The following is a 142,857-nucleotide window of genomic DNA, read 5'->3' as shown; positions in this document are numbered from 1 at the left end:
TACATTTCTGATAGCTCAGCCGCCTTGCCCATCAAAGCTTCCCGTGTTTTCACTGGTTGAGATAGAAACATCCGCCCTGAGCCACGCCTATTCGCGGAGGCAAAGAAAGAAAAACACCATTTGGGGCAGGCTGTGATAGGTGAACTAACAAGCCAATTCATACGTTTTGTCATATGATTGGTTGAGACGGTGGGAGTTGGGAGGATTTTCTTTCCAAGTTCTGTTGCACGTAGAGAGATACCGGTAGTAAAAGGTGATAACGAGTCTGAATGCTTGAGGCGTGAATTGGCCGACGTCTGAGCATGCGCAGAAAGGCTCTGGCTAGTCAGAAGCAGGAACTGGGTGGAAATCTTGGTGCGTTTTAAAAGAAATAAGACATAACACATAAAATAAAAAGCATTGGGCATGATTAATGAATGTAATTGTGCTTTGCTTTAGGGTGCATTATGAAATGTAAATAAAAATTACGCATAAGCAATGTTTAAATACTGTGTAATGGATAAAAAATGTGTTTTTGTATGGGATTGCAAACAATTATTTTTTGATTAACACATGTGATTTTCTTCTTTAAAAAAATCCATTGCTAAATCCTAGGCAATGTTTGCTTCGGAGGATGCTCAATAGATTTCACTACCACTACCAAGTACCCCTGCAGGACTTCTTAGTGGTGCAATCCTGTGTAGGTCAAGTAGTGTTTATGCTCAAGGCATCTCTAGTTTAGCGTGTGTAGGGTCATTTTTTAAAATCAATTTTTATTGTGAATTTTTAAACAAAATAAAAACCATATATAAGACATATACAACTACATACTTCAAAAGCCTCGGTACCAAATATCACAATTTCTAAATGAAAAAAGAACAAAAAAGTAGCATATAATACACATAAACATCCGTAAAGGCAGACCAAACGTCTGAGTAGAACTCCATTCTTAAATGACGCCTCTTTCAAATGTTGCTAATGTTGTTTTCAATCTATTGCATTATAGGAAATGAGGTTTTATCTTTCCAATGTTGTAGAATAATTCATTTGGCAGTCAAAAGGGCACAAAAAATCCATTTACATTTGACCGTGTGTTATTTTCCAAAAAGTTGGTACGTAGTTTAAGATGACATGTACATCTGAAAATATTAAAGAGCTTTCTAATACAAAATGTATGTGTCTGATAATTTCCTCCCCAAAGGCGGCAACTATTGGAACTATTGCAACTATTGGACATCATCATCATCATTATTACTATTTATTGCATTTTTATAATGCCCAATAGCCAAAGCTCCCTGGGTGGTTCACATTTCCAGAACATATGAACAAAAGAAGCATTAGCTGTGAGACGCTTCCAACAATTAGTCGATTTGAACAAACCTTTATTAAACAGACGCTGTGGCGTCCAATATACCCGAAAGAGTAATTTTTGCTGGATAAGATGTAACCAGAGATCCACTTACATATCAGATGCCGAAACAGTGGGCCATTAATTCGATAAAATAGGCCATTCCAATTCCCTATTCCATTCCTGCTGAAGTCCCATTGTAGCATATTTATTCACTGCTAATAAGTATTTATAAACATGTATCGTGGGTTGATTTACCTGGTCAGCCTCATAAGTGCCTCCAGGGCTGGCGCTGCCATAGAGGCAGCTCAGGCGGCGGCCTAGAGCGTCAAGCAAAGGAGAGTGCCGAATGGCATGACTGGAAGCCACTCTCCTAGGAGGCTTCCGGGTGCGCTGTTCCAAAGCCACCGCCCTGGCTGCCCCCCAACCCCAGCATCCTGACTTCGAAGCCAGGAACGGGTGCTGGGGTTGGGGGGCGGCTTCAGTACGGCGCGCCCGGGCGCGCCATTCTGAAGCCACCGCCCTGTCCCCCAACCCCAGCATCCTGGCTTCGAAGCCAGGAGCGGGCGCTGGGGTTGGGGGGCAGCTTCAGTATGGCCCGCCTGCCTAGGGCGCAAAATAGCCCTGAGTGCCTCCAATAGCAAAGGCGATTCTGAAGCAGTGAAAGCTGCAGGGCGAAATCTAGATTCTAACAAATGTTGTAGTTCCAAATGCTGCCATTCAGCTGTGGTAGATAATTTAAATTTATCGCATAGAGCTGAAAATAACAGAAACTCATCATCTGCACCGAATAATCATTCTGTCTGTCCAAGTCCACTATAAAAACATTTTCTTTCCTATTTTTAAATCTGGATTTCCCCATATAGACAATTTAGCATGAGAAAATGGATCTAACTGTAATTGGTGTAATGTTATATACCACACATCTCTAACTGCTAAGATTGTGGGAGGAGCCCTTTCCACTTTAATATGCCGAGAACCTAGTGCCATTCATTTGGAAAGAGGCTCCAAACAGGATGATTCCAAAACTGACCAAGGTGGAAAATCAAATTTAAGTGGAAACAACCAAAATTTGGTGCAGATGAGCAAACAAGCCCAATGGTATATAGCAAGGTCTGGAAAGCCAAAACCACCATCTTTGATTGGAAGTTGCATCCTTTTCAAGGTATTCTTGGTGGAGAGGAACCCCAAAACAATTGATAAAGTATTACGTTTTAAAAAATGTTTGCTAGGTATAAGTAAAGGGATTCCATGTATAACGTAAACAATTGAGGTATAGTATTCATCTTAAGTGTATTAACCTTGCCCCATAAATTTAACTTTAAGGAATTTCCTCAAAGCTGGAACAGATGACTGGAGTTTTGAAATAAACAATAAAAGATCATCTGCATATAGAACAATTTTGAATTCTAAGCCATCGTGTTCAAAACCACGAATACTGCTGCTTTGCCTAATGGCACATGCCAGTGGTTCCAAGCATAAATCAAATATCAATGGGGAAAGTGGACTTGGACATACCCCGACCAAGTAGAAAAAAAGTAGGGGGGGGGGGAAGTAGAAAAGAAAGCAGAAAATAATCTGTTAATCCTTATTCTAGCTCTCGGAGCTGAATATATATATATATATCCCATTTCAAAAGTTCAGTTGGGAAGCTGAAATTAATCAAAGTAATAAAAATAAATTTCCAAATAATTTTGTCAAAGACCTTTTCTGCGTCTGAAGAGATAATGGCTGACTGATCAGTTCTTTCAGAATTTAGATTGACCAGATCGACACTAACCTAAGATTATCAGCTCCCTGTCTATTTTTAATAAATCCCACCCGGTCTGGTTGAACCAATGCTGCAATAACTTGTTGCAATCTATCGGCCAATATTTTGATATCCACATTAATCAATGACAGGTCGATAGTTAGCTCAGTTGGAATGGTCCTTGCCAGGCTGAGGGATCACGGTAATATAAGCATCATTTAACGATGAAGAAAGAAAGCCTGATTCAAAAATATGATTAGAAAGACAATAGAGCTTTGGAGCTAGAAAGCTAGGGAATGTTTTATAATGCTCAACTGGAAATCCATCTGGACCAGGTGATTTCCCAGTGTTCATATTCATTATTGCATTCATAATTTCCTCCAAATGTAAAGGAGCTAGAAGAAGCTGTCGTTGGGATGAATCCAAGAACGAAAGATTAATATTAGAAAATAAAAAGTCTCCATGTCTTGCTCTGCTATCTCACTACCCTTACTGTAAAGATCAGTATAAAATTTTAAAGATTGTGAGTTTACATCTATAGGAGAAGTATATACTTTATTGTTCTCATCCTTAATAGATAACATTTCATTGTTTTTGCTGCTTAAGACAAAGTGCAAGGATCTTACTAGGATGTTCGCCTTTTCCACAGTATACTTGTCTTAAGCAATTCAAAGCGAATTCTGCCTGTTTTGAAATAATAATGTTCAATTTCTGCTTAGCATTCAGCAATTCTTGGTAAAGTTGTGCAGTGGGGGAGATGGCAAACTGGGTTATAAGGGATATGACCGGTTTTGCCCGGATTTGCCCAGGTTTTTGATGGCAAATCCGGGAGGGGGTGGGGAAATTCGTATTTTTTTCAAAGAGCAGCTCTAATAGGAATTAACAAAAATGCTTATAACTAGGGATGTGCTCCGCTCCGATTAGGAGCGTAGAAGCAGTAGCGGATTGGCCTGCTCCGCCTTACCCAGAGGCGGAGTAGGAGCGGACCGCGGACCCCCTAGAAGCAAGGCGAAGAGAAGCGACCATTTTTCGGAGCTCCGAGTTCAGTCGGAGCGCTCCGGTCGCCATCTTGAAAACATTTCGCCATAGGATTGCATTGCGGCAAATAATCGCGCATAACTACATTGTTTTTGAAGCTATCGTTCTGGAAATTCTTGTGCACAGAGAGTCGTGGATGGGGGTCATTTTGAGACCACTCTCACCTCTCTGCGTGCTGTGGTTCACGTGCAATAATTTTTTAAAAATCGGGTCAACCGCGGGGCTCAAACGGCGTTTCGGCTTTTCGCCCATAGGATTGCATTGAGGGAAAGAATCGGGGATAACTGGGGGGGGGGGTTTAAGCTATCGTTCTGAAAATTCTTGTGCACAGAGAGTCGTGGATGGGGGTCATTTTGAGACCACTCTCACCTCTCTGCGTGCTGTGGTTCACGTGCAATAATTTTTTAAAAATCGGGTCAACCGCGGGGCTCAAACGGCGTTTCGGCTTTTCGCCCATAGGATTGCATTGAGGGAAAGAATCGGGGATAACTGGGGGGGGGGGTTTAAGCTATCGTTCTGAAAATTCTTGTGCACAGAGAGTCGTGGATGGGGGTCATTTTGAGACCACTCTCAACTTTCTGCGTGCTGTGGTTCACGTGCAATATTTTTTTAAAAATCGGGTCAACCGCGGGGCTCAAACGGCGTTTCGGCTTTTCGCCCATAGGATTGCATTGAGGGAAAGAATCGGGGATAACTGGGGGGGGGTTTAAGCTATCGTTCTGAAAATTCTTGTGCACAGAGAGTCGTGGATGGGGGTCATTTTGAGACCACTCTCAACTTTCTGCATCGTACGGGTCGCGGGCTAGAAGTTTTTAAAAAATCGGCGGGAAAAATACCTTTTTCAAAGGGCTGAGGGGCAGAGTCAGCTCCCGGTCATGATGATCCCAAAGTTGGAGGAGGGCATAGGCAAAACAGGTAACTTGGGATTCTGGGAAACTTCTCTTTCTTCATCTGAACGGGCTTTTCCCCGTGTTTTTTAACACAGTAGCCCCACCAAATGCACAAACACAACCTGAAATCATATACTAAGCCAAGAATAAGAGATAGAAAACACAGCACTGCTCCCCACCCTAACCTTGGTGAACAACTGAATCGATGTGGTGCAAGGGGATGAGCTCCCCTAGGGCATCTCATCGTGGACGTGCCCCCACTCTCTCCTGCACTGGAAGGCCATAGAGCCTTCCAAAGAGAGTAAAACGGTGGAGCAATGCCTATCATGAGTTGAAGTGAATGGTCACTTTTCAGTGGTGGAGCAATGCCTGTTATGAGTTGAAGTGAGCGTTTTACTTCTTCTCAGAGCTGTTGGTGGCTGTCTTGAACTGGCAGCTACTTCCCCCTCCCCCGGGCACGTCCCCCTATTGCTGGTAAAAGACAGATATAGCCTTTTTTTTTTAATTCTTCTTGCTGTTTATTGAGCAACACTGCTGCTTTTAATTCCACCCCTCCTTTGTTTATTGATTGATTTATTCCATTTTATATGCATTACTGGCTTATCCTTGGCTCCCTTCCTTATGCCCCCAGAAATGCCAGCTGCATGCCTGCCTGCCTTCCCTCCCTCCTCCCCTGCCCACCTCGCAGGGATGTTGTGTGTGGGGTGCCCGATTTTCAAAAATTCGCCAAAAATCAGGGGATGATGGGATTGCCTTGAAACTTGGCGTGTGTGTGTATACGCCCATGAGGTGTCATGGTGCCAAACGTGAGGTTTCTAACTTCAACGGAAAAAAAGTTGTTTACTTTTTTAGCTTTCAATGCAACCCTATGGGGGGGCAAAAACGGAGCTCCGGATCCGGATCCGGAGCTCCGAGCGGAGCGGAGCGGAAGTGGGCGGAGCGGGGGCGGGGCGGAGCGACCCGCTCCGAAAAATGGCGGATCTGCAAGTGAAGCGGAGCGGGGGGTCCGTGCACACCCCTACTTATAACTCCGACATTTCTTAAGATGAAGACATGAAACTTGGCCTGATGGTAGCTCTTAGGAAGGGCTTTAGTCATGCCAAATTTGAAACAGATCCGTTAATCCATTGATTATTAAAGAATTTTTTAAAAATTGAGGTTTTAAAATTATTATTTTTAAAATTGTCATTTTTAAAGATAAAGAGATGAAACGTCGCACCATGATAGTATTTAGGTAGTGCTTTAGCCACACCAAATTTGAAACAGATCCGTTCATCCATTGATTTTTTAAGAATTTTTTTAAAATTGAGGTTTTAAAATTATTATTCTTAAAATCGTCATTTTTAAAGATAAAGAGCTGAAAGTTGGCAACATGATAGCTTATTGGTAGAGCTTTAGCCACACCAAATTTGAAACAGATCTGTTCATCCATTGACTGTTAGGAATTTTTTAAAATTTGAGGATTTTTTTTTAAAAAATGTTATTTTAAAAGATAAAGAGATGAAACTTGGCACCATGATTGCTCTTAACAAGGACTTTAGCTATGCCAAGTTTGAAACAGATCAGTTCATCCATTGAGTTTTAGGATTTTTTTTAAAGTTTGAGGTTTTTTTTTAAAAAAAATTAATGACATTTTTAAAGATAAAGGGCTGAAAGCTGGCACCATGATAGCTCTTAAGGAGAGATTTAGCCATGCCAAGTTTGAATCAGATCTGTTCATCCATTTTTTTAAAGGATTTTTAAAAAAGTTCAAAGTTTTAAAATTATTGTGTTTTAAAACTGCTGGAGCCATATCCTTCAAACTCAGGTTGTCAAACCTCCTCTTTGGGGTGTTGCACACTGAGCAGTTTCAGCCTTTGGCATTAAGGGGATCTTTAGTCTTTAGGTAAGAAGTCCTGGGCAAGCAGGGCACCTTTCCTGTTGCAGATTTGGTGTGCAGTTGGGTACCTGGAGCTTAGAAGAGGCAAGGCATCCACAAATCAAAATGTGGGAAAGGAGAGGTCAGTCAAAGCTGCCCACAGGGCAAAACAGAATGGGCCAGAGGCCTTTTTCTCAAATTTCCACATCATGGGCGATGAAGGGTCATCTTTAGAGAAAAACTCTCATGACCAACAGTAGAGTGCCAGTCGAGAGAGAGGCTCTCTTCTTTGTGGGTGCCCTGTTGCTGCAAATGTTGAAATCTGGCATATCATTGCTTTGCTTTGCTACCACTTCCCTTCCACTTAACTTTGTACACTTGTGAGCTAGGCTCTGACTGCACTGCATCCCAGCAGTGCAGAACATTTGAAATGCATACCAGAGAAAAATAGATAGATTTGTGGCTTTGGCTGGCTGGCATATCTCTTAGAGACAGAGTTAGACTGAAGACACAACTCAGAGATGGCTGTAGCTGAGCCCTGAGAGGCTGCTGTACCACACAGAGCCTTTTTAAGAGTGTCTCAGAGCCTAGTTTTGGTGCAGGCAGAGGCGGCTGGCGGTGGAGTTTTTTAAAAAAAACAAGAGTCACCGGATGCAACCAAGCCATAAGCTGTTGCCCTACCCCCAGCCACAGGGTACAAGTGCACAGCCTGGCTGGACCTTTGGGAGACTTTGGCAGAGAGAGAGGGGGGTGGGGGATTATTTGAGGCTGGAAATGTTGGCAGGCTGGCATAAGGCAGAGCGAGGCTGAAGGCAACCCAGATGCACCTGTAGCTTGGCCCTGAGGCTGGCTTGCCACGCAGAGTGTTTTAAGAGTGCATCAAAGTTGTGCAAAAGGAGAGGAGGTGGAGGTGGCTGGTGGCAGAGGTTTTTAAAGTATTGGGCAAAAGGCGGGAAATAATAATAATAGTAATAATAATAATAATAATAATAATAATGTAAGAGTCACCAGACATGACCAAGCAATAACCTGCAATAAGCAATATCCCAAGCCACAAGTGTGCAGCCTAGCTGGAGCATTGGGAGACTTTGGGAGAGAGAGAGAGACAGAGATTGTTTGAGACTGGAGGCTTTGGCTTGTCTGCAATGACTTAGAGTGAGAGACAACAGAGGCTGCACAGACACATCTATTGTAACTTAGTCCCATGGTGCTGGCATGAAACGCAGGGCATTAGGAAGAGGGTCTCAGAGTCGCATGTTTGTGCAGGAAGTAGACAGGAGCTCTAAGTCTGGATGTGCGAAGTGGTTCCAACACACAAGCCTTGAGAAGCTAATGTATATAAGTGAGAAGTGTCAGTGGGCAAAATAGTGTTCACTGCCACAACACCCACCCTAATGTTAGAGTAGAGAAACTTGTGACAATTATGCACAAGCTTTTTTAAAAAAATGAAATTTAAAAAAGCCAGCCATCCGGCCGGCCAGTAGCAAACCCTGTTAACAACAACAGCAGCTTGCAATGAGTGAAGATACAGTCAGAAAAGATATTCGAGGGAAGGGGAGAATGTAACACACAGAGTACAGCAAAAGCTTCAAAGTACAGCAAAAGCTACAAAAGTAGGAGTGAGTGAAGTTAATTTCCGATACATTGAATCTCTCACTTGTTCTTTATTTCAGTGATTTTAACATTAATATGTTATGTAGAACAGATTTGTCTTAAATGTGTGTTGTAAAATCAGACATGTGACCAGGGCTATGTTCGGGTGGGCACGCCCCCTTGGTGCTGGGTCCCCCCTTGGGGGGGGCGACCGTCTTGTTCTCCTTTTTGGTTTCCAAAATAGGGTCACCCTATTTGAAGGGGCTGGGAGGGCACAGCTTCACATAAAATTATTCATATAGTCTTTTATCAAAAGGTTTACACCTTCACACAACCGTTCTTTTCTGAGGCGTCTAAAACAACCAAAAACAACTCTGTTTTCTTTTGACCAGTAAAAACCAGCATGCCTTGGGTTGCACTGCAGTTCCACTGTCAAAACAACTCTGCCTGGCCTGCACCCCATAGGTCCAAAAGTACACTTTCCAATTCTATATCACAAAAGACACACAGCTGTAGCCCTTGTGTTAGCCCTAAGAAAAATTCCAACACCCATATTCATGTTATGCTTTTATTAGCGTTATGAAAATTTAATGATAGGGGTCTTTGGGTACAATCAACATAAGAATGTTGATTTCTGAAGTAGACTATTCCAAGGAAGCACATGTGCAAATCTAGCTTGAATGAAAAGCAAACACATGTGTAAGAGTGAAAGGCTCAACATGGATGAAAGGCCAAGCCAAGACTAGTGCCACTGAACAGCAATAATGCCCATGGTTACTACGTTGCTAAGGTCATTGTGACATGTCCTCCACTGCTTCGTGAGCCAGGAGGGAAGAGTTGCTCAGTGTGGGAAGAGGCTGAATGCTTTCGGACCACAGTTGGTTAGCTACTCGGTTTTCGGTATATTAACAGAGAGAAAGAGTGTGAGACATGTAAGTGGAATTTCTCAGCAGCTTCTGCATTCTTGTCTGATCATTGTTCACCATGCTCCCTAGTGGGCTCCTTCTTCTGGTGGGGTTTTCTTTAAAAGATCCAGATATTCAGAGAAAACCTCACATACCCCCACCACCACCCATCTCATTGAGAAGGGATGGAGAAGATCAGCAATTTATTCTTTGAATATTTCTGACCACCCTCCTCCCTATGTAAAACATCTCTGGGTAGGGTACAAGTCAATCAAAATAATTTGACATCAAGTCACTGGGCTCCTGTAAATGAGCAATTTATAGCACCCTCATGAATGGCTGCTCATGGATGTTCATGGCTCATGTTGACGCTGCCATGAGCCACCTAAAAGTCTCCTTTCCCCAGTCTTTACATTAAAAAATAACCTTCAAATAACCCGACTCTTCTAAAATATGTTGGGATTTGTCAGCATTTCCTGCCATGTGCAGGCAAAGCTGCGCTACAAAAGAGCCACTAGAGGGTGCTGTCCCATTCTAGGGTGACCATATGACAGGAAAAACCCAGATTTGTTAGGATTTTTGGTAACAATTCTGGGAAGTGGAGGGGATTATGAAATCTAAAGAAAAATCTGTATTTTTCCCATCCTCCCAACCCAAAGGGCAGCTCTGCTTTAATGAGAATTAAGCCACAGCAAAATCCCATAATCCAATATAGCATCAACCACAGTAAGCCCCAAACTCAGTTTAGTCCTGCAGATCAGGAGGCCTCTGCCAGCCCTGTTCCTCATGTTCTCCTCACTCTCTTCCAGGCTGTCCAAGCTGCAGCACTTGTTTCACCCCCACCAGTCGAAGGTGGACCCCAAAAAAGGAGGAAGTGGTGAAGAACAGGGAGCCGCTGCAGCCACATCCTGTGGAAATCACAGGGGCTGGCAGTTCACCTCTTTCCTGAAGAGGAACAAGATCAGGCCCCTGCCGAAGGATGGTGGGCTGAGCCCAAAGGCGAGATGGTTCCCCCTTTGTCCTTGGAAAAAATCCATCTTGGTGGACAATGGGGGACAATGCCCTGGAGCCCCCAACATCGTGGCCCAGGGAGATGCATCTGTGCAAGGCAATGAAAAAGGCCGCAACTCACAGAGATGCCTGAGTGCAGGTGAGGAGAAGCCTGGGACTTGGGGGGGTGGTGGAAGCCCATCAGGTAAGTGCAGCACCACTGCTTATCTAGCCAAGATAGTCAACTTCGGCTATTCAGCGGAATTAAAAATGCAATAAATAAATATTAAATAAATAAATAAAACGAGGTTACACACACACCTGAGGGAGGTGCCAGTAGGCTTGGGGGAAATTGCAAGGGTTGAAGAAGTAAAAAGTACTGACGGAAAACCTGAGAAGCGGGAGGGGACACACACACACACACACACACACACAAATCACTGTTGAGTTTAAATGGAAAACCAGGGGAAGCTGGAAGGGAATAGATAGGCCGCCATCATGAACCGGAAGAACTCCACATCATGGGAAAGTACTTGACAAAAGAATGCTGATGGCAGTGGGACTGAAAGAGAGGGGTGGGAGATTATGCCTAAAGCAGTGGAGGGGTACAGGATCGTCCTGGTGATCAGCTTGTCCAGTCGTATCAACCAGGACAGCTGGATGATATCGGGATGGAACAGCTGAAGCCCCACCCCACCCCTAAGCCCCACCCCTTGGCTTCATCTGGGCCATTTTGCTTCTCTCCATGCAGAGAGAACTCTGTGCCCACCCACCTAGCTTCTCTTGGGCATCCAAAGAGGATCTATGGGCAGATTAGTATGGGAGGAAGTGGCCCTTCAGATATCCTGATCCCATGCCAATTAGTACATTACAGTTAGCACCAGCGCCTTCAGTTGTGCCTGGAAACAGATGGGCAACCACTGCAGCTGATACAGGACGAGTGTAATATGGTTGACAAAGGACCTACCAGAAAGCAATCGTATAGTGATCTCTAGTATAGCTAGAGTGACCAGATACAAAAGAGGGCAGGGCTCCTGCAGCTTTAACTGTAGTGATGAAGAGGGAATTTCACCAGGTGCTGCATACATACAAAGGACACCTGATGAAATGCCCTTTTCTGTACAATTGTTAAAGATACAGGAGCCCTGTCCTCCTTTCCATATGGTCACCCTAATTCCACGCTAGTTGCAGTTTCTGAATAGTCTTTGATCAATTGCACCTATAACTGAGAAAGGTTGGGGCATAGGAAGTTTGGGTAACATGGGATTTTGGTACAGTGACCAAACGTCCGGATTCGGCTGGACACGCCCGGGAAACGGGGGGGGGGAATCTGCGTCCGGCTGGAAATACCTCCCCCCCCCTTTTGTCTGGCTCCAACGGAAGCTGGGGGAGCCTTAATAAACCCCAACTTACCAGGCCTAATTTCCCTAGTGAGTGGTGGTGGCCATCTTGAATCTCGCCTGAAATCACGCGAGATCTCGGCAGCTGGCTGGGAACTCTGCGAGACCCAGCCAACAGCCGAGATCTCGCGTGAGTTTGGGCGAGGTTCAAGATGGACACCGCAAGGGGTGGGTAGTGAGTGGGGTGAGTGCTTGGGGGCTGCGTGCAGGAACTTCGAGCAATGCAGCCTCCAGCCCCCCCCCAGTGCAGAAGCAGCAGCAGCAGGAGCAGCAACAGGAGGAGGTAAGAGACTGAAGTTTGTGTGTTTGTGTGTGAGAATGTGTGGGTGCATGGGGTCTTTGAGTGAATGCATGTGTGCATGCATGTTTTTTGAGTGAGTGATGCAGAGTGTGTGTGTGCATGCACACGTGTGCTGGCAGTGTGAGTGTATTGATGTCTGAATGGGATGGCAGGTTGTTTGACTGAATGAATGCATGTGCATATTTGCAGTGGGGGTGGCTGTAGTTTTCTGTGAGTTGGGGGGATGATTTGGAGGTAAAGTTCCTATTAAATAATGCATTTTAGACCCATAGACCTTCCTTTCCAATTTGTTTACTATAATTGGCATGATGTATGTTTTGTAACAGTGGCTGACAATTGTCCATCCTTCTTAAAGAAACTTTTAAAAAAAATTAACAGGGTTGCTATTATCATCATTATCATCATCATCATCATCATCTCTTCTTGCTTGTGGTTTTTCTAGATGAACGTGATGGGCTTTGCCAAGTCATGTTGTCTTTTACTGATTCAGAAATGTCCTGACTATTGAACATGTTTTAAGTATAACTACTTTCTGGATGTTGGCATGCATGTATTTCGGTAGACCTAATTTTTGAAGGTTTTCTGTAAAAACAACCACAATGTCATGCTGGTGACTGTTGTGAGTAACAAATAATTGTAAGTTTTTCCTGGTGCCATAGTTCTTTAACTTCCATATCCAGTGATGTATATTTTTCTTTTCTGCAACATTTTTGTCATTAGGTATTGCAATTTCAATGTAGGTGTGTTTTTCTTGGTTGTTTTTGACTGTTATGTCTGGTTGAAGTTGAAACAAGCTAAGACAAGCTTTAATCCATTTTGTTCCATGGCTAACGTTTGCAGTGATGTGTTCTCATTAGACCCGTGTACAAAAAAATCAGTACTGCTCACAGAAGCTACCTTGTAACAACTCCCCCCATTGATGACAAACCAATCTTATTGGTGGCATCTTCACAACAATTATACAGGTTGGAACTGGAGACTTATTTCACTGGTCTAGAATCATAGCAACTACTCTTTCTAATTAGACTTTATAGCCAATTAGAATTTATCCTTAAAACAGGATACAGTATTGCAAAAACATGTTCATGCTGAAAACACAAAAGTGATAATCTGGCAATACACAATACTACTGACAGTATAAAAACTGTGGCACTTAAATATATTCTTTCTGAGGTGGGGGAACACATTTTATATGATTCTTTCATTCTTGCTTATTGCTTATGTGACTGCCTATGTATGGTGATTAGCTGGTGGAGGGAATGGAAGAAGAGTTGAATGTACTAGGATAGACAAAGAAACTTGCTATTAAGGAGGGAAGCATGAGGTAAACTTCACAATATTAACTCTATAAATGTTTTGGGAAAACAACAATTGGAAGAGAGCACATCTTTCTTTATACAGGAGTAAAACAATTTCACTCAAAGTTCTATTTTTATTCAGCTGAGATATCAGTTCTTGATGGGACTGAAATTTCTAGAGCTTCTTCAAAAGCAAGTTTTCTTGCAACTGGTGTCATCTGGACTCTGGTCTTCTGTACTGCAGTTCATCTGGGTTCCATCTTTCATTATTACTTTTCTGAGAAGACTTCTTGCATCTCTTTAGGGTTATGATGGTGTTTGCAAAAACCTGCAGAGGAAATTAACTACAGAGAGGTGTGGATTGCTGGATGAAGAGCAATAACAAAACAATAACTATGTATATGAATCTGCATCTTTTTTTTTTCTCCTTAAGATTTAGAGGCTAAATTTTTACTCTGCACATGTTCTTGGCTATTATTTATTTATTTATTTATTTATAAGGCACCATCAATGTACATGGTGCTGTACAGAGTAAAACAGTAAATAGCAAGACCCTGCCGCATAGGCTTATATTCTAATAAAATCATAGTAAAACAATAAGGAGGGGAAGAGAATGCAAACAGGCACAAGGTAGGGTAAAACTAACAGTATAAAGTCCGGCTAGGCTGCCAAGGGCTAGTTAAAGCTGAGTGAAACTTTCAATCAGGGGGCTTTGGGGGTGGCAGCATTTCTTGTTCTTTAAACATACTTGCATGGCTGGCTAGAATAAAGAAAACTAAAGCAATTACTCTGAAAGTTACTGGTGCTCTTTGTGCAAAGCTTGACTGAGTAATTGCAATTGAAAAAGGCTAATAGTCAGGGGGCTTTACTTTCCATTCTTTGGACTGCAAGCAAAGGACACTCTCAGCTTTAGTTAGGCAAATGCTATGCTCTGTCTTGGTGTCTTGAAGGGGCTCTCCTTGTGCCTTACAAGGGTCTACCCAATGCGTGTAATTTTTGTCTACTCTCTGGTGGCTGCACTTTGAGACTATTTAATAGATTAGAGAGAAAACTAGGTTAATTTTTAAATTTAATTCAGGTTTGAGGTAGACTCTTCTTGCCGTTGGAGGCTCTATTTTTGAAGTTTTTCTGGTATGAACAGGTTGCTTATCAGGAAGCAACAGCTGGTTTGCAAACGCAATGTTTTCTTTACTAGATTTTGCTACTAGTTCAGAAGACAAAGCAAGTTTTGCTTCACTCTCTTGAGAACGTTCTTGTTGGTTTATGCAGCATTCTTTAACAAGCTTTATATTTTTAATTTCTATTTCTGAGCATGCCATAGGAGTTTCTTTACAACTTGGCATGGCAGAAACATTCAATTGGGTTTTCTCTTGAACTTGAGATTGAATTGGGGGAGCTTTTAAAACTGGTTGTTCTATGGGCTTACTTGGCTCTGTAAGGAAGCTTCAGTTTCTCTAGCGGTGCACTAGACACAGCAAGAGATTGCTTAGGAGAGTTTTGGGGGGCAGTTACAGTATTGCTTCTCTCTGTAGCTAAGGTTTTAGGGAGAGTCTGCATTTCTGTTTGCTGCTTTGGGGAGTCTCTTTCTGATCTTTTAGATTCTTTCTCTAGCAGCAATTGTGAACTCACAGTCTCTTGGTCTTTTCTCATTTCTGTTGTTGGTTGGGCTAAGTATCCCCCACTGTAACCCTGGCAGGGGGCATCCTCTGAGCATTACACTGAGGATGTCCACGGGGAACCAGGCATCCCTATGGTGCTGCACACACTTCTCTTAAGACCTGCTTTTGCTCAGAGGTCCGGTGGTTGGTGTCAGTGACTGGAGCTAACTGGTATTTAGCTTTTATGCTTTTTAACAATTCCCAAACTTTAGACAAAACTTCTGTTGGCTGCTTGTCATACTTATTCATATCTTCTCCTAAAGAATGGAGTTTATTCCAAAGGAAACATCTGTATGGATCTAATTTTCTTTCTGGGGGCTCTGGTTCTAAAAGCCTCTGCCTGTTGCTTCTAGCTGCTTGAGGGCACTGCCACTCAGCAGGATTTGCTGACGAAGGCACTTAGTACTTGACATGAGAATTAGGACCTGTGTTCTGCTTGGGAATAACTGAGGAATGGGGCCCAGTGTTGGCATAGGTTACTGCCTGCACTGGCTCCAAGTGTGCTTTTTTGCTATGGGAGGGCTTATTTAAGTGCTAAAAGTCCTTAGCAGTTCAGAGGCTCGCAAGATGACACGAGACAATTCATCCCAAGACAAGGAAAATTAGATCCATACAGCACAAATGTGTTGCAGCTTTGGCAAACACAGCTATTTTATATGTAACGTAAGGATTGCAATCTGGCATCAACCAGTAAATCTTCACATAGATGTTTTTGCCCTGCAAACATGCCAAAATCTGTCCCAAGGACCTGTCCCTAGGAGCAGGCGAAGCCAGCTTCTAATGATGGCGTCTCTCTCTCTCTCTCTCTCTCTCACACACACCACCAGTTAGTATTATTATTATTATTATTATTATTATTATTTATTATTATTATTATTATTTATTTATATAGCACCATCAAGGTTCATTCAGACAAAAACCTTCACTGGCACCTGCGAGAACAGGTACTTCTCTTTTCACTTTCACTCCTGCTTTGGTGTTTCCCTTTTGTTGTTGTGTATTAGCACGTGATAATGTCGTTCACTACGTAGATGATGGGTTCATAAGCACCGGCCCCGGGTTCCTGAGGATTCTTGGGCAGGACCCTCAGTGAGTCTCCTTTCACGCTACCATTCTGCATTCCACCATTATAAAGCAGTAATTTGGGGGGGGGGGGGTCATTCAAGCATTCAAGAAGTTAGGGTTAGGGTTAGGGTTAGGGTTAGGGTTAGGTTTGAGAAATTTTTTAGGTTTGAGAAATTTTTATTGGTGCAAACACCTCTTTCACCTGGCAATGAAAATACAAACCCGACCGCGAAAACGCGTCACAAAAACAAACGGCCCAAACCCTCCCCTCTGGGTGTTCCCCGAACTAATACAATAATTGGCTAACTTGCCTATACACTAATACATACTTAGTGCCTACGCTTATGTAGAGCTAGGTTATGGGCGTATGCAGGTGTCCTCCCTTCCACGGCCATCGTCGTCTCCACTGCTGCGTGGGCAGGCGCACTCTGTCACGCTGATATTGTTCATCGAGCTGCCTGCAAACGATGCCGGCCGAGCGTGCCGCATCACACTCTGCGCCATGCTTCAGTTCCCATCTCCTCTGAAATGCCAGGGCCAGCAAGACATACAAATTGAGGAGCCGGACCGTAGGCCAGGGCACCACCCAGTAATCATCCTCAGATTGGGCCCGCGTAGCCCCCTTTGCACCTGCTCCCTTTGCACCTGATTCCTCCACCCGTTGGCTAGACAGTCCCGGCCCCCTGTCTTCTAGCCCTTTGCTACCCTCTGCGCTTCCCCTTTCAGCTTGCTGGTCGAGCCCCCCGCTCCCCGAGTCCCCACCCACTGCTTGAGGTGGCCCTGGTGCTCCTCCAGCCCCCCCGTGCGCCCTGCCATTCCTCCCATCGTGCTGCCCCCGATTATCCCGTGTTTCTCCCTGTGTTTCTCCCTGTGATGCCCCCCGCTTTCCCCTCTTTTCCCCCTCCCCCAGCGGCTTTGGCGGCTTTGGCGGTGGTCCTGGCGGCGGCGGCGGTGGCGGCATCCTCCTCCTCCCCTCTTCCTCCTCCTCCGGTTCTGGCCTCGGCACTGCCCCCTGCCTTCCCCGCTCCTTCTTCTTCCTTGGCCACGCAAGCCGCCCGGCGGCTCCTGCCCTGATACAATAGTCTCCCAAGGCTGAGCGAGCAGATCGGGCCAATCCAGCTGCTTTGCAACTGCTTGCCACAAGAGACGGGCCGCCACGCACGTGTGCACCGCGTGCTCAACTGTCTCCTGCTCTGTGGCCTGCCCGAAGCCCACGTTTTCCTGCTGGCAGCGTATGCGCATGCAGGCCTGGCCACCCTCGCCCTTGTCGCGAAGCCACGGACATTGAGCACCAGGTGGAAGGCCCGCCAGCGCGTCTCCCACAAGTGGTAGGGCACCCGGCGGTCCTGGAAAGTCTCAATGGGGAAGCTCAGCTCCTGCAGGTACCGCGGACAACCCTGCCTTGCATGCTCTTTCTCGGCCTGCGGCCTCCAGAGGCATGCCTGCAACATCTCCCAGCACAGGCGCCGCTTCAGCTGGACGATGTCCGCCTTGTCCCCGTCCCCTGTTTTTTGCACCTTTGGCGGTGTCAGCGTCGGCCGCAGGGCCATCGCCGGCACCTTCCACTCCCGCACAGCCCTGTAGATGTCAGCGAGGTAGTCCGGCCCCCTGTCAGCCCAGTCACACCAGTTCTTTTGATAGCCGTCATGGCGCACGGAAAAGTAGACGCCGAGCAACTTGAGCCCCGCCTCAGGTGCCCCGCCCTCCTTCTCCTCCTCATCCACATCTTCCTCCTTTCCCTCCTCCTCTGCCCCTCTCCTTTTCCGTTTCCCGCCACCCCTTTTGCGGGTTATTTATTTATTATTTATTTATTTAAGGATTTTTATGCCGCCATTCAGCCAAAAAAGGCTCTCATGGCGGCTTACAAAAGTATTTCTTGACAGTCCCTGCCCACAGGCTTACAATCTAAAAGACATGACACAAAAGGAAAGGGGATTGGGAGGGAGGAGGAGGAGGGGGAAAAGGAAAGCAAACTCAGGCACTACAATCTTAGTTGGAAAGTTCAGCAGTTACAGGTGACAGCAGGAGGGAGGGGGCTCTCAGCTGGAGCTGGACCCAGGCACGGTGGAGAGGTGCCTGGCTGCTGCTTCCTCCCTCTCTGGTGGCCTCTGCAGTTACAGTTGACAGCAGGAGGGAGGGGGCTCTCAGCTGGAGCAGGACCCAGGCACGGTGGAGAGGTGCCTGGCTGCTGCTTCCTCCCTCACTGGTGGCCTCTGCAGAGACAGTTGGTAGCAGGAGGGAGGGGGCTCTCAGCTGGAGCTGGACCCAGGCCCGGTGGAGAAGTGCCTGGCTGCTGCTTCCTCCCTCACTGATGGCCTCTGCAGTGTCAGTTGACAGCAGGAGGGAGGGGGCTCTCAGCTGGAGTTGGACCCAGGCACGGTGGAGAAGTGCCTGGCTGCTCTTCCTTCCCATCGGCGCCCTCATCCTCCGTAGTCGCTGAGCCAACGGCTCCGTCTGGAGCATAGCCTTGTTGTCACCCCGGAGGCGGAGGTCGAATGTCACGACGCAGCTCTTGTCGGGGTTGATGCGTGCGCCCGACGCCGCCTCGAACGCGTCGAGCTGGTGTCGCACCCACGCCAGCTTGCCCTCGTCGCGCACCAGCAGCACGACATCATCGGCGTGCGCCACCAGCTTCAGCGGCTGGTGCTGAGAACATACGCTCGCTGCCCCGCTACCCCCCGCCTCCCCCATGCCGTCGTTGCCAAAATGGGCGCCCTCAAGGCCACGCTCCAAACGGCTGAGCAGCGTGTCCAAGTAGAGGACGTAGAGGAGCGGACTCATGGGACAGCCCTGTCGCACCCCCGAACGCACTGGGATCTTGCCTGTGCCGTGGCGCCCGTCGCCCAGCTGCGCCACCACGCCCGCGTTTCGATAGAGGAGGCGCACGTACCTCACAAACTGAGGCGGCACCCCCTTTCGATTTAACACCTCCCACAGGAAGGCGTGGTGCACATTATCAAAGGCCTTCCGCTGGTCCAGGAGCAACAGCATGCCCCCTTGGCCTCCATGCCATCCCGTTCCCTGGCCGCCTTCGCCACCGATTTGCCACCCCCTTCTCTGCTGGAGCCTCTGAAAAACCTCCCGCAGCGCGCACAAAGAGTCCAACATGCGCCGGCCTGGCACCGCGCTCGTCGGCGTGCGCACCACCAGGCGTCTGGCCACGCGCGCCAGCCGCGCGTTCAGCACCTTGGCCAGCACGCGGTAGTCCACGTTTGTCATGACTATGGGCCGCCAGTTCTGGGGCAACGTGCGGTCGCCCGTGGGCTTGGGCAGGAAGATGAGCGTGCCCTCGCCGAACGCTTCGCTCGTGCGGTCGCGGGCCAGGCACTCGCTGAAGATGCTCGCCAGCGGCGCAGCCAGCCAGCGGTGGAAGCACTTGTAAAACGCCCAGCCGAGCCCGTCGGGCCCTGGCGCCGAGCGACTCTTCCCGCTCGCAATCGCTTCTGCAACCTCCGCCTCGGTGACGGGCCCCTGCAAGCTGCATGCGTCTTCGGCGCTGAGCCGCCGAGGGACGGCGATCCCGTCCGCCCCGTCCAAGAAGGCCCTGCTGCAGCTCGCACTGATGCCCGCCTTCTCCGCGAAAAGCTCCTCATAATAGCGCTCCATGATGCGCAACATGTCCTCGGGCCGCCCGCTCACCGGGTCGTCCTCCGAGCGCCGCAAGCCCCGCATCGTCGCAGATGCCCCGCTCCCTTCCCTCGCCCTAGCCCACTCATCCCGGGCCACCACAGGCCCCGCAGTGCGATAGGTTTTCTCCGCCTGGTGTGTCTGCCCACGCTGCCGCTGATGGCATACGATCGTCTCCCGAGCCTGCTGTAGCACAATGGGATCACACGGCAGACCGCGCGCCACTCGGGCGTGGCACTGCACAAAGCGGTCCACGGCCTGGTGGTAGCGGCGCGTGTCGCGGTTGTACGCCGCCTGCTCCTGCCTCCGGCAATGCCGCCGTACCTCCCGCTTCACCCGCTCCCACCACGCCAGGGCGCCACTCCCTTCCTGATCCACCTCGTACAGCCCCGCCCGCCGGAGCGTCAACAGGCACACCAGCGTCGTCTCGATGAGGCTCCGGCACGCGTCCTTCTCCATAGCCTCTGGCCGCAGGCGCCACAACCGCGGTGGCCCTCGTGGCGTCACCTCCCCCACACCCAGCGTGACCCGTAACATGCCGTGATCCGACCACAGGGTGATCACCACCGTGCAGCGGTCCGTCCGTATGCACGGCGGCGCCCGCAGGCGGTCAAGGCGACTCGCAAACCGCGCGTGATAGTATGTAAACGGGGCTTGCTTCTCAGGGGCCCCCTCCTCCCCACCCTCCCCCTCAGATGTCGGCGCGTTAAGCCCCCCTTTTTGGTATTTGCGATAAATGCCCTCGTACGCCCTCCGACACGACACCGGGAAGAACTCGAGGCCGTCCTCTGGGCCTCCCTCTTCGCCCGCCTGCCTTTCGAGCGCCACATCCTGCAAGCCCAGCCCTTTGGCCAAAAAACCCTCGAGTTCACGCTCGTCCAGGGGCGGCGGCTTTTGCAGGGCCTGACTTGGCCTCCCCCCCTCCTTTCCCGGGAGTCCCTCCGGGAGCCCCACGTAAGCACTGCGGTCAGCCATCCGCGAGCGGTTGTTAAAGTCGCCCAAGACCACCAGGCACCGCCTGTTCCCTGTGCCCAGCCCCCCCTTGCCAGTCGTTCCAGTTGCCGTCGTAGCCCGCGGACACACCTCCCGCAAGCGGTCCCAGAACAGCCGCCGCCGTGCGGCCGCCACCGGAGCGTACAGGCCACACAGCCGGAAGGCCCGCACCTCCTCTCGGCCTTCCGCCCAGCCTTTTAAGGTCACATCTACCACCAGGAGCCGTTCCGGCACGGCCTCCACCACCGCATCGACGACCAAGTCGTCCCGCGAGCGGAAGAGCACCACCACACCCGCTCCGGCGTCCTCAGGGTCGTAAGACCAGATCGAAGGCCCCGCCCGCCATAGCCGCTGAGCCCGACTGCGCTCCCGCTCGTTAACGACGTGCGTCTCCTGGAGAAACACTACATCTGCTGCCAAGCAGCCCAAGGCTGGCACGATCTCCTCCATCCGCCGCCGAGTCCGCAAGCCGCGCACATTCCACGTAATCAGCCGCAAGGTTAACGCGGCTCGTGTGGCCCCCTCCGGGCCCTGCTCGTTTGCGCCAGCCATGAGGGGTTCCCAAAAATTAGGGCACCGCACCCTCACCCTCCCTACCATCACCATTCAACTTTTCTGCCCCTGTCGGTGTTTGCGGAGATGGGTCGTGTCCCCCTCTTTCCCCCAACGGTGCAGTCTGACTCGAGAGCAACTGTGGAGCGCTTCCAGGTGGTTCTGGCAGGGGAGCCTCCCCCTCCTCCAGCCGCGGCGAGGCTTGGTATGGTACGAGAGGACAGAGAACTCCTTCCCCCTTCCCCTCCCCGCCCTCGGCTGGCTCCTAGCCACCATCCCCCATCCCCTGGTTCTCCTCCACAGCTTCCTCGTTCCGGTTTAGCTCCGGCAACGGCACCTTCCCTTCCGGCTCTGTCACTGTCGGCGCCCCCTCCGTTGCACATTCTGCTGCCGCAGCGGCGCCCTGACCGCCATCGCGGCCACCCGCAGCCCCTTCCCGCTTCCCTCTCTCATCCCCACTCTGGATCGAAGCCGCTCCCGGCTCCTGCTCCCGTCCCCCATCGCTACCCTCGGCATCCCCCTCCTCCGCTCCACTGTCCCCCTTTGGCTGCGACTTCCTCCTTTTGCAGGGCTGTCGCCTGCGCGCCCGCTGCTCGCAACCGTCCCCGTCGCCCTCCCACTCTTCCACCAGGGCCGGGCTGGTCGAATCGGCCGGCGTGGGCCGCCTTTTCAACATTTCAGCTGGTGCTGGCTCTGGCCGCTGCACTTTTTGTCTCTGAGGGAGCGGGAGCTCCAGCGGCCGATCCCTCAACCATGCGCTAGGTGCTAGCCCCATACCAGTTTCTGGCCCCCTTTTTCCCTGCGCCGCTACCTCTGTCGCCCGCTCTGCCTCTGCTCCTACCTCCGCTTGCACCGCGGCAACCTCTGGCGACTCTGTCCGTGTCGTCGCGGTGGGTGCCTCCTCATCGCCCCGCTCGCTTAAGAGCGCGAATGCGTTTCGCACCTCTAATGTGACTTTCCTGGCGCGTTCCCCCTCCCCTGCCAACCATTCCATGCTATCCTCGGCCCTCCCCTCCCCTCCCCTCCCCCACCCCCTTTTTCCACCATCCCTGGGCCCTGGCCGCTCCCTCCTTTCCACCCCATCCTGTGGACCACCTGCCACCCGGTCACATCCCCTTCTTCCCCTCTTCCTGAGCCGCCGTGCCTCGGTCTTGCCGGGCCATCGCTATCGTGCTCTGGATCCCTTTCAATCTGGATTCCGTCCTTTGCATTCCACTGAAACAGCCCTTACCAAGATCACCAATGATCTTCTTACTGCCAAGTCTAAAGGCCACTATTCCGTTCTTATTCTTCTTGACCTAACTGCAGCCTTTGACACGGTTGATCACGATCTTCTCTTAGATTCCCTCCATGACCTTGGACTCTGTGGCTCTGTATATAACTGGTTCGCCTCCTATCTAGAGGGTCGCTCTTTCAGCGTGTCGGCTAACGGCAGCTCGTCCTCCTCTTTTCCCCTTTCAGTAGGGGTTCCGCAAGGCTCGGTGCTTGGCCCGTTGTTGTTTTCTTTATACATGCTGCCCTTGGGTAAGCTTATTCAATCTCATGGCCTCCAATATCACCTGTATGCCGATGATACACAATTATATCTCTCATCTCCGGAACTCTCTCCTGATGTTCACGATCGTATCTCGGCATGTCTTTCAGATATCTCAGCCTGGCTGCTTCATCGTCGTCTGAAACTTAATATGGCAAAAACTGAAATGCTTGTTTTTCCTCCTAAACCTTCTCCTCATCTCTCATTCTCTCTTACTGTCAATGATGTCACGCTCTCTCCGGTCAAGGAAGCTTGTAGTCTTGGCTTTATATTTGATTCCTCGCTCTCCTTTATTCCTCATATCGAGGCAGTAGCTAAATCCTGTCGTTTCTTCCTGTATAATATTGCCAGGATTCGACCATTTTTGTCTGTCTCTTCTGCCAAGACTCTCGTTCACGCACTGGTTATCTCTCGGTTGGACTACTGCAACCTTCTTCTCTCTGGCCTTCCTTCGTCTCACATCAATCCGCTGGTCTCTGTCCACCACTCTGCCGCTAAGATCATCTTCTTGGCCCGCCGCTCTGACCATGTCACTCCACTTCTGAAATCTCTTCATTGGCTCCCAATTCACTCCAGAATCCACTATAAACTTCTCCTGTTGACCTTCAAAGCTTTTCACGGTCTAGCTCCTGCCTATCTCTCCTCTCTCATCTCACACTATTGCCCCGCTCGTGCTCTCCGCTCCTCTGATGCCATGCTTCTCGCCTGCCCAAGGACCTCCACTTCCCTTACTCGGCTTCGTCCTTTTTCTTCTGCTGCCCCTTACGCCTGGAATGCTCTTCCAGAACACTTGAGAACTACCAACTCAATCACAGCTTTTAAAACTCAGTTAAAAACTTTTCTTTTCCCTATAGCTTTTAAATATTGAGTTGTTCTGACTCTATACTGTTAGCTTCACCCTACCCGGTGCCTGTTTACACTTCCCAGTGCCTGTTTGCATTCTCTCTCCCTCCTTATTGTTTACTGCAACTTTATTAGATTGTAAGCCTATGCGGCAGGGTCTTGCTATTTACTGTGTATAATCTGTACAGCACCATGTACATTGATGGTGCTATATAAATAAATAAATAATAATAATAATAATAATAATAATAAGTGCTGGCGCTCGCGATCCTCCCTGCCGCCCCCCTCCCTGGTTCCATCACCGCCTGCACCCTGCCGCCACTGCTGCCGCTGCTGTTCCTGCTCCTGCCTGTGGCGGCGGTACCACGCTTGCGCCTCGGCGCGCTCTTTGCCTATCCGGGCGGCCTGATGCGCTGTCCGGGAAAGCTGCCAATAGACCAGCTAATTGAACGGAGATACAGACGTGGGCAGCGTGCCCAGACAAACTCCAAGAATTCAGCCACAAACTCAGCAACACACGCTGGAATTTGTCTTTATCTGTGCTATGAAATAACACAGTTCACTCTTTAATATAAAACGTTTTAAACATAAGCAAAGTCCAGTTCAGTTCCAAAAGTCAAGGGCTTACGAGAGGTAGAGAGAGTCCAAAAAGCAATCCAGAGGTCCAGGGATAGGAGCAGGTCACGAATTCCAAGCCGGTCCAAAGTTCAATCAGGATACAAGGTCAACACAAGCCGAAACAGGAAGCAAGAGCTTTCGCCAGGATGCTCAGTTAATCTCTGGCAAGTTCTTGTTGCTTCCCAGCTCTCTAAATACCCCTCCCTGGCAGCTACAGGTGTTCCCTATTGAGTTGGCGTCTAGTATAAATACGCAGAGATCTGCGCCGGGCCTCCTTTTCCGCCCTATGATGTCTAAACAACTGTGCAGGTAAGTTTGTTGTTTCTCCCTCTGTGTCTTCTGAATTGGCCAAGCTCCCTGCTGGTTTAATCACCGGCACACTGGTACTTGGCTCTGCTTCCCCTTCATTCTCTGAGTTGGCCCCACTCCCAGCTGGCACCAGTTCAGCAGCCGTGACACTAGCCTCTGCCTGCACAGGTTCTGTTTCCTCCTCCTCTGAGTCCATCCCCAGCAACTCCTCAGAGGGCCTAACACTACACCCCCCCCTAGAGTCTCCTCCCGCCACACCAGGAGGACCCGGTTTTGCAGGGTACTGCCTGTGAAAGGCCTGGACGAGGATGGGAGCATGCACGTCCCCCGCATTATCCCAGGAGCGCTCCTCTGGACCATACCCCAGCCAGTCAATTAAATACTGGAGTCGACCCCGATGTTGACGGGAATCCAAGACCTGCGCTACCTCAAACTCCTCTTCACCATCCACCATGACAGGACCAGGAGGAGCAGTAGCACTAGCGTCGGGTCGGACCCCTGTAGCTGGCACCAACAACGAGCGATGAAATACAGGATGGATCCTTAACGTTCGAGGCAGCTGCAACCTAAACGCCACAGGATTGACCTGTGCCGTGACTGGGTATGGACCAATAAAACGGGCGTCCAATTTTCGACATGGTCGTTGAAGAGGAAGATGCCGGGTGGACAGCCACACCTGATCCCCGACCTTTAGGGCCGGCCCCTCTTGTCTCTTTCGATCCGCCCCCAATTTGTAAGCTTCCTTGGCCACCTGCAATTGCTCCTGCAACAGAGACTACGCGGCCTGCAACTCCCGCAACCACTGATCCGCTGCGGGGACTGCTGTAGAGGGCAGCACTGCTGGAAACCACCGTGGATGAAATCCCCCTGTTGCAAAAAATGGAGTATGTTGTGTTGAGGTGTGCACTGAGTTGTTATACGCAAACTCTGCCACAGGGAGCAACTCGGCCCAATCATCTTGTTGATAATTAGTATAACACCATAGGTATTGCTCCAGGGTAGCATTGGTGCGTTCTGTCTGACCATCCGTCTGCGGATGGTACGCTGACGACATGTGTGCTGTAATGTCCAAAACTTGCAACAACGACTTCCAAAAACGGGCTGTAAACTGCGCACCACGATCTGAAACAATCCCCTCCGGAAGCCCATGCAACCGGAAGACCTGATGAACAAATAAGCGAGCCGTCTCCTTTGCTGTAGGCAAGCCCGCACATGGAACAAAATGGGCCATCTTTGAAAAAAGATCAACCACCACAAGAATGGACGTATGCCCCGCAGATAGTGGCAGATCCGTAATGAAATCCATGGATATCACACGCCAGGGCCCCGCAGGAGTGGCTAAGGGATGCAACAAACCCACCGGCTTTCCCCTTGCAACCTTCGCCCGCCGGCACACTGGACAAGTCTGCACATAGTGTGCAACATCAGCATGAACCCTAGGCCACCAGAACTCCCTGGTGAGCAAATGCAGAGTCTTGTATACACCGAAATGTCCTGCTGGCCGACTATCATGGCACAACCGTAGCACCGTGTCCCGACAGGAACCGGCTGGTACGTACAGCCGACTTCGATGATATAAGAGCCCCTCACGCATGGTGAATGGTGTTGGAGCCTCCTCCTTCGCGTGATCAACTACAAAAGCGTCCCGCCCCTGTAGCACACGAATCTGATCCAATAAAGTCGGGGGCAACGAAGCAGCTGCAAAATGTTCTGGGCGGAGGATCGTGGATCGCCTCTCCCCCTCTGGCTCTGCGGCATATTCCGGCTTACGAGAGAGAGCATCCGCCTGCCGGTTCTGGGCGCAGGGTATATATTTCAACTTAAAATTGAACCGACTGAAAAACAACGACCACCGCTTCTGCCGTTGAGTCAACTTCCGTGCCGTCTGCAGGTACTCCAGATTACGGTGGTCAGTGCGTACCTCCACCGGATGTGCTGCTCCCTCCAACAAATGCCGCCAAACCTCGAAAGCGGCCTTCACAGCCAACAGCTCCTTCTCCCAAATCGTGTAATTTCGCTCTGGAGCTGTAAGCTGTCTGGAGAAAAAAGCACATGGCAATAATGCTGAGTCCATGTTGCCCACCTGCAGTAACACGGCCCCGACCGCGACGTCCGAGGCGTCCGTCTCCACCACAAATGGCGTGTGAAGATCTGGATGCTGCAGGATTGGAGCAGCTGTAAACCGCTCCTTCAACCGCACAAATGCCTGCTGTGCCATGGAAGTCCAATGGAATGGGACCTTGCCCCTCAATAGCTGCGTTATGGGTGTCACCAGGGCCGCAAAGTCCGGAATGAAGCGCCTGTAAAAATTAGCAAATCCCAAAAACCGCTGCACCTCCTTCCGGTTCCGAGGCGGTTGCCAAGAAAGAACCGCCTCTACCTTGGACCGATCCATCTCTACCCCCTTGGCAGAAATACGATACCCCAAAAAGTCCACCTCCTGCAAGTCAAAGGCACACTTGTCCAACTTGGCATACAGCCTATGCTCTCGTAGCCTCTGCAGGACCGCCCGGACATGAGCGTCATGTGCTGTCTGATTCGGGGAATAAATAAGAAAATCGTCCAAATAAATAATAACAAATCTGTCCAAATAATCTCTGAAAACGTCATTAACAAAATGCTGAAAAATAGCGGGAGCATTACAAAGCCCGAAAGACATGACAGTATACTCGTAATGACCATATCTGGTCAGAAAGGCCGTCTTCCATTCGTCCCCCTCCCTTACCCGCACCAAATTGTACGCCCCCCTGAGATCCAATTTGGTGAAACACTTGGCCCGCTGCAAGCGCTCTAACAGTTCTGGGATCAGCGGTAAGGGATACCGGTTACGCACTGTGATGCGATTTAGCCCTCTATAGTCATTGCATAAGCGCAGCTCCCCCGACTTCTTACGGACAAAGAACACGGGGGCGCCCGCCGGCGACTTGGAAGGTCGAATAAAGCCTTTCCGTAGATTCTTCTCTAAAAAGTCCCGCAGTACTGCCAATTCCGGCTCAGAGAGAGAGTAGAGACGCCCCGCCGGTATAGAGGCCCCAGGTACTAAATCAATAGCGCAGTCATACACCCTATGTGGTGGGAGTCTATCGGCTTCCTTCTCATCAAACACGTCTGCGAACTCACTGTATTTCGCGGGAAGGGTTACACAATCTGTTGCGGAGTCTTTGACCACGGCAGCCGGCACCCGCTCCGGCCAGCAGTGATCTTGGCAATATGGGGAAGCAAAAAGCACTTCCCGCCTCCCCCAAGAAATATGCGGATCATGCTGGGTTAACCACAGCATTCCCAAAACTACTGGAAAGTGCGGAACTGCCGTCACATAGAACCGCAACCGTTCCACATGCCCTTGGATTTCCAGCGTAAGTAAAACTGTCTGGTGCGTCACTGGACCAGACTTCAAAAGCCGCCCATCAATAGTTTCCACCGACCTTGGCTCCGCCAATGGTTGTAACGAAATCTGCTGCTGGCGAGCAAAATCTGAGTCCATAAAGTTGCTAGACGCACCAGAATCAATCATGGCTCCCACGAAAAACACCTGGGCATGATCCACCCCAAGTGTGGCAGGCACCAGCAACGGGTCCTTACGGGGTTCCGATGGAGACGAGGAAGCACCTGTCCCGCCTTCTCCCAGACTAGCGAACCCTTCTATGCCTGGGATGACCCGTTTTCCGACGGGGAAGCCTTTCGTCCCTTGGCCGGGCAAGAACGAGCAAAATGCCCCCCAAGTCCACAGTACAAACACAAACCCTCCGCTCTCCTGCATTGCTTCTCCATCATTGACAAGCGGGCCCGGGCGCCTCCAAGCTGCATGGGCTCCTCCCCCATGCCAGGAGAAAAACCTGCCGAAGATGTTGATGTTGCTACTGGAACCGGTTCCCCACTCCCCAGAGACACTCCTCTCCGGGCCTGACGACGTGCCGTCAGCCGAGCGTCCATCCTGGTCGCCTGTTCGATGAGTAGGGCAAGCGATTCCGGAGGTGCTGATCGGGCCAACTCATCCAACACCCCATCTGACAACCCATAGCGGAATTGTGACTGGAGCGCACTGTCATTCCACTGCAAGTCTTGAGCTATGAGCCGAAAATTCGTGGCGTACTCTGCCACAGATCCCTTCCCCTGACGCAGGTCTCGAATGCGCTGCTCCGCTGTCTCAGCCTTGACGGGATCTCCCCAGGTAGCTGTCATCTCTTTTATGAAATTGTCCAAATTGTCCAGCAGGGGGCTATCCTGATTCAAATACGGCGTCACCCATTTGCTAGCAGACCCAGACAATAAGGAAACCATAAAAGCTACCTTTAGGGAATCATTCACAAAATCCTCCGGCCTGATCTTAAAATGCAATTTGCAATTGGCAATGAAACTGTCCAGCATGCCCCTGTCACCAGCAAATTTCTCTGGTAATGCAGCAAAACATTTACTCTTTCGTGGAGGAAGAGGAGGAGGAGGCCTGCTGGCTGTTTGAGCAACTTGGGCGTGGAGCGTTGTAACTAATTGCGTCAGGTGTGCCACCTGCTCTGCTAGCTGTTTTTGTTGTTCTAAGAAACCCTCCATGTCCAACTGCCGGTCCGTTTGGCCAGAGATTAATCTGTCCGGGAAAGCTGCCAATAGACCAGCTAATTGAACGGAGATACAGACGTGGGCAGCGTGCCCAGACAAACTCCATGAATTCAGCCACAAACTCAGCAACACACGCTGGAATTTGTCTTTATCTGTGCTATGAAATAACACAGTTCACTCTTTAATATAAAACGTTTTAAACATAAGCAAAGTCCAGTTCAGTTCCAAAAGTCAAGGGCTTACGAGAGGTAGAGAGAGTCCAAAAAGCAATCCAGAGGTCCAGGGATAGGAGCAGGTCACGAATTCCAAGCCGGTCCAAAGTTCAATCAGGATACAAGGTCAACACAAGCCGAAACAGGAAGCAAGAGCTTTCGCCAGGATGCTCAGTTAATCTCTGGCAAGTTCTTGTTGCTTCCCAGCTCTCTAAATACCCCTCCCTGGCAGCTACAGGTGTTCCCTATTGAGTTGGCGTCTAGTATAAATACGCAGAGATCTGCGCCGGGCCTCCTTTTCCGCCCTATGATGTCTAAACAACTGTGCAGGTAAGTTTGTTGTTTCTCCCTCTGTGTCTTCTGAATTGGCCAAGCTCCCTGCTGGTTTAATCACCGGCACACTGGTACTTGGCTCTGCTTCCCCTTCATTCTCTGAGTTGGCCCCACTCCCAGCTGGCACCAGTTCAGCAGCCGTGACACTAGCCTCTGCCTGCACAGGTTCTGTTTCCTCCTCCTCTGAGTCCATCCCCAGCAACTCCTCAGAGGGCCTAACATGCGCCTTGGCGAGCCGCTCTTCATCATTCATGTTATACTGGGCCATAGGGCACCAGTAATAGGTGTGACCCAGCTCTTCACACAGGTTGCAACGGATGGCCTGCTGGCAAGCGGCGGTCGGGTGACCGCGGACCCCGCAGAGCAAGCATAGCGGGGTGACGCAGCTGCGACGCCGGTGTCCGTAGGACCCGCACTGAAAGCAGGCCGGCGGCTGGCCACTATAGCGCGTGATCCCCCGCTCTGCCCCCAAATAGAAATATTTGGGCAGACGGCCGTCCGACGCTGAATGGGCGCCGCTTTCCGGGCCCGTCGACAGCCCTCCCCCCGCCTCGTGACTCAGGCCTCTGTGGGAGACATCCTTGAACGCCACCACACACCGGTATTCGCCGGTCCAGAACCCATGCCGATCGCGCTTCTTTTCCGGCCCCATGAGGATGTTGGCGTACCTCGACAACCACAAGGCCACGTCTCCCTCCGGGATCGCCGAAGTACAAAAGGCGATGGTGAACACCTTGGTGTCCCCCCAGAAGAGCGGCAAAATATCGAATCCCTCCAGGAGCTCGGGCCGCAGGCGCCGCAACGCCCGGCACTCGGCCCAAAACCACCTGTAGGCCCCCTCGGAGGCCAGGCACACGTCCGTCTCTTGGGACCCGGGCAGCTGGATAAGCGCCACGACATCGTCCGGGCTCAGCCCCAGCGTTCGCACAAGGAGTTCGGAGGCCAAATAGTCCCGCGTGTCCCGGCCCTCGTCATTCCCCCGCAGGTACCGGAAACGAATGACGTAACGGCGCCAGGGATCCTCGGACACCCCATCCAGGAAATCTTCCAGCACCCAGCCCAAGAGACCCTCCTCCTCCTCCCGCTCCTGTTCGTCCGCCCCCTGCCGCTGCCGCCATCCTGCCACTACATTCCCAGCCGCCTCACCCAACCCTTTCCCCCCGTCTCCCTTCCGGCTACGCTCGCATACGAGCACCCCGTCGTCATGGCCGCCTGCAATTTTACGGACTCCCCCACTCCTCCCCTCCCACCGCCAGCCATTCTCCCGGCCTCTCGGCCCTCCCCAGCGATGACGGCGGAAGCATCCCCCCCACAGCCCTGTCTCTCCCGTTGGCCCCCCTTACGGCTGTCAAGCGGCGCGCATTCTCCCGTTTGCCAGTCCATGAGACCGCCTTCCTCCTTTTCCTTCTGCATCACCCCTCCCCCACTCTTGCGAAGGTGCTTAGCCCCCCCGCAACTCCCTCCAAAGGCCCAACTCCCCCCTTCTTCGAAACAGTCCGCTCCCCTCACTCCTCCTCCCACCTGTTGCCTGTGGCTTTCCCTCCTCCCTTGCCATCCTCCTGGTCCCCCTCCCTCCCCCTCCCCTTTCCCCCCCCGGAGCAGAGGGACTTCTGAACCCATCCGCCTTCCGCTCCCCTCTCCTGCCACTGCCACCGCTCCCCTCCCCACTGCTATTATCACAGCCCTGGGGCGCTCCTGCCCTTGTCCCCGTCGGTGATCCCCCCTCTTTCCCAGGCTCACCTCCCACCCCCGCCCTGGTGGCACCCAGGGAGCTCTTTCGTGAACCGTCCTGCCCCTTTTCCTGGCCCTGGCCCGGGTCGCTTTTCCCTTCGCCTTTGCCAGGCTGCTGCTCGTGCCGCTGCTGTTTCCGAATACGAAGCCGCTGCCGCAGCAGCCCGATCACTTTCTGCAGCCACTCCTGAAAAGCCTCTTGCGGCACAAAAGAGGTGAAGTCGTCCACATGAGCCACGAAGAGCACAGGTGATGCCGTCGGCACAACCTCCCACGTCCGGTGGATGTCCTGCAGGCAGCGGATCAGGCTGGCCTCCTCCAGCCACTCCGGGATCACTGCCGCGCCGCCCCCCCTGGGCTTCCTGGCCACGAGGATGCGTGCAAGGGCGCCCAACGCCATGGAGCACATAAAAGCCAGCTGGTTCTCGCTCATGCCGCGGTGGCACAGCCCCGCCAACATGTCCCGTAGCGGCCCATACGTTTAGTCAAAGAACCCCCAAATCTTTTGCTGACCATACTTGGTGAGGTTGCGCGTGGGCACCGTCGGCAGCGGGATGCGCGCCACCACGTAGCCCCACAAACGCTGTAAGTCCATCCGGTCGAAGGCGGTCGAGGGCATCACGATCTCCTGCACCCGGTCCAGAGGCGTGGCCAACACCTCCGCCCACCGGGCCAGGATGCACCGCTCCCGTGAGCTGCCCCCACTGCCTCCCCCGCCACCATCCTCTTCGCCCCTCCTCGGTCTCCGAGGCCCCTCCACACAGCCCCCGTCGCTCCACGTCGCCATCACCACCGTTGTCGTCCTCCATCGCCGATCCGAAGTCGGTGAGGAAATGTTCCCGTAGAAACATGGTGTCGATTCGGCCCCCCAGCAACTCCTCTCCCGGGTCGCCGCCTTTCTTTCCGGTTGCATCCTCACCCCCACCAACGACATCTTCCTCGCTGCCCCCGCTGCCACCGCCGCTGGCACCACCACGTTCCCCCTCCATCTCGCTGTCGCAGGAGGCCTCCGCCGCCATGGTTTTTCCGGGCCCGACACCTCCATGTCGTCTTCCCCCTCTGCACTTTCCCCCGCCGTCGTCCTCCTCCCCGACACCCCTCGGGGCGGTCCAGAGGAGGGTTTCGCCACCGCTTTGCGCCGGCCGACCGCTCTCCGTCCCGGAGCCACCCTGCTGGCCGCACGCATATTTGCGGGCTGGACGTCCTTTAGCGGGGAGCGGCTGATCAGCGGTGTGATCGCCTCTTAGCATTTGGTGCGCAAGTCTTTCCGATTCAAATCGCATTGGGTGGGAGGTGTCCGACCTTTATTGGACTCACAGAGCGGGAATTTTGACCTTTTCCTCATGCGAGGCTCCCAAGGACAATGCCTCCTCTGAAGCCAGCAGGGGCCCGGAAAGAGAATCTCCTACCGCCACCTCCAGAACTTTTAGGCTGCGCCTGTTACTACTGAGCTGTGGTCCAACCAGATGCCCCCAGTGGGAAGCCCACAAGCATAGGCGTGCGCAAGGGGTGTGCCGGATGTGCCCAGGCACACCCTAATGTCTCAAGCATTCAAGCACCGAATTGAAGGGGCCTTTGAGTAGGGGTCCAGAGGGGGATCCAGATGTAGTGGGAACAGCCCTTCAGCTGCTCTGCTGCTGCCACCCCTGATAGCACACCCTTGCTCCTGCCAGCAAGGAATCACTCTGCCGGTAGCCTCTCTGCTGGGATCCACACTTCAAAGAGGCCAGGAGGAGGGGCCCTGAAGGCTAAGCCCCTCCTCCAGCCAGCATCACCACAAAGCCCCACCAATGTTGGGGGTTCAGGAGCGACTGCAACGGCCCTTCCGCGGACAGGCAAGCCGAACGCAGAGTAGGGCAACAGTCTCTACAGTGTTTAATAAATAAATGGATAAAAATAATGTCCTTTATGATTGAGAATTCAATAAATATTCGCCTTTAAAAATAAAATAAAAAATAAAATTCCCTGGGTGCACACCCAAACGAGATGTGCTGCGCACGCCTCTGCCCACAAGCAGGACATGAGCACAGTAGGTGCTTGTGTTCCTTTGCAAACAGTATCCAGAGGCTGACTGCCGTTAGCCATGCTGGCTGGGGTTGATGGGAGTTGTAGTGCAACCCTTTTAAAGGCTACTGACTTGGAGGTGGTCTTTGGGTTCTGTGATCATTTGGGCCCGGGCTCCCTAACCTCCCCCTGGCTACGAGCCTGAGTGGTTGAGACTTTCAGTGACTAGCCACGAGTCAAGGTGTTCTGCTGAATGCTTTATTGCTTTAGTGTTTTATTGCCAATTACCCAGCCATAAATCTCTGGCCAAGAATGCAGGAGGGAACTGCTGCGTTTTAAGACGAACACAGTCCTTTAAGTAAATTACAATAGTTCTAGCCAGAGACAAGTTCTGAAGTGCAAGCCTACCGATCCGGGTCGAAGAACCAAACAGAGGGTGCTGGTGTCAAGGAGCCAAGAGCAAGCGAAGGTCAGGTCCAGTCCAATATCAAGAGCCAAGTCAGTCGTCCAAAATGCCAGGGATAAACGTCAAGCAGAGTCAATCAAGCCAGTCCAGGTCAGGAAACCAAAGTCGCAGTCAAACGGTAAGGCGTAGGGCACAGTAGCAACCGGAGGAACGAAAGGTGTTTGCTACACCAGACCAGCGGTCAGGTTCTCCCTTTTCAAACCCTGCCAGCATGACCCCACCCAGATCCCAGCTGTGCCTCATTCCTTCACCTTTTGACCCAACCCCCTCCTACAGTTCAGCTTCTTTTCCCTGCCTGTTCTGCAGGCGCATACTTCGCCTCACCACCTGCATTTGTTCTGCCCTTCTCCTTCGTCTCCTTTCGCGGGGGCTGGGTGGTCGAACCACCTCCGTCTCTGACTCAGCCTCAGGAGCGACAGGCAGAGGAAGCAACTGCCTGGCCCGTGGCTCCTCCACGGGACCTGCATTCTCCTCCATGGAATGACTCCCTACCAACTGTGCACTGGTCTCTGGTCCGGCTGTGGGGGAGGAAACACCCTCTACTTCTTGTAAGTTTGCCTCCTCCTCATCTGAGGAGGCTTCCTCGGGTGCAACTCTAACACTATTCCCCCCCTCAAGGTCCTCCCCCAAAAAACCATGGGGCTGCGGTTTCCTTGGGTACCGGCGGTGAAACTGGCAGACTAAGTCTGGGGCATGAACCTGAGTAGCATTTTCCCAGGACCGCTCCTCTGGCCCATACCCTTTCCAGTCCACTAGGTACTGCAGACATCCCCTGCGACGTCTAGCATCCAGGATCCCTTCCACCTCGAATTCCTCTACCCCTTCCACCATCATCGGAGGTGGTGGCCTTGGTTGGATTCTAAGTGGGTGTCCTGGTACCACCGGTGCCAACAATGCACGATGAAACACAGGATGGATGCGCATTGATTGTGGAAGTTGCAGTCGAAATGCCACTGGATTGATCTGGGCAATGATCCGGTATGGACCAATAAACTGGGGTGCCAACTTCCGGCTGGGTTGTGATACTGGGAGGTGCCGGGTGGAGAGCCATGCTTGATCCCCTACTTTCAATACCGGCCCTTCCTGCCGCCTACTATCCGCCCCTTGCTTATAAGCCTGCTTCGCCCGATCCAACTGTTCCCGCAACACGGCATGGACAGCTTGCAGCTCCTGTATGAAGTTATCAGCTGCTGGTACTGTGGAGGCGGCCACTGATGAGGGAAAGAATGAGGGGTGATACCCATAATTTGCAAAAAATGGCGTCTGCAGTGTGGATGCGTGGGGCGAATTATTGTATGCAAACTCCGCAAGTGGTAGAAGCCCCGCCCAATCGTCCTGCTGAAAATTCACATAACAGCGCAGATATTGCTCCAAGGTGGCATTAGTGCGCTCCGTTTGCCCATCTGACTGTGGGTGGAAAGCCGAGGAGAGGTGTAACTTCACCTCCAGTAGACTAAACAGGCTCTGCCAGAAACGGGACGTGAATTGAGACCCTCTATCCGACACTATTCCTTCCGGCAAACCATGCAAACAGAATATGCGCCGAATAAACAATTCTGCCGCGGCCTTGGCTGTCGGGGTGCCCGTGCATGGGATAAAATGGGCCATTTTGGAGAACAGGTCCACCACCACCAGAATGGTGGTATGCCCCTCTGACGAGGGCAAGTCCGTAATAAAATCGAGGGACACGACTTTCCAGGGTCCCGATGGTGTGGGTAAGGGGTGCAACAGTCCCGCGGGCCTCCCTGTCTGATGCTTTGCCCTGCGGCATGTTGCACAGGACTGTACATACCGCTCCACATCTGCATGCACCCTCGGCCACCAAAACTCCCGGGTTAGGAGGTGAAGGGTTTTGTACAGCCCAAAGTGCCCCGCTGGCTTACTATCATGGCATTGGTGCAGGATCTGTGCCCGCAGCGGTCCTGGGGGTATATACATCTGGTTCCGGTGTATCAGGATGCCATCCCGCACTGAAAAAGGCAATGAGTGCTTTGCCCCTGCCCCGACCACTTCCCGTAGCCGCGCTTGAGCAAACTGATCTTGTCCCTGTTGTTGTTGCAGTTGAGGAAGCAGTGTAGGTGGCAATAGGGCCGCCAGGAAGTTTTCAGGTCGTAACACCGTTGAAGCGGGATCCTCCTGCCGGGAACCGGCATGCTCCGGTTTCCTAGAGAGAGCATCCGCCTGCCTATTCTGAGTGCTGGGGATATATGTCACCTTGAAGTGGAACTGTGAGAAAAAAAGAGCCCACCGGATCTGACGCTGATTCAGTTTACGTGATGTTTGTAAATGCTCCAGATTCCGGTGGTCTGTCCGCACTTCTACAGGGTACCGGGCCCCCTCCAGTAGATGACTCCAGGTTTCAAACGCGTCCTTGATGGCAAGCAGTTCCTTTTCCCAAATTGTGTATTTCTGCTCCGCCGGGGTCAGTTTGCGGGAATGAAATGCACAAGGTAAAAGGGTCTCCCCCTCCCCCACCGTCTGCAACAGAACTGCCCCAACAGCCACATCCGATGCATCTGCCTCTACCACAAATGGGGTCTGCTGATTTGGGTGCTGTAAGATGGGTTTTGCGGTGAACCGGCCCTTCAGGCATTGAAATGCTTGCTGAGCTTCTGGACCCCACTGGAACTTTCTTTTTCCGCGTAGCAAGTCCGTGATTGGGGCCGCCACCTGGGCAAACTCAGGAATGAAACGGCGGTAATAGTTGGCAACCCCCAAAAAACGCTGGACCTCCTTTACATTCCGAGGAGGTTGCCAGGACTCGATGGCCAACACCTTTGCAGAGTCCATCTCTATGCCTTTCGGCGATATCCGGTGCCCCAGAAAGTCCACCGTATCCAAATCAAAAGCACATTTTTCCAATTTGGCGTATAGATGGTGTTCCCGCAATCGTTGCAGCACTGCTCGCACATGAGATTCGTGAGCCCGGGGACTAACTGAATAGATCAAAATGTCATCAAGGTAGACAATGACAAAACGGTCTAGATAATCTCGGAATATATCGTTCATAAAGTGCTGAAATATTGCGGGCGCATTACACAACCCGAAGGGCATGACAGTATATTCAAATTGGCCATACCTGGTCTGAAACGAGGTCTTCCACTCATCCCCCGCTCGTACACGCACCAAATTATAAGCTCCCTGTAGATCTAGTTTGGTGTAGATGGTGGCGTGACGCAGCCGTTCCAGGAGTTCTGGGATGAGCGGCAGCGGGTAGCGGTTCCGGCAGGTAATCTGGTTAAGAGCTCTAAAGTCATTGCAGAGCCTCAATTCACCACACTTCTTCTTCACGAAGAGGACAGGTGCAGCTGCTGGGGCGGTAGACGGCCGAATGAACCCCCGTTTCAGGTTCTTCTCCAAGAAGTCTCGAAGGGCGGCCAACTCCGGTTCAGACAGGGCGTAAATCCGGCCTGCCGGTATCCGGGTCCCAGGAAGCAAGTCAATGGTGCAATCGTATGGCCGATGGGGTGGCAGGTGATCTGCTTCCTTTTTATCGAACACGTCTGCAAAGTCCCGGTACTTGGCCGGCAGCCCCTCAAGCGGGTCGTCCCGAGGTCCTTCGAGAATGGCACTCATTGTCCCCGGCCAACAATGACAACTGCAGTAGTCTGATGCAAAGACGACTTCCCCCCGGGGCCATGAAATGCAGGGGTCATGTAACGTCAACCATGTCATTCCAAGGACCACCGGAAAATGAGCTATGGCTGCCACCAGAAACCGAATCTGCTCCCGGTGTCCCTGGATCTCCACCCACAAGGGCTCGGTCTCATGCGTCACCAAACCTGACGCCAAAGGCCTCCCATCAATTGTCTCAATATTGAGGGGCGTGGCAAGTGGGTACACTTGAAACCCCTGCTGCTGCACAAACCTCATGTCCATGAATGTGCTGGAGGCCCCTGAATCCACCATGGCCATGGTCTGGACTGGGCATTGGTCTAGCTGACACACAGTCACTGGCAGAGCCAGTGGCTGACAGGAGTGGCGAGGTGGAGTCTCCGATGATGGGCCGCCTCCCTGCCCCAGTCCTAGGACTCCCTTTAGGGCTGGGGTTGCCGGTTTCCCAACACCACGGGGCGTGGCCCTTTGGCAGGGCAGGTTCGTGCAAAATGCCCCTCTTGGCCACAGTAGAGGCACAGGCCTCCCCGTCGCCGCCTCTCCTTTTCTTGCATCGAGAGGCGGGGTCGGGCTCCACCCAGCTGCATAGGCTCCTCTTCCCCAAACTGGGAACTTGGTGCAGGGGTGACTGCTGGTTGCCTATGACCTGCAGGGGTGGCTGCTCGGGGTGGGTGGGATTGTTTTGCCACCCTACGGCTTTCTAGGCGCCCATCAATGCGCAGACACAACTGGATAAGTGCCTTCAAAGTCCCAGGCCGATCCACTCTTGCCAGTTCATCCAGGACTTCCTCATGTAATCCTTCCTGAAATTGGTCCATCAAGGCTGCTTCATTCCAGGTGAGATCCTGGGCTAGCAACCTGAACGCATTGGCATAGGTGGCAACAGTATCCCGACCCTGGTGGAGGCGCCGGATTTTCCTATTGGCAGTTTCTGCCTTTTGCGGGTCCTCATATGCAGCCCGAAATTCCTTCACAAACTCCCTATAGTCTTGGAGTAGTGGGCTCTTCTGCAACAGCAGAGGAGTTGCCCATTTAGCTGCAGCATCCGTCAGCAAGCTTATCACAAACCCCACCTGAACTTGAGCTGTAGGGAAGTCTTGGGGCCGCAGCTGCATGTACAGCTCACATTGTGCCAGAAAGGCTGCAAATTTGTCAGGTGAGCCATCAAACTTCTCTGGCGTGGCAATAGGACACTTACGAGAAGGTGCCAAAGCTGGAGGAGGTTGTTGCTGTAGCTGCGATAGCTGTGTTTGCAAAGCCGTCACCACTGCAGCCAGCTGGGTAATTTGCTGCCTTAAGACTTGGTTTTCATCTGCAACTGCCCCCTCCATTTTTTTTTTGCGTAGCAAACACTCTTTCAGTGACTAGCCACGAGTCAAGGCGTTCTGCTGAATGCTTTATTGCTTTAGTGTTTTATTGCCAATTACCCAGCCATAAATCTCTGGCCAAGAATGCAGGAGGGAACTGCTGCGTTTTAAGACGAACACAGTCCTTTAAGTAAATTACAATAGTTCTAGCCAGAGACAAGTTCTGAAGTGCAAGCCTACCGATCCGGGTCGAAGAACCAAACAGAGGGTGCTGGTGTCAAGGAGCCAAGAGCAAGCGAAGGTCAGGTCCAGTCCAATATCAAGAGCCAAGTCAGTCGTCCAAAATGCCAGGGATAAACGTCAAGCAGAGTCAATCAAGCCAGTCCAGGTCAGGAAACCAAAGTCGCAGTCAAACGGTAAGGCGTAGGGCACAGTAGCAACCGGAGGAACGAAAGGTGTTTGCTACACCAGACCAGCGGTCAGGTTCTCCCTTTTCAAACCCTGCCAGCATGACCCCACCCAGATCCCAGCTGTGCCTCATTCCTTCACCTTTTGACCCAACCCCCTCCTACAGTTCAGCTTCTTTTCCCTGCCTGTTCTGCAGGCGCATACTTCGCCTCACCACCTGCATTTGTTCTGCCCTTCTCCTTCGTCTCCTTTCGCGGGGGCTGGGTGGTCGAACCACCTCCGTCTCTGACTCAGCCTCAGGAGCGACAGGCAGAGGAAGCAACTGCCTGGCCCGTGGCTCCTCCACGGGACCTGCATTCTCCTCCATGGAATGACTCCCTACCAACTGTGCACTGGTCTCTGGTCCGGCTGTGGGGGAGGAAACACCCTCTACTTCTTGTAAGTTTGCCTCCTCCTCATCTGAGGAGGCTTCCTCGGGTGCAACTCTAACAGAGACCTTGATTTGCATGCAGAAGGTCCCAGATTCGATTCCCGGTGGTGTCACTCAGTCGGGCTGGAAAAATTCCTGCCTGAAACCCTGGAGAGGCGCTGCTGCCAGTCCGTGTTGACAACATAGGAGTAGATGGAGCGAGGGATTGACAGCTTTTGTATGAATGGAAACAGAATGCTGTGCCAGGATCTTTGCAGCAAAGGAAGCAACAAAGTCAAAAATGACAAAGCACCAAAGAGACGGGGACAATTTATTTATTATTTCTTTTGTTTACAGCACTTATCTAAACAGATTACCCCAAACGGACAGACTGGGGTGGACAAAGAGAGTCTTTGAAGATTGCTTTGCTGTCCATATATGATGCTGTTGTTGCAATGATATGGGTGGTGGATGTATTGTGTGTGTAATATTCCTATGCATGCAAACTCAGAAGGAAGTGTTCGGTGAGCATTACTGCCCAGTAAGTGTGCCCAGGATCGTGGCCTTAGTGCTCTAAGTGTAACCATTGCACTTGGGAGAGGTTTTCAATCAAGTGCAGCCTGTCAGCTACTCAGTAAGGGCCACAGTACTGTTCCCACTTACCTGGGAGTAAGCCTCATTGTGCTCAGTGAGCCTTCTCAAAAGGCATCTTGGAGAGAAGGGACTGCTCTAGAAATGCCATGGTTCTCATTCCTGCTTCAGCTGATGAGCGAGAAAGATCAGAACACTCTCCAGGTTTATCTGGGATCTCTACCAGTCAGTTAAAGTGATAAAAGCAATGGACAATAGTCACTATACGAAGGGGTTAAATGTACACAAAATAATAAAGACTTGATAAACAACTTATTAACTGCAGCTAGATTAATAATTGCCAGGAATTGGAAGGAACAAAGGGATTATCAAATAGAAGAATGGTAAAAAGAAGTCTGGGATATAGCTATTGTTAGCAAACGTAACTCCATTTTTGAAAAATCTTGCTGTGTGACTTGGGAGTGAACTCTGTTTCACCCAAACCCCCTGTCCTATGTAAGTTGATTTTCAGAATCAGCAGTTGAGGAATCGGTTTGAACCAAACCCGGATGCCTGCTGACATTTAGTCAGAACCAGCACAATGTACACATTTTTAGAACAATGATGGGAAAGAGGCATATGTAATGCTAACTATACCACGTATACATTTTTAGAATAATGGCAGGAAAAGAAGCATATGTGATGTTAACTGTATAAATAATTGTAATTTCTTGTATTCAGGGTCCGAATAGCTTTAGAGCTTTTCGCACCCAGCGCTGCAGCCTGAATAAATATATATATATATCCTCCAAACTTGATCTGTGCATTTCTATGGGATCCGCCCTTAGGAAGAAAGAACCAGATATTTGTCTAACAAATTGGTGCCGTGACTCGGATGTCTTCTAAGTTGGATCGCTGTCGGCCATTCTGTCGAAGTGTGGGGCAACTAGGGTGTGGCCACAGGACTGAATTCAGTCCTTCCTCTTTGCCTCAAGACCACAGACTGACCGATGCCGATGTCCAATTAGGCAAGGATCTGAAAGTCTGACAAATTTAGACACAGACCGGAGGCTTTGGAAAGGCGTCTTAAGTTGGCAATTAGACGTAACTGCATATTGGTTTGCAATTAGAAATAGTTGCATTGTATTGTTTGGCAGTTAGACGTGACTGCAATATTGTCTTTGGAGTTCCCGGGAACAGGGGTAAGTGTAATTCTTTTCTTCAAATTGGAAGTTCAGACTTGTCTGAATTTCACTTGGGAAGACATGGGAGTTAAAGTCCCAGTCTGTAGAAGAAAGTTCCTTAACCCCACTTGGTTATATGTTGGGAAATTTCTCTGTCCTTTGTGGTGTTGTGCTAAAAATGTTTGTTGTGTTAAAAATGTTTGTTGCGTTAAAAATGTCTGTTGTGTTAAAATGTCTAAAGATGAATTGATTAAGTTTTGTGATTGTGAATGGCCAATTTTTGGCACTGGATAGAGACCAGGGGGGTCTTTTGATGACGTCACAGCCTGTCCCCTCTTGGCTTTTAAAAATGTAAAATGCAAAGGTGTAATATTATGTTAATACAGAAATGGTTTAAGGAGTTAAAGTCCCATGTTTTACCCCAGAGTGAAACCTTTGCACCCCCCTTCTCAAGGAGGCAAAGATGATCCCTTTGATCATCCCCCTTTGAAACCTACCCCCAAGAATAAGGTTCGCGCTCCCAGCAGGGCATCGCCTGCAGTCAATAGGATTAAGACAAAAGAAGTTAAAGCCCCCCCTTCCTCTGACTCTGATCAAGAGGAGGGAGCGTTTGCCCCGTCATGAGTAATGCCGCTCCGCTTGCGAACATATTTGCTTACTCTCTCTTCTTCACGTCAAATCTGCACAATTGGAAAAAGCAGAACCCCTCATTTAGCGAAGACCCAGAGAAGTTGGCAAGTCTGTTCGAATTTATAGGAATTGGCGGGGGGGGGGGGCTCAGCGGATGCCGCTGATTCAGCTCATGCCTCAGGCAAGATCCCAGCAGGGGAACTGGCCAGGCAGAGAGAGCACCGCCTATTACAATTGTATAGTAGCTGGTTTAAGATAGATTGTTTCGTAAACCAGTGAACCTGTCTAAAGTTTTTGAAATCAAACAGGAGAAAAACTGAGAGCCCTTCCGCTTTTTTTTTTTTTTTTGGAATGGCTGACAAATACTTTTAAAATGTATTCTGGCATAGAATCATAGAATAACAGAGTTGGAAGGGGTCTACAAGGCCATCTAGTCCAACCCCCTGCTCAATGCAGGAATCCATGGATCCCTTGGCATGGGTCCCTTGGATGATACCAACCAAAGGGTAATAGTGAATCAGTTTAGATACAACACAGATATATATATATATATATATATATATATATATATATATATATTATGCAGAAGATAGATGGAGTGTATGGGAAAGGAATTGGAGAACTTTTAGAGATTGCTCAAGTAGTATATGATCGAAGGGATGAGATAGATGAGAAGAACCAGGTGAGGCAACAGGCAAAATTTATTGCCCTAGCCTTAGAGGAGAAAGACAAAAAGGAAGTTAGAAATCAGGAGGAGGTTCAAGAAGGCAGGCAAGAAGGCAGCCCCTTGATAAGAGTTAATGTGCGTTTTGAACAAGGACAATGAAAACAAGAATGCCCTATTTTAAAGGCAAAATTGGAACATGAAAGTCCCCGAGGAGGGTCTGGACCAACATCAGTTCTTTATGAATCCCAATGAAGGGGATCCGGGTCGGGCTCCCCCATTCTTCAAACTGATTCAGCCAGCACCGACCCAGTGGTTAAGATTAAAGTGGGGGATAAGACCTTTACGCGCCCTCTACTGACCAAAGTTGGAAACACTCACTTGAAACATGCAGGACATCTGGGCTGAAAATGGGAAGAGAGATGAATAAAGCGTTTTTAAGACCTTAAACCAGCATTACAGGTGCCACCCGCCTTAGCCTTACCCGATTACCGGAAGCCATATCATATCGCCTGTACGTGCACGAAAAGAAAGGAGTGGCCTCAGGACTGCTGTGCCAGAAGCTGGGACCTTCATGGAGACCGGTAGGCTATTATTCTAAAGTCTTAGATCCTGTAGCTAAAGGTTGGCCTGCATGCTTGAGAGCTGTCGCTGCCACCGCCCTCCTCGTCCAGGAAGCGGACAGGCTGACCATGGGAGGAGAGATGGAAGTTCTTGTGCCACATGGAGTGCCCCAGATCCTAGGATCAGGAGGAGGAGATATCTCAACCCTGCACGGCAGTCAAAAGGTTTCATCACTGCCAATGGACAGCCTGTCGTGCACTGAGGTCTCATCAATGACCTATTACAAGCCCTGATGCTTCCCCTTGAAGTGGCTGTGATGCATGTGCAAGCCCATGGACGTGCGCCTGGAGAAGAATTGAGAAAAGGAAACCAGAAAGCAGACCCAGCTGCTAAACAGGCTGCCCTGCAAGGAGAAGCAGGAATTTTCCTAATCCATCCCACCAAGCTGCCACCACCCGTGAACGAGTACACAGAGAGACTATAGCTCGAGAAGCCAAAGCCCAGAAGAATGAGAGTGGTTGGTGGATAACCCCCAAAGGACTTGCAGTACTGCCTCGATTGATCATGAGAAAAATCTTACAAGATCTTCATCAGAACCTGGGACATCCTGGAGCCAGCAGCATGGTGGAACACCTGCAAAGAACAACCATTGGAAAAGGGATGCACCAAGAAGCCCAAAGAATAGCCGCAACCTGCACCATCTGTCAGAAGACCAACATTCCCAGATGACCCCCTCCAGCGATGGGAGGAAGACCGTGGGCACACTACCCATTCCAGCGTCTACAAGTAGACTTCGCTGAAATGCCTCCTGCCAAAGGGTTTAAGTATTTGTTAGTTTTTGTTGATCAGCTCACGGGTTGGATGGAGGCCTTTCCTTGTCAGAATAACCAGGTTAAATCTGTAGTTCAAAAGTTAATGTCAGAAATTGTAACTTGCTTTTCCTTACCTGAAGTCATAGAAATCAGATCAAGGAAGCCATTTTACTTCTAAGATAGTGCAGTAGGTAGCTAAAAGAGCTAGGGATAGATTGGAAGCTCCACACTCCTTGGAGGCCACAGGCCTCAGGACAAGTGGAAAGAATGAATAGGAAGAACCCTTGAAAGAAACACTGAAGAAAATCCAGCTAGAAACCTCTCAAAATTGGGTAGATGCCTTGCCCCTAGCCTTAACGAAGCTTAGGAGAATGCCTCGCAAGGGTTTAAAGACATCACCTTTTGAATTGATGTTTGGGTTTCCACCGCGTGTGCTGACTGGGATAAGGGAAGAAGTTAAGTGGGAAATGGGAGACCAGATGTTATTTGATCATGTAACTGCCCATCAGTCTGTTTTAACACAGCTCCACAAGTACGCCGCACCCTTCCAGCGATTGCCACTTGATGCCCCGATCCATCGCTTCCAGACAGGAGATGAAGTGTTGTTGAAAAGGTGGAACCCAGATTCTGATGGCGTACGGTGGGAAGGACCTTATTCAGTAGGACTTGTAAGCCATTCAGCAGTTAAGTTAATTGGACTAAATAAATGGACTCATTGTTCTAGAATTAAAGCCTACAGGCCACCCCTGCCTCCTTCGAGCCTCGCATGCTCGAGGGACACGGGCAACCTTGAGGACAGCAACCCTTCCTCTCTGAACTCACCGGAAGCAGCTCAGAGCATAGGACAAGAATCCAACAAGGATCAAGACAAGCGTGTTAAGTATACTTGTATACCTCTTGGAGGCACCAAAGTTAAAATTGTGAAAAATCAGTAGATGGGTGGGCCTCCAAAGTGTGCACTATCATACAGCAGCTGAACCAGTCATTCGAAATTTTGTAAACCCACTGCCCCAAAGAGAACTGAACAACACTGTTGTGTGGACACAAGGAAAAGGGCCTCAGAAAAACCCCTACATCTTTCAGAGGTTAGGGACTGTAGAGCCCAAAATCTACTGGCCTTTGTGGTATAGGCGGCATCCAGAGAATTATCGGCCTCGGCCCTAAATTAAAATAAGTGTGTAACCACTTTAAAAGTAAAGGGTCTCAATTAGATACTCCCATTTGTGTACACCACGATTGGCACCCATCAAAGTGTGCCATTTCCATGATAGGCCATGTCTACTTTTAAAAGATTCAGAAGCATGGCCTTGGTCCTGCTTGAATGCTTGATCCTAATCCAGACGGGACAAGGAAACTGGTTCAAAACACATGCTGAATATATGTTTAACCAACATGGACAAGATGCAATTTGTTTTATGAACATCCTCTTACTGTAAGAGACTTTACCATGATACCTAGTTTAATTACTGATCCTGACATGGTTGTAGGAGCTCTGCAAGCCACGCTAGGGAATAAAGGAGTAGGTACTCTTTTTACTAAAGTAAGTAGCAGTGAATTCAGAGCAAACCCACACCGAAGGTTTAAAACCAATAAGTACACCAAAGGAATGTGTTTTTGTTGTTCACACTCAGGAAGTTAGAATAACAAGACCAAAGATTGGGGAAAATAGAAGCCATTCTATGAACGATTAAAGAATTATTCCTATTGTTCTGATAAATTTTGGTTGTGGGGACAGAGAAATACTTCCATGTCTATTAACTCCCCTAATCAAACAACCTTTTCTGATATATATCCTGAATACCCAATGTTTCAGGCGAAATATTCAGGAAAAGGAGGAAGTATTTGCTCTGGATGGCAAGCCAGAGACCCCAATTTATGTTTCTTTTATAAAGGATGGGCCACTAACTATCACCCTGGAAACTACCAATGTGTGGGCGTTGGGTATCTGACCATGCCAGTGCAAGTGGTAAAACTTGCTGGAACCAGAACTCGGAGAGAAACAGGGGGCTTAGGACAGCTAGTAGGACCCATAGGAAAGAATTGTAATGACATGGTGATTGTAGGAGAACAAATGTCTAAAACAGAACCATCAAGAGTAGCAGGTGGATTATTCTCTGGAATCCTAACATTAGGAGCATATCCTGGCATCATTGCACAGGAAAACCGTAAAAGTATATTAGGCTTGACCTGCCGCTTAGAGAAAACTATAAATGCTACTGCAAGAATGATTAGAGCAATGCAATCTGAAATAGAAGATCTTAGTCAAGAAGTTGCACAGCAGCATTTTGTATTAGATTATATTTTGGCCAAACAAGGAGGATATTGTAAGATAGTTGGTAAAGGGTGTCGAGTCACCTTTCAAGATTTAAATAAAACTATTGAAAATGAACTTGAGAATCTCCAACATATGAATGGCCAAAATACAAGAGGGATCAGCGGACCAAATGATTGGTTTAACTGGCTTACCAGCTGGTTACCTGATTTAAGTTGGCTCAAGGGATTGATAATGATTATGTTAGCCGTATTGTTTGTTTGTCTAGTATTATCTTGTCGCTTTCCCTGTTTAATGGCTCTTATTCGCCACATGCAAAAAAAAGCTTGATGCAAAAACAAATGCTTGTAATGTATGAACAAATAGATGAAGGAATCAATGATAAACTGTGATTTATGATCTATAAAACGCTTTAGAGGAGGGAGAAATGTTAGCAAACGTAACTCCATTTTAGAAAAATCTTGCTGTGTGACTTGGGAGTGAACTCTGTTTCACCCAAACCCCCTGTCCTATGTAAGTTGTTTTTCAGAATCAGCAGTTGAGGAATCGGTTTGAACCAAACCCGGATGCCTGCTGACATTTAGTCAGAACCAGTACAATGTACACATTTTTAGAACAATGGTGGGAGAGAGGCATATGTAATGCTAACTATACCACGTATACATTTTTAGAATAATGGCAGGAAAAGAAGCATATGTGATGTTAACGGTATAAATAATTGTAATTTCTTGTATTCAGGGTCCGAATAGCTTTAGAGCTTTTCGCACCCAGCGCTGCAGCCTGAATAAATATATATATATATCCTCCAAACTTGATCTGTGCATTTCTATGGGATCCGCCCTTAGGAAGAAAGAACCAGATATTTGTCTAACAGGCTGGCTAGAAGACCCTCCTCCTCTTCCTCCTCCTCCTCCGCCACCACCTTCCTGGCCAGGCCCTGCTCGGCCCAGCTGCCTCTCCCTCGGGCCACTTCCATGCCCAGGGGAGAGGGTGGCCAGCCAGACACTCAAGAGAAGCCGCCCTCTGCTTGGAAGGGGAAATGGCTCAGACCCAGGCTGAGGAGGCTCAGGGCTGAGCACAGGTAACAGCTGTGGCAGCCCCACTTCAGCTGCCGCCCCTGTCACAGACGACAGGAGCTTTGCTCCACAAGCCTGTTGCTTTCCCACACTCGGGACCCCAAAGAAACAGGTGGGGCGCAACCAGGGACCATGACCTCAGGCACCGTTTACTCAGCTGGCAGGAAGGGGGGTGTTTTACCAGACTTCAAAAAGCACGGAAGGAAGGAAGGAAGGAAGGAAGGAGATCTTGCATCAGGATTCTCCAGGGACAACAGCCCGGGGGGTTGGGGGGGAGGCGCAGCAGGGCTGGAGAAAGGCTGGCCTGGAGCACAGGCCATTGCTGCCAGTCAGTGTGGGGAATACTGGGCTCAATGTACCCAGGGCCGGGTGCAGCCTTAGGCAGCGGACCTTGGTCCCTGTGCTTTGAAAATGCCATGGAAGCAGGGCAGTCCTACTCTTGAATCACGCCCTCCCAGCGCAGACTCTAAAGGCCAGCAGAGTGCTGTACAAGGCGGCGGCGCCAGCCCTCCCTGCGTGCCCCAGGCAGCACAGCCCTGAGCAAACAGGAGCCAGGAGGACTCCCGTCCCCCCCCCCGCCCACCGCATCACATGCAGCTCCACTAGAAAGCAAGGCTTTAATATCAAAATGAACTTCTGTAGAGAAAAACCTTCCAAAGGCCATCCTGCCATCTGCAGGGGGCCGGTGTGTGTGTGTCATGAAGCCCGGCTGCGCTCGAGCGGCAGTGCAAGCCTGAGCACCGTGCACTGGCCCAAAGCCGTCCCGCTCCAGTTCCTCATGACCCCAGGGACCACGAGATCCCCCCCTCGCCTGGGGGGGGGGGCGGCACGCTCTGGCTCCAGGCTGCCCTCATATTTCACCCAGGTCTTCATACACAGAGACCGTCCGGCTCTCATCCACAGACTGCTCGTGGCCCGAACGGCTGGCTGGGACCGGGGGCAGCTTCAAGACACGGCTGTAGATGGGCTCCTGGGGACCCACCGCCTCGCGGCTCTTGTCGTTGTTGTTGCTGCTGTTGCGGGAGCCGTCCTTCGGCCCGTCCCCGTCAGGCGCTGAAGGAGCCCGTCGCACGCTGGTGCCGCCCAGCTGAGGGGACCGCTTGTGGGCCCGGGGGGCTTCGGGGCTGGGCAGGGCTTGGGAGCCTTGAGCCCTGCCTTCTGGTGGAAGGCCGGCACGGCATAATCTCCGGCACCAGGCAGGTACAGCAGCTCGTAGCCCGCTTGGCTCTCCCGGCCCTGCGTCCGCCAGGCCTTGCAAGGGAGGCGCTCCTCGTCGTAGATGGCGGCGGGAGGCGGGGCCGGCCATGGGGCCCGGCCTTCCGGCTCGTCGTAGATATGGGCTGTGCCGCGTGGTGGCCCCTGGCAGCCGCTGGGCCCCACTTGCTCGTAGAGCAGCCGGGCGCTCTGGGGCCAAGTGTTTGCCTTGCCTGCCCCACCGTCATGCCTGCTGTCCACAGGGTCGGCGTAGAGGGTGTCTGGCTGGGGGCGGGAGCCCTTGACTGCGTCCAGGGGCTCCGAGTAGACGTTGGCCGTGTCCTCGGAGGGCTGCGGGTGGCCAGGCAATCCGGGGAGCGGAGACCGCGGTGGGGTGCTGGGCCACGGTGCCAGAGGCTCGCGCAGGCTCTGCCCCTTCGATGGAGGGCTGCCGGCCACCTCCTTCTCCTCCGCAGCGAAGCTGAGCTTGGCAGCGAGCATGGCTCTGGGTGCCCGCCTCTTGGGAGCAGGCCCCTCGCCCTCCAGGCTGAGCAAGTTCGCGATGGTGCTCTGGATCTGGGCCACGCCGGAGGCCTCGGAGTCCAAGGAGCAGCTGCTCTGCCGGTTCTCTTCCACCTGGGCCTTCTGAGCCAGCCTCCACGACGTGGAAAATCTCATTCCCCTGCTTGGTCTCAAAGGTGAAGTTCCCAGGGCCTGATTCACAGCGCCGGCCGGCTTCAAAGGAGAACATCACCTGCAGGGCAGAAGTCGCACTGAGCTCCCGCCCAGATGGCAGGCAAGAGCTGCTCCCCACCCACCCACCCACCCCTAACAGCGGGGGCGGAACAGACACACCCCCAGCTTGGGTCTGCCTGGACCTTCCCTGGGTTTGAGGGAAAGCAGGGCTCTTGCTGCTCCTTGCACCAGAAGGGGAACTGCTCCGCTTGCTATTTAGTCCTTCTGCCCGATGTGCTCGAAGGCAGCTGCGCCCTACATGCCCCACCGCTCGCAGGCTGTGAGCCTCCCCTGTGTCCCATGAACCATGGGGCTGGGGCCCTTTCCTCCCCGAGCAGGCCCTGCCCCATCTTTGTAGCTCCCAGGATGGGGGTCTTGGCAGGCAGGCAGAGAGGCTCTCCCCACCCACGTCCTTCTCACGCCATCCTACCACCCCACCACTTCTCTCTCTCTCTCTCTCACACACACACACACACACCCTTCTTGCCCCACTGCACCAACCTTGTTCCGGCCGTATCTGCAGACGAGGCGATAGGGCCACGTGAAGAGGGGCAGGTTGGAGTGGGGATCTCCAAGGATGAGGCTGTCCCGAGAGGCCTTCAGCACGTACACCCCTTGCAGCTTGCAACGCTTGGCTGCCTCTGTCTTCTGCACCGTCACCCAGAACTTGCTCACTGTGGCAAAGGGGGAGAGTCAGCGCAGGGGCCTCCCAGAGCCTGCTGTCCCGCCTCCCCGCAATTGCACGCACGTACACCTCTCGCCTCTGGCAGAGCAGGAGGGGACCCGGGGCCCAGCCCAGTGTCCCGCCCCAAGCGCTCCCCCCGCTGCCCGTCCACTCCCAGATCTCCCTGGATCAGGAGCTCCCTCCGCTGCCTGTCCCGAAGTGTGCTTGGGGAGCTTTGGGGCCAGGCTCTGCCAGGCTCAGGCCTCCTGGGTCATCATCGCACGTACACCCCTGCGGGTTCATGAGGGTACCCCGCATTTCCTCACCAGCTTTTCTGGCCTCGACTAAGGCACTGCCTGGGCCCTCAGGCCCCGCAATGTGCGGCTTCGGTGCTCACCTCCGTTCCACGGACAGCTTCTGCAAAGCCACGCGGTAGGTTTTGGCGAAGTGCACCCTGCTGGGATCTGGGCCTGATTCCATCTTCTGGAAAACTAGGGGAAAGCAGTGGGTCAGGTCACACCGGAGGATTCTCTTGGAGCCTGGAAGCCCTGATCAGCCCAATCCCACGGCTGTTTCCCTTTCCCAGGACAGCTACACCAGTCCATCGGGCTTGCGTGAAGCGGCTGTGGGGCTTGTGAGCCGGCCCCCACCCCCTGCAGTTGCCTGAGTCCACCTCTGTCCCAGGGGCCTTCGTGCAGAGACCCCTGGATCTAGGCCAATGGTGTGTCTGCCCATCCTGGCTGCTCGTGAGGCCAGATGGTCTTGTGGCTCTCCTGTGCCCCCCCCAACCCACCATTTGCAGGCAGGCTTGGAAATGATCCTGGCTTTGGGGGACAGGGGCCACATCTTGGCCTTCTTGGCCTAACTCCAGTGCTCAGCTTCCTTCCCTCAGAGGAGACCCACCTGATTAAGGAGGGCCCTCGATCCAAGGGGGCCATGAGAGGCTGCAGCAGCTTGAAATACTCTGCTACCTTTGGTGCCTCGTTTAGACATTTTCCTTCCAGCAGCAAAAAGTCTACGTCCAGCTCTCCCGAACAACTCTCTCAGGTTCACACATGGCAGAGCCAGCACCCTACTGGGGTGCCTTTGTGAGAGTTTCTCCTTTCTCACCCCACAGCCCTCAATGGGCAAAAGTGGCGGGCCCCCTCAGGCAGGCAGGCAGGCAGGCAGGCAACGTGGCATCCCTGCTGGCCACGCCGTTCAAAGGAAGGTGGTTGACCCCTTACCTTTATTCAGGTACAAAATGTCCTCCTGTTCAAGGTGTTCTGATAGCTCAGAGCTGTAATAGTTGAACGTCTCACCTATACAGGGATGAACCGCTTGAGTAGCATTACAGACTCAAATAATCTGGCAAACAGACAGATTCCCCCCCCCCCCATCCCACAACACACACACACACAACTTAAGGCAGTGTTTCAAGGGCACAGGTGCCTTTTATGCATTTACCAAATAAACACTGCAACGATGCACATGTGAATGATGCACTTTACAAGGCACTGGTGGGGTGGGGGAGGGAGGCAAGTGGGGAGCAAGTCGGGGCCGGGGCCAGAACACCTGTGTCTCACACAGCATGAATGCAACGCGCCCTTGTATTTCGTAGGAGTGGTGCTCCTCATGATCTGCACAGGCTGACTAAGTGATCAGTGACAGCCGTGACTAGTTGCGTGTACATGTTATGAGGGCACTGTGAGCAACAGGATGCAGGCTTGGCATTGTAAGGAGGTTGCCACCAGTGGGTAGGTTGGGTGGTGGGAGCAGAGATCCCTTGGGCAGGGAGCCTTTCGTCCACGTCTTACTGTTGTCAATACTAGACCACACTGAGAATAGTAGGACCAAGCTTGAAAGTAAGGGTGAGGTCCTTGACCCTGTGCAAGTTATAAAGGTCAAAGGCCCCCCAGAGAGACCCAGGGAGAACGAGACGCCCACCAGACACCATGACCCACGCTCTGTGCCCCACGCTTGCCAGGAGGGCAACTGTAAGAGCTCAAGGAGGACCGCTTTGTTGGCTGAGAGGAACAGAACTTTCATATTACTAAAGAATGTGCCAGCCACGATTTCTATTAGGTTTCTAATTGTCCACATTGCATTGTACGCAATAATGTGGTTTGCTTGTTTCATCATCGCAAAGATCCTTGATACCATTTGAGCGGTAAATGCATATTTTGTGGCACCACTTTGTGTTACTTGGCTTGAGAGACATTTCAGGGACCACAACGCCCATATAAATTAATTCCGGAAGCCCAAAACACTCAGCTGGATTCACACATCTATCACTGAGCAGGGTCTTGTCCTTTAAGGCCATTGTGTTCTCTCTCTTGATGTGGGGGTGGGGTGGGGGTCTTCACAGTGCTGCTTTGGCCCTGCTCTGCCACTCAACCCTGTGGTTTCGCTGCTGCAGGGTGGCGGCATGTAATGCAGGTTGCTTGAGGGGGGGGTCCGGTGGTCATCTGGGTACAGGAACCCCCGCTCCCCCCTCCCCGCGCTGTCTTTGGCTTCCAGCGAGCAATCAGCTGTCACCCCAGACGGCTCCTGGGTCCCTGCCGGAGCGAGGTCACACAGTGGAAGGGCCGTGGTGACCTCGCTCTGAAGAAAAAAGCCGGGGTGAGTCCCTAACTTTGCTACTGAGCATTTGCGTCTATTTGCCCCGCAGTGGCTGAGAACTGGCGGCTGCGTCATATGACTGACGCAGCACCAATTCACCAACTCTGCTTCTTAATGGCTGCCCACGTGATCCTGCTTTCCAGCTGAACAGAAGCGGGGTGGGTGGGGGGTGGGATAGCACCAGGGGGAAATGGGCAAGCTCCACAATTCAGATTCGGACATTGACATCTCACTCTAACATGAAACATCTCCACTTTGAAATTTGACATCAAAATAGAAATATTTTCGATTTCCAGCACTTATTCGAGGGGCTGTTTCCAGATTAATCAAATTAATCATTGAGTGTGATACAAAACTTAATAAATCATACTGGGGGAAAACCTGCCAACAGCTGCCTCAAAGTCCTGTCGAATAGCAAAGGTTTGCTGCCTATTCATGCATCCAAAAAATATGTAGCAAATATTCAGTCTTTGAATGGAGGCTGTAGGGTGGGGTGGGGCTTTCCTAGTGTCCCCTCTGTCGCCCGAGGAGGCCCCCCTCCCACACACAAGCGACATCCCAGAGGCCGTTCTGCAGAAGGGGCAGAGGGCATTTCCCTTGGCTTACCTGTGAACCGTGCAGCCGTGTGCCTTATCTCTACCTGCGGGTGATGGAGGTATCCCAAGGCCTGGGATATGAAGAGGTGGATGTTATCATGGCTGTTGCTCATCTGCAGAGAAAGAAAAGGCAGGCGTATGTTTTCAGTGGACGTTTGATGCCTTGGCCATTTGGGAACAGTTCCTTCTTACAGATGGGGAGATAACTTCTTCTGCATGGCTGGACTGACCTGAGCATCAAGCCAGTCACCCCAATGGAAGCCGAAAGGGGGTTGCGGACACAAGACCGGTGTGCAACTGCCCTGGCGGCGCCCAGCAACGAGGAACTCCACCGGGAGTTACGGGGGCTCAGGAACGTGGACGTCTCAATTTCTCAAGGGGGGGGGGCGCATGGGGCTAGACTTGTAAAGGGGGGGGCTACGCCTATTTGTTTACATTTATTTACATATTTCTATTTCTGGAAACCATTCTTCAATCAACAATGGATCCCAGAGTGTTTAAAGCCACATATTGAAATAACAAATACTCAACAAAATACTACATTTTAATTACATTATGGTAGTTTACACACTACCCCACCATCCATTGTCCTAAACCATAGACCAGTGTTCTTCAAACGTTCTTCCCCATGACCCAATGCAAGAATATCAGATGCCATCAAGACCCTCTTCCTGTGCTTTTTTTGTTCATTCGTTCAGTCGCTTCCGACTCTTCGTGACTTCATGGACCAGCCCACGCCAGAGCTTTCTGTCAGCCGTCGCCACCCCCAGCTCCCCCAAGGTCAAGTCTGTCACCTCCAGAATATCATCCACCCATCTTGCCCTGGGTCGGCCCCTCTTCCTTTTGCCTTCCACTTTCCCTAGCATCAGCCTCTTCTCCAGGGTATCCTGTCTTCTCATTATGTGGCCAAAGTACTTCAGTTTTGCCTTTAATACCATTCCCTCAAGTGAGCAGTCTGGCTTTATTTCCTGGAGTATGGACTGGTATCTTCCTCCGCTCAACTTTCCTTATGGTCCAGCTCTCGCAGCCATAGGTTACTACGGGGAATGCCATTGCTTTAACTATGCGGACCTTTGTTGTCAGTGTGGTGTCTCTGCTCTTAACTATTTTAACAATATTTGCCATTGCTCTCCTCCCAAGAAATCTTCTGATTTCCTGGCTGCAGTCAGCGTCTGCAGTAATCTTTGCACCCAGAAACACAAAGTCTGTCACTGCCTCCACGTTTTCTCCCTCTATTTGCCAGTTATCAATCAAGCTGGTTGCCATAATCTTGGTTTTTTTGAGGTTTAACTGCAACCTGTGCTTAGTAGACTGAAAATGACTGACATGTAATATGCTTTTGACTCATTAGTCAAGACGTACTGTGTTGATTTAAAGAGATTCTTTATAATTAAGTAAGTCCCAGTGAGCAATCTGGAAATCACTTCTAAGTAAACATGCACAAGTTTAGGTAGCTAAAATTGTTTAATAGTAGCTGGATCGGGCCATTATGTGTATATTATTATTAGCTCCATCAATAAACATGGTGCTGTACATTATATATATATATCAGACATATTTAAAAGGCAAACACACACACACCCTGTAATTCCTAAATGGGCAACCTTTTATCCCATAAGGCCTGAGGGAGAGAAGAGGAAATGAATCTGGGGAAAGCTGAACCTGACACAAAAGGAGCGCGGCTTTTGTCTTGCAAAGAGATCTGTTGAGCAGCTGAGGAGCAAGCAGGGGTTGCTTGGAGGCCATTTAGACGGACTTCCAAACACACAGCAATACAAACAACTGGAGACTGGCAGGAATCTGCCAGCTAGGCTTTGAGCTTACCTATGCTACCTGATTGGGCATTGCTCCCCCCCTCCCCCGGGAAATCCTGGTGGGAGCTTGAGGTTGCAAACAAAAAAACCTGTCCTTGGGATAGAAATATTTAGTTATTGGCAATAACAAACTGTAATATCTATTCTGTGGTACTGACAAAGCAAAACGTCTAGGAATATTTTGTATACTATTCTGGAATTTCTTATTGTACTTTTGTTGACAGCAAATGTGAATGTAAGAACAGTTGAGACTTACATAGTTTTGTTAAAGGAATGCAATTTAATTTTCGAGTGCTGTTCCTGTTTCGATTTTAACTTGTATATTTTAAAAATTGTTATAGCTCCTGACGAAGGACAACTAGTCCGAAACATTGAGCAGAACACGTTTGGATATTAACCAATAAAACAACTTTTATATGATTTCTGAAGCACCAGAGCTTGCCTCTTTTCAGTGCTTTCGTTACATGGTGCTATTTCCCCCTGCATAGTCACACTTGAATTCCCAATGCCAGCAGATCGATGGCGCTTCCATGGGCCCATGACGGAGTCACAGCCAGGGTCTGTTCATCCATCCATCCGGAGGCCTGTGAGTGACGGGGACGCCTGCATTGGTTGAACCTGCTTTGGTTCTCGTGTGCTGCTGCTGCTGCTGCTGCTGCTTCCATTGAAGGGCAGGGATGGGGCAGGCAGCCCTTTTGAGGTTGAGGGCCATGTTCCCTGGCAGACATGTTGCTGCTGCTGCTGCTGCTGCTGCTGCTGCTCAGGGCCAGAGCTGAAGGGGAGGGGATCAACCCATCCCCTCTCTGACCTTCCCTCTCCCCCTCCCTTCTGTGGACTGCCAGGGAAGGGTCAGGCTGCTGCTGCCAGAGGCCTGATTGCAGGCTGAGGTCCAGCGGTTGCCCTCCCTTGTGGCAGGGGATTTAAAAGAGGGGATGGACAGAGGCCGCCCCTTCTAACAAGCATCTCTTAGTCTGAGTCACGATCCAGTGGAGCGCAAGGCACGCCCGTGTCCTTGTTCACGAGCTGGGGCTGCGTGGGGGCACTGCATCCTTTCATGCCAGCCTCATGGGCAAGGGAAAAGAAGGGGGGCCCATGGGACTGGATTCCCTCCTCTCACACCCCAAACTGTGAGGGTTGGTGGCACTACTGGCCATAGCTGTCAACCTGGTCCATTGAGCCAACAGAAACCCCCAGGCAGCCCCCTTTGGGCCACGGACTTCCTTCAGAACACTCATTGTGGGCTACTCATGGTTTGCCCATCATTGGCGTGAGTGCCATTAATTTATGGAACCCACTGTCAAATGAGGCATTAGTGGCTCTTAGGTTGGATGGCTTTAAAGTATGTGTGTGGGGGGAGGTTCTAGAAATTGGAGGAGGGCCAGGCCCATTGGCAGCTATGAGTCACGATGGCTCATTGGGGCCTGCAGGTCCAGAGGGAGTCTGCTACCGGATGCAAAGGGTACGGGCGGGACCAGAGCAGGGAAGATGGGCCCTTTCCCCTTCCCACTGGGCCACCCCAGTGGACTAGACAGACCCCTTCCTTTGGTCTGATCCCCCTCCAGTGGGTTCATGAAAAACACTGTGACAGTGCTGAGCCAAGTGAGCAGTGCTCTATAATCCGATTCACATTTTTGATATTCATAAATGTGCCGTTTGCTGGCTATTAATAAGTGGCCACGTGACCTTATCTATATGGATAATTTGGTATCTTTAAAAACCCGGCCTGCCGGCCCACGCAATCACTGACCATGTATTTCCAGACTTTCACCAAGCAGCTCCGGAGGTCGTCCCAGGCCAGGCTGCAGAACATCAGCTTCAGGTGACCCCATCCAAGGAAGACGCCACAATGCAAAAGGGCCAGTTTGCATCTCTGCAAGCAAAGGGGAAGCTGGGTCACCGCGTGAGATGCACAAGGACGGCAGCTGCGTCAAGGGGGCAACCCCCAGCCCCGTCTCGGCGACCCTTTGGACCTCACCACCTTCCCGAGTTTGTGTATTAAAAAGGGTTGTCGGAGCCTTGCTGGACTGTCCCTCTCCGGCAGTGGGGCTGGGCCATCCTGTGGGGCAGTGTGTGTCTTCCCAGCCTTTCCTTCGCTCCCCTTAAATACCAGGGCGCTCTTCATCATCTGTCAAGTATGCTGTAGGGTGGATCCCTGCATTGAGCAGGCGGTTGGACTCGATGGCCTTATAGGCCTCTTCTAACTCTACTATAGTATGATATGATTCTATGATACCACTGTGTTAGGGCCTAGTAGCCTGACTCAGTCCTGAGGTGCTCCACAAGAGCCCTGTATTGACTCTTCCTCTGGTCCTCCTCCAGGTGCCTACTCTGAGGGAAGCTTGGAGGCTGGCAACAAGGGAGAGGGCCTTTTCAGTGGTGGCCCCCCCAATTATGGAACATTCTCCCTGATGAGGCTCTCCTGGCATCAACATTGTTAGCTTTTTGGCAAGACTTTTCTCTTCTCCCAGACATATGTTGAGTTTTTTTTAGCTGACCCCAGAATAGTTGTTCTAAATAGATACTGTCTGTCTTGGTATGTCATCTGTTTTTATGGTTCTAAAATTTGTGTATCGGTTTTAACGTTCAGTGTTTTAATCTTTGTAAACCACCCAGAGAGCTTCGGCTATGGGGCGGTATATAATAATAATAATAATAATAATAATAATAATAATAATAATAATAATAATAATAATTTAAAAAAAATTCCAGGGCTGCTATCTGTGCTTGTTTCGTGCAGGATTCAAGCAAGGGTGGGGTGGGGGGATCCCACTCCTTGCTCAACCCAGCTGTTTGTTCGGGACAAGAACAGGCTGAAGACTCCAACTGAGCGACATGCATGGAGACAGCTGCTGTGAAAGAACGGGGTGGGGGTGGGGGTCCTCTTCGGCTGGAGCAATGCAGCTGCTTGGGGCAGCAGAAGAGCTGCAGCTGGCCTAGGCAGGGAGAGGCCTTCCCCGGCAGGGCTCCCTCTGAGGGCTTAGGGCCAGGGCAACTGTGGCGCCTCTTCCTCCTCCTCTCCCATACCCCTGCCGGGACTCCAAGGTCCTCCTCAGAAGCCTCCACCAGATGGCGGGAGATGGGGAGCTACTAAGGCTAGTGGCCTTTTCAGTGGTGGCTCCCCAGTCCGGGAATGTCCCCAGTTTGGGAGGTGGGAGGCAGAAGCCACCCGAGGTTCGAGCCACGGGGAGCAGTGGCCTGGATCACCCCCACACTGGGAGGCTCGGAAGCTGCCTTTTGCCAAGAGGCAGCCATGGGCCATCCGACTCAGCACCACTGTGGCACGTTGTGGAAACCTCCGTGGTGACTCGGGGCTTTCCTGCTTTGCTTGATTGTTTCTTTATTGTGGTGTTTTGAACCATTTATTATGTTTATATTGCTTTTCTATTGTATTGTGTATGTCTTTTAGTGTAAACCCCTTAGGCCGGGGAAGGCAACGGCAAACCACCCCACTATAAGGCCTGCCAAGAAAACGTCAGCGAAAGCTGGCGTCCCTCCAAGAGTCAGCAATGACTCAGTGCTTGCACGAGAGGTTCCTTTCCTTTTCCTTTATCAGAACTAGAAATAAATGTCGACTGCACTAAAAATGTAAAAATAAAACGTTAAAGTGTGAGCTGGCTTGGATTCCTTGGGAGAGGGAAAAGGCAAGCTATAAATGCCATCAAATCAGTCAGTGCCCTCACCGGCCGCTCTCTGGGGATTGTGTGTGTGTGTGTGTGTGTGTGTGTGTGTGTGTGAGTCGGTCTTCCTTCCCCAGCTGTCACCGGAGAGGCCTCCAGCAGTTGAACCCGGGTCTTTCCTTGTGCAAAGCAGGGCAGCGCAAGTGGTCCCACCACCATGCGGAGGGGGGGAGGACATGCGCCACAGCCCCTGAGGAACAGATCAGGCAGACGGCCTCTCCAGAGCACTCACTTTGGGGGAGGGCTCAGAGCGAGAGAGTTGTGAGGGGGGGCTCACCGTCCAAGAAGCGTGGCTCGCTGGCCGCACTCCCTCAGGGGCCTTTGCCAGAATGTGTGTGTGTGTGGGGAGGCAGGTGTAGCAGCAGTGCCCGCAGGGGGCCCAGTGATGTCGGGGTGGGTGGGCGTGATCCACCAACCCCCCCCTCCACCGCCTGAGTAGGGGATTCAGCCTGTGCCGTGGAAGTGCTGGCCCTAAAGTAGGTGCTCTAAAAGGGGGCTACAGAACACCCCCCCCATGGGCTGGGGAAATGCGCCTGAGGAGGGACTTGGCTCTGTCCCGCGTGGGCCTCTAGACTTGCCATGGCAACTGTGCCGTCCTGGTCTTTCAGGTGGAGCAGCAAAGGGAGCAGGCTGTGCACAACTTCCTTCTCCAGGAGGGTCTTGTCAGCTTCTTTCGCTCTCATCACCAGCTGCCCGAACAGCGAGATGGCCATTGCACGCACGCCGGCGCTTTCCTGGGGACGACACCCCCCCCCCACAAGCACCTCTGAAATCCACGTGAGGTAAAGCGCACAGGAGCACCGCTGCGGGATGGCCTGGCGCAGGCCCTCCCACGAGCCCTTCGCTGGGACAGGTTCACGCTTGCTGGCCGGGAAGGCTGCTTCCAGGCCATGGCCCAAACGTACCCTCTGCCTGCCGACCTCACCATTTCCGGTCAGGGAAACCCTGCCTGCCCTACAAGACGGTGCTAGGCAGGAGTTCCACACCACTTGCACGGAGCGAGGTGTGCCTGGGCCACGGACCCAGTGCCGGATCGGCCCTTCCCTCCGGAAGCCAGGGCAAGAGCTGTCTTCAGCCGTTCTTGCTGCAGAACAATATTCTTCCGGTGGCCTTGCTGGACCCCTCTGTGTTTCCTAATAGCCCAGAGTTTTGACTGAATTTAGCAGGGGCTTCTGGGTGTAGGAGGGGAAGCAACCCCTCCTCACCTCTGCATGTGACATTTGGCTAATATAGGTCACAGTGCATGGAATTCAGCTTGGTTACTTTGGTGATAGCACACGGCCAGAGAATGAGGGGAAGGCTCTTCTGTGCTTTGGAAGGAACACGGACGAAAGTGTGTGCGTGGGGTGGGGGGCAGGGGGCTCTCTGCTCTCATCCATGATATTGAAAGTCTAGGTGAAGCCCCTGGCAGGCTTGGAGTAAGGGGGAGCCGAGCACACTCTGTTTTTTCATTCTCTGCCAATCCAGGAGCCTCTGCCTAAAACCTAAAGGCATGAACTGCAGCTCCCCACCACCACTTCCCCCACCAACAGCGTTTGAAATGGCGCCTGTCAGAGAATTCCACGGACCGTCTAGTCCAGCTCCTGCCGTTGATGCTGAATACCAGTAGCTGCAGCATGCCGCTTGTTCAGGTTCAGAGGAGGGCAACAAAGGTGATGCAGGGACTTCAGGACAGGCTGAAAGAACTGGGGACGTTCAGTCTGGACAAAAGGAGACTGAGGGGAGACGTGTGAGCAGTGTTCAGGCGCATCAAAGCGCGCCACAGGGAAGATGGTCAAGAACTACCTTCCACGGCCACAGAAATTAGGACCCAAAATAACGGGTATAAGATACAGCCGCCTAGATTTTGATTCAATATAAGGGGAAACTTCCTGACAGCAAGATCTGTACAACAGTGGAATAGTCTAACTACGGAGGTGGTGGCTTCTCCATCTCTGCAGGTTTCTAAGAAGAGGCTGGACAGCCGCCTCTCTGGGATGGTTTAAACGGTTTTCCTGCACATTGAAGAGGGTTGGGCTAGATGATCCCTGTGGTGACCTTCCAACCCCACAATTCTGATTCCTCAGCAGGTGGCCATTTCTAACCCCTCTCTTGTAATTCAGATCCTGCCTTGGGGAGCAACAGAAAACAAATTTGCTCCATCATCATCTACATGACAGCCTTTCAAACATTTGCAGGCGGCAAACCCTGGAGCCTCTTCTCCTGGCTAAACATACCAAGCGCCTGCAAGCTTTCCTCCCGGGACGCGGCCTTCAGTCTGATGCTAGGGCCCCAATCCATCTCAGAGCTGGGTGTGCGCTGTGGAGTCAATGCCCTGCTAGCATCCCATGTGACTTAGTGCATTGCATTGTACATGGGGCTGCCTTGGGAAGCGGTTTGCCAGGAAGCTGTCTTTGGGGCCAAACGCAGTGGGGGTCTGTTACTGACGGGGACCAGGCAAGGGGACAGGTCTTGCCCAATAGGTAGACCACTGCCCTGGCCACTGGTCCGTGTCTGAGCACTGTGCTCACTGTGAGTAGAGAAAGGGGCTTTTCATTGGTGGCACCCTGACTTTGGTGTGCTTTTGATGTCAGATGGAGATTAAGAAGGGAAGAGCCCTCTCTCCACAGCATGGCTTGGTGCTGGTGACGCTATGCTGCCTCCAGTATCAGAGGCAGTAAGGGGGCTGGTGTGAGAAGTGGCCCGCGGCCCTGGATGACCCAGCGGGGGCTTCTGATGCCCTCGAGAGAGCCCTTATTCCGAAGAACCGGAACTCACATCCTCAAAGAATGAGCGAACATTCAGAGCCAGGTCCACGCAGAGAGGCCCAATCCCCTGGCCATCCATCTTATAGATTGCGGTCATGATAGCTCCCAGTCCCTCGAGGATGTGCTCTTTAGGCCCGCTGAACATGGAGGCGATCAGGGTTGGGAGCTCTTCTCGGAGAAGCTTGACCTGAGCAAGCATGAGGGAAAGGCAAACTCCATGTTAGGCATGATAAGGAAAGGAATGGAGAATACAATGGCCAGTATCAGAACTGCCCTTATTCAAATCTATGGTGTGACCTCACTTAGAACACCGTGTGCAGCTCTGGTCACCACCCCTAAAAATGGGTATTATAGAGCTGGAAAAAGGGCAGAAAAGGGCAACTGAAATGATGAAGGGGCTGGAGCATCTTCCCTATGAGGGGAGTTACATCAGCTGGGATTGTTTAGCTTGGGAAAAAGAAGGCTGAGGTGTACAAAATAGAGGTGTACACCTGATAGAGGTGTACAAAATTATGCATGGTGTGGAGAATGTGGACAGGGAGACCTTTTTCTCCCTCTCTCAAAATACTTGAACCCAAAGGGGTCATCCCATGAAACCGATTGGTGGGAGATCCAGGACCAATAAAAGGAAGGACTTCTTCACACAGCGCATCGTCAAATTGTGGAACTCACTACCACAAGATGTAGTGATGGCCACCAATTTGGATGGCTTGAAAAGGGGGTTGGATAAATTCCAGGAGACAAAGGCTATCCATTGCTACTAGCCCTGATGGTTGTGTGCTACCTCCAGTATTCGAGGCGAACAGAGTGCTGGACTAGATGGACCCTTGGTCTGATCCAGCATCAGGGCTCTTCTTACGTTCTTATGAAAGGGGAGTGGAGGACAGAGGCGTCTTCCAAAAGGCCTCATCATCTGCTGGTCATTGGAGAAGGAGGTACAATGCCCCCCATCCCACCCCACCCCTGTGAAGAACAGCTAGAAGCCGCCCGCTGCTCCTTCCTGCACCACAGCAGGTGTCACGTTTCCTTCATAAAATCAGCATTTATGTGGCTTTTCAAACCACGCATCATGAACGCTCAAGCCCACCCCACTCCACCACAAAAGCATTGTTTTACAGTTCCATCCTACACATGTCTACTCAGAAGTAAGTCAAAAGGAGTCCAATAGGGTTACGTGTACACAGGATTGCAGCCTTATTCTTGAAAAGAAGCATTTATACGTTGCCACTGCACACAAAGCGCTCTTTACACTATAAGCACAAAACGAAAGGAAATGGAATCGCCCTGAGGAGGGTGCCCAGTGCCTGGCAGTAAGGAAGAGGCAGCGGGAGGGAGGGAGGGGAAGGGTGGTCCAGTTGACACTGGGTGAGGGAGGGTGACCCCTTCCCTGTTGCTGTTGGACAGGGTGGCCCATGTACCCTACTTGGTCCTAAAGCTTTTAAAACTTGATGTTGTGCAGACTTTATACTGTTAGTTTTACCCTACCCTGTGCCTGCTTACCCTACCCTGTGCCTGTTTGCATTCTCTTCCCCTCCTTATTGTTTTACTATGATTTTATTAGATTGTAAGCCTATGCGGCAGAGTCTTGCTATTTACTGTTTTACTCTGTACAGCACCATGTACATTGATGGTGCTATATAAATAAATAAATAATAATAATAATAAGGGGCTGTCCAGCCCAGATCCTCTTTAAATATGTAGTTTTAAAGGTTTTAATGTATTTACTGTCCTTGTTTTTATTGCTTTAAGGTTGAATTCTTAAAAATTGTATACCACCTCGACGGCTGTTCAGCAGGTAAGGGGGCCTGAAAACATTGATGGGGAAAATAAGAAGAAGGGGGAGTGCGGGGGAGGGGGGAGCCTGGACGGTGGCCAGTAAACGGAAGCAGAATCCCAATAGGACAGTTCCCAGGTCCAGGAATTGGGCTGTCCGCCTGTTTGGGACAGGGTTGCACTCCCTCTGAAGGAGCAGGAACATCTTTCGGGGGTGCTCCTGGATCCATCTTTGTCACTGGAGGCCTCGGTGGCCCGGAGCATCCATGGCCAACTATGGTTGGTACACTGGCTGCCTGTTAGCTACCGAGCCACATACAAGGGACCAGCATACCTAGCAGACGGCCTTCCCTTGTATGCACCTGGATGACAACTACGGTCCTCAGAGGAGGCCCTGCCAGCCATTCCGAAACAAACAAGAGGCCGCCATGAAGCCTTCTCAGTGGCGGCCCCCACCCACCCTCCGGAAAACCCTCCCTCATGCGGTTTGGGTGGCGGAAAACGTAACGTCTTTTAAACGCCTCCTGAAAACTTAGCTGGTTTTATATTGCCTTTTTAACTTTTAACATTTTAAATTTATTTGTGCACTGCCCAGAGAGCTTCAGCTGATGGGCAGTATAAACATGTAATAAATATATAAAATAAATAAATAAATAAATAAATAAACTACACGCATTCCTGTATAGGGCTAGCCTAGCCACGGTCATCCATCCACTGGTCACCTCACAATTAGACTACTGCAATGTGCTCTCTGCGGGGCTACCCTGGTCTACGGTCCAGCAGCTGCAGCTAGTGCAGAAGGCCTCAGCTAGGGTGCTCACTGGGACACCCAGCTATGCTCACATGACGCCTGCTTTAAAAGAACCGCACTGGATGCCAGTTAGCTACCGAGCGACGTACAAGGTTATGTTATTGTCCTGCAAAGCCCCAAAACATCTTGGGGCCAGAATACCTAGCAGGCCGCCTTCCCTCATCATACATGCCCAGGTGACGTTTAAGATCAGCAGAGGAGGCCTGGGTGGTCATTCCGGAACTAATGGAAGTTCACCCTGCCACACCCCAACGTCTGGCCTTCTCAGTAGCAGCACCCACCTTCTGCAAAGCCCTAACCCTCGTGCAGTTCAGGAGGCAGTAAATGCGCCATTTTTATGTATTTTATATTTACTGTTGTTTTCAGCCTCGATCAGAATGGAGAGGCGGGTAAGAAATAAATTATTATTATTATTATTATTATTATTATTATTATTATTATTATTATTATTGAGCAGGGGGTTGGACTCGATGGCCTTGTAGGCCCCTTCCAACTCTGCTATTCTATGATTTTATGATTCTTACCTTTCAATATCACCTCCTGGAAACACACCTGTCCTCATGGGGTTTCCTTGGGCTGTAACTGCTGTTGGGTTTTACTTGGGTTTTACGTGGTACTTTCAAACTTTTTATGTGTCTTTTCATGTTGCATTTTATGGTTTGGATTGTGAACTGCCCAGAGAAGTTCAGCTATTGGGAAGTATAAAAAAATGTAGAAAATAATAAAATGTGGCCTAGTTAGAGCATTTTCCACAGTGTATTGTTTTTCTATTTACTGATTTTATACTGTATGCTTTTATCTGTATGCCACCCTGAGATCTTATTGATATAGGGCGGGATATAAATGTTTTAAATAAAATAAATAAATAAATAAATAAATAATATTTAAATTATGGGAAGTATTTCTAAATTTGCACCTATACACTTAAATGGACCTAGGCCAATCCATGCCCTCTGAGCAAAGGCTTCATGGAAGAGGAGACGGCCAAAGATGGATGGGACAGATGAGAGGCCCCCCCGCCCCATCCCTGAGAGGTTCCCGCTGGAGCCGTTGAAAGGCAGCCGGGGGCTCTCGCCGACTGAGGGTGATGCACCAAAGACCCCTTCGGCTGCCTTTCTCTGCCACCCCCCACCCCGCCCTGCCTTTCGCATCTTTAGGAACTCACCTGTCCTTCATGGGCTCCTCATCTCAAAAAGAGGCGCCCCCTTCTCCACTCCCCTATCCCAGCTGCCAGGAAGCTGCGGGGGGCACCAGAGGGCAACACATGCCCCCTGAGGCGGCATTGCCTCTGGTGGGCAAGAGAGGCCAGGCTGCCCCCCCCCGCCTCATTAGAGAGGCACTTTTCCATGGCTGGCCTCTCTGGTGGCCACAGCCCTGAGCCCCAGTGCTGCTGCCGTCTCCTGCTCCTCCGCCTCCCGGAGGCTCTTCTTCAACCCCGCCCTCGGCACGCAGAGCTGCTCAGGACCCCTCCGGCACTCACCTTCCCTGGCTGGAACACAAAGCTGCTCAGCCCTTTCACACAAAGGTCTCGGATGACCGGATTGGAGGATGCCGCGCCGTCCTCGAGGTGGTCCTTGAGGTTGAACCTGTTCATCAGCTTGGCGGCAGAGGGGCTCTTGAGGAACTGGAGAGGGTGACGGGCAACAGGACCCCGCCAGGTGAAGCGCTCGTGCGGTCCCCCGAGCGGTCCTCTCTTGGGGGCAAGGTCCGCCCGCCAGCCCCGACGGACAGGCCCCCCCGCCCCGCAGCAGGAGAGACACAGCCGGTGGGTCGCCCAAGGCAGCCTCCGGACCTCTGGCTCACCTCAATGACCAGCGCCAAAGCCGTCATCTTGCTCAGCTCGTCCTCCTTGCTGCTGAGGATGAGGGCGGCCTCCCCAAAGATGCCGGGGATGTGTGGACTGTCACACTCTGTCATGGCCCTGTGGGGTGGAGGAACAGAGCCCTGTGGGGCTTACGATGGGGCTGGGGTGATGGAGGGCGCCACCCACTCTTCTGGCCAAGAAGCTCCCTGGCAGTCCTGAAAGGGAGGCCCAGAGCAGCCCATGGGGTGGGCAGCCTTTCCCAGCCAAGCTGTCCCTCTCAGCATCCAGCCACCCTGGGTGACGCTGGGACTGGGTCGCCCACCGGGTGCTTCGTCTGCCCAGCAGCTGTGCTGGGGGGAGGGGAGAGGAAGGCCCCATGCTGACCAGAGCCAGCAGCACATGGGGAGGGAGGAGGGATGATGCGCCCCTCCCGCACCATTTTTACTAAGGAATTTGCCTCTCCTCCATAGCAGATCCTATCCTTACCACAGAGGGTAGGGGGAACAGCCATGGAGGAGGTCCTGCCACAGGGCCTTTTGTCCCCCAGGGGCACTCAGAGCTACAACAGATGTAGATGGAGGAAATGGAGCGGGATGGTTGTGGGGTGGGGGAGGGGTCCAGTCAAGCCCCTCTCAATATGGACGGCGGGGAGAAGGGAGGGTGGCTGCGGTGCGGTGCGGATCGCCTGAGGAGGGGCAGCCGCAGGGCCCGGGTCGGGGAGCTTTCCGTTGGGGGCCCCCTTACCTGGCCAGCAGACGCGTGCCTTCTAAGAACTGCTGCGGGGTGCTCAGCGCCAGCCATCCTTGCTGGAACTCGATGCAGGCGTAGACCGGCCAGTCCCAAGCGACAGAGAACAGGTTTTTCATGATCTCGACTGCCATGCTAGGAAGTGACACCGGCCGTCAGGCCCGGCGCTCTCCCTGCGCTGCCCCAGCCCCTGGCTCCGGGCCCCCTCCGAGGGGAGGTGCGGGCCCACACGAGGGCGGAGGTGGCGCGTGGCCACAGGAGCAACCGTGCGGCTGGCTGCGGGCGGGAGTGAAGCTTTGGCCGCCCTTCCGCCCAGGGAAGGCGCAGGCTGGTGACCCATCCTGAGCACGAGCCCTTCCCCGCCTCCTGGACAGGGCTGCTGCTGATGGCAAACAAGCGACTGCAGGAGACCACGTGGGGAGGGGGCGAGGTGGGAGAGATGAAGCCGGAAGTGGGGGCCCAAAAGGCGCAGGAAGACTTGGCCCCAGCCACGGTGGGTGCTGGGGTTTTTTTTTTGCTTTTCAGGCAGCAAAGTACCTTGGGCTGTCATGCTGCCTTCAGTGTGCAGTCACCCTACCCCACACACTTCTGGTCAGGATGGGGCAGTGGGGTGCGCGTGTGCGCGGAAGTCGCCGTCTTCCACGTGCCGTCTTCCCATCCCCCCCGACCACTGCTGAACCCTGGCACAAGGCTCAGAGCCCCCCGACTGGCAGCCCCCTGGACTGACTCCTCCCCCTTCATGAGGTTGGCCTGCACTCACTTCTGCCCCCTGCTGATTTTTAAGCGAGCACATCTGGCTTAATTGCACAGCGCGCCGGCGCGCCTTTGCAGCCCAGCCCCGCTCGGCAGTGATGGCCCTCTAGGCAGGTGGAGCTGGGGGCCTGGAAGCGCCAGGAGCATGTGGCTGATGCGCAGGGGAAGGAAGGTGGCGTGGGCACAGCTGGACCAGGAGCACAGGGGTTAGCGGCGGCGAGGCTGCTGCTCCTTTAGCTCTGCCTTCATTTAATTCCTAGGCCACCCTCTCTGCAGTTGGAGATGCGATTTCAATGAGGCAGGCACGTTCTGAAGCCTCCGCCCCGCCCCCCCGTGTGCGTGCCCGCTCCCCGCTTTGAAGCCAGGACGCTGGGGTTGGGGGGCGGAGCGGAGGCTTCGAAGCGGCGCACCTGGAAGTGGCTTCCTGGCGCGCCATTCTGAAGCCTCCGTCCAGCGCCCGCTCCTAGCTTTGAAGCCAGGATGCTGGGGTTGGGGGGTGGGGCGGAGGCTTCGAAGCGGCGCACCTGGAAGTGGCTTCCTGGTGCGCCGTTCTGAAGCCTCCACCCCCAACCCCAGCATCCTGGCTTCGAAGCCAGGAGCGGCTTCCGGCCGGGCGCTGGCTTTGAAGCCAGGATGCTGGGGTTGGCGGGCGGCCGGGGCGGCGGCTTTGGAACAACGCGCCCGGAAGCTGCTCTAGGAGAGCAGCTCCCGTTCGGCACGCTCATTTGCTTGGTGCTCTAGGCCGCCGCCTGAGTTGCCTCTATGGCAGCGCCGGTCCTGCATATGACCAATCAGACACCTCTGTGCATTCATGCTGTTGCGGGCTGGGACTGGTGCCGACGTTGGGTCCTCTTATGATGCCTGGAAAGTAATCCGGTTCTAGGATTTGCTCTGCAAGTCTCCATAGAATCGATACAAAATAGTCTGTCCTCCTCTCTCATCAAGAGTATTTTCCGGGGGGTGGGGCTGGCAGGGGGGCACTTAAGCAAGTGACAGAGAAGACAAGCCAGGGCCTCTGCTGTCATAGAGCTCGCTGTCCCCGCTCTCCACCCCCACCCCCACCCCCACCCCCACCCCACGCACTGCTGTGGTTGACTTGAAATGAAGCAACTTTTCACATAGGATTGTAATTGAATCATGGATTAAAACAAGGCTGCAGCCCTAAGCATGCATCCTTGATGGTTAACACAATTACAATCAGTGGGACTTACAAAGGATAAAATATGTTCAGGGTGGGAGCGTCAAAAGGGACAGCAGAACAACGGCAGAGAGGGAGGGGGGCTTGTAGCCCCGTCCCACCACTGGCCCTCCAGGGAGCAGACCCCAGTGCTGAAGGGCACTTCCTGCCAAGGCGTTTTCTCCTGCTGTTCATCCCAACTCAACCTGCCTGGAATTTGCCCCCAGGGGACCTAGTCATGGCTCTCCTGGGCAGCAGAGGTCAAGTCCTGATCCTCTTCTGTGTGAAGAGTGCTACCTTCAATGCAGGAGGTAATCTTTAGCCATCAGGACTACTAGCCACAGACAGCCTCATTGTCCTTGTTGGTCTGTTCCCCTATTAAAGCCACCCCCGTTGGTGGCCATCACTGCATATTGGGGCAACAAATACCACACTGGAACTCTGCACTCTGTGAAGAAGCCCTTCCTTTGATCCGAATTTCCTACCAGTCCTCTTCATGGGACTCTGCTGGGTTCTAGTGTCAGGAGAAAGGGAGAAAAACATGTCCTCCTTGCCAGGAATAGCTTTGTGTAGCTCGACCATGTCTCCCTGTTCCTCGCCGTTTTTTCTAAGCTAAAGAACCCAAACCTTGTGCTACATCTTAAGGCCCTCAGCAAAAATGCACATTCCTAGGAGGGCAATCAGGATGGGTGCTGGTGGTGCTCTGGAACCCAGATCCTGTGAGGAGTATTTGGAAGAGCTGGGTATGTTTAGCCCAGAGAAGAGAAGAGAAAGGGGAGAGAAAGAGAACGTCACGCGGAGCAGAGAGCACAATTGCTCTCTGGGCAGGACTCAAGCTGATGGGTGGAAACTGCAGGGAGGCAGATTTGGGCAAACCCTTCCGAGAAGCGTCCTGACCACAAGAGGTGCCGGACAGGGCACAGGCTGCCTTGGCAGGTGGGGGTTTGGCGGGAGGGGTTCCGCCAGAGGCCTGTCAGGGAGGCTGTGCCTGCGGATCCCTGTGTCGAGACAGCCAGCCTGCTCACATACATCCTGCCAGGTACCTCTTGAAGCTGAGTGCCTCAGGGTTTTCTCTCAGGATGACTTCCTGCCTGGCTTTTAAGGCCTCTGGCAAGTTGAGCTGCTTCACGTAAAGGACCTGCTTGAGCAAAGGGATGAATAGCTGAAGGTGCATCTCTGCCAGGGCTGCGCAGTACCCGGGAATGCAGAAGGTCTCGTAGATGACGTTCATTGCCTGGCAAGAAAGAGGAGGGGACACGCGAGAGGCCAGTCTCAGTGGGAAGCTCCTCACTCGGCCACTGCCTCCCGCCCACACAGGTGCACTCCCCCTCACCCACCCACCCACTTCCACTCTCCCAGCCTGCCCGTCACCCACACTTAAAGTCAGTATTCGAAAGAGGTCCCAGCACACAGCTGCTCCTTCGGCCTTCCTTAGGAGTGGGGGGGGGGGGGACGCCATTGGGCCGAAGGAGGCCTGGGCGTGAGTGGCTGGGGCCCACGGACACCCTCTTTCTGAGGACGCTTTCTTGAGAATCACTCCTGAATGCCCTGGAGGGGTGTTCCTCCACTTGGCATTGTGCCTCCCCTGGAGCAAGCATGTATGTAACGTATGGCTATTTCTTTACTGAATTTCTTAAATGCCTCTTAAAACAATTTAAAACAAGGTAAATAGAATAAAGATGATAAAAAAATAGCAGAGCACACGTAAAAGTCCAGCAAACCTAAAGTAATGACAAGGATTCCAAAGCTAAACACAGCCGTCGGAGGCAGGAGTTTAAAAAACCAAACCACAAGAAACTAAAAAGCCCATCTTTCGAAGCCCAAAGAGGCTAATCTAGCATGTAATGTAGCAGAGCCTCACCTTGGGCTGCTGGTTGGGGGCGCGGGGTGCTGTGAGAATGGAGGTTTGCGTGTTTACAATTGCCGTAATCTCTGTTTGTTTTTTGAAACCCCTTGTCTCTCCCCCCACCACCACCACCTCTCCATCTTCAGCATTATCCTTCATCCCGTGATCACTTGTTCTCCTTGTCCTTCATTTTGGGCTGCCAGTTTTATTAGTCATGGCTGCTTTTGTACTATTTTTGAAAACCCTCTTTAGGAGGGCTCCACACCTAAAGGCAGCCTGAAACTAATTTTAAATTAAACCGTTAGACGCACATCCAATGTGGCTCGGCCAACTCTCTGAAGCCCCATCCTCTGTGCGGAGGGGATTTTCCTGGTCCCCAGGTGTGCTGGGATGAGGTGGGACGGTTGCATGGCTGGCCTTGAGGGGGTGGGGCAGGGGAAGGGGCGGCAGAGGGGACCGGCACGGTGGGCCCAGTGCAGCCCAGGCAGGGGAGCCATGAAATCCCCACCCAAGCTTATCTCAGAGCACCACAGTGTCCTGCCAGCCGCAAAAAGTGCAGCTGGAAAGGCAGGCAGGCCTCCATGAGCGGTGCCCAGTGACTTACAGCCAGAGACATGGTGGCGCTGGCTTCATCCCCCTCCGAAGGATCCTTGACCTGGAGGTTCTTCAGCAACAGCTGCAGGATTTGCCCGGCCACAGGGGGCGTTGAGGCTATTGCTGCCCAGAGCTCACTAGCGTGCCTGTGAAACCAGCAAGGGCGGTGGGTGGGGTGGGGGGAGAGAAATCCGTCAGTGGCCTTCCCTCGGCCTTCAGTCCGGCAGGATGCGGCCCCTCCAAGGAGAGGCTGAGCGTGGCTCCGCAGGGCAGCCCACCAGGCCCCTACCTGTTCACGGGTATTGAAAAAGAGAGGCAGCTTCGCAGGACTTCCTCCATGTGATACGGGATCAGGAAGGCTAATGTCCTCAGCACCACTTTCCGAGTCCAATACGAGGCCTGGCGCAGCTGCAGGCACATGTAGATGGCTCCCACGATGTCTTGCACCTGAACAAAAGAAAAGAGCCGAAGGCTGCCTTGACGCCGGGTCGCTGAGCCTGAGCTCTGCCGGGGCTACCGGGGCTGCCCCACCGGCCCCTCCCCACACAGTCTGGTGGGGACTGCTGAGCGCAGCCTGCTCTCCCAGGGCGGTGAGGGGAGCAGGAGGTGGTGGCTGCGAAATGCCGGTCTGTTCCTGCTGGGCCACCCGCCTGGTGCGGAACTGGTCAGGCTTCCAGGCCCGGAAGCACCTCCACCTCCAGGCCGTGAGGCGCTTCTGCCCTGGGACTGCTGTGCCTCTGGGGCAAGGGGGGAGTTGGCACATCTGGCCTGTAGTTCGTTTCTACTGTTTCGTTGTCTCTTTCGTTTTGGCTTTGAATGCTCTTTCTCATGATCTCGATATGTTATTGTTGTAAGCTGCCTCTGGGGTGGGTGGGCTTTTAGAGCAAAAAAGGGGGCACGGATCTCTTCTGTCGATTAAGTAGAATCAAGCAACTACGATGAGTAACAGACCGTAGGCTGGCGAACGGCACACCCCAAAGGGCCCCTGTGCCGGAGCTCCAGAGGCTGATGTGGCTCCACCTGCCGGCCAGCCTGGCCCAAAAGGGGCCTCTTCACCCATAACAAAGAGCGATCGAGCCCCCTGTGCGGTGCTGCCTCAGCCTCCAACAGGGCACTGGGAAATCAGCCCCATGGGCCACGGGGGGGGGCAGGCACGGGGGAGGCCCGGAGCCACGGCCACGCCGGGCCTTCACCCAGCACATCCCTTGCAGCTGGAACTGCCAGGCCGGCAGCGGATCCTTTAGAAGGCACAGGTGAACTCAGTGGCAAAGAGCACCTTTTATCAGCTCAGGCTGATGTACCTACTACACCCTTATCTGGACAGAGATAGCCTAGCTACAGTGATCCAGGCGCTGATAACCTCTAGCTTGGATTACTGCAATGTGTTATACCTGGGGCTGCCTTTGAAAATGGTCCGGAAGCTTCAGCTGGTACAAAACAGGGCAGCCCGTTTACTAACAGGGACTGGCCGGTGAGATCACATTACGCCAGTCCTTTTCCAGCTTCATTGGCTGCCAGTCCAGGTCCGGGCCCGATTCAAAGTGCTGGTATTGACATTCAAAGCCCTAAACGGTTTGGGGCCTGGTTATTTGAAGGAACGCCTCCTCCCATATGTACCTGCCCGGACCTTAAGATCATCTACAGGGGCCCTTCTCCGTGAGCCCCTGCCAAAGGAAGTGAGGCAGGTGGCTACTAGAAAGAGGGCTTTCTCCGCTGTGGCACCCCGGTTGTGGAATGAGCTCCCCAGAGAGGTCCGCCTGGGGCCTACACTGTACTGCTTTCGTCGCCAGCTGAAGACCTTTTTATTCTCTCAATATTTTAATACTTAATTTTAACCTAAATTTAAATCTTACTGTTTTAACTCTGTATTTTAATCTTATATCAATTTTGCTGTGTGGTTTTATCCTGGTTGTGCTTTTTATACTGTATTTTGTAATTGTGCTTTTAACCTGTTGGTTGTTTTGTTGTGGTTTTAATTCTTGTGAACCGCCCAGAGAGCTTTGGCTATTGGGCGGTATAAAAATGTAATGAATAAAATAAATAAACGGCTGCAGAGGCCGGAGGAAGCAACCGCCTGCCCCGATCTGTGTGGGCCCAGGCTTTCGTCGGCAGTGGGTGGGTGCGCGTCCTACTCTTGAGCAGCCAGGGCATGGGCAGAGGTCGCCTTCCCCTTGCTCTGCTCCCTGATCAGGCCGCTGGCTCAGGCCGCGGCTTGGCTGCCCCTGCTGCATTGGGATGGCGTGCTGTGTCCCAAACATCCGCCCTCTCTCGACTGATCCATTTTCTACTCCCGACACCTCCTTGGCCATCCAGTTGATGGGGAACAAGAGAAGAATCTGCGATGCAGCTCCTTGAGCAGGAGTCACAGGAGGCCACAACGAGGTCAGCCGTGAGCCTGCCTGGAAGGAGACCAGCGGCACCACAAACCTAGCGGTGGCGGCGGCGGCAGCGCCTGCTTCCCAGCCTCCTTCCTTGCGTCATTCTGGAGTTTGCTCCCATGGAAGACCTTTCACGACAAGACTGGCCCATCGTGAAGCTGCGAGAAAACTTGTGGCCCGGGAGACGACACCTTTGCCAAACCGTGGAGGTCTCTCGTATATAAACCCGGCATTTGTCTCTCTGTGTCTATGCATGTGCATAGCCCACGATACTCATTCCGAGATTACCCTGGCCAAGCCTCATCGTTTGCCACCTGCTCAGGGGTGCGGAGGCCATTGTCCTCCCTGTGAATCTTTCCAGCAAGTGATCACTGACCAGGACATTCGGAGCCTGGTGTCTGAAGCATTTGTACCTGGCATTTGCAAAGGAAGCTACATCCGGAGTGGGGGTCTTTTAACACGCAGGAAAAAAGCGGCTGAAGGGGCCTCTCACCCTTTCTACCTTCATGGCATGGTTCTGCAGGATCGCGTTGAGCACCTCTTCGGCGGCCTTCAGCTGCTCTGCGTCGGAGTCCCTCAGGCTATCCAGAACAGAGAGCAGCAGGTTGGTCAGCTGGGCGGAGAAGGCCTGGTCGCCACAATGCTGCAAAGAGAGAGGCGGTTTGGCCAAGCCAGGCCCCGCTGGCCTGTAGCTCAGTGGCCGACGGCCAGTCCCCAGCAGCATCTCCAGGGAAGAGGATCTGGGGGGTGGCTGAGGAGGAGGCCCCTTCTCTGCCCTAGAGCCCAGGGAGACCCTGCTGCCCCGCAGAGCAGGCCAGACCCGGCAAGGTGGGCATGCTGTCTGCCCGAGTACAGAGGCTGCTCCTCAGCTGCCCTGTGGAGGAGCTGTGGCGTTCCAGGAACGCAGCCATCACGCGACGGCCGAGGCAGGCATCCCAGGGATCCCCTCGCCAGGCTCTGCCGCTGCCATTCCAAACTTCCCCCAGTGCTAGGAGAGGGGCCGTTCTACAGAGATACGCCTGCAACGCATGGGGCAGAGGCCCGCAGCTGCAGGGCTCCTCCGCCCTGAGGCCACCTGGGCGGAACTGGCCGCTCCAGGCTGGGAAATTCCCTGGGGAATGAATTCTGCTTGCTCATCTGCCTCTCTCCCAGCACTGCTGGGCCACATGCTCCTGTGTTGCTCTGGGTGCAAGCCCCCCGACGTGTTGCCCACGTGGCTTTGACGCCACTGCTGCAGCTTCCGCTCCACCATGGCAGCCTGTGGGCCGGTTTGCAGGGGCTGGCTGGCGTGGCAGGCAGGCAGGGCACACAGCCCTCTCCACTACCTTCAGGAAGCAGCTCTGGAGTCCTGCCCAACATCTTCCCTGTCGGTTGGTTGATGGTAGGGCTGCCTCTCTGCTGCCACCATGGTGCCCTCCTGATGTCACAGATGAAGGGAAGTGTGTGTGCGTGCGTGCGAGTCCAATCCCCCCTGTGTCGTGCAGGTCCCCCCTCCCCTGCAGAGACCCATAGGTCCTTGCCCCACGCTACCACTCACAGCTGGGGGACTTGCTGAGGGAGGGGACCCCTGGAACGGGATGCTGAAGGCACTTGTTCCCTGATTTATTTGCTGTTTTATTTGTATATTTTGTACAGCACCAAGTACGTTGTTGGTGCTATATAAATAAATAAATAAATAAATAAATAAATAATAATGATGATGTCAGAACTGTCCCACCCCAGCCCAAACACGCAAGTGTGCTCCCCATCCTGCCAGGGGTGGAATGAGGCCGCGAGGCCAGAGCTGAGCCCACTGAGGTTCAGCATTTTGCAACTCTGCCTATCTGCAAGGCAGCCACAGTACCATTGCCATCTGCCAGCTGCTGTCCAGCACCAAGAGGGAGCACCACTCCTCTTCCTGGGCCTTGAAGCTCCTCTGCATCGGCCACTTCCTCCTCTTCTGCTTGCTCTTCTTCAGCCCTGAGGCAAAAACAGAGCAGCTGCTAGACCCCAGTGGGCAATAACGGGGGTGGGGGAGGAAGGGGGCCTTGTTCCACCACCGTAACAGCAGCAGCAGCAGCAGAGAGCTGTGCACAGCACCAGGACCTCTGTAGGACCGTGACGAGGCGGCCGGGCCTGAAGCGGGGTGGTGAGGGATCTGTGGGCCGTCAGGGGAAGCCTATGGACACCAGTCGCTGGGGGACATGGTTGGGAGGGTCTGTTGCGCCGTGTGCTGCTTGCGGATTCCTGGTCGCCAGCTGGTCAGCTGCTGTGTGCCCAGAGCGCTGGACGAGATGGACCCTTGGTCTGATCCAGCCTCAGGGCTCTTCTGATGTTCTTAGGGGACGCTGATGGCTGGCCGGCGAGGGGCCAGGAGCAGAAGGACCGGAGGAGGAGGCCAGAGACGGGAAGGGCGGAGCAGGAGGAGGCAAAGGAGAGGGAGGGCTTGTAAAGGAGGCAGCAGGGAGGGGGGCGTGGGAAGCGGCAGAGGGGAGAGCGGAGGCCTCATCCCAGCAAGAGCAGGGCAGGACGGGGGCCTCTGGAGAGGTAGGAGGAGAGGACCAGACTCAGCGAGACGCCACGGCTGGAGCGGAGTAGGGTGGAGGGCTCGAGGAAGGCCTGCAAGGAGGATTTTGCAGAAATACACAAGTGGGTTGGGTGGGCGGGAGGCAACCTGGGCAGGGCAGGGCCAGGATCCTCAGCAGCGGAGAGCTGAGTTGGTTTCAAGGACACCTATTTCTAATAGGCATTCAAATAAAATTTACAGGTGAAGCAGATTAGGCAGACCTTTCAAATTTGCACCATCTTACCCCTGCTTCTCAATTAGGAAATTCTATAATCAAATGCTTCCAAGAGTATTCCGGAAATAAAAATGAGATCCCAATGCCTCATGCAACACAGCTTGGCCTTCTGACCCCTAAGCAGAGTTTGATCATGAGCACCCTTTACTGATAAGAAAGGAATCCAGATCAAGAGGTGCAGATGTTCCATTTATAGTTACGACTTTCACTTAGCAGTGTTAAAGAGGGCCCCATAATACAAGTAGCTACATAATGAGGCCAGGTGGGTCATCAGACAAGTAGCCGAAAACCTTATCCCAGATCATATCTATCTATCTATCTATCTATCTATCTATCTATCTATCTATCTATCAATACAGTAGTGTAAGGCTTCTTACTTGAGCTCTACCACACAAAACTTGCTCATTTTTGTTTTAAAGTGAAGCTTGAGCAGTGTAGACATGCAGAAAATTTTGATACTTTGAAAAAGTTCAAAGCTTGAGCTTTAATAGTAGTTAACTTTCTCCACACCAAACAGGCAGGGTAGCCACTCTGCCAGTGGGATGATGGACAGCCCTGCTCAGTCAATGAGTGTGGCATTAAGGCGGGCCCTGGGTCCAGCCAAGCAGTTAGGAGATTACGGTCATACTGCCTGGTCTGCAGTTCCCAGGTTCCTCGTTTTTGCCCTTTTTGAAGATAGGGACAATGTTATCCCTCCTCCAGTCATCCGGCACTTTATTTATTTATTTATTTATTACATTTTTATACCGCCCAATAGCCGAAGCTCTCTGGGCGGTTCACAAAAATCAGCCATCTTCCATGACTTCGTAAAGATCATAGACAGTGGTTCTGAGAGTTCTTTCACTAGCTCCTTCATTACTCTAGGATGTAGTTCATTGGGCCCTGATTAGGTGTTCCTTGACCATTTGTTTATCAATCTCAAACTGCAATCCTGCCCCTTCAGCTTGTACTTCACTTTTTCCAGGCCAGGGTCATAGACCTCCTTTTGGGAAAAGACTGAGCCAAAGTAGGAATTGAGCACTCAATTTGCCATCCTCACTGAGTAGCTGAACCACCATTTCTTTCCTGTCTTTTACTATGCATGTATCTGAAGAAAGCTTTTTTGTTGATTTTAGCATCCCTCGCTAATCTCAGCTCATTCTCAGCTTTAGCCTTCCTGATGCCAATCCAACACTTCTGTGCTACCTGTCTGTACTCTTCTTTTGTAGCCTGGCCTTCCTTCCACTTCCTCTATGTGTCCTTTTTTGTTTTCATGTCATCTCTAAGCTTTTTGTGGAGCCAAAACTCCCACCCATCGTGGACTCCTTTTCTCATTAGGGTCACTTATAATAGTTACGAGTTTATTAAAATCACATTTCCTAAAATCTAGAGTACGTGTATGGCTACACTAAGCTTTTGTTTCCTTTAAAATCAAGAACTTAAGTATGCTGTGGTCACTTTCCCCCAGAGTTCCCCTAACTGCCACTCTATCCACTTAAGTCCTCCCTATTAGTCAATATCAAGTCAGATAGACAATCCTCTAGTTCCTTCCTCCACTTTCTGTTGGAGAAAATTATCAGCCACGCACATCAGGAATTTCTTGCAGGAGCCACTTTTGGCAGAATTTGTCTTCCAACAGATATCAAGGTAATTGAAGTCCCCCATCACTATACATCAGACTTCTTTGAAACACTGGCAATTTGTTTCTCAAAAGTTTCATCCTCCTGTTCTCCTTGATTGGGTGGTCAGCGGTAGACTGCATCATGTTCTTTTTATTACTTGCCCCATTAATCTTAATCCAGATGCTCTCAATGGGGCTCCCAGGCTCAGCTGCCTGTATTTCTGTGCAGCGATAGGTATTTTTCAACATATAGTGCAACTCACCTCCCTTTCTATTTTTTCTGTTCTTTTTGAACAAGTTATATTCCTCAATTGCTACATTCCAGTCATGGGTGTCATCCCACCAAGTTTCAGTTATACCTATCAAGTCGTATTTGCCTTCATGTATTTGCCTTCATGTATAAGTTCAAGTTCTGTTTGTTTTCCATACTCTGGGCATTAGTATATAGCCACTGAGATTGTGCATCAGTCAAAGGGCTATGTATAGGGAAATAAATCATAGAAACACAGAATAGTAGAGTTGGAAGGGGCCTATAAGACTATCAAATCCAACCCCCCGCTCAGTGCAGGAATCCACCCTAAAGCATCCCTGACTGATGGCTGTCCAGCTGCCTCTTGACTGCCTCTAGTGTGGGAGAGCCCATGACCTCTCTAGGTCATTGGTTCCATTGCCGTACTGCTCTAACAGTCAGGACGTTTTTCTTGATGTCTAGCCAGAATGTGACCAATGCATTGTAAACTGCCCTGGGATAAATATTTTGAAGGGTGGTATATAAATGCCTTAAATGTACAAACTAAACACGTCAAAAACAGTTTTGCTTGTCTTCCCTCCCAAACTGTCCCCTCGCTCTTCATTCTTTGTTACTGTTAATAATGTCACACTTTATCCAGTGGAAGAAGCTCGTAGTCTTGGCTTCATATTTGATTCTTCACTTTCTTTCTCCTCACATATCGAGGCTGTAGCCAAGTCCTGCTGTTTTTTCCAATATAACATTGCTAGGATCCGTCCGGTCTCATCTGAATCTTCTGCTAAGACCCTTGTCCATGCTTTGGTTATCTCCCGTTTGGACTTTTGTCATCTTCTTTTGACTGGTCTTCCTTATGCTCATCTCTCCTCTTTGGTCTCTCTTCGCCACTCTGCAGCCAAGATTATTTTCTTGGCTCGTTGTTTTGACCATGTTTCTCCTTTGTTGAAATCTCTTCATTGGCTTCTGATCCCATATAGAATTCAGTATAAGTTTCTTTTGCTGACATTCAAAGCGTGTCTTGGTCTTGCACCTTCTTATCTTTCCTCTCTCATTTCACTCTACCATCCCCCTCGTACCCTCCGTTCTTCAAATGTTACGTTGCTCTCCCGCCCAAGAGTCTCTATCTCTCTTGCCCGGCTTCGCCCGTTCTCTCTGGCCGCCCCGTTTGCTTGGAATGCTCTTCCAGAGCAACTACGTACTACGAGTTCCATTGTAGGTTTTAAAACGCGTTTGAAAACTCATTTGTTTTCCATAGCTTTTGGTATTTTAGCTTGATTTACTGTTCTTATTACTATGATTATTCCCTTATTTCTGTTTTGTGAAACCCTTTCCCCTTCATATGTTTTAATGTGATTTTAGGTTGTAAGCCTCTAGGCAAGGCATCGCTGTTTTATTTGTATATTTTGTACAGCACCAAGTACATTGTTGGTGCTATATAAATACATAAATAATAATAATCCTGTGTAAATGTCTACACTGAAGTAAGTCCCACTGAGTTCCACGGAATGTACTTCCAGGTAAAGCTGTATAGGAGGGCAGCCCCAATCAATCAATCAATCAATCAATCAATCGAGTACTGGGCAATTCCTAGTTACCAGCTGTTCTCTGGGAGTGAGTTTGGCCACAGAGCAGCACCTGCATTTGCCACAGACGCTCTACCCAACCAAGCCCTCTTAGCTGTGCCGTGACACATTGCATAGCATTTTCATATATTTTGCCTGGACGTTTCTGATCCCCCAAGACCTCCCTATTAGCCATTTTCATTGTCCCTCATGATAATAACAAGTGGCCTGGATTAACCCTGGGACAAGGGGCAGGATGTCAGCGACCTCAGGGCAGACCAGGGTGCCTGCCTGCCCGCCCCTTCCCGCGCTGTGCTGAGCGATCTCCCCTGACAAAGGAGCACAGGCTGCTGAATTCTCGCCTCCTGGGCCTTACCCTTCCGGCGCAACAAGATCTCATAGAGGCAGCTGACTCCTTGCACTGCAAAAGCGCTAATGCGCTGCACCGGATCATTGCACAGAGCTATCAGAACAGCAGTCAGGTGGGCCAGCTTGCTGAAGTCCCGAGACAGCTGATGAAAAGAAAGGGAAAGCATTAGCTGAGCCCCACCAGGGGGTGGGTGTTCCAGCCAGCCCCCACCTAAAGAACACACGAAAAACCATGAGTGGGCAGCAGCGAGCAGGCAATAAAACACTCATCTGATGAGCCCCCAACTCTCTCCTTTGTGGCAATTGGGACACCCAGGGAGCGACTGTCACACGCTGTGGTGCCACCAACACAGGCGACTCTGGAGATGATCAGACCAGCTTGCCAGGCTGTTGGGTGGAGCAGGAGGCGCCCGCAGGTGTCCTGCCAAAGCATCCCAGGTGTGCCAACTTAGAGGAGGAACCGTTTCCCCACCACTGTCCAAAGGAGCCTCCATGAATTCAGCTGAAGCACTGGGCAAGTGTACGTGAGGGTGTCTCGCCAGGAACACCCACGTCCCCAGAGGGCAACTCATTGCCCCAGTCATGAGGAAAGTGCTCTGCTTCTCCACCCTGGCTCTTTGGGGCTCTTTGGGCTACTGGACACACAGCCCAAAGCCGGCAGTCAGGCAGCCGTGCCAGACCCTCAGCATGGCAGCATGTGGGCCATTATCCTTAGGTTACACAGAAAGGAGCCACAATGCTGGTGTTACAGATGCACAACCTCATTTGGGTCTCCTGCTTCTTAAGAGCTCCTAGGCTGGGAAAGTGTCTGTGGCGTTACACCCCACAAGTCAGTTGCCAAATGTATGTCTGCAGTTTGTAAGTCTGTGGTGAGTTTAGAACGTTGGCCTGAGTGGGCGGAGTTAGGATGTCTGGGGAGGGGGAGGAGGGATATATAAGGGAAGGACGGAGCGGATTGCGGGAGACTTTTTAGGTCCTCTTAGAGTCTTTAGTGCTCTCTTTGTTTAGAGTACTTAAGTTCTGGGAAATTGGAGGTTCAGGGTAGAGAGTGGTGTCTCTGGAGTGTGGTGTGCACATAGTTGATGTATATTAATCAATACAGATAATAAAGAAAGCTCAAGAGTGATTGTGTGAGAGAAAGGAAAGCGTGTATGTGAATGAGTGAAAGGATTGGATGAAAGGTTTCAAAAAGGGGTTTAAATGTTTTATTTGAAACAAAGCTTGTGAACTTTTGAAAATAAATTTTGATTGTTTTGTTTTTAACTACCACAAAAATCCCACGTGTCTGTTTGGCATTTATCATCTGAAGTTTACACATTTAGCACCCACTCTGACAATAATTCACCTCAGCACATATAACTCACAGTCTTTTATTTTACATATTGAAATCCTTCTCCATTTAACCCCTTTCTCCACATAGTTTGGAGGAAGGTGGTTTTTATCCCTCGCCTCAGGCGTATCAAGCAGTGGGGCTTGGCTGGAGCAGGGAGTAGCTGCGGCCAGGCTTGGTGTTCAGAGCCTGTGTCGTGGCAGTGTCCCCCACCCCCACCCTGCTTGCCTTCTATGGAGAGGAGCCAGAAAGCCACATATTCCAGCAGTCTGGAGAGAGGCGGACGGGGAGCCTCCGTATTCACACATAACGCTGTTCCGATATCCAGGTGCCCTCCTACCTGGGAGCTCGCGGAGGCTCCTGGCTGGACACGGAATGCCGGGCCTGATCCAGCAGGGCAATTCCTGGGTTCCTTTGGGCGGACCGTGGTTGCAGCCCGGGCGCCGCCTTGAGGAAAAGAGCCCCCGCTCTGGTCATGAGTACACTGGCCTCCCGAGCGCAACGGCTACTCACATCAAAGTGGAAACGCCCAGCTACAAATTTCAAGAGCTTCATTGCTGTCTCCACCGCCCTCTCACGCACATGATCTGATTTTGAGGTCATCCATGGTTCCATGAGCTATCAAACGAAGGGCAGACACAGAGAATGTGTTCCTAACCTTGTCTGGGCCACAGGAAGATCAAGATGAGCTGAAAAACGACCCCCACGTGACTACTGACAGTTGGAAGTCTCCATTGTCTCACTTGTAGGCAGGCTCAGAAGCAGCATCAACAGAAGAGCAGGTTTGGACCAGTGAGGCCAGGGTGGCGAAATTCCTGTCCCAGAGGGTTTCCAGCCAGTGTGGCCGAACAAAGGCAGCCCAGTGGGCCCGTCCGGCATTTCCCCAGCCTCCTTGCCCCTCTAAGGCCAAAGTGGAGGCTCTGGCACCAGCATCCCCCCCCCCCCGTGAGGAGGGTGCAAAGGGCCATGCTGGGCGCCCTGGCCCCCCCGCCTACCTTCATCAGGCGCTGCAGCTCACTTGGGCGTGGGTTCTCCAGCAGCAGGTCTTGCAGCATCTCCTCAAAGCTGCTCATGGTCTGGTGGTAGAGGCCCTGAAGCACAAGGAAGCAGCAGGTGTGAGCCCCACACGTCCTGCTGGGAGGAGGGAAGGGCTGAGCCAGGCAAGGTGGACAAGACGCACCGGGTGCTGCCACAGCCCGGCCCATCCCCTGAATGGGTCTGGGTCGTCTCTGGCCCTGGACTAACCCCCAAAGAGGTCTCCAAGGGGGTGTCTTTACAGCGCTGGGTTGGTGCTGCGCCTCTTTGAAACCCTGCGCCTTCCTTCCCTGGCGTGGCGTCGGGTAATCCCAAAGCTGAGGAGGGAGCACGGGGTTCTGGGCGGCCGCCTGGGGACTGTAGCCGCCCCTGCCCTCTTCCTGGTGGAAGGCGACCAACCACAGGTCACCTTCCACCAGGCACCACCCAGCCACACCTCCGCTGCCACTCCAGAGCAAGGCAGGCCCTTCAAATGCGGAATTTAATTTCTGCACTGATTTTCATCCTGAAACTGTCATCAGAACGGACCACCACAGCAGTGAGTCTCCTGCACTGAGCAGGGGGTTGGACTCGATGGCCTTAGAGGCCACTTCCAACTCTACTATTCTATGATTCTATGAGCGTTGGTAGGTGTGCAGCAGACAAGGGCTCACTTTGACGTCATCCACTGCCGGCTCGTTTCCGTACGTTTGCCCTTCTAGGCTGTCCAGGGGGGGAAGGCCAAACACGCTCACGAAGGAGACGCAGAGCAGCTGGGATTTCTTCTCTGCCTCCAGGAGAGGCTTCAGCTTGCTGATGGAAGAGGAACACACCCGAAGTTTAGTTGCAGCAAGAAGGGATGGAACCCTGTCAGCGCCCAAGGGATTTTGGCCTCATCCTCCGGCTCAGAGGAGCTGTCAGTCGCACAATCTCTCATGAAGGCAAAAAGGCTGCTTTGCCCAGATTCGCTACTGCCAAGGAAGTAAAGGAGGATGGCTGGGGAGGAAATGCAACGCCCCCCAGGCTGCCCCCGCTCCGGGGCAGAGCACAAGAAGGTCCCAGGTCACCTCGCTCAAGCCGGCGTACAAGACCCTATGGCAGGGGTGGGCAACAGGGGGCCGTCCAGCTGTCATTGGGCTTACCTGCCATGCCTCAGGAGCACGCCAGGGCCCTTGGAGCCTTTCTATGCCTTCCACCTTGAACTGGGCCCCCAAAGGACTGGGAGCCATTGCTCTTCTGACATATTTCTACTAAGGGTGACCCTCGAGCCTCGCTGCGAATCTCCCCTCCCGCCCGACATTTGAAATGCTGTTCCTGTCCACTACCTGAGTTCTTTCGCGATGTACATAGCATCCTGACGCACTGTGCTGGCCAGTGTGTGGACAGGTTCTCTTTCAATCAGCACCTGGGAGGTCATTACAGAGACACAGTATGAATGTTGAACAGGCGACAGCAACTCCCCTTTAGAGGTATCTAGGGATCTGACGAGAACAGGCAGGTGTTTTCACCAACAACTGAGCTGCAACCGGAAGAGCCTCCCACATGGACGATCTCTCCACCAACAGCCCAGATTCCTCTGATGTGACCCTGGCCTCCCTACTGAGGCCAAGCTCCTTCCCAACACCCCCATCTATTTATCTGCATGCGCTTGTGGGCCAGGTCAAGACCCAAGACAGCAGCCACTGGGTAGCGCATGGGATCTTGCTTTTGCGGCGTTCGCGACTGAAGAGGCTGCTGCTCCTGGCTTTTAGAGATGCTTTGCTTCTGGTGGAGTGCGCTCTCTCTCTCTCTCTCTCTCTCTCTCTCTCTCTCTCTCTCTCTCTCTCTCTCTCACACACACACACACACACACACACACACCCTCCCTCCAATCTAAAATGAGAGTAACAAATTATAGCTGAAAATCTTGGCTTTCATTTTTGTGATTTGTAAATTAATTTAGTCATTAATTAGATTTGTATAATTTCCAACTGGCCAAAGTCCTTGGGACAGTTCACAATCATAAAACCAAACAACAACAACAACAACAACAACAACAACTAAATCAACACCCACAAAAAAGCAACAAAATGCTACAATATTAAAATATTTTTTAAGAACGTTGAGGAGTCAACAGTAAAACCAAGAATTAGAGCAACAGATTAATTATAAATAGGAAGAGGAAGGTCTTATCCTGGCACCTAAATGTACACATTGAAGGTGACCGTGGGGTCCCGCTAGGGCGGGGGGCATTCCATAGACAGAGGGCCTAGGAGTGGGCCTACAAACCCCTCCCCAGTGCTGTTCACAGGTCATGACAGCTCAGGGTGGCTTCATTGACCTGCAGGAGCTGTCCACGACATGCCCAGGACCTGAGGGCACCCTTTTTGCACAGGGCCTGCGGGCCCCTGGCGTGCCATGGCTTCCCATGTCGTGTGAACCCAAGCGGCAGGCCTTGAGGGCTCTGGCAAAAGGGCCAGGCACCGGGTACAGCCCTTGCTGGCCAAATGGAGAGGAGGGATGGCTCTAGGGGCCAGAAGAGGCACCAGCCGCTGGGTCCAACCTCTCTATTCGTGCAGCAGGAGGCTCCTTGGGGGCAGCTGGCCAGCAGAGGTGGGGCTCAGGTTCACTAGCAACTATTGTGCTTCCACAGAAAGTGAGCGGAGCATACTTACGATCAGGCATTCCACCAGTGCCGTTTTCTTGTGCAGACGGAGGCCTTGTGCTTTACCTGTTGCAGCAACGGCCTCGAGGAACATCAGCACAGCAATCAAAAAGGTTTTCTTCAGGTTTATGTCCTAAATGCAGTCCGAGGGCAGAAAACAGATCCCCATGAACAAACAAAGCCACATCCTTTCATATGGCTTCATAGGCATAATCTACCCCAAAGGGAGGGCAATGTCGAGGATGATCAGGGGTTTGGAAACAAAGCCCTATGAGGAGAGACTGAAAGAACTGGGCAGGTTTAGCCTGGAGAAGAGAAGGCTGAGGCGAGACATGAGAGCACTCTTCAAATACTTGAAAGGTTGTCACACAGAGGAGGGCCAGGATTTCTTCTCAATCATCCCAGAGTGTAGGACACGGAATAACGGGCTCAAGTTACAGGAAGCCAGATTCCAGCTGGACATCAGGAAAAACTTCCTGACCATAAGAGTAGTACAACAGTGGAACCAATGGCCTAGGGAAGTTGTGGGCTCTCCCACACTGGAGGCCTTCAGGAGGCAGCTGGACAACCCTCTGTCAGGGATGCTTTAGGGTGGATTCCTGCATTGAGCAGGGGTTGAACTCGATGGCCTTATAGGACCCCTTCCAACTCTACTATTCTATGATTATATGATGATTTCTTGTATATGAAGTTCTAGGGCTGCGGCATTTATATTGACCATTCAGACCCTTCATCAGCTACAAAGGTGACTTCTGGGCAGCAGATCTTTTTTAACCCCCCCCCCCCAAAAAAAAACACAATATGGGGGTGTGGAAGGAAAAGCTGGGCCATGAATGGATCCCTCCAAAACCCCTGCAGGCTGACACCAATGGGGCAGGTGGTGGGCAGCCCTGTGCAGTTCCGCCCCTCCTCTCCCTCTGTCCCTCCCTTTTTATGGCCTTCTCAAGCCATGTTACATAATACATCAATGTGGTTTGTTTCTCCCAATGAGCGGGAAAGGATAGCTCCAGGGCCAGCATCCTGGTTCTGGGAAACAGGGGGGCTTTGACATGCCCTCCCCCGAATGCTCTCCTTTGCCCTCTCTGCCACTGGAACAGTAACTCTGGAGAAGCAGTGACAGCAAATCACTGGGAGAAGGGGCGGCTTCTGCCTGCGGACCTCCCTATTGGCCTGTGACCCCCGGGGCTTGCTCTCAGCAGTGCGCCCCGACACTTCTTTCAAATGGAGGTGGCAAGGGCCTCAGAGAGAGAGAGAAAGAGAGAGAGAGAGGGGGGGAGAGAGAGAGATGCCCCCGCTGCTCACACCGGGGAGAGGACGCCTCTTATGAAGTGCTGCCTGGGGTGGCACACACAAGTTCTCGCCTCTTGCTTCAGCATTGATTTAATGACACCCACACAAAAACTGTTGGCTGAGAACCCTAAAAGCCCCATAGAAGGAAGAGGGAACCAGAAAACGCCAGCTTAGCACCCTCACAACACACCCACACCCACACCCACGTTCATTTAAATGCTTTGGAGTCTGGAGCAAGCAGTGAGGGGCCACAATTGCGGCTGACACCTAATTGACTCATGGTGGTGAGCATCCCTGCAGACTGGAAGGAGCTGGAAGGAGGCTGCCAGCCCACGCTGGTGCCCAGGCAACCGAGGGCCAGTGGAAGTCATCTCTGGCACAGCAGCTGCTGCACGCTGAGCCGTTTCTCTCCTGCTCCAGACTGAACTGGCTAGCAAAACCCCCACAAACTTCCCCAGCAGCCCATTTCAGCTCCAAGGAGGAGGGCGACAAGAGACAGTTGGTGCGCGAGGCAGACCCGCCCCCGCCCCCGCCTGACCACCCCGTGCAAAGGCAAACGTCTTCACCGTACCAAGGGGGCGATGGCGAAGTGCTCCATCATTTTGGTCAGGATGAGTTCGACCCGAGGGAGCAGCTCCTCCTTCATGCCCAGGGCCACACGTCCGTAGCACAGCAGCAGCGTGGTCGACTTGCAGTGCTGGAGGGGAAGGGCAGAGCACAGCGTCGCCTCCTCAGAGCCTGCCCAGAGTCACAGGAGGGCCCATGCGCGTGGACGGCGGAAGGGCAAGCCAGGGTAAAAGGCATTCGAAGCAGCCTGAAAAGCCCTTTGGGAGTCACCCCAGAGGACTGCCGGGCTCAGGCAGAAGAGGGGTGTCCCCTCCGCCCCCCTGCCCCAAAGACACGCCGGCGCAAGGCCCAGGCCACCAAGTGTGGAATCCCCACACTCCGCTCCCTCAGTCTTCATGAGGCGTCCACACACCATCCTCACGGAATCGGGGAGGGGAGGGCAGCAGAGCCCCACCCCACCCCCCAGTGCGGCAGGCCTGAGCCTTCCTTCACTTTGCCCAAGGCGGGGGCCTTTGGACGCCCCCAGCCCCACACCGCTTTCCTTCTCTGCCGTTCCCTTCAGGCCCTTTTCAGCAGCATACTGCTGGGGTGTTGTTGTTGTTGTTGTTATTATTATTATTATTATTATTATTATTATTATTATTATTATTAGAGAACAAATTACTTGGTACTAATGGGCGCAATATACACATTAATAGTCCTTTGCACTTTTCCTCCACAGTGAAATAATGGAAATGAAACATCAGATAAGGAGAGGTCATTTTGAACAATGATGGTGTGGGGGAAGAAAATAACTTCCTGAAAGAAAGGACTTTCAACTTCAGCAAAATGTTGGTTCTGATGAAACGTTTTAAAAAAGGGGGGAAAGGCAAGCCCAGGATCGCCCCCACACCTGCTGACACACACAAATAATGAATTGCATTTCTGAAATGATACCTGGCTGGCTTGTGACCCATTCTTGTTGAAGTTCTCCAGTGCCTTTAAAACCTCATCGGGGTGGCGGGATGCAGCCAAGCCCACAGCGGAAGCGATGCCCTGGGAGGGAGCAGCAAGTGGAAATGGCACGATGGCAGCAGCCGTCCAGCTCTCTGCCCACGAGGCCGAGTCGCTGCGGTGGGCCCACCCTGTGCCTGGGCAGGGATATCCTCGCCCTTGGGGTTCACAGAGCCTCTTCCTTGGGCAGAACCATGTCTCTCACGGATATGCCAGGAGCACTCAAGGCACTGCAGTGAACACAGCACTCTGGAGCAGCAAAGGGCTGTCCGCTGCCCCGATGCACCAAAAGTCTCTGTTAAACCCATGGTCCTTTGAGGACATAATTCTCAGGCAAGTCCCTTAAAGGCCACGAAGAGCCTCGGAGCCCCTCCTAGACTAAGATGTGTATCCTGGCGCCAGCATTCCTGGACCAGAGGGCCGCCTCGGTCTCAGCCAGGTGCTTGGTGGGCAAAAGGGCCTGAGTGCCAGAGGCCTCCCTGTCCCCATCCGTGCGCACATAGGCCTGGCCACTGCGCTGACCGCTCTGCACATCGAACCATGGTGCTCTGGCCCACAGAAGGTTCTGGCATGAGGGCACGGGGCGGCCTTTTAGGCACCACAGCACTTTGCTGTAAGCAAACCAAGGGACCCTCTGGAAGCTGTTTCTTAAGGACGCTTCAGACACACTTTTTCTGAACTCCAGGCACGCCCCACGCCCCCCTCTTCCCTCCTTCCGCCCCACATCCCTACAGCCCTTTCTCTTGTGAGCTCCAATGGCCGGGGGTGGGGTGGGGTGGGGTGGGGGCTTTAAGCAGCTTCAGGGTGGCGGAAGAGGAGGAAATGCTTTCACTTGCCGTCTCGGCTGTTCAGCGTTTGCTAACTTATTCAAATCCCTATGAGTGTCTCGACCTTAAGCAACCTCCCCCACCCCCAACACAGAAACCCATATCCTTGCCGTGGGTTTTTGTTTGGGGTTCTTTGTGCTATTAGGATGGGACCTTTATAGGGCAGACAGTGGTTTGAATCGAGGGAGCGCCTCCCTCCCTGGCATGTGTGTGTGTGGGTTGTGTGGGTGTCTTGTTTTCATCACTGAACTCGTGCCATTTCCTCACAGACCCCAGCAAAGCCAGGACTTGCATCTGAGTAGATATGAGAGTGCTGTTAATCTGCAACCCTTGGCAGACTTACTTGGGAGTAAACCCCACTGAACTTAAAGGGGTGCTGCTCTTGGTGGGGTGGGGGGATCAGAGCTGCCTCCCTTTATTGCAGGGGGGCATTTTACCCTCTTCTCCCTCCAATTGCAAACATAGAAAGGCCTTCTTTGACAAGTTCATAGCACAACACCGGCTTTACACACTGTCGATTTCACACCGTTAAGGTGTTTATTCCAGTTTATGTCCGATCTTTTTGAAAACGGGATAAGGGTGAAATGGCGGGAGACATCCTGGCTGGTGTTAATGTTATGTAATCGACCCACAAACTCCCATGAATGTACTTGCCCGTACCCTAAGGTCATCCTCAGGGGTCCTTCTCCATGAGCCTCTGCCAACGGAAGTGAGACAGGTGGATACCAGGAGAAGGGCCTTCTCTGCTGTGGCACCCCGGCTATGGAATGAGCTCCCTAAGGAGGTTCACCTGGCACCTACACTATACTCTTTTGGACACCAGGTGAAGACCTTTTTATTCTCTCAGCATTTTAACAGGCTATAAATTTAATTTTAATTTTGCTGTTTTAAATTTGTGTGTTAAATTTGTATTTCTGCACTGCTGCTGATTTTATCTTGGCTGTGGTTTTATATTGTATTTTATATCATGTTTTTATTCTGTTTGTTTTATACTTTGAATGGTTTTAATATGTGTGAACCTACCAGGAAGCTTCGGCTATTGGGTGGTATAGAAATGCAATCAATCAATAAATGGCCAGCCACAAGCGTGCTAAAAATCGCTCTTTTAGAGATGCCTTATATTATCAAGCACCTGCTTGCCCATAAAGAACATTTCATAGAATCATAGAATAGCAGAGTCGGAAGGGCCCCACAAGGCCATCGAGTCCCACCCCCTGCTCAAGGCAGGAATCCACCCGAAAGCATCCCTGACAGATGGTGGTCCAGCTGCCTCCTGAAGGCCTCCAGTGTGGGAGAGCCCATATCCATGTTCAAGACACATGGATGGATTCACTTGGCCTGCCAATGAAAGGTTTTCCAATGAGAGTTTAGGCCACAGAACTTCTTGTAAGCCACTGACGAAGATGGGAGTCGACACACATTTGGCCTATTTGTAGTTTTTAGAGATTTTATATTATGGTTCTATTTATTTTATTAATATACAGATAAAAACTTAAGTACATAAAACCTATATGCTGTAATGCTAAATACTGTAGTAATGTAAGACACAAACGACAATTACTACAGTATTTTATCTGTATATTGTGTCACAATATATCCCCGTTACAATGTTTTTAACATTTGCACTTTTTAATATTATGCCATTTTAATTCTTTATATTTATGTCCCTTGACTCAGTATTTTATTAACCTACTCAGAACTAGGGCAAGAAAAGAGTGGAGGGGCTTTAGCCTTTCCTTGCAGCCATGGAAGGGCTACCAGGATGCGAGGAAGGCAACCAGGATGATCAGGGGTCTGGAAACAAAGCCCTATGAAGAGAGACTGAAACAACGGGGCCTGTTTATTTATTTATTTATTACATTTCTATACCGCCCAATAGCTGGAGCTCTCTGGGCGGTTCACAAAAATGTTTAGCCTGGAGAAGAGAAGACTGAGGGGAGACATGATAGAACTCTTCAAATACTTGAGCAGTTGTCACACAGAGGAGGGCCAGGATCTCTTCTCGATCCCCCCAGAGTGCAGGGCACGGAATCACGGGCTCAAATTACAGGAAGCCAGATTCCAGCTGGAGATCAGGAAAAACTTCCTGAGTGTTAGAGCAGTACGACAATGGAGCCAGTGACCTAGGGAGGTGGTGGGCTCTTCCACACTAGAGGCCTTCCAGAGGCAGCTGGACAACCCTCTGTCAGGGGTGCTTCAGGGTGGATTCCTGCACTGAGTGGGGGATTGGACTCGATGGCCTTGTAGGCCCCTTCCAACTCTTACTATTCTATGATTCTATGAGGGGGAATAAGCCAGTTCTTGCTAATGGCCTGGTCAGAAACTCGCCAGGAGCTCTTGCACTTCCTCCCACCAAGGAGTTGGAGCAAACTGGGAAATGGTGGAATATCTTCAGGCTCCTTCTTACCGGTTTCCCCCCACCTCACCCCACCCATGGCCATTGTGGTTCATGGCTTTTCCGGCATGCTTTACACGCTGTCATTGCCATGCAGCTGCTGTCTCACTCCTCCTCCCCCTTTTCCTGGTATTATTTGGGAATGAGGAAAATGCGGTATTCTTGTGGTCACGCAATGAAACTGCCATCGCCTCCCTGTGTTATTCCTGCCATCGCGCTACGTCCCACTTCGTGTAGGCGGGTGTTGAGCGGTGCGGTGTTGACATTGCTAGGGACGAGGATCGGGTGGGAGTGTTTCCTCCTTTGACCTATTGCCCCGTCTCCTTTTTGCTCTTGGGAGGTGCATCCTACTGGTGTTTCACTAGTACATGGTGGAGCCCAGCTGTGCTCAGCTCCATGTCTCAGGGATGCCTAAACAGATGGGCAGTGGGGCCAGGGTTGCGGGGGCGGGGGGGGAGAGCAGTGGTGGTGGCTGCAGCGGCCCCTTCATGATGCAGGCAAAACATGAACACCTGCTCCCCCTTCCCATTCAATCCGGTGTATTCTCAAGTGAGAAAAGTGCTACTGCTGGTTTTTACCAGGAGCAATACTGACTTGTGCACATGGGGGGGGGGGGGAAGGGATGAAGGGGGGGGGTTAAGTGCGGAATCCCCTCTCGTATCTAAGAGATCAGCCTGGCTGTTTTCTTTCCAGGCAATGGCTGAACTGTCCGGTACTCCCTGGAAGTCCGTCGCTCGATCCTCCCAGGGCACCCTCAGCCCCCAAACACTTGGAAGGTGGGGCTTCCCACGCTTTCTGATCCAAGACCATTGATGCAGAGGGGACGGTTTAATCCTGCCCCTGGTGAGCTGAGAGAGGTAAGCGATTGGGGAGCGGGGAAGATAAATAAATTTGTCAGGAGTCTGGAGAGTAGGCGTGTGTCCAAAAGCCTCTTGTCCTCCAGCCCCTTTCTGTCCGCTCTGGGACCCGGCCCTTGGGGGCACACAGATGGGACAGATCATTCCCTTGTGAAATTTGGTTTGCCGGCAGCAGATCCTCCCTGCAGGGGTGGGGGACCCATTAAGACGGTCTGCCCCCAGAGACTGATGGAATCTGAAGGGTTCCTGAATGCTCTGGGGGATTTTCCAGCTGATAGGGCTGGCAATTCGGCCGAGGCCTTGGTCTCACGATGGAATGGTGAGATGGGACAGGCCAACGATGCAATCGCTCCCAAGCACCCACTCCTGTGCTGTGGAGCCCGTAATTCCCCTGGGTTTACAGAAGATCTACGGGCAATGGAACAGGCTGGACGACAGCTAGAGTGCAGGTGGCGTAGGTCTCGGAGGGAGTACGACAGAAGATCAGCAAAGACTCTCCGTTGTTGTGCCTATTACGCGGCAGTGAGGAGGGCAAAAGAATCTTACTCTGCCTTCTCAATCTGATCCTCAAAATGCCACCCAGCAGAATTATTCCAGGTGGTGAAGAGCCTGTTGGGAGGAGGCTGGGGCTCTGGGAAACCAGGATTGGGAACCCTTGGGAACCTGCTGTAATAAATTTGCTAGGCACTTCGAGGAGAAAATTGCTCGTGCTCACTCAGAAGTTGATGCCACAGTTATCGCAGAGCCTGGGGAGGTGTACAGTGCCCCGTTTAATCATGTTTTTTTGGATCAGTTCCATTTGTTGACAAGACACTTGAATCAGTCCGTCCCACCCCATGTAAGCTTGACCCTTGCCCATCCTGGCTAATTCTATCTAGCAGAGGTGGATTGGTTGGGTAGGTCCAGGGGGTGGTAAATGCCTCCCTCTGTCAGGGAGTGGTGCCTGCTGCCTTGAAAGAGGCTGCAGTGCGCCCTCTCCTGAAGAGGCCCTCCCAGAGGTATGTGAGAACTACCGCCCCATCGCTAATATCCCCTTTTTGGGCAAGGTGCTTGAGCGGGTGGCGGCCGGGCAACTTCAGACGTTCTTGGAAGAAACGGATTATCTGGACCCTTCTCAGTCTGGTTTCAGGCCAGGGCACGGCACTGAAACAGCCTTGGAGGCTCTGACTGACAACCTACTCCAGATGAAAGGGTGGGTCCTACCCTGTTGATCTTCCTGGATCTCTTGGCGGCTTTTGATACCATTGATCATGGTATCTTACTGGATCGGCTCTGCGAGATGGGAGTAGGAGGCACTGTGTTACAGTGGTTCTGCTCCTACTTGTGGGACCGATCCCAGAGAGTGGTATTGGGGGATTCCTGTTCCACCATATGGCAATTAAGCTGTGGGGTACCACAGGGTTCTATTCTATCCCCCATGCTGTTCTATATGAAGCCGTTGGGTGAGGTCATTAGGGGTTTGGGGGTTGGGTGCCATCAGTATGCTGATGATGCTCAGCTCTACTTCTCCTTGTCGTTGGAGTCAGCTGGGGCTGTGAAGGTGTTGGACCAGTGCCTGGAGGCTGTAATGGGCTGGATGAGGGCCAATAAACTGAAGCTGAATCCTGATAAGACGGAAGCTCTGTGGATTGGTGGTTCCCGAGTCTGGGAATTGGGTAAGTGACCTGTTCTGGAGGAGGTGGCGCTCCTTCTGAAGGAGCAGGTACGTAGCTTGGGAGTACTCCTAGACCCATCATTGTCACTGGAGGCCCAGGTGGACTCTGTGGCATGGAGTACTTGGGGTCAGCTTCGGCTGATCCGCCAGCTACAGCCTTTCCTAAACAGGGACAACCTAGCCACAGTATTGCATGCACTGGTAACTTCCCGATTAGACTATTGCAATGCACTCTACATAGGGCTGCCCTTGAAGATGATGAGGAAGTTGCAGCTAGTGCAGCAGCTAGACTGCTGGCGGGTACATCTTACAGAGACCACATAACACTGGTCTTAAAGGAACTGCACTGGCTGCCTATACGCTTCTGGTCGGAATTCAAGGTGTTGGTAATGACGTTTAAAGCCCTAAACGGCTTGGGACTCGATACTTGAGAGAGCACCTCTCCTTATATATGCCTGCCTGACCTGAGATCTGTTGGAGAAGCCCTTCTCCGCATCCCACCAATGCAACATCTATGCTAGGATGGGACACGGGAGAGGGCTTTCTCTGTGGTGGCACCCCCACTGTGGAATGCCCTCCCCTTGGAGGCCCGACTGGCGCCAACACTGATTTTATTCCGGCGCCAAGTGAAAACATGGCTTTTTAACAAAGCCTTTGATGGTTAAACTCACAAAGATGGCACATTGTTTTAACTGTTTTAACTGCTTTTGCTGCTTTTAAATTATATAGTGTTTTAACGGTTCATGGTTTAATTTGTTTTTAACTGTACATATTTATAGTTTTATACTGTATGCTTTTATCTGTACGCCGCTCTGAGATCTTAATGATATAGGGTGGGATCTTACTGTTTTAAATAAGTAAACAATAAATAAATAAATCAGGGGAAGGATGACGCAAGAGAGTCATGGGATTTCCAAAGCAGAAGCAAGGGCGAATTTATCCCCCCACCCCAGCAATGAAACCTACTTTGTGCATGGGCATTCAAGCTTTTCTCTGGCACTACTTGGCAAAAGCCTTTCCCCTATTCTGTATGAAGTGGAAATGCACACAACTGCTACGCCACCCCCCGCCCAGACGAGGGACTGCCACCAGACCCAGAGGAACCTGAGCCTTTGGGAGAGGTGGTTGCAGAGACATCCCTGTCAGGAGAAAGGGAGCCTGTCTTTGAGGCAGAGGCTGAGAAAACCCCTGACCCCCAGGAGTGTTGTCCCCGCAAGCAACAGGCTCGTAGGCCTCTGGATAGGAAGCTCTGATTGCTACAGCTGAGCTCTGGGTGGAGTCCAGCAGGTCTGGGGCTTGAGAGCCTTCACTGAAAACCCAGCCAACGTTGGAACAACCTGGTCCATCCTGCCTCTACTGTGTACTTTGCCTCCTGAACCATGCCTGTGATTGATGCTCAGTTTCTGGACCTTTTGGACTGCCTAATGACCCTGGTTCTGGACTGTGTAATGTACCAGACTGATTCACTGAGTTTGACCTCTTGCCTGTTATGGTGGCCACTCCTGTTGTTGCCTGATCCTCTCGTCTAACTGCCTGCCTGTGTTCTGACCGCTGCCTGGATTTAGACCACAGCTGTTGTAATCTGAACCCCCTCAGCCGATCATCTGTAGGCCTGTTTGCTGACTCCACTGCATTTAGAGCTTGCTACAGCCAAAGTAGGACAACAACGCTGAGAAGAGGCTCCTTTGTCCCAGGAGGAGAACCCTGATGGTGGGAGGTCCCCTCCTGTGGGCTTGCCCCACCTGAAGGTTCCCTCCCACACTCCACCTCGCAACACCCTGGGCTATTTTGTCTCACTTGTTCCAGGTCTGGAATAGGCTGGAGGTGTGAGGCTCTGTCTACCAATAGGGCCCCATTCTCTTTCCCAGGAGAAGAGCAGGTGTGTCATTGTCACCGGCATCATCACCATCTCACCATTGCTTCCAAAGGTCCTCGGTGGGACAGGGACAGGATACTGCAGAGTTGCTCTTGGACTAACTGAGAGTCATCTGAGGTACGCAGGATGGCTCCATAGTACTGGTAGAGGAAGATCTGTAGGAGGAAGAAGGAGGAGGAGGACCAGATCAGGCACCTGGATATAAAAAAACTAGAGGTTGAAACACATCAGAGGACCTTACCTGGAGGACCTTCTCTTCTGTTGCTCCCAGACTGTGGAATGGCCTGCCGGAGAAGACTCATCAACTTAACAGTCTTTTAGCATTTAAGAAAGCTATAAAGACTGATCTATTCCGGCAAGCCTATCCAGTGGAATTTTAGGATGTTTTTAGACTGTTTTAGTAATGTATACTTTGTTTTTAATTCAGTTTTATGTATTTTATACTTATTGTTGTTCCCTGCCTCAATCCAAACAGAGAGGTGGGTAAGAATTATTATTATTATTATTATTATTATTATTATTATTATTGGTCTTTTCAGCAATAAATTCATTTGTAGCCTCTGAGACTATTCTCTCTCTGTGTATTCATAGAATCATAAAATAGCAGAGTTGGAAGGGGCCTACAAGGCCATCGAGTCCAACCCCCTGCTCAATGCAGGAATCCACCCTAAAGCATCCCTGACAGATGCTTGTCCAGCTGCCTCTTGAAGGCCTCTAGTGTGGGAGAGCCCACCACCTCCCTAGGTAACTGGTTCCATTGTCGTACTGCTCTAACAGTTAGGAGGTTTTTCCTGATGTCCAGCTGGAATCTGGCTTCCTTTATCTTGAGCCCGTTATTCCGTGTCCTGCACTCTGGGAGGATCGAGAAGAGATCCTGGCCCTCCTCTGTGTGACCACCTTTTAAGTATTTGAAGAGTGCTCTCATGTCTCCCCTCCATCTTCTCTTCTCCAGGCTAAACATGCCCAGTTCTTTCAGTCTCTCTTCATAGGGCTTTGTTTCCAGACCTCTGATCATCCTGGTTGCCCTCCTCTGAACACGCTCCAGCTTGTCTGCATCCTTCTGGAGCGTGTTCAGAGGAGGGCAACTAGGATGATCAGGGGTCTGGAAACAAAGCCCTATGAAGAGAGACTGAAAGAACGGGGCATGTTCATCTTGGACCTCCACCTGCCACCTTGCACCTTTAGCTGGGCAATGCCCAGACACCCGGTCAGAGAGCATGAAGGTGTCCTGCTGCTCCTGCTGTCGGCTCTCGGAGGCACAAGTTGGAGCAGGCAACTGGATCAGGAGCAGCACCACTGGTGCCAGCTGGGACTGGCAGTGGATTCCAGTCCTGCAGCTAAAGTGGAAACCCAACTACCCCAGCAGCCCTGACTGGGAGCAACTGGCAGGATGAATCGACATGCCAAGAAAGCCTTTCTGGATGCTCCAGCTCACTACGGGCAGCACCTCCGCTTTGACACAAGGAGCCAGTTGGGAATGGCTCCCCTGGTCTCCCTATTCACTAGACGAGCCTGAGGGACTCTCCTCGGAGTTAAAGGGCAGTGGCACCTCCTGGATGGATATGAGTGGGCCCCAGCGCAAAAGGACACGGACTCTCAAGTCACTGTAGCTGGAGGCTTTGGTCTCCAAGGGCTCCAAGGGCTCCTGGCCCTCTCTCTGCCTTTAGGGGCGCTTCGTTCTTCAATTGCCCGGCTCTTTTAAGAATGATCTTGTTAGCTGTTCCAAAAGCGTCAGTCCACAATCATGTCACACATCATCCCACAGGGGTACTAAGGGAGCCCGGCCTCTTTATTCCTTAAAAGATGTCACTAACACAATCAGAGGAGAACATGGACCTTTGACACCCAGAGCTAGAGTAAGAGGTATCACCACAGTTCAAGTCTATAACTTAGTCTCCTTTTTGGGTTCAAGGGAAGGAAGCAATGGAATAGGAAGGCTAAAGCTGCGAATCAGCCGAGGCTAGCGAGGGATGCTAAAAGCAACAAAAAATCTTTCTTCAGGAACGGGCATAGTAAAAGACAGGAAAGACATGGTGGTTCAGCTACTCAACAAGGATGGCAAATTGATAACAGATGACAAAGAAAAATCCAAAGTGCTCAATTCCTACCTTGGTTCAGTTTTCTCCCAAAAGCAGATCTATGACCCCGCCCCCCGGGCAAAAATGTACAAGCTGAAGGGGCAAGATTGAAGCTTGAGACTGATAAACAAATGGTCACGGAACACCTAATTTCTTTGAATGAGTTCAGATCTCCAGGTCCCAATGAATGGCATCCTAGAGTAATAAAAGAACTGGCAGAAGAACCCTCAGAACCACTGACTATTGTCTTTGTGAAATCATGGAAGACGGGTGAAGTGCTGGATGATGGAAGGAGGGTTAATGTTGTCCATACCTTCAAAAAGGGCAAAAAGGAGGAACCTGGCAAATGCAGCTCAGTCAGTCTGACATCCATCCCTGGGACATTTTTGGAGCAGTTTATAAAACAATGCATTGATTACTAGAAGCCACCATGGACTTGCCAATAACAAATCCTGCCAAACCAATCTGATCACATCCTTGTGGACTATGGGAATGCTGTAGACATAATATATCTTGACTTCAGCAAAGCTTTTGACAAAGTACCACATGACATTCTGATTAGCAAACTAGCTAAAAGTGGGCTAGATGGAACAACTATTAGGTGGATCCACAGTTGGCTACAGAATTGGACACAAAGAGTGCTTATCAATGGCACTTTTTCAAACTGGGGGGAGGTAATGAGCGGGGTACCACAGGGCTCAGTCCTGTGATCAGTGCTCTTCAACATTGTTATTAATGACTTGGACGAGGAGGTGCAGGAAATGTTTATCAAATCTGCAGATGACATAAAATTGGATGGGATAGCTAACACCCTTGGAATTGTTGTAGATCACAAACTGAATATGAGCCAACAGTGTGATGTGGCTGCAAAAAAAGCAAATGCTATTTTGGGCTGCATTCATAGACATATAGCTTCCAAATTGCGCGAGGTACTGGTTCCCCTCTATTCAGCACTGATTAGGCCTCATCTTGAGTATTGCATCCAGTTCTGGACACCACACTTCAAGAAGGATGCAGATAAGCTGGAGGGGGTTCAGAGGAGGGCAACGATAATGATCAGGGGTCTGGAAACAAAGCCCTATGTGGAGAGACTGAAAGAACTGGGCAGGTTTAGCCTGGAGGAGAGAAGACTGAGGGGAGACATGAGAGCACTCTTCCAATACTTGAAAGGTTGTCACACAGAGGAAGGGCAGGATCTCTTCTCGATCCTCCCAGAGTGCAGGACACAGAATAATGGACTGAAGTTACAGGAAGCCAGATTCTGGCTGAACACCAGGAAAAACCTCCATACTGTTAGAGCAGTACCACAATGGAACCAGTGACCTAGGGAGGTTGTAGGCTCTCCCACTCTAGAGGCATTCAAGAGGCAGCTGGACAGCCGTCTGTCAGAGATGCTTTAGTGTGGATTCCTGCACTGAGCAGTGGGTTGGACTCGATGGCCTTATAGGCCCCTTCTGGCTCTACTATTCTATGTTTCTATGAGAGATTATTCACTATTTTCTTCTCAAGTCCAAAATATATTTTCAAACTAGAAGCAGATAATCTTGTCTACAATTCCCCGCCTCCCCGCCCCGGTGTGTGGGGACTAGCTGGGGCTTCTCAGTGATCAAGGGTGTTGCAGACCAGAACAGCTTCTCTGCAAATAAGGACTAGAGATTTTCTTTTTATTCTCTTATTTTATACCAAATTGAGATGAACAAACAGAGCACAATTTTCTGCTGATGCAACTGACTGAGAGGGAAGGCCTAACTACTACTGACAAAAAGCATGGCAATACTTCCAGTTTCACTTTCCTGAGGAAAACACACACACCACGAATCCTTTAGAGTGTCAGCAAGGGACCAGCATTCTTCACACACAGTATCTTAGTCCTTCTACTGCTGTTATTACTCTGATTATAATAATACAATCCCCAGGCTGAAAACTGATGCTAAAGCAGCGTCCAGGGTTGAAACATGTTGAGCCCTGGAGGTACCCACCAAATGGCCAAATTCTGGGCCTCAGTCCTGGCATTGTCTAGTGAGGCTACGCTAGGACTTGTGGTGGTGGTGGACTTGAGAACCTCCATGAGATACCTTCTCTAAGGGTAGCCAGCACAGAACTGACCGTGGTTACCCCCGCCAAACCTTGCTGACATCACGGAAGGCAGAGAGCCACATCTCCCACAAACATCGTGGCTGGCAGCCGGCGGGCCCTCCTCCTGGGGCCCAGAGAGCAGAACGCTAGATGCAGCTACTCACCTTTTCAGGGCTTTGGCTGTCGCATTTTGTGTCCCCTTTCACTAGCTCCTGATGGAGTTCCTGAAAGCAAGCCTTATCCGTGACATCGATCAAGAGCCGCTCCACAAACTGTCAGGAAGAAGTGGGGAAATCAGGCCAACCGCTTTCTGGGTCCGGCTGAGGCTCGTCCAGCTCAGCAGTTGGCCTCCGGAGGTGGTGGCGCCCAGCAAGGGACGACTGCCCCAAGCGTGGGCCGAGGCCACAAAACGGGGCTCACAGGTGGGGATGTTCTTATGGCAGACATCTCCTACGCCCAAGGCGTCGTTTCCACACGCATCTTTCCTTCCTCTCACTGGGGCAGATAAAGGTCTTGTGCACTCTGGGTCCAATGATGGCTACAGTGGTTTTCTAGGGTCACCAGCCAAAAATGGTGGGAGAAGAAAACAGGCACTAAAGCAACTGCTGCAGCTAAGCCTCTTCTGCCCCGAGGGAAGGAAGGAAGGAAGGAAGGAAGATGTCAAGATACCTTTTTCGGCATAAAGTACGCTACTATCTTCAAGTGAGTCCCCCTCCCCGCTGCCCACAGTGATCAGCTCAGACGCCTCAAAGGCTGCAGCTCACAAGGAGAGCACAAGGCTGGACAACCACCTGTCAGGGATGCTTTAGGGTGGATTCCTGCCTTGAGCAGGGCGTTGGACTCGATGGCCTTGGAGGCCCCTTCCAACTCTGCTATTCTATGCTTCTAGGCTTCTCCCCATCACATGGCCACTAAAGCAGCAGCAGCAGCAGCAGCAAGCTGAGGGCGGGTGGTTTCCCTTCATTCCATCTCCTTCCCTGGCCTGATCTCTTCAAATCCGATCACCTGTGGCTTGGTCCTGTCTTGCATCCATCTCTGCCAGCAAAGAACACCTCTCCTACTAGCCCGTGGGGGTGGGGGGTGGGGACACGCGCTATGGAGGAGGGAAGCCTCGGGGGACAAGCGATGAACGCAGCGGAATGCCTCTCCGTGGTTGGCCGTCTACGCTGACTTCCGATGGAGTGGCTGGCTGGCTGTGGGGCGCACGTGGAGTGGGAAGCAGGAAGAGACCTTGGCTCCCCCCCCGCATCAGCTGCTCCTCAGCCGGAGGATGCTGGGGGGCACTTCAAGCAGGGGCCACCCCAGCAAACATCCCCTCTGGGCCTCCCTTATTCCTACCACCCACCCACCCACCCTCATGCCACCTCCATTCAGTTGTGCCCAAAGGAATCTGCTCGCCTTAGCGGGTGGTGGTGGTGTCCCCAAGTCACATAGCACGAAACTCCAATGGGCTCAGAACTGTGGTGAGGGACGGAGACCATTGCAAGCCCTCGCTGGCCATGGCAATGCAGGAGGACTCAGCGATGCACCCGCCTCCTGCCTGTGCCCGCTAATAACTCCTGGCCCCTTTTCCAAGGTGGGAAAAAGCCCAGGCCAGATTCAGTGGGAACCTGGCCAAGGAAGAAGAGCCCTCACCATACCTCCACCAGCTTCTGCTCCCACACGTCGATCTTGAAGGTGTCACTCTCGGTGAAAGCTGTGCAGGTGAGGAAGGGAATCGTTCAGGGCCAAGGTGCGCAACAGATATTATGGGTGGCCTTAGATGGCTCTGTGGAGAAGGGGCCTTCCTTTCCAGCATAGGCTCAATGCTGATGGCACTCTACAAGCTTATGGCTCAAGGATTTACAAAGTCAGAGCTCAAACGTCCAACGTGCCCGCTGGACTGTGCAAAATAAATATGCCTGCTGATACAGCAGGTGGACCCTTGGCTGAGCTGCTGTGCCAGGCCCACTGGGCTGCACAGGCATTTCACAGCCTGTCCCCGCCTGCCACCCCAGCTTCCTCGGAGCAACCCTGATCCCAAACAGAGGAGGCCCTTTGAATTAGATCAACCCTGTTCCCACGACAAGCGGACTCAGCGCAAGGGTCTCTGGGAGAATGGTGGTTTGTACCTTTGTTTGCCAGTTTCCCCAAGACACAGAGGATGCTACGGTACGGGAGCAGCCGGCCTCGGAAGCCCTCCAGGAGCTTGGTCAACACGTCTGCCGGGAAGTGGCTCCACAAGGCCACCAGGATGTCACCAGCCGCGTCCTGATACAGGTCCTGAAGATCCTGCAGCAACCGGGGGGGAGGGGGGGAGGCAGAAGCGTCACGCTGGGGGCAATCTGAGAGTTGCACGCACTGCCGGCACCGGCAGCACCCGCCTCTCGTGTCTGCTCTTGCCAGCAATGGCTTCTCCTGAGCAACGGAGTCGGGTGGAACGTGGCACAGCAATAGCCACAGCGCCACTCCTCTGAGTGGACGGGACTCTTGCCCTGCTGGAGTGGCGGAGTCACACTAGCCTATTCCTTTCCTAACCACATTCTTAGGCTACCCAATTATCAAAACATATTTTATTGGCTTACAATAAAAGATGAAACTATCAAATATACCAAGAAGACTAGAAAGCCATAAAATCTAACACAGCCTATAACCAGTCACTATAGCAAACTCACCAGAAATTTCAAAACTTCAGAAAAGTTTTGAAAAAACCAAAAGTGTTGTTGTAGTTTTTTAACATTAGAAGCTTAAAAAGTTTTGAGGCAAAAGCACAACATAGGTGCCAGGCAGGAATTTGGGAAAGGGATTCCCTAACTTGGTGTCACCACTGAAAATAGACACTTGCCCGGGGGGGGGGAAGGGGGGCACTGATGCCCGGAAGCCCCAGAAGCTCCGCTGCTTTGCTTGGGAGTGAACAGAGCCTATCAGCCGGCCTGCGACCCAGCGGCGCTTTGGAAGGGTCGGCCCACTCTGGCTGGAAAAGGCGGCACCTCAGGCTTAGGAGGAGGGTCCCTGGAGAAAGGCTGGCCGGCAGGTGCTGCCCCTTTCTGCACGGTGGCTTTGGCCTGATTCCCCGCTCGAGCAATGACTGAAACTCCATCCAGACAAGACAGAGGTGCTCTGGGTCAGTCGAAGCGAGGGGCCCTGAGCTCTGGGGAGCCCCATCAGTCCTGTCTCCCCATGACTGTACGTCTCACTGGGCAGGGAGGGCAGGAAGCAACGACCAGCCCTGACTGGGTATTCCTGGGGGAGGCACCAGCTCACAGGCACGGAATGCCCTCCATGAGCCTCTGGAGAAGAACTTCTTCATACAGCACACAAAGTCAATTGTGGACGTTGCTATCACAAGTTGTAGTGATGGCCTGCCAACTTGCATGTCTTGAAATCCATGGAGGAGGAGGAAGAGGAGGAGGAGGAGGAGGCAGAGGCGGCTATCCATGGCTTGCAGTCAGGATGGCTGCACATTACCTCCAGTACTGGAGGCAGGATTTCTCTCCATCCAGGTTTCTGGGGAATGCAAGTGGGAGGGTGCTATTCACCCGTGTCTTCCTAGCAAGCTTCGCACTGGGGCACCTGGCTGGCCACTGTGCACACCGAATGATGGACTAGACAGGCCTTTGGTCTGATCCAGCATGGCTTTTAAGAACATCATTAGAGGAACTGGCATGAAATAATGGTCAAAATGACCTGGATAGTATTCAAAGAGAGAATGCTGATATAAAGGCCAATCACTCAGGCCAAAAAGATATTTGAGTAATGAACAGGTATGAGGCTGTCTTATTATTCCAGGTCAAAAGTGTACTTAAAATTTCTGCTTATCAATTAATGAGCAAAAAATATTGTGTAAGGAATACACATCAAAAAGCTTGTCTAGAAAAAAATATAGACTGAAGTTTAATTAGCAAATTTTGAGTAAAGGAAATTATCTGGAAGGTATAATTAAAAATTGATGTCATCAAGCCAGAAAGGTGTACGTGAAACACCTATATGAACATTCCAATTTTTAAAGGAATGTTTAACAACAATGAGATGTAAGCCCTAATTTATGGGACAGTTGATAACATTAGTTATGAGGTAACTTCTACACAAAAAAATGTATAAATACATGCTGATTTCAGAATACAGGAGCTTCTTACTAGAAGCATATTGGTTGCAGTAAAAAGATTGGAGTAAAAGGACTTTCAGAGAAAATGCAGCTTCTCAAGAGGGAAGTGGCTGGATGGCTGTGGACTGGCCACGATGTGGCAAAGGGCCTCAAGCTGCTCTCCTTTCGCACCCAATCGCGGGTGTCGATCGCCCCCTTGTGAATCTCAGATATACCTGCTCAAGTTTGGGAAACAAGCTAGTTGGATGGAGCAGGAAGAAGAGCCTCACTCTATATTTCATAGAATCATAGAATAGCAAAGTTGGAAGGGGCCTACAAGGCCATCGAGTCCAACCCCCTGCTTAATGCAGGAATCCACCCTAAAGCATCCCTGACAGATGGTTGTCCAGCTGCCTCTTGAAGGCCTCTAGTGTGGGAGAGCCCACAACCTCACCAGGCAACTGATTCCATTGTCGTACTGCTCTAACAGTCAGGAGGTTTTTCCTGATGTCCAGCTGGAATCTGGCTTCCTTTATCTTGAGCCCGTTATTCCGTGTCCTGCACTCTGGGAGGATCGAGAAGAGATCCTGGCCCTCCTCTGTGTGACAACCTTTTAAGTATTTGAAGAGTGCTCTCATGTCTCCCCTCCATCTTCTCTTCTCCAGGCTAAACATGCCCAGTTCCTTCAGTCTCTCTTCATAGGGCTTTGTTTCCAGACCCCTGATCATCCTGGTTGCCCTCCTCTGAACACACTCCAGCTTGTCTGCGTCCTTCTTGAAGTGTGGAGCCCAGAACTGGACACAATAGAGAGTAACCAGTACCTCATGTGATTTGGAAGCTATACTTCTATTAATGCAGCCCAAAAGAGCATTTGCCTTTCTTGCACCCGTATTGCACTGTTGGCTCATATTCAGCTTGTGATCTACAACAATTCCAAGATCTTTCTCGTTTGTAGTATTGCTGAGCCAAGTATCCCCCATCTTGTAACTGCCTTTGGTTTCTATTTCCTAAATGTAGAACTTGGCATTTGTTCCTATTAAATTTCATTCTGTTGTTTTCAGCCCAGCACTCTAGGCTATCAAGATCACGTTGAAGTTTGTTTCTGTCTTCCAGGGTATTAGCTATCCCACCCAATTTGGTGTCATCTGCAAATTTGATAAGCGTTCCCTGCACCTCCTTGTCCAAATCATTAATAATTTTTTTGAAGAGCACTGGGCCCAGGACTGAGCCCTGCGGTACCCCACTCGTTGCCTCTCCCCAGTTTGAGAAGGTTCCATTGATAAGTACTCTTTGAGTCCGATTCTGTAGCCAACTGTGAACCCACCTAATAGTTGTTGCATCTAGCCCGCTTTTAGCTAGTTTGTTAATCAGAATATCATGGGGCACTTTGTCAAAAGCTTTGCTGAAGTCAAGATATATGACATCCACAGCATTCCCACAGTCCACAAGGGAGGTTACCCGATCAAAAAAAGAGATCAAATTAGTCTGACAGGACTTGTTCCTGACAAATCCATATTGGCTTCTAGTGATCACCGCATTGATTTCAAGGTGTTTACAGATTTTCTTTATAAACTGCTCCAGAATTTTCCCAGGGATGGATGTCAGACTGGCTGGTCTGTAGTTCCCAGGTTCCTCCTTTTTGCCCTTTTTGAAGATAGGGACAACGTTAGCCCTCCTCCAGTCGTCCGGCACCTCACCCATCTTCCATGATTTTGCAAAGATAATAGACAAAGGTTCTGAGAGTTCTTCCGCTGGCTCCTTCATTACTCTAGGATGCAGTTCATCGGGCCCTGGAGATTTGAACTCATTCAAGGAAATTAGGTGTTCTTTGACCATTTGTTTATCAATCTCAAATTGCAATCCTGCCCCCTCAACTTCTGCCTCACTTTCTCCAGGGGGGTCATAGACCCGCTTTTGGGAGAAGACAGAGGCAAAGTAGGAATTGAGCACTTCAGCCTTTTCTTTGTCGTCTGTTATCAATTTGCCATCCTCATTAAGCAGTTGAACCACCATTTCTTTCCTCTGTCTTTTACTACTCACATATCTGAAGAAAGCCTTTTTATTGCTTTTAGCATCCCTCGCTAATCTCAGCTCATTCTGAGCTTTAGCCTTCCTGACGTCATTTCGGCACTTCTGCGCCACTTGTCTGTACTCTTCTTTTGTAGCCTGGCCTTCCTTCCACTTCCTATATGTATCCTTTTTTGTTTTTAGGTCATCTCTAAGCTTTTTGTGGAGCCACTTTGGTTTCCTCTGTTGTCTTCTATCTTTTCCCCTTGTTGGAATTGTTTGTAACTGTGCCTTTAAAATTTCATTTTTTAGATACTCCCACCCATCCTGCACTCCCTTTCTCATTAGGCTCATTTGCCACGGGACCTTAGTTATCATAGTTCTGAGTTTATTAAAATCAGCTTTCCTAAAATCCAGAGTACGTGTATGCCTACACTCAACTTTTGTCTCCTTCATAATCAAGATTTCAAGTATGACGCGGTCACTTTCCCCCAGAGTTCCCGTAACTGCCACTTTATCCACTAAGTCATCCCTATTGGTCAATATCAAGTCAAGGATTGCCGATCCTCTAGTTCCTTCCTCCACTTTCTGTAGGAGAAAGCTATCACCCATACATGTCAGGAATTTCTTGGAAGGGCCACTTTTGGCATCTGTTTTGTCATCTTGGCTCTTACCGTGGTCCTCAGCATATCTTCAGCGGCCAGTTTGATGAGGACGTTAGCCAGTTTGTAGTCTATGCTACTGGCTGACTTGATCACAGCTTGCAGGATCTGATTAATGCACAAGCGATGCTTTGGAGAAATCTACAGAATGGAAGGGAACACAAAAGGGAAACAACAGGATTATGTGAAGTGCTGTGGGTGGGGACACACAGACACACAGACACACAGAAGGTACAGCATCGGTCTGAGCACAAGCCTTATTATTATTATTATTATTATTATTATTATTATTATTATTATTATTTATATAGCACCATCAGTGTACATTTCCGCAAATCCATTGGACAGGGGATATTCTGAACTGGAAGTGGCATGTTCAAAATCCTGTTCTAATAAACGTTATTGAAATTCAGCACATTTAAATGGTGGTGCATTATCAGTTTACTATAGCAATAATTTATGGCTGACACGTAATATTTCTGGTTCTCCTTTTTCATTTCTCCATGCCCAATGGTATCCAATTTCCATGCTCATGTATCGATTCCAACAGGGCTTATAGGAATACAAGACACCTGGGAAGCTGCCTTAGACTGAGGCCTTAGCTAGACCTAAGGTTTATCCTGGGATCGTCCCGGGGTCATCCCTGTTCATGTAAATGACACACAGGATATCCCGGGTGCAGGCAGGGATGACCCTGGGACGATCCTGGGATAAACCTTAGGTCTAGCTAAGGCCTGAGTCAGACCCTTGGGTCCAATATCTAGCCCAATATTCTCGACACTGGCCTCATTCAGACAACACGCTAAACCATGCTGCTTAACCACAAAACCTTAACCATTTTGTGATTAATCAGCATGGTTTAGCGTGTTGTCTGAAAGGGGCCATTGATAGGGTTTCCAGCCCTATCTGGAGATGCCGCTGGGGATTGAACCTTGGACTGGCTCTCCCATGAGCCATGTCCCTACATCTTAGACTAAAACACCACTAACCTGCTATCTCTGAAGAGAACCTCATCATTTATGCTAACTTCATTGCAGCGAATTACAGCAATGGCATTTTCTTGGTTAACACAGCCACATTTCATTGCTTCCATCATTTACTGCAAGGTGGTATTCTGAGCTGGCTGAGCAAAACCCATCCACATTAGGAACATAGGCAGATACCTTAAACCATGTTAGACCACTAGTCCATCTGGCCTTGAGTGCCAAATGTTTTGGGAGAAAAGTGGGGTACAAATGAAATAGAATAATAAACCAATAGTATTGTCCCTATTGACCGGCAGCGGCCTCCAGAGTTTCAGTCGGGGGTCTTTCCTAGCCCTACCTGCGTCTGCTGTGGGGGATTTTGCATGCAAGGTATATGCTTTGCCACTGAGCTAGTCAGAATCATAGAATAGCAGAGTTGGAAGGGGCCTACAAGGCCATCGAGTCCAACCCCCTGCTCAATGCAGGAATACACTCTAAAGCATCCCTGACAGATGGTTGTCCAGCTGCCTCTTGAATGCCTCTAGTGTGGGAGAGCCCACAACCTCCCTAGGTAACTGATTCCACCGTCGCACTGCTCTAACAGTTAGGAAGTTTTTCCTGACGTGCAGCCGGAATCTGGCTTCCTTTAACTTGAGCCCGTTATTCCGTGTCCTGCACTCTGGGAGGATCGAGAAGAAATCCTGGCCCTCCTCTGTGTGACAACCTTTTAAGTATTTGAAGAGTGCTATCATGTCTCCCCTCAATCTTCTCTTCTCTAGGCTAAACATGCCCAGTTCTTTCAGTCTCTCTTCATAGGACTTTGTTTCTAGACCTCTGATCATCCTGGTTGCCCTCCTCTGAACACGCTCCAGCTTGTCTGCATCCTTCTTGAATTGTGGAGCCCAGAACTGGACACAATACTCTAGATGAGGCCTAACCAGGGCCGAATAGAGAGGAACCAGTACCTCACGTGATTTGGAAGCTATACTTCTATTAATGCAGCCCAAAATAGCATTTGCCTTTCTTGCAGCCATATCGCACTGTTGGCTCATATTCAGCTTGTGATCTACAACAATTCCAAGATCTTTCTCGTTTGTAGTATTGCTGAGCCACGTGTCCCCCATCTTGGGCTCCGCGGAGCGCCTTGCTTACAGGTAAAGCTCCAGCCGGCCAGAGGAAGGTGGGGTGTGCTTGCAGTGGGGAGAGAAGACCTTGGGGCTGCAGGAGCCTGGGCTCTGCAGTCTCTTTCCCCCAGCTGCTGAACATCTGCTGACTAGTGCCCCGCCTTGCTTACAGGTAAAGCTCCAGCCGGCCAGAGGCAGCGCCTCGGCGCTGGCGCCGCACTTTGCGTCGCACAGAGGAGCCACCCTGTTTTGGAGAACACCAGCAGACCAGCAACCAACAGCAATTTCTCAAAAAACTTTTAATCAATTTTTAAATAATTTTTAATATGTGCCTGGGGAGCTCTGGGGAATATGGGGGTGCCTGCATAACTGTGGTCACGGGTAGGGGGAGGTATGGTGCTGGGGGAGGAACAGGCCAGATGAGGAGAAGAGGGGACAGATTCCTTACAGCTATCCCCTCTTCTAGTCCTTCCCCCAACCAGATGGTTCCTGGCGGCCTTATCAGCTTGCTCTCGGGTCTGGTGCTGCTGCTGCTGAATGCCAGTCAGTCCAAAACAAAATCTCTCTCATCCATGATCTGATTGTGGATGAGGGGGCTGACCTGGTATGCATCACTGAGACCTGGGTGGGGGAACTGGGAGGGGTTGCTCTCACCCAGCTCTGCCCTCCTGGGTACTCGGTGCAGCACCAGCACAGACTCGAGGGCCGGGGAGGGGGGGTTGCCGTGGTCTATAGGAATACAATCTCCCTCTCTAGGCTTCCTGTTCAGTCGAGTGTTGATCTTGAGTGTCTGTACTGTGTGTTGGGTACTCGAGACAGATTAGGGATTCTGCTGGTGTACCGTCCACCCAGCTGCCCCACAGTCTCCCTGCCTGAGCTGACAGAGGTTGTCTCGGACCTGGTGTTGAGAACCCCCAGGATGGTGGTTCTGGGGGATCTCAACTTCCATGCCGAGGCTGCTGTCTCTGGAGCGGCTCAGGACTTCATGGCTGCCATGACAACCATGGGGCTGTCTCAACATGTCATCGGCCCAACACATGCAAAGGGGCACACGCTTGATCTGGTTTTCTCGACTGGACAGGAGGATGGTGATCTGGAAGTGGGGGAACTAACATCTACCCCCTTGTCATGGTCAGATCACTTCCTATTGAGGTTTAGACTCTCGGCGGCCTTTCCCCTCTGCAAGGGTGTGGGGCCTATTAAAATGGTCCACCCCCGGAGGCTAATAGACTCCGATGGATTCCAGAGGGCTCTGGGGGATTTTCCTGCTGATATGGCCAGTGCTCCTGTCGAAGCCCAGGTCGCTCTGTGGAATGCAGAGATGACTCGGACGGTTGACACGATCGCGCCCAAACGTCCTCTCTCTCTGAGCAGAGCCCGGTCAGCTCCTTGGTATACACCTGAGCTGAGGGCGATGAAGCAAGAGGGGAGACGGCTAGAACGCAGGTGGAGGAAGACTCGTGCTGGGTCTGATCGAACATGGGTTAGAGCTCACTATCGAGCCTACTCTGTGGCGGTGAGGGTGGCAAAGAGGCAGTTCTTTTCCACCAGCATTGCGTCTTCTCAGTGTCGTCCGGCGGAGCTTTTCCGGGTGGTTTGCAGCCTGTTACACTCTGGGCCAGGGCGAGAGATGGTGAAACCCTCGGTAGCACGCTGTGACGAGTTTGCATGGCACTTTGAAGATAAAGTTGCTCAGATTCGTCATGAATTGGACACCACACTTAATGCAGCTCCACTAGTAGAGGCGTTCAGAGTGCCGTCCGGTTCAGTTTTATTGGATGAGTTTCAGTTATTGAGGCCCGAGGATGTGGACAAGGTGCTTGGCCAGGTCCGGTCGACCACTTGTGTGCTTGACCCTTGCCCCTCGTGGCTCATTACATCAAATAAAGAGGGGATCGCCGGCTGGGTCCAGGAGGTTGTAAATGCCTCCTTGAGAGAGGGAGTGGTGCCGGCCTCTTTAAAAGAAGAAGAAGAAGCCTGAAGAAGCCTAATCTGAACCCGGAAGATGTTAACAACTACAGGCCGGTGGCTAATATCCCTTTCCCGGGCAAGGTGCTTGAGCGGGTGGTTGCAGGACAACTCCAGGCACTCTTGAATGAAACGGATTATCTAGATCCATCTCAATCGGGTTTCAGGCCTGGTTTTGGAACGGAAACTGCCTTGGTCGCCCTGTGGGATGACCTCTGTCAGGAGAGATACAGGGGGAGTGCGACCCTGTTGGTTCTCCTGGACCTCTCAGCGGCCTTCGATACCATCGACCATGGTATCCTTCTGGATAGGTTGTCTGAGCTGGGAGTTGGAGGTACTGCGTTGCAGTGGTTCCGCTCCTACTTGGATGGCCGATTCCAGAAGGTGGTGCTGGGGGATTATTGCTCTGTGCCATGGCTCCTAAGCCATGGGGTTCTATTATTATTATTATTATTATTATTATTATTATTATTATTATTATTTATTTATTTATATAGCACCATCAATGTACATGGTGCTGTACAGAGTAAAACAGTAAATAGCAAGACTCTGCCGCATAGGCTTACAATCTAATAAAATCATAGTAAAACAATAAGGAGGGGAAGAGAATGCCAACAGGTACAGGGAAGGGTAAGCAGGCACAGGGTAGGGAAAAACTAACAGTAGAAAGTAACAGTAGAAGTCTGCACAACATCAAGTTTTAAAAGCTTTAGGAGAAAGAAAAGTTTTTAGTTGAGCTTTAAAAGCTGTGGTTGAACTTGTAGTTCTCAAATGTTCTGGAAGAGCGTTCCAGGCGTAAGGGGCAGCAGACGAAAATGGACGAAGCCGAGCAAGGGAAGTAGAGGCCCTTGGGCAGGCGAGAAACATGGCATCAGAGGAGCGAAGAGCACGAGCGGGGCAATAGTGTGAGATGAGAGAGGAGAGATAGGAAGGAGCTAGACCGTGAAAAGCTTTGAAGGTTAACAGGAGAAGTTTATATTGGATTCTGAAGTGAATTGGAAGCCAATGAAGAGATTTCAGAAGCGGAGTAACATGGTCGGAGCGGCGTGCTAAGAAGATGATCTTTGCGGCAGAGTGGTGAACAGAAACCAACGGGCTGATGTGAGAAGAAGGAAGGCCAGAGAGAAGAAGGTTGCAGTAGTCCAACCGTGAAATAACCAGTGCATGAACAAGCGTCTTGGCAGAAGAGACAGACAAAAATGATCGAATCCTGGCAATATTATACAGGAAAAATCGACAAGATTTAGCTACTGCCTCAATATGAGGAATAAAGGAGAGCGAGGAGTCGAAGATAAAGCCAAGGCTACGAGCTTCCTTGACCGGAGTAAGCGTAACATCATTGACAGTAAGAGAGAATGAGAGATGAGGAGAAGGTTTAGGAGGAAAAACAAGCAATTCAGTCTTTGCCATGTTAAGCTTCAAGCGACGATGAAGCAGCCAAGCTGAGATATCTGAAAGACATGCCGAGATACGATCGTGAACATCAGGAGAAAGTTCCGGAGATGACAGATATAGTTGTGTATCATCGGCGTACAGATGATATTGGAGACCATGAGATTGAATAAGCTTGCCCAAGGGCAACATGTATAAGGAAAACAACAACGGGCCAAGCACCGAGCCTTGCGGAACCCCTACTGAAAGGGGAAAGGAGGAAGACGAGCTGCCATTAATCAACACGCTGAAAGAGCGACCCGCTAGATAGGAGGCAAACCAGTTATAGACAGAGCCACAAAATCCAAGGTCATGAAGGGAATCTAAGAGAAGATCATGATCAACCGTGTCAAAGGCTGCAGTTAGATCAAGGAGAATAAGAACGGAATAATGGCCTTTAGACTTGGCAGTAAGGAGATCATTGGTGATCTTAGTAAGGGCTGTTTCGGTGGAATGCAGAGGACGGAATCCAGACTGAAATGGATCCAAAGCAGAGTTACTAGAAAGAAAGTCAAGACAGCGAGAGTAGACTGCACGCTCCAGGATCTTTGAAACAAACGGCAACAAAGAGACAGGTCGGTAGTTAGACAGAGATAACCTATCAAGAGTAGGTTTCTTGAGAATGGGAGAGACTGTAGCATGTTTAAAAGCAGAAGGAAATGAACCAGAGGACAGAGAAAGATTAATAATATGTAGTAAGGAAGGGAGGATAGCAGGAATAAGATTAATAAAGACGCGAGAAGGAATCGGATCACGAGAACAAGTGGAAGGCTTCGAAGAGCGCAGTATTGTAGACAGTTCATCCGCAGAGACCGAAGGAAACGCAGAGAAATTTGCAGGAGGAGCTGACAGATGAGGAACAGGAACTGGAAGAGGAGCAGAGCTGGCCAGATCAGAGCGGATAGTTTGGATTTTAGCATTGAAAAAAGAGGCAAAGTTGTTAGCAGACAGAGAGGCGGGGAGAGATGGCGGATTACGCTTCAGAAGAGAATTGAAGGACGCAAAGAGCCGCTGAGGATGCCTAGCATTTGACTGGATCAGCGTTGAGTAGTACTGCTGTTTGGCCAGTGAGATGGCAGAAGAGAAAGAGGAGAGTACAAATTTGTAATGGACAAAGTCTGCCCGGTCCCTGGTCTTACGCCAAAGGCGTTCAGCTGCCCGGGAACAAGAGCGAAGGTAGCGGAGGGAAGAGGTGAGCCACGGTTGGGGTTGAGAAGGGCGAACTATCCGAGTTGTAGATGGAGCAAGATTATCAAGAGTTGAAGATAAGGAGGAATTAAAGAAGGAGACAGCTGAGTCCAAGGAGACAGCCGAACAGACAGAAGGAAGGGAGGAGGCTAGGGACTGGGAAAAAGCCTCGTAATTGATAGATTGCAAGTCACGACAAGAGCGAGAAGCGGGACGTGAAGGAGGAGGATTATGAGTAATATTGAAAGAAACTAGGTGATGATCTGACAGCGGAAAGTGAGCAGTAGAAAAGTCCAACACAGAGCAATTCCGAGTGAGAACAAGATCCAGACAGTGTCCAAGGGAATGTGTGGGTGCATCAGACCAAAGCTTAAGATCATAAGGGGAAGATAATGAGCGAAATCGTAGAGCTGCAGCATCTTGAGGGTCATCCACATGAATGTTGAAATCACCCAGGATAAGAGTAGGACAGTTGTCAGAGAGGAAAAAGGACAGCCACGAATCAAAATCAGAGATAAATTTTGAGGACGAGCCTGGGGGGCGGTACAGAACTGCAACCCGCAGTCGCAGTGGAGCGAAGAGCCTCACCACATGTACCTCAAAAGAGGAGAAGCAATGTGAAGGTGGAATGGAAAGAGGCTGGAACTGGCACAAACTAGATAATAAAAGACCCACACCACCACCCCGACCCTCTGGTCGACTAGTGTGAGAGAAAGAGAGTCCTCCAAGAGAGAGGGCAGCAGAGATGGCAGTATCATGGGCAGGAAGCCAGGTTTCAGTAAGAGCAAGGAGGTGGAGAGACCTAGAGATAAACAAGTCCTGGATGACAGGGGCCTTAGAAGCAAGAGAGCGACAGTTCCATAAGGAACACGAAAAAGGCAGCTGAGAAGAGGGGAGACACCGGATAGGAACTAAGTTGGGAGAGACGAGATTGGAACGAGCCATAAGGAACAGATATGAGGAGAAAAGAACTGAGAGGAGACAATGAGAAGATCGTGACCTGAATCAGAAAGAGGCAGCGACCGGACCGTGGCTGGGGTTTTTCCTCCAGAGTAGAGGATCCGCTTGACCGGCTTCGCCCCACGGCTGAGAGCCACAGGCCGAGAGCCCTTGTGCTCTCGCCCTTCGGCTCGCGCCTCCAGCAAACTGGAGGCTTGAAGTACCTGAAAAGGAGGGGGGGAGGAGCAGAAGCTGCAATTCAAACAGAACAATGGCAGTTAGTCAATGCTGCTCAATGGCTTCTCAGAGAGCTAAGTTGCTTTTCCTCTTCAAGTTGCAAACTGCAAACTGCAGCAAACTGGAGGCCTGAAGTACCTGAAAAGGAGGGGGGAGGAGCAGAACTGGAGGCCTGAAGTTCTGCAGGGCTCTATCTTATCCCCTATGCTGTTTAACATATACATGAAGCCGCTGGGGGAGGTTATCCAGAGATGTGGACTGAGGTGTCATCAATATGCGGATGATACCCAGCTCTACCTTTCCTTTTCATCAAACCCAGGTGAGGCAGTGACTGTTCTGAACCAGTGCCTGGGCACGGTAATGGACTGGATGAGGGTTAACAAACTGAGACTCAATCCAGACAAGACGGAGGTACTGTTAGCGGGTGGTTCATCTGTCCGGCGAGGTGATGTTTGTCCTGTCCTGGACGGGGTTGCACTCTCCCTAAAGGATCGGGTCTGTAGTTTGGGGGTGCTCTTGGATCCAGAACTGTCACTTGAGGCACAGGTGAACTCAGTGGCAAAGATCACCTTTTATCAGCTTAGGTTGATATACCAACTACGCCCTTATCTGGACAGAGATAGCCTAGCTACAGTTATCCATGCTCTGGTGATAACCTCTCGCTTGGATTACTGCAATGCGTTATACGTGGGGATGCCTTTGAAAACGGTCCGGAAGCTTCAGCTGGTACAAAATAGGGCAGCAAGGTTATTAACAGGGACTGGCCGGTGAGATCACATTATGCCAGTCCTTTTCCAGCTTCATTGGCTGCCAGTCCAGGTCCGGGCCCGATTCAAAGTGCTGGTATTGACATTTAAAGCCCTAAACAGTTTGGGGCCAGGTTATCTGAAGGAACGCCTCCTCCCATATGTACCTACCCGGACCTTAAGATCATCTACAGGGGACCTTCTCCGTGAGCCCTGCCAAAGGAAGTGAGGCAGGTGGCTACTAGGAGGAGGGCTTTCTCCGCTGCGGCACCCCGGTTGTGGAACGAGCTCCCCAGAGAGGTTCGCCTGGCGCCTACACTGTACTGCTTTCGTCGCCAGCTGAAGACCTTTTTATTCACTCAGAATTTTAACACTTAATTTTAACTTAAATTTAAATTTTACTGTTTTAACTTTGTATTTTAATCTTATATCAACTTTGCTGTGTGGTTTTATCCTGGTTGTGCTTTTTATACTGTGTTTTGTAATTGTGTTTTAACCTGTTGGGTGTTTTATTGTGGTTTTAATTTTTGTGAACCGCCCAGAGAGCTTCGGCTATTGGTCGGTATAAAAATGTAATAAATAAAAATAAAATAAATAAATAATAAAAATGTTGAAGAGCACTGGGCCCAGGACTGAGCCCTGCGGCACCCCACTCATTGCCTCTCCCCAGTTTGAGAAGGTTCCATTGATAAGTACTCTTTGAGTCCGATTCTGTAGCCAACTGTGGATCCACCTAATAGTTGTTCCATCTAGCCCACTTTTAGCTAGTTTGTTAATCAGAATGTCATATGGTACTTTGTCAAAAGCTTTGCTGAAGTCAAGATATATGACGTCCACAGCATTCCCACAGTCCACAAGGGAGTCCTATCAAAAAATGAGATCAAATTAGTCTGACAGGATTTGTTCCTGACAAATCCATGTTGGCTTCTAGTATATATGTGCTGTCCAGTTCTGTATTATGACATAAGCTTTCCTGGACTACAGCTCACTTCATCAGAGACTTGGAGTATTGAGATATCAAATATATAAATATACGCACATGGTTTCAGAGGAGAGGACAATCCTTAGTGCAAATGCTTAGGCTTTGCACTAAGCATCTTTGTAAAATAGATATCACAATGATAAATTGTGCTTCGGCTATTGGACAATATAGAAATGAAAATAATAATAATTATAATGAAGATGATGATGATAAAAGTACTATTTCCTTCTTACCCTTTGAATTGAGCCTCTAGCCTACAAAAACCCATAACTGAAATTGTATTAGCAATTGTATTACCTGAGGTCATATATGAAACTCTGGGTTATGCTTAAACTGCAATAGACATGTCAGACATGGAGTGTCTAACAAAATTCCACCGTCGTTCCTTTGAGGAAAAAAATGGCTTTTTCCTTGGACTTCCATCTACAGACCTTCATACTGGAATCAGTCTCTTGCATGAAATGCTTTCAGCCACATTCACAGCACAGTCAAGCTTAAAACTGTGGTTCTTTTATTTTCTTTTAAAAACTCCAGTCACCTTCAGCTTATATGAAGTCTCCATGTTCACTCCTGGTACCGTGTTATGCTATTATCACGTGAGCATTGCTTTTGTGAAGGCAGGCACTTCGTAAGCAAATGCTGATTTTGAAAAGATGAAACACTGCAAGTTGTACAAGTTGCTCTCTTGACTCTTCCTCCTCTCCCTGGTCACTCAGCCAACTGCCAATGGAACCCTCTTCCTAGGTGGAATGCTGGGGGCACGCCGGTCGTTATAGAAGTTGCCCTTCTTTGTCCTCCTCCTCCTTCTGTGTTTTAGGGCAGGGATGGGAAGCAGCAAGTAGGTCACCATGTTAGACAAAGGTTCTTCCGCCCAGGGGTGAGATCTAATTAGCCCCAAAGCACGACTCCACTTTCACAATGACAGAGGGTTCAAAAAGCATTTTATTGATTTAAATCAAGATCTGAGCTCTAAAAGGCGAGTGGTCAGACAAAGAAAAGGAGGGGGCGGAGCCTGGCAGCCATGGAACTGGTAAGGGAATTGTGAAGCTCAAACCGGCCAAACCGGGAAAGTCAATTATCTTGTTTAAAAGCACATAAGTCTCAGATGAGCATGTTGGAAAAGGACTATGAATATTAATTGTCGGTGTTATTGATGTTTGCGAGAGTTGAAATGATGTAAGGAGTGGAGGAACTGATGTGATAAAGCAGTGTCTCTGAGCGTTTCGGAGTGGAAAGCGAAAGTAAACTGCGTATGTGCTGGACTGTGCTGGATTGTGCACTGCAGTAATTGCGTGTTATTTTTAGAACTTTCCCAGCGAACGCTGACTTGATTTATGGTGAATTTCACTCCTTGCTGGAAAAGAGAGAGCAATTAATTATTGGAACTACAGAAAGATAAAAGCAGCCTGGGCAAGGACTGTGTTAATCCGGGACATTAAGAAAGAGATTCATAAGGAGTGGGGAAATTGATTTTGAAGCAGCATCTGGAGAGGGGGCTAAGCTGTTTGGAACAGTTTGGAACCCTAACTGTTGGAGCTCCCCCAGCGAATGCTGACTTGATTTATGGTGGATCTCACCCTTTGTTGGAGAAGAGAGAGTTGTAAATTCCCGGGAACTACAGAGAGAGAAAAATACCCCGGGCAAGGAAGAAGAGCCAGGACATTAAGAAAGAGATTTATGCCCTATGTCGAACATTAAAAAAAAAATTAAAACCGAATTTTCAAAAGTTACCTGGTCAAGGAAACGACCCAGTAATCACAACCTCCCCCACCTTGAGAAATTGGCCTTGGAAGAAGAGCAGGGAGAGACAGAGATAGCAGCGGCAGACCCTACAATGGCGGAAGGTGGCAAGGCACCAGTTGGCAAGGAGCCAGCCACCATGGCTGAAATCAAAAGTTTCATAGTAGAGAATAATGAGACTATTTTTAAGAGAATCGATCAACAGGCTGAGAGATCAGATAAACGAATGGCAGTGCTGGCTGATAAGATTGCTCAGAACGTTAAGAGCATAAAAAATCTGGAGGTAGGAGTAAATTTCCTGGAGAAAAGACAGAATGTTCATGAAAAAACCTCTAATGTCCAATTTCAGGACCATGAATTAAGGCTGATCCAATTAGAAGATTACAATCGTCGTTCATCAATTCGTATTAAACATCTGATTCAATCACAAGAAGATTTGAGAGGCATAATTCTGCAATGGTTCAAAGATATGATGCCTGATTTGGAAATAGAGGACTGTGATTTAAACAGAATTCATAGAGTGGGGGAACAAAATTACAAGGGAGCGACTAGAGATATTCTGGTAAAATTTGGCAGTTACTACAAGAAAGAGCAAGTTATGAAGAAATTGAGATCCATGGCCCTGCTACAATATAAAGACAAAACAGTGCAAATTTACAACGATCTTTGTCAGCATACACTTAATTGGAGACGTAGTGTTAAGCCGATAATGGAAATATTAGTGAAAAAAGCAATAAGATATGCTTGGGGTTACCCTGTATTTTTAAGATTTACATATGGTGAGAGGCAGCACAGAGTAACCTCTTTGGATCAGGGCAAGGAGCTGCTGAAGAGTTTGGGTCTGTATGATGATGCTAGTTTGACTGAAACAGGCGGGGAGGGAAGTGAGGCAGGGGCATCTGATAATTGTAGACAGAATTGATAAAATTGAGACCTTGCTGGCCAGGCAAAGCACTGCCTCCCCCCTCCCCCCTAAAAGTAGATGGCCGGAGTGATAGACTTACGGGGATTTGGGAGGGGAGAGGTGGGGGGTGGGGGTAGGGGGGAAGAAGCGGGTTGGAGTATGGGATTGGAGGTTTTTTATGGTATTTGTGTCTTTATATATGTGAATTTGAGTTACAGAGCACAAGGGATCGAAAGAGATATCAAAAGGGTGACCATGGATAAAAAAATAAAAGTATCAACGCTCAATGTTAAAGGTTTGGGGGCAGTCGTGAAAAGGAGGAGAATTGAACAATGTTAAATAAAGAAGGATCTGACATTATTATGTTGCAAGAAACACATCAAGGGTTCGAGAACGCAAATATGATAAGGACAAAGTGGTCAGTTTATTATGAAAAGTCATTGGGGACTTCAAAAAAAATGGAGTGGCCACTTTGATTTCAAAAAAAGTGGATTTATATTAGAAACTATAAAGAAGGACGGTAGTGGTAGATACCTTATGATAAAAGGCAAAATTGAAGGAAAAGTATATACATTAATTAATGTTTATGCCCCAAATGTTTATAAAGTTTTTTATAAAATTATTTAAAGAAATAGAAGAATTTAAGGAGGGGTATGTCATCTTAGCTGGGGACTTTAATATGGTTATGGATAATAGATGGGACAGGTCAAACCTCACTAACGTTTATTTATTTATTTTATTTATGTATGGATTTTTATGCTGCCATTCAGCCAAAAAAGGCTCTCACGGCGGCTTACAAAAGTATTTCTTGACAAGAGAAAAGAGAAATAATATCACTATAATGAATAAATTAGTAAAAGAAAATGATTATGTGGATTGTTGGCGTTTACTTAATGGGGCAAAGCCTGGGTTTTCATATTATTCCCCAGTTCATCATACATACTCTAGGATAGACTATATATTTGTCTCGAAAGAGTTTGCAACTAGGGTATGTAAAATGGGGGTAATAAAGGTAACAGATCACGCATTGTTAAGTTTAGAGTTTACAATTAAGAAGAATTATAAAGAAGCATATAGGTGGAAATTGAATACAAAAATTTTGAAATTGTCAGAGTCCTGGGAAATTAATGAAAAGGGAAGAACAGAAGGGTCGGTGGTTTGGGAGACCATGAAGGCTGTAGCAAGAGGAATTTGTATTAGAGAAATGTGTAATTTAAAAAGACAACAATATGCAGAGCAGGAGAAGTTAGGGACAGAGATTAGGAGTCTGGAGGAAGAATATTGGCAGGGTAAAAATAAATATAAATTAATAGAAATACAACCTAAGAAAAAGGAGTTAGAGAATATAAATATAGAACAGGTTCAGAAAAACATAATTTATATGAAAAGGGAGTATTTCGAAAATAGCAATAGAAATTCTAGATTGCTTGCCAGACTCACACAAAAAGAAAAAGCGAGAAATGGGATAGGAGCATTGAAGGATAAACAAGGGAATTATTGTCATACAATGAAGGATAAAATAAAAAAAATTCAGGAATTTTATCAAGAACTATATAAGGGGAAAGATATCCAAAAAAAGAAGTTGGAAGATTATATAGAAAGGTATATAAAGAAGAGAATAAAAATAGAACATAAAGAGCTAATGGAGAAGGTAATAACTCAAAGAGAGGTTGAAGAAGTAATAGACAACTTGCAAGTGGGTAAATCACCGGGAGCAGATGGTCTAGGATCAGAATATTATAAGGTTTTCAAAGGGTTTTTAGTACCGAAATTATTGAAACTTTATAACGCTATATTGCAAGGAGAGAAGACGCCAGAATCATGGGAACATTCATTGATAATATTAATTCCAAAACCAGATAAAGATTTGACTGTCCCTGATTCATATAGACCTATTTCACTAATAAATCAAGATGCTAAAAAAATTTCATCAATTTTGGCAAAACGGTTAAATAAATTTATATCGGAATATATAGGAGAAGGCCAATGTGGATTTGTGGCGGGTAGACAGATGCACAATTTAGTGGGAAGAGTTTTAAATGTAATATATGAGATAAAAAAATCTAAGATTAAGGCAGGAATTTTGGCACTGGATATCTTTAAGGCTTTTGATTGTGTGAGCTGGCAGGCACTAAAGATTATTTTAGATAAAATGGGATTTGGAAATAAATTTAAAATGATAATAGAACAGTTATATTCCCAAAATACAGCTGTAGTGGTGGTAAACGACAGACTCACTGATAAGATACGACTAGCCAGAGGTACAAGACAAGGATGTCCGCTCTCGCCGGTCCTGTTTGTAATGGTTATGGAAGTACTGGCGAATGCATTAAAAGATGATGGAGAGATAGAAGGAATTGGTGGTGTAAAAAAAATAAAATTGAATATGTTTGCGGATGATACCCTATTAACTATCAAGAATCCAATAAGAAAGATAGATAGAATTAAACAACAATTGAGAGAATTTGAAGAAGCTACTGGATTAAGAATAAACTGGTCCAAATCAGAGATGATTTTGTTTAATTATACTAAAAAAGAAGAAAAGGAATGGGAACGGAAGGGAATAGAAATGAGAGTTAAGGAACAGATTAGATATTTGGGAATTAAAATTACAAAAAATTTAGATAATCTAGAGAAGGAAAATTTAATTAAGTTAAAAAAAGAGGTTTTAGTAAAATTGGAAAAATATAAAAGATTAAATTTATCATGGTTTGGAAGAATAGCATTAATAAAAATGAAGATTTTAGCAAAGATTAATTTTGTGTTTAGGATGTTACCAATAAAAATTTCAGAGTTAGAGATAAAAAGTTGGCAAAATATAATAAACAATTTCTGTAATGGAGATAAGAAAGCGAGGGTAAATAAGAATAATTGGTATTTAAGTCAAAGGAAGGGTGGAATGGGTCTCCCAAATATAAAATTATATTATGTAGCAAACAGATTAAGGCATATAGTAGAAGCAATTATAGGAGTAGGAGACTTAGATTGGATGGAGGACAAAACTACAAGTAATATAGAGACGAGATTGGAAAATGTTTTTTTTAGGGAAGGAGGGAGAAAATGGGTTGAAAGTATAGGTAATCTGCTCCTGAGGTCTCACTGGGAAATCTGGAGTAAATTTAAAGGGGAGCTGCTTCCAAGCGGCTCCCCTTTGTCACCGGTAATAATGTTAATGAACTTCCCAGAGGAACTGAAGGGCAGATTAAGTAAAATATTAAAAGAGAAAAATAAAATGAAGTTAAAGAATTGGTTGAGAGAAATAAATACAAGAGAAGATATGGAAGAGGTTTTAAAAGAGAAAAAATTAACTTGGTTAGATTATAGGCAATTAGAACAGTGGAATAAAAAGTGGATTAGAGAAAATAGAGTTTGTAGAGAAATGACGAAGTTTGAGGAATTAATAGTTAAAAGGGAAAAATGTAAGGAAAAAAAATAAGGGAGGAAGTTCAGTATTAAAAGGGTTAATGAGTGAAATATATAAAATATTGCTAGAGAAAGGGCTGGTGGATAGTTCAGGAAAATTGGTATGGGAGACAAATTTGAAGGTACAAATAGGACGACAGAGCTGGGAGGGACTCTGGAAACAAAGAGTATTGAGAAATATGTCAGTGAGAATAAAAGAGAATTATTTTAAATTTTTGTGGAGGTGGTACCTAATCCCGATTAGATTGAATAAGATAAATAATCAGCATTGAGCAAATTGTTGGAGAGGTTGTGGGGAAAACGGAACGTATTTACATATGTGGTGGGAATGCAAATATGTACAAAGATTATGGAATTTGGTGTTTTTGGAAATTGAAGAAATAGTGGGAATGAAAATAGAACAAACACCAAAAATTGCATTACTGTCACTATTAGAAGATTTAAAATGTGGAAAAGAAATTAAAGAATTGATATTGAGTTTGCTGACTGCAGCACGATTGATGGTAGCTAGGAACTGGAAGATTCAAGGGGAATATTCTATTGAAGAATGGTACAAAGAAGTATGGGATATAGCTATTAATGATAAGTTGACTTGTAATATTAAATGGAAGAGAGGTATAACTAAAATAAATGAGTTTGAAGGAATCTGGAAACAGTTCCTAATATTTGTGTTTTCTAAGGGAAGTGGGAAACCGCCAGCAGAAGAAAGTATGAGATTTTGGAAGCAGGAATAGATCCCGAGGTGGGGGGTGCACTTATATGTTAAGAATTAGGCATGTGCTCCGCTCCGATTAGAAGCGCAGAAGCAGGAGCGAATTGGCCTGCTCCGCCTTGCCCAGAGGCGGAGTAGAAGCGGACCGCGGGCCCCTAGAAGCAAGGCGAAGAGAAGCAGCCATTTTCGGAGCGCTTCTCTTTACGCAGTCCGCTCTGATCGCCATCTTGAAACATTTCGCATTGCGGAAACATTTTCGCATTGCGGAAAAGAATCGCGGATAACTGTGTTGTTTTTGATGCTATCTTTCTGAAAAATCTTGTGCTTAGAGAGTCGTGGATGGGGGTCATTTTGAGAATACTCTCAGCTCTCTGCGTGGTTCGGTTCGTGTGCAATATTTTTTTAAAAATCGGGTCAACAAACAGGGACAGCGCTGGTAAACCGGCGGTTTGGGGTTTTTTTTTTTTTTTTTTGAAGCGATGACAGGCACATTCAACTCCCAATCCTGATGAGAATTGATCACCTCATGAAGCATCCTCCAATCCCAGCGTGGGAGGGGGGACTAAGGCAGAGCCACCCTGAGACGTTTCTGCTTTCAGTGTCTTTGTGGGTTTGGCGTTCGTGGAGAGAGGGTCTACTTTAGTTAGCTGCTGCTGTGTACTTTGGAGATAGATTAGGATTTAGCTTGGCGCGCGTGTGTGTGTTTCTTTGCTTCTTTCTGACTTTTTGCTTAGTTTGCTGTGTGTTTTTCCCTTACTTTGATTTAATATAAACTTTATTTTTAAATTTTGGAGTGAGTGTTTGGTTGGTTGGTTGTCCCCCCCCCCTTTCCTTCTCTTAAAGCCTGACTGACTGTGTTTCATCTTCCTTCTATATACAAAAAAATAAATACCAAATAAAAAATTATTCTCTATTTCTTCTCTCTGTTACTTGGACTGTGTTATATTGTGTGCTGTGTGCTGTGTGTGTGCAGTGCACTGTTTGTGAAGTGCAACAGCCACAGATTGAGCATTTCAAATCCTGTTTGGGGAAAGCATACACACACTTCTTGTCCCAATTCCCTACATTTAGTAATATTCTTAAACATATTTTTATCTTCTTATACATATTCTTAGTAGTATATTAGTATATTCTTATACATATTATTATTAGTATTAATATTTTATTCTTATACATATTATTAGTAGTAGATATTATTAGTAGTATATTATATCATCATGAGAAGAGGGAGCAGGCGTGCTGAAAGCAGCAAGGCTCAGGCTACCAGCAGTAAGCAGCAGGCTGCCTCTCCTGCTGTTAAAATCAAACGGGCAACTCCTTGGCTGGCTGCTCCGCAACAGAAGCAGGACAAGCAGCAGGCAGGCGCACTCTCTTCTGCAACTTGTGCCCGGCGTTCTCTTTTTGAGGGTGGGAAAAGTGCCCCTTTGCAAGAGGCACGTGGCAGCAGTGCCATTAGAGGAGTATCCCCAACTCCTTCATTATCGTTTGAGCCCACGAGCCCGCTGATGGACCTGTCTCCAGACCACCTAGACGAGGTCCTCAGCACAGTGGAGGGGCAGGAGGAGGAGGAGGAGGCAGTGGTCCTCCAGGATGTGTGGGCTGAGGAGGAGCAGCAGCAGGCCGAGGCTCTCTCCCCAGTCTCATCCCACACCTCTTCCGCTGCCACCCCTGTTTCTGTGGCAACACCAGAGAGCTCAGGCGGGCAATTGGTGTCACCACGGAAGCGAAAGACAAGTATAGTGTGGGACCACTTTGAGGTAGGGCGGATCCCCGCTTTGCTGTCTGTAGCCACTGCAAACTCACCCTAAGCAGGGGTTCATCGACAGGGCATTATGGAACCAGCAGCATGAAGATGCATCTTCAGAGGCAGCACCAGGCGGTCTTGTTGGGGAAAGAGGCGGGCAAGGCGACTGGTTCCAGGGGAAAGCCAAAGGCGGCGGCTGCTGCTGCGGCTGCTGCTGCTGGCACTGCCACTCTAAGCTCTCTATCTCCCATCCCCACAAGGGTTAGGCAGGCAACCCTGCAGGACATGGGGTGGGGGAAGTATGGACCCACAAGATGGCGTTTTCCAACGCCCACCCAGATCACTACCCGCATCGGTGAGATGGTGGCGCTGGACGACCAGCCATTCAGCCTCGTCGACAACGCAGGCTTCAAGAGGCTGATGGCACTTGTGGTGCCATACTATAAGCTGCCGTGTCGCACCACCCTGAGCAGGTGGGTGGTGCCTTCCCTGTACCGTTCCTGCAGGGAGTTAGTGCTGGGTCGTCTGTGCCAGGCAGAGGCACGGATGGTGCACTTCACCTCCGACATTTGGTCCAGCGAGAGTGGAGTGCACGCTTACCTGTCCCTGACGGCACACTGGTGGGCAGCCGTGGGGCAGGAAGCATCCAGCACTAGAGGGACTGGCAAGGAGGGCTACTGCTGGGCCCTCCTCCACACACAAGTGATGGACCAGTCCCACACAGCAGGGGAGATTACGGAGGCCATGAACCGCATGGTGGATGGGTGGCTAGCTGGGCAGAAGGTCACCCGCGGTTACATGGTCACGACGAGGGAGCCAACATGGTGAAGGCGGTGCGCGACGGCGGATTCGAGGGCATCCGCTGCATCGCGCACATCTTGAACCTGGTGGTGAGGGATGGCCTTGGGATGGGCAGCAAGGCCAACCTCGGTCCCCTGTCCGGGATCCGTAACCTCCTGGAGAGCTGCAGAAAGGTGGCAGGGCATTTCCACCACAGCGTCAAGGGCAGTCGCTTGCTGCGGGAGAAGCAGGAGGAGTTGAATCTCCCACAGCACAGGCTAGTGCAAGACGTGGTGACACGCTGGAACTCCACCTACCTGATGCTGGAGCGTATGGTGGAGCAACAGCGTGCCATCCACGACTTGTTCAGGGTCAGGGACACGGGCGTCCACCACATGGGCAAGCAGCAGTGGGACGCCATGTCCCAGCTGGTGGTGGTCCTCAAGCCGTTCCTTGAGGCCACCGAGACCCTGAGCACTAGCTCTGCCCTCCTCAGCCAGGTGATCCCTGTATGCAGGCATCTCCAGAAACAGATGGGCGAGTTTCTGGAGTACAAGGATCCCGTCACCGGCAGGCACTTCGAGCCCGAGGTACGCGAAGTGGTGACCAGGCTGAGGGACGGCCTGATGCGGAGGCTGGAGCCCATCCAAACAGACAGGGCCTACATGTTGGCGGCCATGTGCGACCCTCGTGTGAAGGATGGGCTTTGTGGGCCAAATACCAGGCAGCACTGGGTGGAAATGCTGGTGGGTGAAGTGCGGGCGGCACGGGCCAAGAGGGTGGGGCAGAGTGAGGCAGAGGGGCAGAGTGAGGCAGAGGAGCAGGCCACCCCTCCCTGCAGCGGCAGCAGCAGCAGCACCAGCAGCAGCCTCACCTGCATCCCTCCCAGCAGTAGCACAGGCCAGGGGTATTGGGCAGAGGCTCTGCATTCCGTGGTTTGGCAGAGACCCTCCCCAGCCACCGGCCAGGATGACGCTGGAACCACCGTGCAGCGTTACCTGGCAGAGCCCATGGAGGACTGCTCCATGGACCCCCTGGCCTACTGGTCATCCCGCTGCCAGATTTGGCCGGACCTGGCGCGGGTGGCCATGGATCGACTCAGCTGCCCACCCACCAGTGTTCCATGCGAGAGGGTGTTCTCTATGGTGGGCGACATAGTGACCCCTCACCGCTCTCGCTTGGAGCCGGACTTGGTGGAGCAGCTGGTCTTTCTGAAGAGCAATCTGCCCCTGCTGGGATACCCCACCCTCAAGCCCTCGTGGGAGTGACAGGCAGGCTCCCCTCCCTTTAATTCCACCCCTCCTTCGGTTGGCAGGCAGACTACAGTTCAGGCAGGCTTTTTCATTATTATTATTATTATTATTATTATTATTATTATATTATTATTATTATTATTATTATTATTTAGTGGCTGTGTTTCAGTTCACAACATCAACTCTGAATCATTCGATTCGTCTGTCTCAGTAAGGTCATGCCTTCTTCATCTTACATACATACAGGCAGGCAGGCTGTAGTCCTTCTACAATTCAGTTCACTCCGTCAAATTCAGGCTTTCTCTTCTCTTCCTCACTACCACAGTAGACGACGTAGCAGGCAGCACTGCCAGGCTGGATCTTCCCCTAAAGGAGAATACTTCCTGCCTGGTGGGCATCATGAGCCTCTAAAAGCTGTAGGCAGAGTTCGTCAGCGTCCGTGTGTGTGTGTGTGACTGTGTGAGGGCAAAGCACCACACTTGATTTCATTTCATTTCTGTGGCGTCTGGTACAGCTTAGTAAACTCATCCGGATAGTTTTCCACCCAGTTCCAAAAGACTCCATGATTGACTGCACGTGTTTGGGTGAGGTGCAAGCAGGGGGCAAGGCAATGCCTGCCACCACCACCACTAGCCAGGCTGCCTCTCTCCAGCAGTCCACGGGTCGCCCTTTGGAGTGCCCTTGGAGTGGAAGACGTACTCCCTGATCCAGAAGTATCCAAACAGGCACAGGGTAGGGTAAGCAGGCACAGGGTAGGGTAAAACTAACAGTATAAAATCCGCACAACATCAAGTTTTAAAAGCTTTAGGAAAAAGAAAAGTTTTTAGTTGAGCTTTAAAAGCTGCGATTGAACTTGTAGTTCTCAAATGTTCTGGAAGAGCGTTCCAGGCGTAAGGGGCAGCAGAAGAAAATGGACGAAGCCGAGCAAGGGAAGTAGAGGCCCTTGGGCAGGCGAGAAACATGGCATCAGAGGAGCGAAGAGCACGAGCGGGGCAATAGTGTGAGATGAGAGAGGAGAGATAGGAAGGAGCTAGACGTTTATATTGGATTCTGAAGTGAATTGGAAGCCAATGAAGAGATTTCAGAAGCGGAGTAACATGGTCAGAGCGGCGAGCCAAGAAGATGATCTTTGCGGCAGAGTGGTGGACAGAAACCAACGGACTGATGTGAGAAGAAGGAAGGCCAGAGAGAAGAAGGTTGCAGTAGTCCAACCGTGAAATAACCAGTGCATGAACAAGCGTCTTGGCAGAAGAGACAGACAAAAATGATAGAATCCTGGCAATATTATACAGGAAAAAACGACAAGATTTAGCTACTGCCTCAATATAAGGAATAAAGGAGAGCGAGGAGTCAAATACAAAGCCAAGGCTACGAGCTTCCTTGACCGGAGTAAGCGTAACATCATTGACAGTAAGAGAGAATGAGAGATGAGGAGAAGGTTTAGGAGGAAAAACAAGCAATTCAGTCTTTGCCATATTAAGTTTCAAACGACGATGAAGCAGCCAAGCTGAGATATCTGAAAGACATGCCGAGATACGAACGTGAACATCAGGAGAAAGTTCCGGAGATGACAGATATAGTTGTGTATCATCGGCGTACAGATGATATTGGAGGCCTCTCTCCCCGGTCTCGTCCCACCCCTCTTCCACTGTAACCCCTATTTGAGAAGCAAGCTGTCACTTCAACTCATTGACTTCCCCTATGTGCGGGAGGTACTCCAGGAGTCCACCGATCTCCCATAGTACAGCCACTTAGTGCGTACGGACAGTTTAAGTTTTCTGAGAAGTGAGCTCTCACTTCAACTCCTCTTGTAGTGCGCCGAGTTGAGCACAGCCACTACGGTGGATGCGCATGCCCGCATGCCTGGGAGCCGTCCTCGTGAGGTAGCTGGATCTGCTGGGACTGACTCCCCCGCAGATCTATGGCTTACTTGTGCAAGGTACCAGCTTTTCTGGGCCTGCCTGCCTGCCTGCTTTCCACCACCCAGGGTGCTACTGTGGTGGGGCATCTGCCAGGACTGACTCCTCGCCTGCTCTGCCTGCCTGGTGCCTGGGAGATGGGCTTTGCGGTTCGTGCCCAGCACCCTCCGGCACGCTTGCTCCCAGTCGTCCTCCTCTATGCCCCTCAATGCGTAACTGCTGGCTTAGAAAGAAACAACCAGCCATCCTTGCCTCACTTCCTCCTTGCGCCCGCTTACGGGTTGGTTTGCTATGCGTTAGTGCTCAAGCCATCCTTGCGGCACTACAATGCATGCTGCCTGCCTGCCTGCCTTCCCTCCCTTCTCCCCTTCCCGCCTCGCAGGGATGGTGTATGTGTCTTGCTTTGACTCAGGGGAGAAGTCCTTCCTGCGCTCACTTAGACTTTATCAAGTTCAAAAATCCATTTTTCAAGTGTGGAAGAAGATTTAGGGTTATCTCATGGCATGTTGGGATTTCCTTTGAACTGGCCCCATTGAGCTGTCTGCATTGCAACTTTAAATCCCTGACATACTGGAGTGTCCGATTTTCAAAACTTCCCCTAACATCAGGGGATGATGGGATTGGCTTGAAACATGGCGTCCATGTGGACACATGGGTAAGCTGTCATGGGACCAAAGGATAGGTTTCTGACGTGCAAATTGACGTAGTTGTAGAATGGGACTTGATTTGGGGTGAGTTAAAAGGTTTAAGCCCCGCCAAAAATCAGGCGATGATGGGATTGCCTTGAGTCTCAGCGTCCATGTGGACACATGGATTAGCTTTCATGGTGCCGAGTTTGTGGTTTCTAACATGCAAACTGACGGAGCTATCGAAAAGGGTGTGAATGGGGTGCCCGATTTTCATAAATTCCCCCAAAATCAGGGGATGATGGGATTGCCTTGAGTCTCGGTGTGCGTGTGTATCCCTGGATAAGCTTTCATGGTGGCGAGTTTGAGGTTTTTAACGTGCAAATTGACGGAGCTATCGAAAGGGGTGTGAATGGGGTGCCCGATTTTCAAAAATTCCCCAAAAATCAGGGGATGATGGGATTCCCTTGAAACTTGGCATGCGTGTGTATACGTTCATGAGGTGTCATGGTGCCAAACTTGAGGTTTCTAACTTTAACAGAAAAAAAGTTGTTTACTTTTTTAGCTTTCAATGCAACCCTATGGGGGGGAAACGGAGCTCCGATCTGGATCCGGAGCTCCGCAGCGGAGTGGAGCGGACATAGGCGGAGCGGGGGTGGAGCGAAGTGGCCCAATCCGCAAAATGCGGATCTGGAAGAGAAGCGGAGCAGGGGGTCCGTGCACACCGCTGCTAGGGGTGTGATCCGCTTCCCTTAGGATTGGAGAAGCAACAGCGAATTGGGGTGATCCTCCTCCGCCTGAGGCGGAGAAGCAAATCGGGGGCTGGAGAAGCATGGCGAAGACAGGTGACCATAAACGGAGTGGTCCTCTTTTCGCGGAGCGATCCGCCCGCCATTTTGGATTATTTCGCCCATAGGATTGCATTGCGGAAAAGATTAGTGGATAACTTTTTTGTTTTTCAAGCTATTTGAAACTCACTGTGCTTAGAGAGTCGTGGGTGGGGGTCATTTTGAGCCTATTTTCAGCACTCTGTGTGGTGCGGTTTGCTTGCTATAATTTTTTTAAAAATAGGGTAAAAAAAGCTGGAGAGGTACCTTTTTGAAGTGCTGAGAGGCAGATTCAACTCCCAGTCATGATCACCTGACTAAGCATCCTCCAATCCCAAAGTTGGAGGGGGGGATAGGCAAAACGGGATACTTAGTAAACTGGGATACTGGGAAACTTCTCTTTCTTAGTCTCTGAACGGACTTTTCCCAGTGTTTTTTTAAACAGTAGCCCCACCAAACGCACAAACACAACCTGAAATCATATACTAAGCAAATAAATAAATAAATAGGAAACACAGCACTGCTAACCACCCTAACCTTGGTGAACAACTGAATAGATGTGGTGCAAGGGGATGAGGTCCCCTAGGGCATGTGGACGTGCCCAGTGCATACTCCTACCCTTGGAGGGTCCTCAGAACCCTCCAAAGATTAACCAGTGAAGCTACCTATGCCTGTAATGAGTTGAAGTGTAAGCTAGCTTCTGGGCATGTCCACTTTCCTTTTACTGGTAAAAGACAGATATAGCCTTAAAAAAAAAACTTGTTGTGATTCAGCAAATCACAACTGATCACAAATCACAAGGTTCACATCTAATCACAAATCACAAGGTTCACCCTAACCTTGGTGAACAACTGAATAGATGTGGTGCAAGTCGATGAGGTCCCCTAGGGCATGTGGACATGCCCAGTGCACACTCCTGCCCTTGGAGGGTAATCAGAGCACTCCGAAGAGTAACCAGTGGAGACTGGAGAAGCTAATGCCTATCATGTGCTGAAGTGAAAGGTAGCTTCTTAAAGACTGATACCTACTTAGGGCCAGTCAAATTGGCATATCCCCCTCCCCCTGGGCACGTCCGTTTTGGATATTTTCCCCATAGTTGCATTGCGGAAAAGGTTAGCTGATAACTTTTTTTTCAAGCTACCTCCTTGAAACAATGTGCTTATAGAGAGTCATGGGTGGGGAAACATTTGTGCCTATTTTCAGCACTTTGTGTGCTGCAGTTTGCTTGCTATATTTTTTTAAAAAATAGGGTAAAAGAGCAGGAGGGGGTACCTGTTTTTGAAGCGTCCTCCAATATTAATACTAATGATTTTAGTATTAACGGTGTAATTATACAGAATTATCCTTAAGTATTAAATTTATACAGTTATACTACTAACAGAACACAGTCCCACACGACGGCTGAAATTATGGAGGCCATGAAGTACATGGTGGAGGGGTGGCTGGCCAGGCTCACCTGTGGTTACATGGCCAGAGGAGAAACCAACATGGTGAAGGCTGTGCATGATTGTGGATTTGAGGGCATCTGCTGCATTGTGTACATCTTCAACTTTATAATGAGGAATTCCCTTGATATGGGCAATGTTAATTCGGGCTGTGCTCCATCCCGTTTCAGGTCGTAGAAGTGGGAGCGGAGCGACCTGCTTCGCCTCCGTCAAAAGTGGAGAAGCGGGTTGTGGGCAGCTGAGCAATTTACTGATTTGCAGAGCGCTCCGTGTCTTTTTGGAGCTCCGTCCGCCATTTTGGACTTTTCTCCCCATAGGATTGCATTAGGCAAAAAAACTCCTATAACTTGTTTTTAAAGCTAGATCCCTGAAAATTAGTGTGCTTAGAGACGTTGATGATTGAGGGTCATTTGTGTTGATTTAAAAAAAAAAAAAAAAAGTTCAGCGGTTGGGTTTTTAAATTTTTATTGAATGGGTAAAAGAGGGAGGGGAACCTTTGTTTAACGTTGATTGGCATCTTCATCACCCAGTTGTGATAAGTGATCAGCCCATGTGAAGCATCCTCCAATCCCAATGTTGGAGGGGGGGGGAATAAGTAAAAAGGGATACTTAAGTAACTTTTCTTTGTCTTTGGCTCAGACTTTTTTGTTTGTATTGGGGATTGGTGAAGCTGTAGCCCCAAGCAAACTCACACACACCTTAAATAATATACAAAGTAAAATAACAGATAGGCTCCCTAGATAGCATCTGGGGGCCACAGGAGATTGAGGATTCCAGGTTCATGGAAGGCAGCACTCTGACCTCAGATCTGGGAGTCAGTCCTCTGCCCCCCACCACCTCTCTCCTCCTTGCAGCCAAAACAGAAAGAACCATGACTGATGCCTCTCCGAGGTCAGGAACTCCCCCAGTGGGCGGGGCGGAGGGGAGGGGATTGGGGAGGTCAGGATGGGGGTTATCCTGAGGCTTTTCCAGCCTCCTTCCCACCCCCTCCAAAGCGTCCCAGCTAGACGGGCAAACAAGCCGATCTCATGAAAGGGCAGAGCGGGAGGAGAGGGAGGCGGAGATTGCTCCCGCCATGTCTCTGGCTCTCCATGGGATACTTGTGAGCTTCCACATATATAGTGCTTACATAGCGCTGGATCTCCCAACTCCCAGTCCAACACTTTAGCCACTACACCACACTGGCTCTCACTGAGTTAAAAGCTGGGGTGAGACATCCTCCAACCAAAATAGGAATAAACCAAACAATTATTTAAAAATCTGTTTAAATAGATGTATATATTATTGTTCTTATTCTTATTGGCAAGTTACGTTACCCTGCCTCAAACTATGTAAATATATTGTTTTTAAATCCTAACCAATCACATCAGTATACAAATGCATGTCATATCACAAATTTAAACAAAATACTTATAGCCACTTACTATATTTCAAAAGTATATCTATGTATTGGTGGCATGTACCATATACATTAGTAATAATCAAAATAAAGTACATTGATATAATGAAAACAATTATACAGCATTTGTAATGGTTATTCTATGTTTTTATGTTCTATATAGTGTGTCCTAAGGAAGCATTCCTGGCAAAACAGGTTATGTGTACTGGACTCCTGTTTATTGAATTACCACATGCTGTATAATTGCTTTCATCATATGAATGTCATGCCGTATAATTTGGTAATTAAATTACCAACACATCTCAAGATGCTAGAAAATTGCTTTTATTTTTTAAGAATGTTCAACACATTTTGGCCCAGATTTTTTTGATTTTTTTTTTTTTTTGGGGTGGGGTGGGGTGGGGTGGGGTGTCTTCTCTCAGAGAATTCTTTAAAATTGTCTTCAGAGAACTCTGGAAAAATCTGAAAGATATGTCTTGTACATTCAGCAAATAAAGTATGAGACCTATCTTCTAGAATCCCCCAAAGAAAGCCCCAAAGAAAATCTGGGCTGAAATGCATTGAATAGTCTCCAGAATGAAAGCAATTTTTCTAGCATCCTGAGATGTGTCCTCTTCTTGTGCATCGCTAAGCAAAGACATTTTTGTTTCCCCGGCTTGATAATGTATTACTGGTTGTTTTTAATAAATTGTTTGTTTTACTTGTATTTTACCTTGTTTTTGTGAAGCATCCTGGAAGCTCTGCTATAGAAAGAATCTATCTTCTTCAGCTGCCAAAACAGGGCCTCTTTAGCTAAATGCCTTTTAAAACAGTTTGTGGTTTTGCACCTTTTCAGAAAGCAGTGGTAGAAAAACAACACCGGATTTCCGTGGGGAGGCTGTTCTGCAGTCTGGGGGCCAAGATGCAAAAGGCGCTGCTCCTCCGTGCTTTGGAGCTCCTATCAGGGGCAGAGTTCCAGACCGGAACACGCTCTCCCAGGGGTGGGGTGGCCGCCGCTGTGCCAGGACTCTGTCTCTTTATCCCCGGCTGGCTCAGCTGATCGCTCACCTCTTCCCTTTTCAAAATACAGGGAAGTGAAATGATCGCCCTCTCATTCACGCAGATGCTCCCTGGCCAGCCATTTCCCGCCGTCGCCGGCCTTAAGAGACTAGAGAGGGCGGGGCCGGCCCTGTGATGACTGAGCGGATGTTGGCAGCCGTTGGGCCTCTTCTTCTCTGCACCTAGTTAGCCAGGCAGGTGGGTTGGGCTACCCCACTGCTCTCTCATGGTGGCAGGAACCTGGGTTGCCCTGCCCCTGTTCACCTCCCGCCAGCTCCTTCCTTCCCTGCAGCCAGGAGTGCTCCTCGCCTCCGACCCGGCCTGGTCGGTGGGCAGGCAGGAGCACTTGGCCGGGTGAGGGGCCTGGCCTGGCCTGGCTCCGGTGAGGAAGGAGGCGTGGCAGGCCGAGGCCGAGGCCTTTCCTGCCTGCCCTCCTGCCCCCACCCAGAACCTGCAGCCTGGGCTGAGCTGTGCTCCTTCCTCCCCGCTGCCTGGGCCTCGGGCTGGCCTGTCTCTCCCGCCCCCTCCAAGCTCTAGGAAGGTCAGAGCTCCCTCCAAAATGGCAGGCCGGCCCGGCCCAGCCGAAGGACCCCGGTAGGCAGGGAGGGAGGGGAGAGTGTGACCCGTCCATCCGCTGCCCGGCCCCATGGAAGGCCCCCATGCAGGCCCTGAGGAACCGGCCATTCCGCTCCAGCCAGCTGCAGGTGGGGGGTGGGGGGCGCACAATGACCCCGGCCAAAGGGACGCTGTCCTCCCGCTGCCCGTCCCAGAGGGTGAGGAACCCCTAGCCCCCACCTGCCCTGGCCCCACTGGGACGTTGAAGCCTCCTGGGTGACGACTGCTGTGGGGTGTGGGTGTGGGTCTCTGCAGCCCTCTGCTCAGCCCTGAGCGTCTCTTGCACGCTGGCGCAGTGCAGCCTCGGGTCCAAAGGGTCAAGGTGGAGGGAGGCCACTGTATGGGCCATGACACCCCTTCCCTCCCCGACTTCCAAGGGCACAGAGGGAGGGAGGGAGCTTCGTGGCTGATGGCACCGGGGTGGGGGAGGCAAGCAAGCCGGATCGCTCCCTGGCAAGCCACCTGTCAGGCCTGCGGCTTTCCTCTGCAAATCTGACCAGGCCCCATGCTGGGCAAAATCCCTTTTTATTATTATTTATTTATTTATTTATTTATTTATATAGCACCATCAATGTACATGGTGCTGTACATGTACCCATGTGCATTCCCATGGAGAAATCCCTGCTGTGCCTCACAGGGCGGCCTTGCTGATGGCCAGCAGTCGGAAAGGGAGCCACGGCCAGGCCAGGCCGGGGGTTGTGCCCTTTCCTGGGCTTTCTCGTTCCTTGCCCCCTGCCCTGTCCCAGCCCAGTGTGTCTGCTGTCACAATCTTGGCCTCCTCTCTCTGTTTTCTTAGGCTTGCATCCTGGTGGCTGACTTTCCTTTTGTGTAGCAGGTAAGGCTGGATTGGGGGCTCTGTCGTTTATATACACAGGAAAGCAGGTTGGAGGGAAAGTTGCCCCTGGCCGGGCCAGTGTGGGAGATAAACCAGGAGTTGCTGGCATCATCTGAGACTAACTGCAGGGGTGCCCACCTTTCCCCTGAACAGTGTCCCTCGACGACGACTCCTTCAGTTCCCCCTGCAGCCGTGGCCTTGGCTTATGAGCAAACAAATATGTAAGAAATCAGTAGACTGCCCTCTAGCAAAACTCTTGCCAGTTTACATAAAAACTGAATCAAAATAAAAAATCCGAGAGCACAGGAGAAGCTAAAAAGAATTAGCATTCTAAACGCTTGGGAGAAGGAGGCGCATTTGACCTGCCACCAGGTGAGCCTCTCGGGAGGGAGTTCCCCAAGCAAGGCACCACATCAAAGAAGCTCTGCCTGGTTGCCGCCCGCCTTAGCTCAGCCGGCACGGGCAACTAGCGGGGAGCCCCCAAACAGGTGGGCTGATCTGGGGGCAGCAGCAAGCACCCCTTTCTCCACTCCTGGCTCCTGATGCCTGCAACGCGCATGAGAGTTGCAGCCTCCTGCCCACTTCCTCAGGAGTAAGACTTCTCCTGGTGTTTGGTGGTGGGACTGAGCAAACATGGCTAGGATGCAATTGCACAGCTTTACATGTGTCTACGGGTCCCTGGCCTGACTCAGGCTCAGCAAAGGCCCAGTGGATGGCACCAGCCAGTTCCCCAGGGAACATGTCCCTAAATTCCTGGGCCAGCAGAGCCATCCAGCACCAATTAAACCCCCTGAATTTCACCCTGCCTTAGATTTTTGAGATAAAAGCTTGTGAAGGCATGTCCAGAATGTGATCAAACCACTTTTATATTAGTTCTCTCTTGAATTAACTCCAGAATTCAGGTCTGTGAAATGGCCCACCAGCGGGAACATTCAACATCCCGGAGCTGTTACGAGCCTTCCCTTTCCCCCATGGAACTGGAGAAACCAAAGGGACGCCCCATTCTGCCTTCTACAACAGCAAGGCACCCTCGATTCCAGCCATTGTTAGGAATATGCAGGTTGCCTTGTTGGACGGCTCCATTTAGTCCAAGGTTTGGCCTCCAGCAGTGGCCAGCCAAAAGGCCCAAGGAAGCTCAACCCAGGGGGCCTGCTGGCAATGGCCGTTCTCCGTTACAGCCCCCAAGTGGAATGACCCCGTGCTCCTGCAAGCTCCTCGTTAGAAGCTCCAACAAGGGAGTCAATCCCATCCTTCCCGCGCAAACTTTCCCCATTATCTGACCCATCCTGGCCCATCTCCTACTTGCAAGGTGCTTGCAGAGCCTTTCCTCGCTGGCTTTAATGCTGCAAAGCAGTCACGTTTGCAACTAGTTGCAATTCTTATGGCCATAGGGATCCCTGGCAGCTGCCTTACATTGAGTCAACCTGCTGGTCCACTGAGCTCCAGGTTGTCAGCTCAGTGTGAGCAGCGGCTCTCCAGGGTTTCAGGCAGGGCTATTTCTCCGCCCTACCTGGAGATGCTGCTGGGGATTGAATGCTGGCACCTTGTTAGCCTCTTTTGCACCATTGTGATTCATTATTTGTTTATAATTCTTGGGATGCTGCTTAATACAGAGGTTCATCAGATGAGCATTTTATCGCACACTCATCTGTGCGCACATCTTTTAGACGATGACGACGTCCGCCTCCCAAGCGCCTCCCGCCTCTGTAACACAATAGACCCCCTTTTTTAAAATTGTTTTTTATTGCTTTTCCACATAATTAAACATACATCATTACAGAAAGAGAAAACAACAACAACATAATACTACATACATGTTGGGTAAAAGTTGAATACATATATATTGAGTAGATATTAACTATAACATATCATATCATAGCAAATCATAATCATTGTTAACATATAAGTGCACCCCCCACCTCGGGATCTATTCCTGCTTCCAAAATCTCATACTTTCTTCTGCTGGCGGTTTCCCACTTCCCTTAGAAAACACAAATATTAGGAACTGTTTCCAGATTCCTTCAAACTCATTTATTTTAGTTATACCTCTCCTCCATTTAATATTACAAGTCAACTTATCATTAATAGCTATATCCCATACTTCTTTGTACCATTCTTCAATAGAATATTCCCCTTGAATCTTCCAGTTCCTAGCTACCGTCAATCGTGCTGCAGTCAGCAAACTCAATATCAATTCTTTAATTTCTTTTCCACATTTTAAATCTTCTAATAGTGATAGTAATGCAATTTTTGGTGTTTGTTCTATTTTCATTCCCACTATTTCTTCAATTTCCAAAAACACCATCTTCCATAATCTTTGTACATATTGGCATTCCCACCACATACCTAAATACGTTCCTTTTTCCCCACAACCTCTCCAACAATTTGCTGAATGCTGATTATTTATCTTATTCAATCTAATCGGGGTTAGGTACCACCTCCACAAAATTTTAAAGTAGTTCTCTTTTATTCTCACTGAAATATTTCTTAACACTCTTTGTTTCCAGAGTCCCTCCCAGCTCTGTCGTCCTATTTGTACCTTCAAATCTGTCTCCCATACCATTTTTCCTGAACTATCCATTAGCCCTTTCTCTAGCAATATTTTATATATTTCACTCATTAACCCTTTTAACGCTAAACTTCCTCCCTTACATTTTTCCTTTTTAATTATTAATTCCTCGAATTTCGTCAGTTCTCTACAAACTCTATTTTCTCCAATCCACTTTTTATTCCACTGCTCTAATTGCCTATAATCTAACCAAGTTAATTTTTCCCCTTTTAAAAGCTCTTCCATATCTTCTCTTGTATTTATTTCTCTCAACCAATCCTTTAATTTCATTTTATTTTTCTCTTTTAATATTTTACTTAATCTACCCTTCAGTTCCTCCGGGAAATTCTTTAACATTATTACCGGTGACAAAGGGGAGCTGCTCGGGAGCAGCTCCCCTTTAAATTTAGTCCAGATTTCCCAGTGAGACTTCAAGAGCGGATTACCTATACTTTCAATCCATTTTCTCCCTCCTTCCTTAAAAAAAAACATTTTCCAATCTCATCTCTACATTACCTCTGATTTTATCCTCCATCCAATCTAAGTCTCCTACTCCTATAATTGCTTCTACAATATCTTAACCTGTTTGTTATATAATATAGTTTTATATTTGGGAGACCCATTCCTCCCTTCTTTTGACTTAAATACCATTTATTCTTATTTACCCTCGCTTTCTTATCTCCATTACAATATTTATTTATAATATTTTGCCAACTTTTTATCTCTAATTCTGAAATTTTTATTGGTAGCATCCTAAACACAAAATTAATCTTTGCTAAAATCTTCATTTTTATTAATGCAATTCTTCCAAACCAGGATAAATTTAATCTTTTATATTTTTCCAATTTTACTAAAACCTCTTTTTTTAACCTAGTTAAATTCTCCTCTAAATTATCTAATTTTTTTGTAATTTTAATTCCCAAATATCTAATCTGTTCCTTAGCTCTCATTTCTATTTCCTTTCGTTCCAATTCCTTTTCTTCCTTTTTAGTATAATTAAACAAAATCATCTCTGATTTGGACCAATTTATTCTTAATCCAGTAGCTTCTTCAAATTCTCTCAATTGTTGTTTAATTCTGTCTATCTTTCTTATTGGATTCTTAATAGTTAAAAGGGTATCATCCGCAAACATATTCAATTTTATTTTTTTTACATCACCAATTCTTCTATCTCTCCATCATCTCTTATTGCATTCGCCAGTACTTCCATAACCATTACAAACAGGACCGGCGAGAGCGGACATCCTTGTCTTGTACCTCTGGCTAGTCGTATCTTATCGGTGAGTCCGTCGTTTACCACCACTACAGCTGTGTTTTGGGAGTATAACTGTTCTATTATGGTTTTAAAATTATTTCCAAATCCCATTTTATCTAGAATAATCTTTAGTGCCTGCCAGCTCACACAATCAAAAGCCTTAAAGATATCCAATGCCAAAATTCCTGCCTTAATCTTAGATTTTTTTATCACATGTATTGCATTTAAAACTCTTCCCACTAAACTATGCATCTGTCTACCCGCCACAAATCCACATTGGTCTTCTTCTATTTATTCAGATATAAATTTATTTAACCGTTTCGCCAAAATAGATGAAAATTTTTTAGCATCTTGATTTATTAATGAAATAGGTCTATATGAATCAGGGACAGTCAAATCTTTATCTGGTTTTGGAATTAATATTATCAATGAGTGTTCCCATGATTCTGGTATCCTCTCTCCTTGCAATATAGCATTATAAAGTTTCAATAATTTCGGAACTAAAAACCCTTTGAAAACCTTATAATATTCTGATCCTAAACCATCTGCTCCCGGTGATTTACCCACTTTCAAATTATCAATTACCTCTTCAACTTCTCTTTGAGTTATTACCATCTCCATTAGCTCTTTATGTTCTATTTTTATTCCCTTCTTTATATACCTTTCTATATAAGGTAGAAAGGTATATCCAACTTCTTTTTTTGGATATCTTTACCCTTATATAATTCCTGATAAAATTTCTGAATTTTTTTTTATTATATCCTTCATTGTATGACAATAATTCCCTTGTTTATCCTTCAATGCTCCTATCCCATTTCTTGCTTTTTCCTTTTGTGTGAGTCTGGCAAGCAATCTAGAATTTCTATTACTGTTTTCAAAATACTCCCTTTTCATATAAATTATGTTTTTCTGAACCTGTTCTATATTTATATTTTCTAACACCTTTTTCTTAGCTTGTATTTCTATTAATTTATATTTATTTTTACCCTGCCAATATTCTTCCTCCAACCTCCTAATCTCTATCGCCATCTTCTCCTGCTCTGCATACTGTTGTCTTCTTAGATTACACATTTCTCTAATACAAATTCCTCTTGCTACAGCCTTCATGGTGTCCCAAACCACTGACCCTGCCGTTCCTCCCTTTTCATTAATTTCCCAGGACTCTGACAATTCCCTCTGGATTTTTTCTACCACTTTATTATATTTCAATATTTTTGTATTCATTTTCCACCTATACGCTTCTTTATAATTCTTCTTAACTGTAAACTCTAAACTTAACAATGTGTTAAGTTTATTACCCCCATTTCCATTTTACAAACCTTAGTTGCAAACTCTTTCGAGACAAATATATGATCTATCCTAGAGTAAGTATGATGAACTGGGGAATAATATGAAAACCCAGGTTTAGCCCCATTAAGTAAATGCCAACAATCTACATAATCATTTTCTTTTACTAATTTGTTCAATATGGTAATATTATTTCTCTTTTCAACGTTAGTGGGGTTTGACCTGTCCCATCTATTATCCATAACCATATTAAAATGCCCTGCTAAAATAACACACCCCTTCTTAAATTCCTCTATTTCTTTAAATAATTTTATAAAAAACTCTTTATGTCTCTCATTTGGGGCATAAACATTAACTAATGTATATACTTTACCTTCAATTTGACCTTTTATCATAAGGTATCTACCATTGTCATCCTTTTTTATAGTTTCTAATATAAATCCACTTTTTTTTTAAATCAAAGTAGCCACTCCATTTTTTTTGAAGTCCCCAATGACTTTTCATAATAAACTGACCACTTTATCCTTATCTGATTGACATTATCGAACCCCTGATGTGTTTCTTGCAACATAATAATGTCAGATCCTTCTTTATTTAACATTTGTTCTATTCTCCTCCTTTTCACGACTGCCCCCAAACCTTTAACATTGAGTGTTGATACTTTTATTTTTTTATCCATATTCACCCTTTTGATGTCTCTTCCGATCCCTTGTGCTCTGTAAATCAAATTCACATACATAAAAACACAAACACCATAAAAAAACCCTCAAATCCCTTACTCCAACCCACTCCATCCCCCCTTCCCCCCCACCCCCACCTCTTCCCACCCCCAAATCCCCATAAGTCTATCACTCCGGCCATCTACTTTAGGGGGAGGGGGGAGGCAGTGCTACGCCTGGCCGGTAAGGTCTCTATGCTTTAACAATTCTATGTACAATTATCTCATAGTGCAATTATCAATTCTGTTACATCCCAGATGCCCCAGCCTCACTTCCCCCCCGCCTGTTTCAGTCAAACTTGCTTCATCATACAGACCCAAGCTCTTCAGCAGCTCCTTGCCCTGATCCAAAGAGGTTACTCTGTGCTGCCCCCCACCATATGTAAATCTTAAAAATACAGGATAACCCCACGCATATTTTATTGCTTTTTTCACTAATATTTCCATTATCTGCTTGACACTGCATCTCCAATTCAGTGTGTGCTGACAGAGATCGTTGTAAATTTGCACTGGTTTGCCCTTATATTATAGCAGGGCCATGGATCTCAGTTTCTTCATAACTTGCTCTTTCTTATAATAGTTGCCAAATTTCACCAAAATGTCTCTGGTAGCTCCTTTATAATTTTGCCCCCACTCCACTCTATGGACTCTGTCCAAATCACAATCCTCTATTTCCAAATCAGGCATCATATCTTTGAACCACTGCAGAATTATATCTCGCAAATTTTCTCCTTGTACTTGAATAAGATGTTTGATACGAATCGATGAACGACGATTTTGGTCTTCTAGAATAATCAGCCTTAATTCATGGTCCTGGAATTGCACATTGGAAGCTTTTTCAAAAACATCCTGTCTTTTCTCCATCAAATTTGCTCCAGCCTCCAAGTTTTTTATACTCTTAATGTTCTGGGCAATCTTATCAGCCAACACTGCCATATGTTTATCTGATCTCTCAGCCTGTTGATCCAGTCTTTTAAACATAATTTCATTATTTTCTGCTATGAAACTTTTAATTTCAGCCATGGTGGCTGCTCCCTGCCAACTGGTGCCTTGCCACCTTCCGCCACTTTAGGGTCTGCCGCTGCTGTCTCTATCTCTCCCTGCACTTCTTCCAAAGCGAAACTTTCAAGGCGAGGGAGGTTGTGATTACTGGGTCGTTTCCTTGACCACGTAACTTTTGCAAATTCGGTTTTAATTTTTTTTATATATTTGACATAGGTCATAAATCTCTTTCTTAATGTCCTGGTTCTCCTTCCTTGCCCAGGCTATTTTTATCTCTCTGTGATTTCCAGTGAATAACAACTCTTTCATGGAGGGGGGTGCGACTTCCACACACACGCGCACCCCACTGCCCCACCCTGACCAGAAGTGTGTGGGGTAGGGTGACTGCACACTGAAGGCAGCATGACAGCCCAAGGTACTTTGCTGCCTGAAAAGCAAACCCCCCCCAGCACCCAACGTGGCTGGGGCCAAGTCTTCCTGCGCCTTTTGCGCCCCCGCTTCCGGCTTCATCTCTCCCACCTCGCCCCCTCCCCACGTGGTCTCCTGCAGTCGCTTGTTTGCCATCAGCAGCAGCCCTGTCCAGGAGGCGGGGAAGGGCTCATGCTCAGGATGGATCACCAGCCTGCGCCTTCCCTGGGCGGAAGGGCAGCCGAGGCTTCACCCCCGCCCGCAGCCAGCCGCACGGTTGCTCCTGTGGCCACGCACCACCTCCACCCTCGTGTGGGCCCGCACCTCCCCTCGGAGGGGGCCCGGAGCCAGGGGCTGGGGCAGCGTGGGGAGAGCGCCGGGCCTGACGGCCGGTGTCACTTTCTAGCATGGCAGTCGAGATCATGAAAAACCTGTTCTCTGTCGCTGGGGACTGGCCAGTCTACACCTGCATCGAGTTCCAGCAAGGATGGCTGGCGCTGAGCACCCCGCAGCAGTTCTTACAAGGCACACGTCTGCTGGCCAGGTAAGGGGGCCCCCAATGGAAAGCTCCCCGACCCAGGCCCTGCGGCTACCCCTCCTCAGGCAATCCGCACCGTACCACAGCCACCCTCCCTTC

At 50.0% G+C, this 142,857-nt stretch overlaps 1 protein-coding gene and 1 pseudogene across 1 annotated transcript; both read right to left on the bottom strand.

Annotated features, from left to right (window-relative positions):
- Nucleotides 1–48,180: 48,180 nt before the first annotated feature.
- On the bottom strand, nucleotides 48,181–49,308 carry LOC134411128 (docking protein 1-like; annotated as a pseudogene).
- Nucleotides 49,309–49,505: 197 nt separating this feature from the next.
- On the bottom strand, nucleotides 49,506–142,629 carry LOC134411151 (maestro heat-like repeat family member 5). The gene is made up of 32 exons (XM_063144801.1): nucleotides 142,545–142,629; nucleotides 142,332–142,387; nucleotides 106,175–106,303; nucleotides 101,542–101,701; nucleotides 101,071–101,126; nucleotides 99,595–99,702; nucleotides 95,315–95,431; nucleotides 87,611–87,709; nucleotides 86,679–86,804; nucleotides 84,828–84,950; nucleotides 83,499–83,578; nucleotides 82,848–82,986; nucleotides 82,155–82,250; nucleotides 81,673–81,777; nucleotides 79,837–79,972; nucleotides 75,115–75,230; nucleotides 73,765–73,914; nucleotides 71,183–71,340; nucleotides 70,904–71,039; nucleotides 69,497–69,687; nucleotides 66,521–66,658; nucleotides 65,776–65,893; nucleotides 65,453–65,596; nucleotides 61,399–61,575; nucleotides 59,220–59,375; nucleotides 56,712–56,834; nucleotides 53,161–53,263; nucleotides 51,180–51,254; nucleotides 50,351–50,444; nucleotides 50,038–50,162; nucleotides 49,791–49,963; nucleotides 49,506–49,544 (listed from the first exon to the last, which is right to left on the bottom strand). Exons 1-32 carry the CDS (start codon nucleotides 142,627–142,629, stop codon nucleotides 49,506–49,508), a joined length of 3,831 nt encoding a protein of 1,276 aa, XP_063000871.1.
- Nucleotides 142,630–142,857: the final 228 nt, after the last annotated feature.

The sequence above is a fragment of the Elgaria multicarinata genome, chromosome 19, assembly GCF_023053635.1.
Source record: "Elgaria multicarinata webbii isolate HBS135686 ecotype San Diego chromosome 19, rElgMul1.1.pri, whole genome shotgun sequence".
Classification (NCBI taxonomy): domain Eukaryota; kingdom Metazoa; phylum Chordata; class Lepidosauria; order Squamata; family Anguidae; genus Elgaria; species Elgaria multicarinata.
The sequence above is the reverse complement of the archived record's forward strand: the minus strand, read 5'-3'. Positions and strand labels throughout refer to the sequence as shown.

Bases quoted from the DNA above. Each gene is read 5' to 3' on its own strand.
- LOC134411151 (XM_063144801.1), bottom strand. From the start codon at position 142,629: ATGCTAGAAAGTGACACCGGCCGTCAGGCCCGGCGCTCTCCCCACGCT. The intron at 73,915-75,114 runs GTACTGTGGCTG...CTCTCTTTGCAG, and splicing joins GCAGCTGGCAGATGGCAATG to CATTGTGGCGACCAGGCCTT. The intron at 71,341-73,764 runs GTGAGAGGCCCC...TCTTTTGTTCAG, and splicing joins ATGCCATGAAGGTAGAAAGG to GTGCAAGACATCGTGGGAGC.